Raw genomic sequence first — 144,179 nt, forward strand, 5'->3', positions numbered from 1 at the left:
CTACCATACGGGCAAGCAAAAAGTAATATAAACTAAACACCCAATAAACAAAGAAACAACAGAAACTTAACAAACCAAGAAATCCCTTGGAGGCAAACACGTCACAGTCACGGGGCATCCAGTAATGGTACCTCAGAGGCCATATTTCAAAATTTTTCAAGTAATGCATTAGCTATGGGTAAGGCTATGTAATGTTAAAAAAGAAGAAAAGAGGAACACACCTCCAATGACACCAGAAGGTATTGCCTCTGTCAGGTCATCCAGGTGTCACAAGTGACATCGTCAGTATACATACTCCATGCACAAAGAGAATATTCAGTCAGCGCTTTAAAGGCAAGGCAAGGCAAATTTATTTGTATAGCACCATTCATACACAGGGCAATTCATAGTGCTTTACAAAGGGAATGAGAAATTGAAAGTTAGAATAAGATTAAAATCGGAAACATGAATTAAAACATTCAAAAATCATTTAAAATCAATTCGACAGCAGACAAATCAATATCAAATCAATCCATCAATACCAAATCACCCAGATCAATCCCAAATCAATACTATAAGAAGGCTGCAGTAAACAGCAGTGTTTTCAGCCCTGATTTAAATGAGCTGACAGTTTGTGCCCCCCTCAGAGTTTCAGGGAGTTTGTTCCACAGGTGTGGACCACAGAAGCTTCACCCTGCTTGGTTCTGACCCTGGGGACACTGAGTAGACCTGTCCCTGATGACCTGAGGGGTCTGGATGCTTCATACCCAGTCAGCAGCTCTGACATGTATTTAGGCCCAAGCCCATTCAGTGACTTATAGACCAGTAACAGGATTTTGAACTTGAACTTTGACACACAGGGAGCCTGTGCAGTGATTTAAGGACAGGTGTAATGTGGTCCATTTTCTTAGTGTTGGTCAGGACTCTGGCCGCAGCATTTTGGATGAGCTGCAGGTGCTTGATTGATTTTTACTGAGACCTGTAAAGACACCGTTACAATAATCTAGCCTACTAAGAATAAATGCATGGACAAGTTTTTCCATGTCTTGTTCAGAGAGAAATCCTTTAATTCCTGCAATGTTTTTGAGATAATAATAGGCTGATTTAGTGATAGTTTTTATGTGGCTCTTAAAATTCAGGTCTGAGTCCATAACAACACCAAGGTTTCTAGCTTGGTTGGTGGTTTGTAGTGTCATTGAGTCAAGTTGGCTGCTGACCTCAAGCGTTGCGTTTTTGGGACCAAACACAATGACTTCTGTCTTTTCTGCATTGAGCTGGAGAAAATTCTGGCCCATCCACTGATTGACCTGTAGGATACAGTCACTCAGTGAATGCAGTGGACTGTAATCGCATGGTGACACTGTAATATAGAGTTGTGTGTCATCAGCATATGAGTGGTAGGAGATGTTATAGTGCTCTATGACCTGGGCCAGTGGGAGCATATAGATGTTGAACAAAAGTGGCCCAAGAATAGAGCCTTGCGGGACCCCACATGTCATCTTTGTTCGCTCAGATTCACAGTTCCCAAGCGAGACAAAGAAGAAGCGATCGTCTAAGTAAGATCTGAGCCAATTTAGCACCGCACCAGAAAGTCCAACCCACCTCTCCAGTCTGTCGAGCAACAAGTTGTGATCGACTGTATCGAATGCGGCACGAAGGTCTAGTAGTACCAATACTGATATTTTAGATGCATCAGTATTAAGGCGAATGTCATTTAACACCTTAATAAGTGCAGTTTCAGTGCTGTGGTGTTGTCGAAAACCTGACTGGAAAGCATTGAAGAGATTGTTTTGATTAAAGATCGCCTATTGGTAGTCAGCAGTGATAAAATAGAACATGCAAACAGAGAAAGCACAAGTAATCTCAAACACTTTGACAAAATAACTTGAGACACATTTGCAAGATTGACAGAAACATCTCTAACATGAAATGTCCTGGAGGCACTGTAAACAATAACATCAAGGACTAAACATGTTTATTTTAGTAATTTTTTTATGCCAGAATAATTACTAAGATGACCCATCCCACATGTTTCTCCTCAGCCATGTTTTGCATTCTATTTTGCTGTCAAACTTGTCAAAGATAGTTCCGGATATTTTGCCCACTATTGTCATATATTCAGTACACATTTTGACTGCAAACCAAATGTCAACCCTCCCCACCACCACCCATGAAACTCCCTAGGACATGGAATTGGAATTTGCATCTTATCCTTATTGATTTTAAGACCACAAATCAGCAGGACCAGCAAGGAAAACAAACGCAGTGCCCATGACAATGACTCCACTTTAAATTATGGGTTGTTGCATTCCTATAATAGAAAAGAAAGCCTCCAGATGAGACTTAACTCCAGTCAAATTACTGACAATAACCAACTGCTGGAGACACATTAGGTCAGAAAGAAAACATGAGCAGCAACACAGGAAACATATAATTACCACATGATGGTGGCATGATGCTTTCTGTGGATGTGAGAAACAAACACTGGTTGTTGTTTAAACAACAGTGGAGTTTGTAGTCCGTTCTTTATCGTAAAATGTCACATCTTTTGCCTCAAGGCAGCTCTTCCTGCTTCAAATCCTTTGCCTTATAATGCTGTCCTTTTACTGCCTGTCAAGACCTATGAGATCCTGACTCAGACAAGCTCATATAACCTCAGTAGATCAGAGAAGAAGCAGTGCTGGAAAAAGTTATAACCGTGCTAGCAAGTGGACAGCTGGTGTATTTACTTAAGTGGTCTGATCACCTCTAAAATGTAATTTGCAGTTGCATTTTCAGTTGCCCATCTGTTCTTACAGGTTGAATTAATTTGTGATTGTTCTAGCATTTCTGTAAAGAGGATGCAGAGAAGTAAAAAAGCAATGAGAAAACAGAGCTAGAGCCACAAACCAGAGCTAATGATCTAATGGAAATGAGAAGATTAATGCAGTATATCCATCCCTCCATCCATTTTCAATTCTGCTTATCCATTGAGGGTAACGGGGGGGCTGGAGCCTATCCCAGGTTACATTGGGTGAGAGGTGGGGTTCACTCCGGATGGGTTGCCAGTCCGTTGCAGGGCCATCAGGAGCAATTAGGGGCTTAGTATCTTGCTCAAGGATACTTTGAAACGGTCTCCGGGGAAGTGAGAATGTAACCAGCGCCCCTTCAGGTGCTAAACAGCCACTCTACCTCTGAACCATGCTGCCCCATTCACACAGTATAACTGTGTATAATTGTGTACACTGTATAATGGGGATTCTGAAGTGCCACTAAGGACAAAACAATAATATTGAAGAAAACCATCTGAAATCTTAGTATTCTACAATAACACCTACATTAAATACAGGGAAAAAGAATAAGAATTTCAAGAAAAAGAGTCTTTCTTTCCCTTCAAATATGGGTTACTATAAAAATCCTGTAAGTAGAGTCATATCAAATGACAACACCAGGGGTTAGGGTTTAGCTTTCTAATGCATTATTAAGAAAAAGAATAAACAGCAACAACAATTAGATCAGGTTTTAAGTGTGGAGGGAAAGCATTAACATGATGAGGCTTTGGCCCTCCATGACAGCATTTCCTTAATGTTTGAAATATTGGATCACTCAAAGTGAGTGGGAAGATGGAAACTGTAGCTGGTCAGATTCCAGCATAATAACAGTAGGGTCATTCACAGGAAATGCCAACATTTGTGTGTGTGTGTGGGTGTGTATGTGTGTGGGGGGTGTATGTGTAAACCATGGAGTTCCTGTGTGATATAAACAGTCTGTCTGGGCCTATACATATCTTAGTGGTGAAAAATCAGGGTTAGGGAATGAGCTCCCATTAGATCTGTTGAAGTTTCAGTAGTTAACCATGGTTATGCTATATTGTACTGTTCTTTGTCGTGTTTTTAGTTCTTTCAGAACAGGAAAAATTAAGTTCTTTACTTGCACATATTTGCATGCCAACATTTGAGTATTGTGAGTATATTTCTCATAATAATAATGATCATCATCAGCCTTGAAAACAGATGTATCACATCATCAGGGTTCCTCAGACAGGTCATTGCACTGCCGAGTGACCCAGACAGCAAATATTTTGTCCTCTCGAGTCTTAAGTCAAGAGGTCCAAGCAGTTAGAAGGTTCCTGTCCAAGGGTCTCAGGCTCCTCTCAGGTTTGTACCGGGATAACAATTCAAAAATATATTCTTGGGCAAGGCCATGATGGGTTATAAATGTAAAAAGTAAAATTTCAAAACCAATCCTAAATCAAATGGGCAACTAGTGTAAATATGTCCCTGGGGCTTGGTTTTTGTTAGTAGCCTTGCTGCCACAGCTGGAGTCTATTTAGAGTTTGAGTTCTGGTTTATACCTAATAAAAGACTTTTTACTACAAGACTACAAGGTTCCTGGGAGCTGGTTTGACATTATATGATAATGTACCAAGAGAAGATAGAATTCTGGGATGTCCTCCTGACCAATAATAAGGATATCAGTTTTATCTGATTTTAATATCTGAAAATCTGAAGATGCTTTTTCATGATATGGCCAGGTGGAAGTGTATACAGGAAGAATAAAATCAGTTTCATTTTTGTAATTGAGCATGTTTATATAGTATTTCATTACTGAGTGGTTAAGTGTATTTGAGGTACTTATTAATAATTTTAGAGATGTGGCATCTAAATATATTTATTTGATCATATTTGAGTATATTTCCAAGCAATGATCAACCTTTTGGCTGTTTGGTTTGATGTTTAACCCAGCTAACAGGTGACTTGGAGAGAAGAGGGCACCAGCTTATTATCCTGGTAGACCCTAGCCCAGTCTGACCCAGCTATGTCTGTTACCACAGTCTGTTTGAACTGGTCAAACTGTTGCTTCATCAACCCCAACAGGTAACTGAAGTCCCTCTGATCCCAGAGGGAGGCACACAAGGTATAGAGAGGCGGAGCTTATCCAGGCGCATGGTGAGTTTGCAGGCCAGCATGAACGAAGCCAGGGAGGTGCCTGAGGTAGAAAAAAGTGTGGCTCTGTTGTGCACCCTGTGGTGACAGATGGTCTGTGTGAAAGAGTAACCTTGGGCCAGGTGTGCTCTGAGGCAATTTTCAGTGTCTGGCAAAAGCTCTCTGTGTTATCAGAGGCATAGGGTGATAATATGTAGTGCAGACACAGCGGGATCCCCTTGCCTTCCAGGTGAGCAGTGAATTCAGCAGAGACTAGTTCATTAGGGCTGTCGTCAGTAACAATGGTCTTTGGGAGGCCCCAGTGAGAGAAGAGACTGTCCAGGATGTCAATGATGACTTAAGAGGTCATGATATCAGGCCATTTGGTCTTCAGCAACCATCAAGAAGTGTTGGTGGTATGGAACCCCAAAAATCTCACCATAGATGTCCAGCTACAGGTGAAGTCAGTGCTGAGGGGAGAGGAGAGGAGAGGAGAGGAGACGGCTCCATGTAACCAGATGTGTCCCCCAGCAGTCTAAGCCTGTAGCAGCATAGCTATCAATGGTTCAGAGCTACCAGAACCAGCCCTAACTGAAAGCTCTGTTACAGAGGATGGTCTTAAGCCTAGACTTAAATGTAGTTCGAGTGTCTGTCTCTCTGACCCATGGAGAGAGCTGGTTCCATAGTAGAGGAGCCTGATAACTGAAGGCTCTACCTCCCAGTCTGCTTGTAGAGATACTGGGAGTCACTAGACTATATTCTATATTCTATATTCACTATACTATATAGACCTGCATTCTGGGAGTGCTGTGGTAGAACAGTAGGGATGAATTAGTTCTTTCAAATAGGATGGAGTTTTATCATTAAGAGCCTTATAAGTCAGCAGAAGGATTTTGAAGTCGATTCTAGATCCTACAGGAAGCCAGTGGAGAGAAGCTAAAGTGGAGAGATGTGTTCTCTCTTCTTAACTCCCGTCAAAACCCTCGCTGCAGCGTTCTGGATCAGCTGGACACTCTTCAGAGAGTTTTTGGGACATCCTGACAGGAGAGAGTTGCAGTAGTCCAGCCTAGAAGTGATGAATGCAGAGGAAGGAGGCTTTTCGGGATATGTTATCTGAGGGGACTCTAGAGGCACTTGCAAGGTACTGACAGGTCTGGGGGTTGGCCTCCACTAGGCCTTTGCATTGTCCCAAATTCTTTTCATGATTTTCATGGACAGGATTTCAAGTTATAGTCTATTTTGTGGGGTGGTGCAGATTAATGGGCTAAGGATTTCATCGCTACTTTTTGTAGATTCTGTGGTCCTGCTAGTTACATCTGTCTGTCACCTTCAGCTCTCACTGGATCAGTTCATGGGCGAGTGTGAAGCAGCTGGGATGAGGATCAGCCCCCTAAATCTGAGCCCATGGTTTCGGCAGGAAAACAGTGGATTGTCCTCTTCAGATAGGGAATGAATCCTTACTCCAAAAAAAGGGATTTTAAGTATTTTGGGGTCCTGTTCTCAATTGAGGGGATAATGGAGCTCAAGAAAGCTGAAGAATTGGAGGAACATGAGAGGTTTTGCATTTTTGTTCAAAAAGGGAGCTGACAGGAATCTAAACCAGTCATTTTATTTGAATTAAATCATAGTTACAATAATTATATCGTGAAAAATAACAAATTTAGTACAGATGTAGTGGAGGGGTTTACCATGCCAGAATGTAAAGGTCACCGAGAATGAAAATCAAAGTTTTCGTGTTTTTGGTGTTTATTCAACGTCCCCCAGTTGTGGGGAATACACACGAAGTGTGAGGCAGTGTCATAACCTCTGTTTGAAGTATCTCCCCTTTTTTGAATCGCTGCGGGAAAATGGACCAATGCGATTTTGGCTGAAGTGTTACGTCACAGTTCAGTCAGTGCCCTCCCCTACTCACACACACTGAACCCACTCCTTTCACACACGCCGCTTCGACATATTTTGGGAGGGGGCGATTATGCGAGCAAGCCGAGTGAGTGCAGCTCTCTCGTGTCGCTCGCTCATGTCGCTCGCTCGTGTGACACAAACTGGAGACAGCAGCAGCAGCACTGACTGAGCAGATTGATTGAATGAATGGCCTCGATAGAATTTAGACCTTTGTTTTATCTGCGCTGTCTGTTGCTAGCTGGCCTGGCCTGGCTTGAGGGGGAAGGAATCACGCCAGCCAGGCAGGCTACCAAGTGGCCAGGCCACCGGGAAAACCCGGTTGTCCCAACGGCCACCCCGCCACTGCATACAGAAAATGGCCCGATCAGCGAATGGGCCATGGCTACTTGGTATCTTATCTTACGAATGTTGTTGTATGATATGGAATGCTGTCAATTGACAGTAGCAGTCACACTTAGCACCGGCACCAGTTAGCCGAGAAAGTGGGAGTGCTTTCTTTTTAGTGACAGTGAGGGCAGCCAATCACAGAGTAGTAGTTAAATGAGGTTGCCAGATAAACAACAGCAACAGATCGCCATCAACTCATGCACTTGGATAAATAATGAGGTTGCCAGATAAGGTCAGAAACGACCCCAATAGAGACAAACGACGCATTCTAAACCCAACATGGTAGCATAGCGGTTTCAGAGAGCCTTTTAGGAAGCTTCTGAGCCATTACAGACCCAAACATTTTTTGTGGGGTTACATATCACACCACAGAACAAGAATTAATACCCCGTTCAACCTCTCTGTGGCACCTTTAAGGGGGCTGCTACGCTGTCTGTGGGTGCAGTTAGGTTTAGGGGTGACATATGTAATTGGACATAAATCATTGAGGCCTTGAGTTATTGGGTACTGATGTTGTTCTTCAAGGAGCCTCCAACATATTCAGTCTGGGAGACTATGATACTTTTAAAATATGTATTATCATATTTATTCAACATATCTAAATTATATTGGAGTATATTTATTTTGCATCTGAGTGTGTTTATTGAGAATTTGAGTAATATTTCAGTGTTGAGAAGCCAATATTAATCAACTATTTAAGTACCATTATTGACGGACTACATCTATTTAGTATATTTATTAAATTTTCAGCCCTGTTATATTTAATTATGTCTATGAACAAATGAATACTTAAGACAGCGAAATCAGATTGTTGCCCCACTTACTCCATTCAAACTGTAGTGATAACAGAACAGAAAACACCCTACACACACACACACACACACACACACACACACACAGACTCGTTCTTATTTTCTCAGGGGTGGAAAGGAAGTGCCGTTACATGAACACGCGCGCGGACACGGAGTTTCTGCACGAGCTCATCTTCTGTGTCATAAATTCATTTTGAGACTACCCAAGTTTGACTTCCTTCTGACATTCCTCTATAATTTCTTTCATTCATTTCAACTTTTCCAACCGAAGTGCTGGACAACCGATTTACGCACGAGGCAGAAACGGAGCGAGAAGCAACAGGCGGTTTCATCGGCAGTTCACACCAGCAACATTCGGATTATGACGATTGGATTAACGGAGACTGGAGACACTCTGGTTCTGTCTGCACATCTAGTGTGACCGGTAAAGTAGCAATTAATCAGTGGAAAGATGATAACTGATAGTAAAGAAAAAGCTGACAGCCACATAAACACATAACATAACATTTCGAAGTCTTCACTGAATGCTCGGAGCCTCTCCTGCTTTTTTGGAAGACGAAGAAACGTTGTGGCAGTCTGGCCAAGCATATTTCAAATGTGGCCCGAACTCATCCATTCACACTTGGAAATTAATGCACAAACGGGATTAATCAGTTTTCATAACTATTAGACTGCCTTTATGCATGTGACGATTTCCAAATGCGCCATCTAATGTGTTGATTTAAAATTCTCACGATTAATATTTAATTTCCCACTGATTTGATCTGCTCCAAAATCTTCATGTTCCTGAGATCTGGTGACCAAGATGATAATCACATACGTTTCACATTATAATAAGTATTTTTCATAGGCGATGCAGATTGGGGTACTATTGTCTTTTTTACTTGGTTTTTCTCCAAATCAACAGTCATCTCTCATATTTTTAATGGAATTGAAGGCGATAAGTTAAAAAAAAATATCCTTGGATGGTGCAAAAGTCACTCTTAAACTGCCAGAGGTATACAAAAATAGAATAAGTCACTATGAGTTCAAAAATAGTCTACATTTTAGATCTGTAGATCAGTTCGTTAACAGGGATCCATCATTTGTCCATACGTATCCTGTTATGGGGGGTTTGTGCATGTCATTTGTCCAACATATAGGGAGCGACAACAAACATTCACATTTACATCTGCGGAGTCTAAGAGTCCTCAAATATGCTTACTTGCACCCTTGTTGACCAGAACCTTTTTGCTTTGAGGCTACTGTAACCACTGCATCACCCTTATCAGGGATCTACAGGGTTAATAAATTACAGCCGTTCTGTAGCAGTGCGGCAGATGAAGCTCTTAAAACTGATGCCAATAATCCCTATATATTGTAAGTCCCAAATTCCATTGATGATTTACAAGCTGTCTGAGTGTATACAAGCAGTTTGGGGACAGATCCAGTTGTCACTGTTGTACACACTTATTTGGAAGTTCATTGCAGAAAATTAGATTTTGCATCACCATAGCATGGCCAGAAAGAAGCAATAGCAGGCTTACTAACAGCAAAGAAGCAAGCTATTTTGTCTTATTTTAATAAGCATTGTTGTGTTTATTGTCTGAAATTATGCTTCATATATTTTGAAATGACCTCAACTGTCCCCCACATAGTGTTATCCACTTATCTGTATGATCTAGGATTTCAAGTAAAGTTTTTGACATTTGAACTGATCTGGACCAAGAAGTAAGAAGAAGTATGTTCTCTTGAGTATAGTCACTCAATCACATATTTATTATTGATTGAGTTATCAATTGAATGTCTTTCTGGTTTCCTGCAGTTTGTCCATTGGAATGAGTCCCTTATTGGTCAGTCGTGATCAGGTCCTGCTCCTGGTTCTGGTCAAGGTCCTCTTTCTGGTTTGTCGAGCAGGAGGATACAGTCTCGATCAGGCCCACAGTTTGGAGTTCCGTGGCCCCCCCTCCTCCATGTTTGGATACTCGGTCCTGCTACATTATCACAAAGCTCGCCACTGGTATGTATCAATACATTCAATAGGTGCTTTCACACTGGCCACCGGGCCTCTTATTCGCCCATCTTTTTGTGACTCAGTCCGAGGTTTCAGACAGATTGCGGCAAATTGGGGGTCAGTTTTAGCCCGGCACTATTCCTCCTGAGGGTACACTTATTATGTATTATACTTATGTGAATCCGAGCTGGCGTGAGGTGGGCAGAGGTGTCGATGATGATGCAAACTTGTACACATAACGCTCGCCGGCTCTCCTGCTAAAAACACCCCTCAGATGTCAACATCAACCATGCTGGCAGCCAGAGCGGCAAACTGCTGTTTTCAAACTTAAAGACAGTCACAGAAATATAAAATATTAATAAATAAATATAATAATTAAATATGAATATAATAAATGTTCTTCTGACACATCGTCACTTTAGCAAGATGAGCAACTGACCCTAACTAACCCTAACTGCTGAGATCAGGGAGCTGCTACCCATCACAGGCGAGAGGACAGTGCATAACCACCTCACGGGACTGTGAAGGATGGCCTATTGGATGAAAAGGTTGCGGAGAAGCTTGGTCAACATGGCTATCACCGGATGACAGAATGTCACGAGCAAATTGAAAAACCTCCGAAAAAGTACCACCAGGTTTGTGCTCACAACAGCAGCAGTGGCAGAGGGAGGTTGGACTGGGAACACTACGAAGAGAAAAGAGGTTTTACAGTTGATCTAGACCCTATATGGCTGTACTTGCTTGATTATTGATCCCATTTTGGCAAGTGAGATATGTTATCGCACTGTTAACGGGCCAATAAAAAGAAATATTTATTTACTGTTCATTGATTGGAATATGTTCATCCTCTATCAATTCTATGTGCAACTGAGTATCTCATACCCCTTTCACACTGAAAAACGTGTGTCAACGCAGGTGTTTGTACCTGCGTTTGCTCAGCATTAGGGCGCATTCAAGCTTACAGCAGATGGGTCTGAGCTCCCGCTGTGAGGGCTGCGTTCCTGTGTTTTTCTCTCTCGTATGTCATCGCGCTGGCAACATCATCATTACATGTAAAAGTTCACCGTGTCTCAAAATGCTGCTGATGTTCCCAGAAATGTCCCTTACGGTTCCAGAAATCTGCTGCCAGATCTCCTCTTCACCGCGGATGATGAGCAGCTCGCGGACTTCACGATCTTGCCAGTGCGCTCCCATGATCGATAAAAAAGATGTGAAGATCGTGGTACAAGTTGTTTAGAAACACGGTCACGCTTGCACAGTTCACGTTAGGGTTGTTGATTGGTGGGAGTTCCCAAGCAGAGATTAATTCACCTAAGATCATACACATGTACATTTTTTGAGAAAAAAGGAGTGAAATAGTGTCTTAGGGACATCAACAGGAAGACCGATCATATGGCAGAGGCCAAAACTCTCTCAAAACGCTCTGGCAGCCCAGCCCAATTTTATTTATTTTTTAATTTTTTTCCACAATGACAGCCTGACAGGCGGCACAGTGACAAAATCAGAATGCGACAGGAAGGTCGCGTTAAACCTTAGACAACGCGGGTTGCCTTTTTCACACTACAGGCGAGCCGAGCAGAGCCACTAAACAACCGGGTCACTTGGCGAGTTGGTGGACGCGGGTTGAAATGCTGGGTCGACCCTTTCAGAGTGTCCAAACACCTGTGTTCATCCGCGTTTTTGGTGCAGTGTGAAAGGGGCTTCACAGTGGCAGGGAGATGGTTCCTGTAAATTAACATTGTCATTTCATAGCATTGATGAGCTGCAAGTATGAACGGGAAGAATAATCCATCCCAAAAGATGAATACCATAGATACTGTTGTGACTATAAAAAAAAGTCATATTCATTTCAAAACGTATGCATGTCCATGAAGTTGGCCATTAATGACTTTCAAAAATTGCTGAGCCACATAGATCAGTTCATTTAGATGATCTGAATTACCACACTGATGTTTTATTTGCTGCCATCTTCACAGCAGGACTGTGTCTGCATGCCAATTTGCACTCCCTTTTTCTTGACAGAACCTCTTTGATGCTTCTCACACCAACATCATTCAGACACTCAAGCCATAGAGTCCCAGCTGCCATCCAACTGACTCTGTCTCAGTCTCTCTCTCTCTCTCTGTGAGTGGAAGGAGCGAGTGTGCTCTCCAGGAAGCGTGGTTTTAAAACCTTGCCTGGTTTTCCTTGTTCGATGGAGGATTGTAGTTTGGCAGTGGGAGAGGTTGTGGGTCACAGCAGCATTAAATCAGCTGCCAGGATGAATGGAGCGGTGGTGCTTTTTCTTGACGCTAGTGACAAAGTCAACTAAGTGATTGAAGCAGGCATTGTGGTTAATGACATGTTTGTGTCGGCATCACCGCTCACCACACCGGCAAAACAAGTGATTTCCAACATCCCCCCATTTATTAGACATGAGTCACTGATAAGGGAACTGTTGAGACATGGAAAAATAGTTTCACTGATCAGAAAACTGCTGGCTGGCTGTAAGTTGCCACTGTTGAGGCTTGTTGTTTCACACAGATCACAGGTGTTTATGATCCTGAATAACAAAGACAAAGGACTGAATCTGGTGTTTAATCTGAGAGTTCATGACTTTAGGTATGTGATTTTTGGAACATCTGAAACTTTGATATGTTTTCGCTGTGGGGGTGAGGGTCACATAGCTCAAGCATGTCCTGACAAAACGAGAGAAAAAGCACAGAGTAAAACCAGGAAGAGTAGTGAAGAAAGACCAGAGCAGGAGAAAAGTCCAGGCAACAGTAACAAATCTGAAACATCCAAATAGGGTGAAACAGTTAAAAAGAAAATTGGTACTGTTGAAAAACAGGCAGAACAGACTGAAGCACCACACACTACAGATGTTGTTGCTGGAGGTGCAGTGGTGTGCAGTGATGATGATGGAGGAAGAGGTTCAAGGAATGAAGAGAAGCAGGAATGGCGCTAGGGCCAAATAAGGGGCAGCAACCAGGGGAAGAGATAAACAAATGGCGGAAAACCTGGATGAAATGGAGTTGAGCATGGATGAGGAGGCTCTTACATTAAAGAAAAAGAAGGCAGCTGATTGTGACTCTCAAGACAAGAAAGGAACAGTAACCAAGGGAAAAGTTAGGTAGCAGGAGGAACAAGTGTCAGTGTAAGAGTTCAACATGGAGGAGGAGGAGGATGACAGGGAAGAAGAAAGCCAGGTGTCCTTTGGTTCACAGGAAGAGAAGCTGTATGAGCCACGACAGAACAGGAAATTTCTACAACAGACAATAAACATGAGCAACATTAAAGTTGAGGATTTTTTGGAGGTAAAGAGCTGTTTCTACTTTTGATTAAATCCCAGATGAGAGAAAAGAACAAGGGGGTCTACACTAAACAAGAGGTCTATAGGTTGAACAAGTCGGCTCTGAAAATCAAAGAAGAACTACAGAGTGAAAGGTCTGAATCAAAAAAGGATTGATCATTTGCAGCTCTGGTTAATGATTTTGTTACGTTTTTTTCCCTCACATCAATCTTGAGTACTTTTAAAGTCTCTAAATTAAATTCCAATGGAACTTTTAAACTTTTAAAGGTAAAGTTTATTCATGTCATGCTTGTCCAGGAAACACACAGTGACAATATGAATGAGATTGAGTGGAAGGAGTGGGATGGTGAAGCTGTTCTGAGTCATTGGAGTAGGAACGGTGGAGGAGTCACAGTCTTTCCTTCTGAACATTTTCTTCTACAATCATATGTGGTGGAGGAAGTAGTGAAAGGTAGATTGTTGGTAGCAAGAGCTAAATAGGAATCTTACACTCTGATGTTTGTAAATGTATATGCTCCAAGTGTAGGGTCTGACAGCGTCCAGTTTTTAACTGTTCTCAGTGGGGTCTCAAGTCAATGTGGACCTGTGGAATTTTTTATTTCTGGGAGGTGATTTTAAATGTACAGAAAATGATAATTTCGACAGGAATCATTTTGAACCTTCTGCTTCTTCTGGGCATGCAGTCAAGCAGCTGACTGAAACCCATAGTTTGGTTGATGTATGGAGGGAGCTGCACAAAGAAGACAGACAGTATACAGAGCTGCATAGTAGAGAACACTTTGTTTCTATGGCAGGATTGGTTCAGTTTTGCTCTTTGAAGTGTCACTTTAGCATGTTCAGAGAATGCCTGATTATGCCTGTAGGTGTCTCAGGTCATTTCATGGTAATGTTGTGCGTTGAGGAGCGATATGGCCCCCCCCCAAATCAATAATTATGAATATAATTATTGATTATTAAATAAAATTACTAATTAATATTAAATATTAATTAATCGGGGCACCACCCTGATTAGTTCAGGGAAACTAAAATGTTGACCAAATTTGGAAAATTGTAAGTCTCAAACAGAGTTTACCCACTAAACAATCAATATTCAGTCATATCAACTAAATAGGGATAACTCTGATCTTGGAAGGGTGAGATCCGAGCGCTGGCTATCACTTAGACAGGTGACCAGAAAGGGGTGTTAGAGTCCTTTCTTCAGATGCATGAATTGTCAGATCTCTGAATTAATCTCTTCTCCTGGTTGTGTTGGCCCAACAGTAATATGTAATGTTTTTTGTTGCAAAGGTCAAGCATAAGTCTGCCTATTTACATTTTAACACTGCTCTGTTATTAGACGAACATTTTAAAGAAACTTTAAGGTTTTTCTGGGAGGTTTTTAAAACTAATAAATGTGAGTTTTTATCATGAAACAATAGTGGGATTGTGGAAAAGCATACTGTAGATACTGTAGACTTACTGTGTGCCCAGCAGGTCCATTGTTGACAATGTATCATCGATTCAGGATGTTTTGGAAGTCTCTGGTTCATTGGACTTTGATGCTGGTCTGCTTTCTTTGGATCAGGAAAAGGCATTTGACTGGGTTGCGCACCAATACCTGTGGAAAGTGTTGGAGTGGTTTGGCCTCAGCCCTGGACTTATTGCCAAGATCAAGGTGTTGTACGAAGTCATTGAGAGTGTGCTGACAAATAACGGTTTGTTATATAAGCCCTTTAAAGCATCTAGAGCAGGGGTGGGCAATCATGTACCATGGAGGGCCATGTGTATGCAGGTTTTCCTTCCAACCAAACACTTTAACAGGTGATTCCACTGAAAACCTGCATACACATGGTCCTCCATGGCACATGATTGCCCACCCCTGATCTAGAGGGATAAGACAAGGCTGTTCAGTGTCTGGGATGCTTTATATACTTTATATTGAACCCATGTTACACAATTTTCAATCCCAGATTGATGGTTTTGTTTACCTGATTGTAATACACTAGTTGTTTAATCTGCCTATGCAGATGATATTTTTGTCATTATAAAAGATCAAATAAAAAAGATGTAAACAAGGTTTGACAGATTTGGAAAAATATCCATCAACCATTGTCTTCCGCTTATTCCTGTTAAGGATCGCGGGGGGGGGGGTCGGAGCCTATCCCAGCTGCTACGGGCAAGAGGTGGGGTACATGTAGAGACAAACAACCATTCACACCTACAGTCAATTTAGAGTATCTTGTTAGCCCAGTTCCCAATTGCTTGTCTTTGGACGGTGGGAAGAAGCCAGAGTACCTGGAGAGGATCCACGCAGGCACAGGGAGAACATGCAAACTCCACACAGAAAGATCCCGTACCCGAGCCGGGACTTGAACCCCAAACCTTCTTCCTGTGAGGCAACAGCACTAACCACTGCACCACTGTGTTGACTGGACTAACAGGGCCTTTACGGTTTCAAAGCCAGCTGCCAAAGTGGACCTTTACATGTTAACAGGACAGGTTTTTTATAAGTGTTTTGAATAAAAAAGTGCTGAATGAGAGAAAGGATACTGTGTGGTGAGCAAAGTTTAATGTGGAAGATGATCGTAAGCCAGTATGGAGGGTGCTGTATAAAGCTCCACTGAACAAAAGGTCAGGTGAGAATCCTGAAGGGAGCACTGGCTTTAAATAAATTCATCTCAAAACTAAATCCTACTGTTTTCGTATGTCCTTTCTGTCAGTTGCCAGAGACTATCTTTCATTGTTTTGTGGAATGTGAAAGACTTCAGGTGTTGTTTGAAACCCTAAAAAAGTATTTTTTCATGTTGTAATGAAAATTGGGATGGAATTGTGTTTATTTTTGGTGCTGGTTACCAACTTCTAAATTTTGTAGTGGGGCAAGCAAAAATGTCAATCAATAAAAGCAAGAAATATTAAATTGAAAATGGTTTGGAGATGGATTTGCTGACTTTGTTCACTGTACTTGTGAAGTGGACTTCAAGTTTTTTTCATTGATGAATAACTTTGATGAGTTCATTGAAAGGTGGTGTTTCACTGAAGCAATTTGTTCAGTCATTGAAAGGAAATTGTTTTTTATTTCTATTTTTGCAGTGTAACGTAAACAGTACACATGTTTGAAGTGGAGCATTTCTGAGTGTTTTTTTCAGTGTCGTGAATGTGTGTCATGATTGAGTCTAACTTGTAAATAAAGGTTTCTAAAAATCAAATCAAATCCTACCATCTCTCCCCTCTGTCTCTCTCTGTCTCTGTCACTCTCTCTCTCTCAGGTTAGTGGTTGGAGCTCCAGTAGGAAACTCCTCTTCCCATTCATCAATTCGATCTCCTGGAGCAGTTTACCGCTGCAGCATCACAGCAGACCCCCGTGATTGTCAGCTAATGCCCGCTGGTGTGTTGCTTATTCTTTCATTCAGTTCAACATTACTGCACTTTGAAAACAACTATAAATATTTATAATGTTATTGTTTTAGGGACTTCCAAATTGCTTTTTTTGCCTCATAGATGGACCACTTATGAGTGTGATCGGCCAATCTAGAAAGATAATGGAATTACCCATTACAACTAGAAACCCATGAGCATCTGCAAACAGGTCCTTGTACCCCCTGCCTGTCGGGGTGTGTTGAGGATTGGTGGGCTGCACCGGCCGCAAAACCTGACAAAGTTTGGATTTTGGATAAAGTAGCAGGCAAAGGAGTACTGTTTGTGGTGCAAAAGTCACTTCCTGTATTGTTTTTGAAAATGTGTATGAGGCACTGTTGAAGTATCTAATAACGTGCAAGCATGACACCCATAAAATTTGTAATATATCAGCAGTCATGAATTGCATGAAAAGATTTATGATCATCGGACCATCTGCAGTGAAGTCATAAAATTTTCCGGGGTCATGGCAAGTCATTAACCTTTACTGCCACCCCACGGCCTCACCATGTAATGTAATGTCACTGTTTTTATTGGGGTTCTTCCCAAAAGTGTTAGAAGATGTCTGACCAGAGTTGAGCTGGATACGTTCAACAAGCTAAATACAGGACCTCTCCGTTTAAAATGCATCATGTCTTGTCACCACTAGGCATTTTGACTGAGAGTCAATATTGATCGCCAGAATTGAGAATGAGAGAATGAGAATTTTTAACCAGATTCAACAATGTGATGGGAAGTTATATAAGTTTTTGCACACCAATGTATGAAACCCATAAAATATGTAACTTTCACCATGTTTGTTTTTTGCGCAAAGTTTCATCAGCCTGTGGGCATGAGCAGACCCTCAAAATGGATTTTTTTTTTGGAAAGAAAGAAAACCATTTGTAGGGATTCCTTGCATTTCCATAGGGCCTCACACTGTCGAGTGCTCGGGCCCTAATAACTAATTACATGTGTTAATTTATGTGAATTTTTTTAATGTAATTATTAACAGACTGAAAAAAATGTATGAGGCCCATTCAGTAGAGCGTGTGTCCTGTCTGCAAACAACAATGTATGAAACACATGTTTCAGGGTATGTGATTGTGACTAGCAGCATTAATGCTGATCTACTTGTTTTTCATTTTTAATTAAAGCCACTGATTGATTGAACAGTCCTTTAAATTTTGATTTTCTTTAGTAATGTCTTTTTGCTTTTTGACATCCTGGTTGAATCAGAGCTTGGACCAGAATACACACAGATGTAAAATTATCTGTTTGGAATGAAAAAGAACATCTGTGACTTCTTCTTACATACAGTCTCTCAAGCAAGTTAGCATATTTGTGATCAGTGCACTTCAACTTGTCTTGTAAAAACCTGGGGGAGAGTACATTGAAAATATGAGACATATTTGCACTTTTGGTGTAAAGCTCCATTAAAATGGTTAGTAATGCCATGCAGCCTCCTACATTTCCATGTGGTTGTTGACTTTGTCTCCAAGGGAAAAGACCAGGGAAGTCTTGGTGATTATGTTGTTGTTTTTTGTTTCAGCGCATTAGAGCATTTTCTAACAGCGCTGACCAATCAAAAAAGAGCTTTTTTTATTGTTATATGTAGTTGGCACCATTAAGCTAATTCTTCCATTTACCTTTCAATCATGGAAATTGGAAAAAATGGAAAAAGTTTAAATTGACTGAATTAATTGAGTGTGTGTGTGTGTGTGTGTGTGTGTGTGTGTGTGTGTGTGTGTGTGTGTGTGGGTGTGTGCAGATGTGCTAACCTGTGGGAGGACATGTGAAGCAGAAAGTGATTACCAGTGGCTGGGAGTCAGTCTGTCAAGACAACCTGGAGACAGTGGTCACATCCTGGTAAGTTATCATACATTATTTGAATCCTGCCATTACAGCTACAATGGTGTCTAAAGAGCTCATATATTTACTGTGGTATTATACTGTAGATTGTATGGTATACTCAAGGGTAAAGAAAACCACAACTTTTAAAGCATTGAGGGACTAAACTCCCATTTGTATTATTTGATAAACCTGTAGATTGCTCTAATGGCTAGTTCCACCAGTTGAACATGAGCAATGCTGCCAAACATCAATATTATTATTTTACAATAGAATCCTAGCTTGCTGAATTGGTGGAAGATGTAGCTGAGAGTGACTTTTCTGTGGCCGTCACTCATAAATATATCAGAATTGATAGCTACACTATGTTACTGAGAGGGTCACGACAGACAGGAAACTATGAATTCATAACATGGTTGGACATGATCACATCTGGCTGCAGCTATCAGAAGACAAAATAGACAACTCATCCACTTGGATTTTTCCCCACTGAATCCAAAATTTAATCAGAATATGCATTAATATATGTGATATGTTTTTTCCCTTAAAGGTCAGTGTTTTTTTCTTTGGAAATATAATAATTTAAATAAAAATTTATAAATGAACTAAGAAAACTTTCACTGCTCTCATGCTCTATTATGTAATCCTGCTGACAGACAAAAAAACCAACAGACGGCAATGAAAACATAAAATTTTTGTTACATACGATAATAAAAATTTTTTCGTACATTGTTAAGATTTCTGCAATTTTTGGATCTACTTAATTCTGTACATGTGCGTTTGAGGCAGTGTGTAAAAGAAACTGCTGCTCTTTAAATAAAGATGGATAGGAATTTTGGAAAAAATCACAAATCCCCATTTACCATTTTAACATTCCAAGCCTCATCTTCAACCTTCATTCAAGCCAACTAATTAATCTGGTAACCTATATGCGTTTCTGATCACACTTGGACAACAGCAGGAAAAAGCAACACAATGTGCTTGTTGGATATTTTTCATTTCATATTCTTTAAAGGCTAAGCATATGTTTTTCTGTTTTCATTATGAAGTCCATTCTCAGTGTTTGTCCACTGGAGTCATCAAATTGTTGGCTCAAAAACACTCAAAAGTTCACAGAAATTTCCACCTTGAAGAGGAGGTTAAAGGGGCTCTAGTCGTGCAAAAAATGGTATCTAGCATGTACAGTAGGTTGCCATGTTGGAGTGATGTCATTGACTATATCTGTAAGGGGGTTGTTTTTTTTTCATCAGTGATAGTGAAGCATTTCTCATGAAATTTCAAACATCTATGTGACGTTACACATTAAAGTGCTGCAAGTTTGGACAACACTGTCATTCAGAACTATTTTCCCACAGTAGAGAGTGTGTAAAAAAGGCATTGTGAAAAGTGAATAGTAGAAAACAGTTTATATCTAACAAAAAAAAAAGGCATGATTTCTTTCAACAGCATAAAAGATTTCAATTTTTAGAGGAACTTTCCTTTCAATTCATGCCTGTCAGTCTGGGAAAAGTCCACATGGAAAATGAGTTTTTCGAGAGTGCTTAGAGGTAGGTTTGGTATTATTCTACATGACAGTTTTGTGGTGAAAAATACTTACTCTATACAGAAGTGCCTATTGTGTCTCACCTTGTGCGTGTATGTCACAAGGACATGAGTCATGGAATTCACATCTCTCTGCTACACACTTGTGATTATGTTATTATCAGTTATGACCATATGGCCATTTTTGTGTGCTCAGGCGTGTGCTCACCGCTGGAAGAACGTCTACTACTCAAGGAAAGACAGCCAGAACAACAAGCTCCCCAACGGAGTTTGTTTTCGCTATGGCAGCGATTTGAGTCACGCCCAACCCATCATACCATGCTACAGAGGTACAAACACATTGTTGGTGCTGGTTCTTTTTTCAAAAAGAAAATTTTTGTGTGCTCAATTTCATACAAGATTATTTGTCTGTCTGTCTTTGTTTAAATTATTGGTAAGGCAAGGAAAAACATTATATTAGTTTTTATGTGGTTGCTAAGGTACCAACATATGTGTCTGCTAGTTTGGACCCCGGTGACGTCGCTTTCAAACATGAAAGCATGAGACATTGAGCTCCATCATCACACCCTCCAAAAAAATCACGCTGTTTTGAGGGTGGAATGATGGTATCAATTGCAATGTACCATGCTGTAATCATCAGGACCTTTGATGACGATAGGTGGCAAGATGCCAATTTGAGAATGTGCTGATGAACATTTTTCAGGCTGTGTGACCGAAACAAGTCTTGTCTGTTCAGTAAACACAAACTTAAGGTGAACAATAGTCTGTGGAGAAATGGGTTGCAAGGGGAGCAAAGACTCTTTGAAATCCCATTTGATTTCCTACAGCATCCAGTCACATCTGCAGAAATCTGATTGGAATCATAGACAAACACGTGGATTTAATCCTGTAAATTAATGTTGCTCTACCTGTCTATTTTCTATCTGTCTCTTTCAGACCACCAGAGGAAGTTTGGGGAGGATTATGGGTCATGTCAGGCTGGTATTTCCAACTTTCTGACAGAGGTCAGTGAGCATCTTTAAAATTCAGCTTCACTGTTTCCACCAGATTGAATGTGATCAATTGCTGTTTCACAGGCGTCAAAGTCCTTACTTTTCTTCCAACCAGTTAATGGTTTTCGAAACTAGACTCCTTGAAGGCCATCTGTTCCTTTCTTATTCCTCCTCCAGATTTTTAAACGTAGAAATTCCTTCTCTGTTGTACAAAGAGTTAATACCATCAACTTGTGTCAAACAAAAGTCTCTACCCAAAGTGAATGTGACAGAACTTTACAGAGGAGAAATTTGGTACATGTACGCCAATATTGGCCTTTAATGAAAATGTTGATTTTATTAGTTCATGTTCTTCTCAGGATCTGATCATCATGGGTGCTCCAGGGACATCCTACTGGACTGGTTCAGTTCTGGTCTTAAACACATCCCGGAGAGCGATGTCAGTGTATCTGGATGACGACTCTGGAACCATTGGCTTTGGAAGCTACCTAGGTAACAGATATACCTGCTTCTTCCACAACATAATCTTACCTAATATCTACTCAAGCCACAGCTAATATTTTTCTCCACAATTAATACATCTCTATGGGATTCTATAAAGCAGACACGTCAGCATCAATAATAAAGTTGCCTATATCATGCAGCCCCAAGAACCTACCACACAGCCACTGTATAATTAGATGACTAAGTCAAAATTCTTGAAAAAAATAGATATTTGGTAGTGAAATGTAGTGAAATTTTTAGGACAACTCCTGATCAGGCCAGTTTGACTAAACCCTCCAACAATCTTCAGCTCCCAGATAATTATGCTCTGGCATGTCAGTTTTGATTGGCAGTGTTAGATTAGGGGCACAACAAACACAGTTTTTATCCGTGCGATAAGACCGATTAAAACACAGAGGGTGCATCCCACATGGTACCCAGTTGATTAAAAATGCGTACTGTGCGTCTGGTTGCACATTTTATGTCATACATAAACTGCTATCAAACATGTGCTATTACAGGTACATGTGTTGTTTAATACCCCCTTTATATACAGGGGGTATTAAAATGACCTGTTATGCAGCAGATTGAAACGTGTAATAAAACCTGACCACTCGTTGTGAGATGAGCACAGGAGAGAATAAGCAATTGTAGTTTGATAAAAGTCACATAATAGCAATATTCTGATTTAATTCTCTCAACATTTGCTTGGGGGAAAAAAGCTCTAATGATGGTGCAATAATGCACAGTCATTGCAGTGGTTGAAGCTAGGTCTCAGTTTGGACCAGTTTGAATTGCTTGTCCAAGTATGACATGAAACTTAAATGACTGTGTGTTGGGTTGAACCTGAAGCTTCTGTGATGAACCTTCTACTCCTACCATCAGCTGACAACATAGCACCCATAGTTTTTCTCCCATTGATCTTCATGAGCTTAGTACAATAATATCCTCCTCTAAACCGTCCACTTGTCTCATAGACCCTATCCCAACTAAGCTGCTTAAAGAGTCTTAACCCCTAGTTAGTGCCTCTCTCTTAGATATGGTTAGTTTGTCACAGTTATCCGGTTATGTCCCACAGTCCTTTAAAGTACCAATGATTAAAGCCCATCTCAAAAAAACAACTCTGGATCCAGAAGTTTTGGCCAACTACAGACCAAATAACAAATTTTTCTTTTATCTCCAAAATCCTGGAGAAAACAGTTGCCAAACAGCTTTGTGACTCTCCCTAACAGCAACTGTGCACTGAAACAGCACGAGTTGAAGTACCAATGACTTCCTACTGGCATCAGATGAGTGACTTGTCTCTGTGCTGGTCTTATTAGATCTTAGTGCAACTTTTGATTCCATTGACCATCACATCCTACTACAGAGATTTGAAAATGTCATTCACATTAAAGGAACCGCACTAAACTGGTTTAGATAGTATTTACTAGGTCAAATTCAGTTTGAACTTGCTAATGATATTTCCTCTGAAACCACTACAGTCAGCTATTGTGTTCCAGTTCTTGGACCAGTTCTCTTCACTCTATACCTGCTTCCACTAGGTCACATAACAGGGAAACTCTCAATTAATTTTGACTGTTATGCAGACGATACGCAGCTCTACTTATCAATGCATCCACATGAAACAAATCAGCTGACTAAACTGGAGGCCTGTCTAAAGGAAATAAATACATGGATGACCCATAATTTTCTTTTATTACACACCTCTAAAAGTACGTTTACACTCATGAGTCTACTTTCTTTCACCACTGACAGTTCAGACAGGAACTGTGATTCTCCTAGAGGTTTTCAGTGTCTTTGAGACAATTACATAATGCAGACTTATTCAGGGATTGGTTCCGAAGGCTAGTAATTTAGGTTTCAGTTTTGGGAACATCACCCACAAACCTTTGATGGACATTTGACTGATGGCAAATAACATGTGAAACTATCCCCTTTCCAGGTTACTCTGTTGGTGCTGGTCACTTCCTTAGCCCTGTTACTGTGGAGGTGGTGGGTGGAGCTCCACAATACAACCAGAGGGGCAAGGTAAGATCAATTTATGTAGTTGTTTATCTGTCCTACCACCATTTTTATACCCCCACTTCTTAAGGCTTAATGAAAGAAGACTTACAGTGAGTGTGTGTGTGTGTGTGTGTTTTTGTTTGATATGCAGGTCTTTATCTTCTCAGTAGATGACAACATGCTGCGGATAGTCACTGAAGTGTCAGGAAAAGAGGTGAACCAGAATTTCCTCGACTGAAAATATTCCATAAAAGTTTAAAAGACCTAAGATGAAAAACATGTAAAAAAGAAAAAAAAAGGAAATGTGAAATGTTAGTTATGCTATTCTGTATATACACAAAATGTTTTTCTAAGATATAACTGAAATGTAGGGTCACTTTATCTTGACTCCTGAAATTTTTTGTAACAAATGAAGGTGCCTTCAGTCACCAATGAGAATGTTTGAGGCTATAAGTCACTTTTGCAAAATGCTTCACTTTTCAGACATAACGTCCAGTTTATACCAATTAAGGTGCAAGCACTAAGCACCTGTATTTCTGTGTGTGTTCAGCTGGGATCTTACTTCGGCTCCAGTGTATGTGCAGTGGATCTGAACGCTGATGGCTTGTCAGATCTGTTGGTTGGTGCTCCAATGTCAACGGGTATGACAAGGGAGGAGGGAAGGGTCCATGTGTTCATCAACCAGGGAAAAGTGAGAATACACATTTACTCAAACATAGGGTTCTCTGTCCATTATGATGTGCCACTGACGTAACGTTATGCTGACCAAGTTAAAATTATGAGACTGATATGAAAAGAGTGAGGCACGGTGGTGCAGTGGTTAGCACTGTCGCCTCATTTGTGCAGAATGTTCTAATTCGGTAATACTGGGTAGTGGTTGACACATAAGGCTGCACGGTGGTGCAGTTGTTAGCACTGTGGCCTCACAGCAAGAAGGTTCCAGGTCGAGTCGCGGCTCGGGCACAAGATCTTTCTGTGTGGAGTTTGCATGTTCTCCCGGTGCCTGTGTGGGTTCTCTCTGGTACTCCAGCTTCTTCCCACTGTCCAAAGACATCAAGAGGGGACGAGGCTGATTGATACTCTAAATTGACCGTAGGTGTGACTGTGAGTGTGAATGGTTGTCTGTCTCTATATGTTGTCCCTGCGATGGACTGGCGACCTGTCCAGGGTGAACCCCGCCTCTCTCCTGTAGCCGCTGGGATAGGCTCCAGCCCCCCTTAACAGGAATAAGCGGAAGAAGATGGATGCAATATTATCCTCAAATTCACAACAACTCTTAACACAACAAATAATGAGCTATGATTAAACTTAAGGACATATGATAAGATTACATACTGACGATGCTTCATAAGGCATGAGATGTAAGCAGATGTCTTTCAATGGAAACAGGTAGCCAAACTGTTTTACTGCCATGTGCTTTCACTTCCTGACTAACTGGTGACCCATTTCCTCATTTTCTAAAAGGGGCCATTGCTAACAAATAAAACAAAGAATTGAACACACAAAAACGTACAAACCAAAATATACCAACAGAACAGGGGTACTTCACTAAAATGCATTATCTGCTCAGAGTGAGCATGCCATCATGTTTCACACATTTTGTTTTTTCGTAAAATGATTTTGTCCCAGGCAAAGCTGCTGGAGGTGGAGTTTCAACTTACTGGCAGCAATGCTTATGCTGCTCGATTTGGAGAGACCATTGCTGACGTGGGAGACCTGGATGATGATGGTTACACAGGTAACAGTAGCACCTGCTCCTAGTATTACTACTAGCACTGACAATACTTCGAATAGGGGCGGTGTGGCTCGGAGGTAGAGTGACCATCTAGCAACTGAAGAGTTGCTAGTTCAATCCTCACTTCCCCAGTGACCATGTTGAAGTGTCCTTGAGCAAGATACTGAACCCATAATTGCTCCTGATGAGTAGGGTGGCATCTTACATGGCAGCTTCCACCATCAGTGTGTGTAAATGGGTGAATGAGATGACACTGGAAAGTACTTTGAGTGCCTTTGAGTCGTTATAAAAATGAGTCCATTTACAATTTATCAATAGTAGTGCAAAATGGATTCTACAGTGAATACTAGTGCTAATACTGCTAAAACAGACTGAGACTGACAATTATTATCAGTTGATCTGCTATTTATTTTTTTATTTATTGTTTTGTCACTCAAAATGTTAAACAAAAAGGAAAAAAATGTTAATTACAGTATTTTTCCCGTGTGAGCTCTTCAAACTGCAATATTTAGTATTACATACATTTTTTTTTATCTTATCTGAGCTTTGTTGGATTGTGTCCACCTGCTCTATATTTGATTTCACTCCATGTTGCCCAAATCATGAACATATCATTTAATTTGATCAACAGAATCTCATGAGAATTGCTTTATCACTTGAGAATAAATCCACCACAGAGGAAATGGTATTTTCAAATCTCTACTGGACATATTTCTACCATTACAGTATATAACCTCATCTCGCCTAACCCTAACTACAGAAAATGACACAATATGACTACTTAATTGATGCTAGTAATAACTACTGCAACTGCTCTTAATACTACTAAGAAAAACCTAAACTCCTTATTGCAACAATGCTACGACTGCTTCTATCAATAACTACTGTTACTTCTGGAGATGCACCTATCCACCCTTGTTACTGTTCCTTCAATTCTGAAAATATTGCCATTAGTTTCTAATACACACCAGCATATTCCAATACTTACTCGTATACTAGAGTTAAATTTTCTTTGTACGATTGTTGTTGGCAGTATATTCAAGGTGCATCATGAAACTGTTGTAAACCATACAGCACTTTTATTAAATAAAATTACTGCCTCCTGTTGTGACATCCTTGAGCACTTACCTCTACAATTACTCAGAAGCTAGTAGTGCATTATTTGCATAAAGTGTTCGTAATGGTATCACTAATTATAATAGTGCTTGCATTTTAAATCAGGATTATCAGAACTGGGTGCCAATACTAATGTTCACATACTGGATGTGGGAATGATAGTTTGATGCATGCACTGATCCAGAATCTATTTCATACTTTATGCTAACTGATTGTTATATGAAGTTCAAATAAATTGTTTATGTCACAACCAGGCTTCGATACAGTACACAGGCGCAAGGTTCAGGTGTTTCAATAAAAGCTTAAATGAAGGTTTCCGGGTGACTCCAAGTTCAAGGAACAGAATATAGGCTATGAACGTATCGTATAGGATCAGGCGTGGCTATGAAAAATATCACAAATAAAAAGAATCACTCCACTAAACAGAGGAATAAACACAATAGGCTATTGAAGGTTAATGATAAATAAAAAATCATTTTATCTACGGAGGAAACAAGAACTCAAAATAAAAAGCATAAACAACAAAAACACTCCTAAATAACGGGAGGCACTAAGTTATGTAAAGGTAAGGAAACAATAGATCACTCCTTGCGAAGGAAACAAAACGCTATGCAAACATTAACTTAAGACATGTCAAAAAACTTACAACAAAAAAATCTTTCAGTCAGAGGAAGGAAAACACAAAACATCAATCAAGGCTGTGGCTAAGGCTGTGGTCAAAGGACTGGGGTGAATGCACAGGGACAAAACACCGGCACAAGACAAAGGGAGACGCAGACAATATTCAGACACAAGGTAATGGGAAACAGGTGGAAACATTTCGCAATCAGACCAAGACACATGAGGAAGGGCAAGTGACTTGAAACGAGAGGAGAGTTAAATTTCAAAATAAAACAGGAAATGACAAGACAAAACATGGAGACAGAACAAAAAACAAACTTGACTGCACCAGGGCGTGTCAGTTTAACTATTTTAATTAATTTAATTACTCTACTGTTGCAATAACACCTGGATAAATACACTGCTTTTAGTGTCTATTTTGCAGTTCATATTTCCTACGAAGGTGGCTCAATACTCCATCGACAGTAACTGCCACTTCCTGATAACTAAGACACACAACACCTTCACACACACAGTCTTTTGTTTGAGTGTGTGTGTGCATGGGGGGGTGTTCTAACTCCATTAAAACTGTATTTTATTGCTTTGCAACTTAAGTCTCCCTCTAATCTCCCTCAGTAATGGAAAACTGTCACAAAGTGTATGTGTGTTTTCCAGTAGCTGTCTCATTAGGACAAACATTCATCTTCAAAGCACTCAGGTTCATAATTACGTGAACATGCTGGTATTTCTATCATGTTTTTCCTCTAAACTTAAATTGGCTACTTTCATCTTGTTGGACATTTTTCCAGCAGGGAAAATGTAAAAAAGATGGTCTTAAATAAGTTCATTGTAATTTGATTGTCTCAGGTATGCTAATATCATGGTCTTACTAGGAAATAGTTTTTATTGTTATGTGGTGTTTTTGCCTCATTTGTCCTTACAAAAGTCACCAAAATCAGCGAATTTCCTCATCAACACAGTATAATAATGATAATCTGTTTGTATGTAGATATTGTAATTGGTGCCCCACAGGAAGATGACCTCAAAGGAGCCATCTACATCTACAATGGCATGAGGGAGGGCATCTCACCAACCCCATCTCAGGTATGAACACTGATACAGACCTGCGCCTGACAATATAGTACAGCTGTACTTACAACTTGCAAATAACTATCTTGATTCCTCTTGTTAATCTTTGGCAGAATGGAATAGACTTAGAAACTTGCAGATAGCTATCTTTCCCCTTGCAACTTTAGCTGCTCTAGAATGAGTGCTACCATCAAGAATACAGTCGAAGAATTTGGAGGATCTTATTGGTTGATGCATGATTGTTTAACTCAACACTGCCAGTAATGACATTTGTGATTTTAGTATAATAATAGATTATAGTTACTGCATTATACTTCATGTTTGTTGTTCCTTAATACCATAGTTCTATTTTACTTATTCTCAAACCATATTGCTTTTGGGGAGAAGAGGGATGTGTTTGAACTGTGTCTTTTTTTTGTCAAAGTGGCTCCTGACTAGGGCAGGGTTGAGTACCATTTGTTTAGATGTTTGTCAAACATGAGTTAAAAATAAACCAGAAGTTTACACTCTTATTTAAAAAAATAAAGTAAACATACAAGAATGAATGTACTTTTGTTTTCACAGTATATCATCATAAATTAAGTATAGGTCTGTGATAGTTTACCATACATATGTATTTACTGTAGTTTATGCATTACCTCTATTTCAGCTGAAACACTTGATCTTCTTCCAGTACTATATGACAGTTGTGTAAATGCATCTGTAGATCAGGCATTTTTACTTTAGTTACTATTTGGATTTTTCATCTTCGTCTTTGTCGTCCTCCGCTTTATCCGGGGGGTCCGGGTCGCAGGGGCAGCAGCCTCAGCAAGGAAGCCCAGACTCTCCTCTCCCCAGCCACTTCCATCAGCTCTTCCGGGGGAATCCCGAGGCGTTTTCAGGCCAGCCGGGAGATATAATCCCTCCAGTGTGTCCTGGGTCGGCCTCGAGGCCTCCTCCGGGTTGGGCATGCCTGGAACACCTCCCGAGGGAGGCGTCCAGGAGGCATCCTCACCAGATGCCCGAACCACCTCAGCTGACTCCTCTCGACATGGAGGAGCAGCGGCTCTACTCTGAGTCCCTCCTGAATGGCTGAGCTTCTCACCCTATCTCCAAGGGAGAGCCCAGCCACCCTGTGGAGGAAACTCATTTTGGCCCCTTGTATTCGCGATCTCGTTCTTTCGGTCATTACCCAAAGCTCATGACCATAGGTGAGGGTTTGAACGTAGATTGACCGGTAAATTGAGAGCCTCACCTTCTGGCTAAGCTCCCACTTCACCACAACGGACTGGTTTAGCGCTCGCATCATTGTGAATGCTGCCCCAATCCACCTGTCAATCTCCCGCTCCATCCTCCCCTCACTCGTGAACAATACCCCAAGATACTTAAACTCTTCCACCTGAGGTAGGACCTCCCCCTTGACCTGGAGTGGGCAAACCACTCTTTTCCGGCTGAGGACCATGGCCTCAGACTTGAAGGTGATTCTCATCCCAGCCGCTTCACATTCGGCTGCGAACTCTCCCAGCAAGAGCTGGAGGTCGTGGCCTGATGGAGCTAAGAGGACCACATCATCCGCAAAATGCAGAGACGACACCCTCACGCCACCAAACTTGACCCCCTCCACCACCGGGCTGCGCCTAGAAATTCTGTCCATAAAGGTTACGAACAGAATCGGTGACAAAGGGCAGCCTTGGTGGAGTTCAACCCTCACCGGGAACAAGTCCGACTTACTGCTGGCAACGTGGACCAGACTCTCGCTCCTCCGGTAGAAAGACCAAATGGCCCTTTGTAAGGGGCCATCCACCCCATACTTCTGGAGTACCCCCCACAGGGTGCTCCTGGGAACACAGTAATAAGCCTTCTCCAGATCCACAAAACACATGTGGACTGGTTGGGCAAACTCCCATGTCCCCTCCAGCACCCTAGCGAGGGTGAGGAGCTGATCCACGGTTCCACGGCCGGGACGAAAACCACACTGCTCCTCCTCAATCTGAGGTTCGACTATCGCCCTGACCCTCCTCTCCAGTACCCTGGCATAGACCTTACCAGGGAGGCTGAGGAGTGTGATCCCCCAGTAGTTGGAACTAGCCCCCCCCCCCCCCCCCAAGCACTCCCCAAACTCTGTCTCCTCCATGGAGTACGTGTTGGTGGGATTGAGGACTTCCTCAAAGTATTCCTTCCACCACCAAATTATCTCCCCAGTTGACGACAGCGGCCTCCTGTTCCCACTGTAAACAGTGTGGGCAAGTTGCCGCCTTCACCCCCTGAAGCGACAGACGATTTGCCAGAAACTTTTCGGAGCTGACCGATAGTCATTCTCCATGGCCTCACCGAACTCCTCCCACATCCGAGTTTTTGCCTTGGCTACCGCCATGGCTGCACACCGCTTGGCCTGCCGGTACCGGTCAGCTGCCTCTGAAGACCCGCAGGCCAGCCATGCCCTGTAAACCTCCTTCTTCAGCCTGACAGCTCCCCTCACCTCTGGTGTCCACCAGCAGGTTTGAGGATTACCGCCACGACCGGCCCCTGCAGCCTTACGGCCACAGCTCACAGCAGCCACCTCGACAATGGCAGAGCAGAACATAGCCCATTCGGACTCAATGTTCCCCACTGCCGGATGTGGTCAAAGCTCTGCCGGAGGGGGGAGTTGAAGATCATTCTGACTGGTTCTTCCGCCAGGCATTCCCAACAAACCCTCACTACTCGTTTGGGCCTGCCGGGTCTGCACGGCGTCTTCCCCTGCCACCTGATCCAACTCACCACCAGATGGTGATCAGTTGACAGCTCAGCTCCTCTCTTCACCCGAGTGTCCAGAACATGCGGTCGCAGGTCAAATGATACGACAATGAAATCGATCATAGACCTGCGACCTAGGATGTCCTGGTGCCACGTGCACTGGTGGGCATCCTTATTTTCGAACATGGTGTTAGTTATGGACAAACTGCGGCTTGCACAGAAGTCCAATAACTGCACACCACTCGGGTTCAGGTCGGGCCTGCCTTATTTCAGCTGGCACAATTTCCCCTGTTAATTCACAGCAAAATAATTACAATACCTTTCTCTTTATTTATTGAATTATAATACTTTGTTTACCTGTCTTGACCTATTTGATCTGCATTTTTCCTCTACACAGGATGATGTTTTCCCTTGGGCTGTTCTTTACTTCTCTTCATGCCTCAGCTGTTTATTTTCATTTGGGATATAGATTTTTATTCATACAGTTGATGTCATTCATATAACAACCAGTAGATAAAAACATGCAACCCATAAAAATTCATCCTCTGCAGAAGAGAGCAGTGAGCCACCACGTGCAGCACTCAGCCACCAACTCCAGATCTTCAGCCAGCACCTTGGTTGGGAGTAATTGACCTAAGCTACATGTTTTTGATGGTGGGGGAAACTGGAGCAAACCCTCACAGACACAGGAGAACATGCAAACTCCTCACAGAAAGGATCTGGGATCGTCAGACCTAAAACCTGGGACCCTTTCTGCTGTTCGGCAACAGGGCTAAACATTATACCACCATGCCTTAATTGCTGCCCATGGGGATAAATAAAGTTTTCCGAATCTGAATCTGAATGCCACCCAAAACTTCTGAAATAGACTAGTTTCTCTGAAAGCTGCACGGTTGCCAGTCCTGGTTCCTTCTGGGGTTCCTGCACTGCTGTCTTGCCCTTGTCAACCAAACTCATACAAGTTAATAAAAGCAGATGCTATTTATATATTCAACATGTTATGTGTTTGTGTTTTCAGAGGATCACTGGAACTGACCTGGGTCGTGACCTGAGGATGTTTGGCCAGTCACTGGGCTCTGGAATTGACATTGATGATAATGGCTACCAGGGTAACTTCATTATCACAACTGTTTCCTGACATACTGTGCAATTCTTTGTTATCAATTATTTTTGAAACTTTGGACTCTTTCTTGTAGATATAGCAGTGGGTGCGTTCCTCTCTGATTCTGCAGTGGTTCTCAGGTAAAACCATTAAATAGAGCATATAAGCTACAGCTGTAGCTGCCCTTTACATAGAGATGCAAAGGAAGAAGTCTTCCTCATCTATTTGATCTGGAAGGAAGTGATACTGCAGAGGAAGCAGGATATACAAAAAAAGGATTTCCCCTCATTTCCCAATGTCTGCTAAAAGTATGGGGGATTCCTGCTTTGAGGATCAAAGTCAAAAATAAACTATATTTTCCAATCCTATAACACTTGTTAACAGGGAAATTAAATAATATCAGACACCATATTGTGATGGTTTTATTTTTGTGCACTATAGGTCCCGCCCAGTGCTCCGGGTAGAGGCATCTCTAGCTTTGCCGAAGCAGATTGATCAGCAGTTGGCACTATGCAGAGAACACAGTACTCCAACTGTCTGCATCAATGTCACTGTCTGCTTCCAAGTCAGCTCCAGACAGTACAAGGGAGTTATAGGTAAATCCATTCAACGAGTAAAGACTCCATCTTTGGTTTGACATTTTGAGAAAGTTAGGTGTAAAGACTTATGCCATTGTTACATTGATTAAAACATTTATTACTCTCCTCCACAGATCTTCAGTATAATTTAACATCTGATGTCCTTCATAAGCCATCCTTCCCTCATCGTTTTTATTTCCATGGTAATGGGTCATTCAATATTACAAGGGGTCGTATAAGAGCACGACATGGCCAACTCACTTGTACAAACCACACTGCCTATCAAAGGGTAATGCTGCATGGAAATGAAAAACATTTAATGATACATGATGATAGCTCAAGTCATGCTAACAACTTTCCCTTCTGTTTTGTGTCGTTACAGAAAGATGTGAGGGACATTTTTACGCCAGTCCAGTTTAAAGTTTCCTACAATCTCAGAGAAACGAACACCAACAGACTCACGCCCAAAAGTTTCCCACCATTGAAACCAATTCTGCAGCAAAGAGCAGGACACCAGAATACCTTCACTAACCAGGTACATCAACCAGAAATAAATGCAGGCAACAGCGAGTAATAACATTAACCAAGCACTGCCTAATCAAAAAACAACTCATGTACTCGAAATAAGTGATATTTTGCTTAAATATGACCCACCCCCTTTTAGAGTCTAATATCAGGAGCTTAGTTCTTGATAATTACAGAGGTTACTTACTATGAGTACCGTAGTTGTTCCAGTAGTGGTTAAGATAATATGCAATAAGCTAAGCAAATAATCAGATTATTACTAACAGTTATTGTTAGGGAAGATTCAAAATCAAAACAAGCTGATTCCCTGGTTTAAAGCAAAGGAAACTGATGATCTGTTGTCAGCTCCCTTACACATGTTGAAAATAACTTCCTGCGTATTCAGATGTGGTTACAGCTGCACTTCGCACTGCATGAACTGACATCTTCCCTGTGTTCCCATGCTGTGTCCCCACAGTGACAAACAAAAACAGAGCAGGAAAGAACATATAGGAACTTAGAACAGGAGGTGGTGGGTGGTCATCGGAGCATTGTTTTCTTGTGTAAGACAGAGGTCATAGGTCATAGGGCATCTGGGATGTCAACATGACTGATGTCATCCATAACCTCTGTGTGTATCTGTGCAGACATGGTTTGCTCGTTCCTGTTCTCTGTTGAACTGCTGCACTGACATTCAGCTGTCAGCCCAACTGGTCCTGCCACAGTAAGATCAGATGACTATTTGACACTAACACACACACACACACACACACACATATACACAGATTATTTACCCCAATCACTCTCTCTGCATATATGTTTGTCTTGTTTACCATCAGACAGCCGCAGCAGTACTTTGCTCTTGGCTCTGGAAGGACAATAATGTTGAACACCTCACTAGTGATCTCTGGAGACGATGCCTTCCTTCCACGATTGATGCTCCAATTCCCTCATAATATCCATTTCATCAAAGTACTGCAAAATGTGAGTACACATCATTGTGAGTATATTAGCTGATCAGATTTTTCTTAATTGTCTACATAATTACCATGACAATCTGCTAGCTGTCTAAAGTTCAGTTCTGTTTAGTTTACTTTATTTGTACCCATAGGTAGATTTATCCTTTACATTCTGTTTTGTACTTGATACAAACACACATAACATAATGCAACACATTACGGATTCAAAAGAATACGCTAGTTAAACATACTGACATGTGATAAACTACTCAGGGCTTCACCAAACAGAACATGAGCAATATTAATATTAATAAGAGGGAGCTATGCATATTGAAAATAATAAAAATCACTCCAATAAATAAAAACTAAAAACCTCTAAAACTAAGGTAAATGCATAGATAAGAGTAGGATGGATAGTGCTAATAAATAATGCAATAAATGATGTTTATTAAAGTTAATGCTGTATTTTTTCAACTCAGTGACAGAACAAACCTTTTCTGTATCACTTTGTTCTACAACTTAGATCCTCCATCTGGGGGGAGATGAAAGACCAACATCATGAAACCAACAAAACCAATTCAATGAAGGGTTATGGTTTGATCAATATGAATATATGAATGTTTCCTAAGACAGTGCAAATGTTGGTGACCCTTTGTGCACAATGCTTCACAATTAGCTTCAAATTATAATTTGTCATCAATAATGGTCCTTGAGGGTTATGGTTGAATTTTTAATTTAGATTTTTTTAATTTATATGATTTTAGAGATGAAGTGCTCTGACCTTTTATTACAGTGGATTTGCTTGTGTGAGTTCTTCCTCGAAAATCAATGGGCATTTATGTAGTTTTCAATATGTTTATCTGGAGGTACAATTCCTCACACCCCTGTACAGACTGATCAATGACTGGGTCATGGCTGAAGTCATTGTAATGGACCAGACGAATTATAACAGAATCATCTGTGTTATTTTATTATTTTATTATTCTTAATGTTTCTGTTATCACAAATTTTGTGTACAGAATGGATCATAAATGTGACAACACACACCCTTGTGGGGAGCCAGTAGAAAAGTAGTTTTGGTCAGACAGAATGCAATTAACCCTCACTCTTTGTGTCCTGTTTATTAAAAAATTAAGGATCCAGCCCACCGGATTTTTGCTCAAGTTAAAGCAGGGGTAGGCGCTGCCTGTTTTTGGCTTCTTTTTTTTTTTGCGTATTCTTTTATTTTCTTTTTTTGATTTAACAAAGGAAACATAATATACAAACAATATGGCATAATTTTGTCTAAATCGTTTTTTGAATCATACTCTGATCATGAACCCTCCCTACTCACTCCCACTCACCCTCCCCCTAAAACCCTCTAGTAAACCAGAATAGGAAGTCGTGGCATTGCTATAGATATATGATCGTGTTCCTTCTTCTTGCAACCCATTCCATAACTCGAATCTAACATGCCAAGCTACAAAACATACCACTAGTTCCCATGTATCCCAAGCAATGTTAAGGTCAATAATTGTTGAGGCGTTGCCAGCAGTGCTACAAAATATGATATAAATAAATAAAGTAATCTGTCTGTCTGTCTGTTTGTCTGTCTATATCGGTAAACTAAATATAGCCTCTATAGGTAGCTAGCTAGCAAAGTCAGAAAATGGGTTTCTTACCTGTCCAAAAGAAACGCTGCTACTTGCGTGTGTAGCTAAACCTTTTGATTCTTTTAGACTCCTTCAGTGAGCAAATTAATCCCCAAGAATCACTCTTGTTGCACCGAGCCTTTTATCCTTCTCCCTCTTATCTATTGCTTGTTCTACAAAAGGCCTTTTTCTTTTTGCTGTGTTTTCTTCTGGCTTTTTGGGAATCCTCCTTGATGCTGCTCAACCAACACTGATCCAACAAGGCGTTGATACACACTTTAGGCTTCCCAGTCTCAGCCTTTTGACAGAGAGCTAAGCTACCCAATCAGGTGCATTCTGGTTTTGGTTGTTGATGGACAGCCAACCAATCTGGCTGGTAGCAGTTTTTGATTTGGCGGAGGTAAATTTGGCCCTGCGCTCTTCATGTATTAGGGATTTCGATACTTCCTTTTTTAAACATCATATTTTATTGATTACCACCAAGAAATCATGACAAAGTCAGGGATTATAACAAAAAGTCCATAGAAATCTGGGAGCCTGCCCCTCCTTTAAACTGTTCCAGAAGCCGTTCAGTTAGATTGTGAGGTTGGATTATATTAATTTAAAAAAGGAGGAATCCACAAATGAAAGTCTAGCATGAGAAGGTTCAGGAGGATAAATAGGGTAACTATAGCATCCTCTACTTCTCCTATGAGGTGAGTATGCAAATTGCATTAGATCTAGAGAATGTACAGTTTTTTTCTCTAAATGTCTGCACTGACCAGTTTCTTGAGAATCTTCAATAAAACTGAGGTCAGAGTGCCAGGCCTAAAATCATTAAGGTCTTTCGTGCAGCCAGATTGAGGAACAGGAACAACCATAGCATCTTTCCCCTGTGGCCGCTGTCAGTCAAACAGACACATCCCTCTGCCTTCTGTCAAACAGACACAGTTTTGATATCATCAAATAAAGTTCAACTAACTTTGCCTTCGTATGTGTGCACAGGAAGACAACATGGTGAGTTGCGATATCACACAGGAAGTGAACAGTACAACAATGGGTGTTGACTGTAGTGTTTCCAGTCTTGTACTGCCAGCTAATGCTCAGGTATTCCTCACAATACTTTCATTCCAAAAAGAGATTGCTTGTTTTTGCCCTCAGCTCAGTGCAACTCCAACTGCCTATAGTGCAGAGGTCGAAGGTCTCTTGCTGTATGTCGGTACTTTCTGTCCTGAGCTTTTGTCTTGTCAGCAGATATTTGCAGTATTTCCTTTGTATCAGTTATTTGTAGAATATATATTGTGAAATAAAATGTCAATAATATATCAGCAATTTTGATGCAATATGTAAACATTACTTTAATAAGAACATGTAATATTACTGGGCTGATTGAAGAAAGGTTAAAGTTCTCCAGCAGAGTGTTATCACAATTCTTTCAAAGAGCAAACTTTTCCCTTTTCTTGTAGATGAACGTAAGCTTTCTATTGGACGTTAACCTGAACTCAACAGCTGGTGATGTCATCATTCAGGCCAATACTAGCAGGTCAGGATACAACATCTTTTCCTTCCTCAAGGGATGAGTTAATTACCATCCATCCATCCATCCATGCATCTATTTTGTATCCTGTTAACGGTTGCGGGTTGGAGCCTATCCCAGCTGCTTTCGGGAGAGAGGTGGGGTACAACCTGGGCAGGTCGCCAATCCATCACCGGGCCAACTCGTACAGATAGACAACCATTGGCTCTCACAGCCACACCTACGGTCAATTTAGAGTACTGGATTAGCCCAGTCCCCTCTTGTATGCATTTGGACTGTGGAAGGAAGCTGAAGTACCTGGAGAGAACCCATGCAGGCACAGGGAGAACATGGAGACTCCACACAGAAAGACCCTGTGCTGGAATCTGGGCTCGAACCCGGAACCTTCTTGCTGTGAGGTGACAGTGCTGACCACTGCACCACCGTGCATGAATTCATTATTTAAGATAAAATATCTAGCTTGTTGTTTTATCGGCTAAAGGGGGAATGGTTGAAAATCACACTATTAATTGACTTATGTGATAAATTGTCTATTAAATAAAATGTGAAAAAAATGTTTTACAGTAAAATTGTTTGCAGAATTATACAAGAGGCCCTCTGTGATGTTTGCAATTAATCATTTCAAATCCATTCTTTCCTCAGTGACAGCTATGAGAGTGAAGAATATCTCCATGATAATTCTGTCAGCCTAATTCTTCCTCTGAAATATGGAGTCAACATAAACATCCATGGGTGAGTTACTCCACTAAGACCACCAGAGTGATATTGGTCAAAACTATGTTGCTGTATTAGTTTTACGGGTCAAACCACATCAGCAGAGGGATGAAGCGTGGAAACTGCAATTATATGATACAGATATTTAAATGTCATTTAACACCTACCCAATTGAGAGAGACTCACACAGACAGAGAGAGAGAGTACGTGGACAGTCACAGTAATTTTGAGAAGCACAAAAACAATAATGTCTTGGACAGTAGGTAAAAGTTACTTATACTGTATGGCTCATGATGAACAGTTCATAGAGGACAGATGCAAGAACTGAAATAATTAAAGCTAAAAATGAACAAAGAAATTTAAAAAACAAACAAACAGAAATATATGGTCAAATTAGGGGGAATTTTTTTTTGTTGCTGTTGAGTCAGGAGCTATTAGGCAGTCTTACTCCGGTGTCTCAGCCATATGCTGAGACTGAAGATGTTCCCAATATGAGACTTTATGACTTGTTTGCAGTTTTGTGACACCGTCTTCATTTGTGTTTGGAGACGAAGGCTCAACTCCAATCGACTGCTACAGTGAGAAATTCAACTATACTTATAAGGTAAAATTCAAGTCTCATTTCATCCTCAGCATCTTTGCCCAGTGCATGTTCCAATAGCAGCAGACTGAATAGATCAGATGAGATACTTTTCTCCCTAGCTACATCCTGCCCATTGTTTGCTACATAAAATTTTCTCTGGCCAGCTTGATGTCATCTTCTTAGCTGGACTGACAGCAGACTGGGTGCTGTAATGATTCAATATTGCCTCTTGAGGTACTAGGTGGTATTACGAGACAGGATAGGACTAGTAAGAATGCACTAGAAAATGGACAGTTTTGTACTTCAAATCATCCATCTACCCATCAATCCATTTTCTACCACTTATCCTGTTAAGGGTCGCGGGGGTAGGTATTGGTTAGAGTTAGAGTATTGGATTAGCCTCGTCCCCTTTTGCATGTCTCTGGACTGTGGGAGGAAAACGGAGTACCCAAGGAGAACCCACGCAGGCACAGGGAGAACATGGAAACTCCACACAGAAAGACCCTGTGCTTGAACCGGGGCTCAAACCCAGAACCTTCTTGCTGTGAGGTGACAGTGCTAACCACTGCACCACCGTGCTGCCTACCTCAAATCAAATCAAATTTATTTATAAACATTCCTGAAGAGCCGGTTGCTACAGCCAGGAAAATTACCACACTTTTCCCTGTGTCTTCACATCATCCCAGTTTATTTCAGGGGTCGTCACCAATAGCTCTCCATCTCTCATGATCCCATTTTATCCTCCAGGTCACATGAAAGCCGATCCCTCACTCACTGCAGAGAACTTTGTCTGCTCTGTCTCTCATATTTTCTGTTGCTTCCTCTGAAATCTGTTTAACATCTCATCTGTCACCTGCCCTGCACCTGAGGGCTCAACAGGTACACACCTGTGTGCTGTTATTTGCTGGAGGGTCACGACCCCATGTGTAGTAAGTGGAAATTGGGGAGTTGATCGTGCATGAAGAAAACATCCAGACCTACCATTCTCATTACAAATTAAGTTAAAAGCTGAAAAACCATGAAATTATGGCAGATGGAAAAAATTCTGCAGAAACAGACACGGCCACACAGTTCTAGTTCGAATGGTCCATTCGTAACAATTGAGTGAATTTGTGTTTTTCTCATCATATTTTTTGCCAAACAAAGCTACTCATTGTGCTTTTAGCTACTTTTGTTTCTTCAAATACACAATATTGGTCTTCAGGAAGCCCAAATTGCACCTTTTTACTTATAGAAAGTGATATGGAATTTTAGCTGACATCCTATTTTAGCTCTCTTGTAGCCTCAGCTTCCAAATTTGTTTGTAAGGTCAACAGCTGGCGGCACAGTGCTGCAGTGATTAGCACTGTCACCTCACAGCAAGAAGGTTCCGGATTCGAGTCACGGCTCGGGCACGGGATCTTTCTGTGTGGAGTTTGCATGTTCTCCCTGTGCCTGCGTGGGTTCTCTCTGGTACTCCGGCTTCTTCCCACCGTCCAAAGACATGCAATTAAGGACTAGGCTAACTGGACACTCTAAATTGACCGTAGGTGTGAATGTGAGTGTGAATGGTTGTTCGTCTCTGTATGTTGGCCCTGCGATGGACTAGCGACCTGTCCAGGGTGAACCCCGCCTCTCACCCATAGATGCTGGGATAGGCTCCAGCCCCCCCGCGACCCTTAACAAAAGGAATAAGCGGAAGACGATGGATGGATGGATGGGTTGACACATATGTGTGACTGTTCACGAATGTTGGGCACAGATGTTGTGAGGGGAGCTGACTCAACTTCATCTCACAGCGAACCTTGTACATCTGTTATGGACGTCCATTTAAAGAGGTCCAGTGTAAACCATCTCTGCGTCTCCAGCCTATTTCTTGTGTCTGATAAATTTCGTTTATGTACAAAATTCCTCCCCTAAAAGGATACACAGTTGTCTTTCAAAAGTCCCCTCTGTGAACAGATTTATCTTAAGTGTAAACTGCTTTGAGTGAATTCACATCAAATTGTGCCAACTTGTAACTTTCTATTGACTTTTCTTCCATCCCTGTCTTTAGGTGCTAAACTCTGGTCCCAGCAGGTCAGTAGATACAGTTGTAGACATCGCGCTACCAAAAATTCTCACACCATACCGACACAGACTGCTGCAAGTGGCCGACTGGCAGGTAAATGCAGTTGTTGCAACAGTTAATGATCAGAACTTTTGACATTTATTTAATATTTTATACCATGTAAGATGAATTGAATACGGGTTCCTTACATAATGACTGCAGTTAGGAGCATATCATCATGTATGTTTGAATTTCTGGAGGGATATCATGAACCTCAGAGGTCAGAATTACTTCTCACACATCCATCATCGACACTGAAACATTTATTTTTGTAAGGAGAAGGATGCAAGAAGCAACCCTCCTGGGTAGTCATCGGCTTCGACAACCCAAACAGTTTTGGCATCTCCAGTCTCACTCACCAAAAACCTAATGATGGCTGAAGCTGTTATGCATCCATTTTCAACCACTTATCTAAAATTGCATGGCAGGGCAGCTCCAGTAGGGAATCCCAAAGTTCCCTTTCTCTGGCCTCATCAGCCAGCTATGGTTGGGGTATCCCGAAGGCCACTGTGGAAATACGATCCCTCCACCTGGTCCTCGGCAACCTCCTCTGAGGTGGACCTGCTGAGGGAGACCCCATGTGGCATTGTTAATAGATTTCCACTTAGATGTCTGTCCTACACATAATAGCAGGAGCCCTACTCCAAGTCCCTCATGGAAGGCTTACCTTAGGGACACACCGGAGGCGGAAGCATCGTAAAGTGTCATTTCCCTTGCATTTCTCCTTGCCAGTCAACAAGCAATTCTGCTCCTCTCCACCTTTTTTTTTTTTTATAAAGAGCTGATTTTTATCTTGGGTAAGTTTATAGCCTTATCAATTTATAAGGTAAGGTATTCATGACAATTGTACATGTATGTCCATGTCTTTTGGTGGCTACAGTAATGAGTTTTAAATGTCTAAATGCTGCATGAACGGCCACAGTAAAGAGTGTTTGTTTCTAGTGTTGTGTAGTTAGGTCTGTAGCCTCAGTTAAATACACTTAGAATTAAAATACTGTTTAAATAGAGGCAGGACAGCCAATGACATTATAGATCAGGTTGTTTTGTTTGAAATTTCCTTTATTTTGATAGTTCACCAGATGCTCTATGTCGTTCCTGTGTCCGACTTCCTGTCGAGCTTGACAGAGTTGCTGTTGGCTTGCGGAAAAAAATAGACTAGATGCCGAAACGATCGCTGCAAAGCACGAGCCAGTGTGAACGGACAGATGTGTAAACATTGGTGCCGATAGGAAACTTGATGCACGCCGCAGCCTTTTGCAGCGCTTCCGCCTCCGGTGTGTCCTCGGGGTTCCTGTAACTTTTCAACTTAGGGCTAAGGAAGATGCCAGTTGCCCTCCTGAGCAAACCCATTTCGGCTATTTGTATCTGTGATCTAATTCTGTAGGGCGTGGCCCATATTTCTTGGCCACAGGTTACAGTCAGAATGAAGACTAACTGCACTATCCAGTTGTAGTAGAATTTAAAATAATATATATCAAAACATAAAGTCCTGGTATAATTTCCAGCTCTTTGCTAATCTATGAACTACGTGACTTTGACCAAAGGAGAATCACAATTTCATTCACTCACAATTGAGATAGGGTATACAAGTGAAAACAGCTTTTTGACGCCAAAAATATTTATTTATGTCCATTCCTTGCTTCCTGTTGAATTATTCAGGCACATGTATGACTTTTACTTCATCTCTAATCTGCTGTGACCTCAACAGGGCACTGTCCCAGGTGTGATATTGTCTGTATTTTACTGTGTATAATGTATACGGCTTGATGGTTATGGCTCAGGTCCACCATTTTGGTTGGTCTACCATTTTTGGAACACTGCCATGGTAGTGGTAGCAGTGATGGTTTGAGGTATTTAAACTAGCATCACACAGTAGTAGAATTAATGTGTGGAATTAATTTATTGATATTCTCTCTGCAGTCATCTCACGGTCTTTGCTCCATCAGCAACACAACTGTTTCAGTTATTGAGGACTGTGATGCCCCTCAAGCTTCCTTCCTCAAACAGCTAGTCTTCTTCTTCTCCTCCACCTCCACCCGCACAATGGTAAACTTACGCAGAACAAACACCGCATCTTTTTTTCTCAGTTACAAAAAAGTGATGCTCAACCAAAGCCTTCACTGGTAAGAAAAAAGTGGGATATTTGCTTAATTTTTTAAAAGGTTAAAGAATGCTTGAGAAAAAGACTTCATTAGGAAAATGTTTGCCTTGTAATATTTTTATAATGTGGTAATTATTTTGATTCTTATGTTGGTCCACCAATTTGGTTGAGACTGAACTATCTCAACAACTATCTGACATGCATAGAGCCAAACTGTTGGCTTGTGGCTTGTTGGCCTCTTGTGGTTTAGAACCTTAAACACTGGGGTCAAATGTGTACATGTGAGCCTGAAACTTATTTCTGCGTGTCTGCACAGTTCTGCGGTCGTGGCGACGAGTTGTGTGAGCGGTTGGTGTGTCATCTTGGTAATGTGGAGGCAGGCGGAGAAGTCACCATCCAACTAGAGATCAGACTGAACCCCGCAGTATTACTGCAAGCTCCGGTAGCGTACACACACACACACACACACACACACACACACACACACACACAGCACAACACTGTTTGTCATATTAATACAATCACACATTCACTTTTGTCCTCTGGGGTGTTTAATTTCCGGGAGACTGAATCTTCCCTTAACACCTGAGTGGCATGATGCCATCTGCCAATGAGGTGCTTGAAAAATGGATTTGACTCCATTTCACTGTGAGAAAAATATACATCCCAGATAATAATAAGCTGATCTACATTCTACTCAAGTCAAGCCAAGTCAGTTTTATTTGTAGCGGCAAATCACAACAAAGTTATCTCATGACACTTCAAAAGTAGAGCAGGTCCAGTACCACACTCCTTCAGTAAATCTACACCCAGCAATTCTCCATGATCAAGCACGTCTTGCAACAGCGATGATGGAAACCTCCCTTCTAAAAGATAGGAACGTCGAGCAGATCCAGGATCAATGGGGACGGCCTTTTGCTTTGACCGGTTGGAGGAAAAGAGAGGAAGAGAGTGGGGCAGAGACAAAGACAGATAATGGAGGAAGACAGATATGCAGAAGGAGAGAGAGGGACAGATAAAGAGAGAGAGAAAAGCTTTATCAAGAAGGAAGGTATTAAGTCTGCTCTTACACACAGAGAGCGTGTCTGCATCCCGGACCGAAACAGGGAGACTGTTACACAGGAGGGGAGCCTGAGGGCCGAAGCCTATGGCTCCCATTCTACTTTTAGAAACTCTAGGAACCACCAGTAACCCTGCATCCTGGGAGCGAAGGGTTCTAGCTGGATAATAGGAGACGATGAGCTCTGTCAGGTATGAAGGAGCCTGACTGTTGAGGACTTTGTATGTTAGAAGGAGAATTTTGAATTCTATCCTGAATTTGATAGGGAGCCAATGGAGAGAAGCCAGTAGCTGGAAGCTGCCGTCTTCTCTGCATGTCCACTAGGGCAGTTACCCTCCTAAACTCCACAGAGACTTGCTCTGTCCCCCGACCACGTCAGCTTATTCATTCCAATTCGACAAGTAGAGGAGTCAGTCAGAAAAACCTAATCGAAATTAACACGACCACCAAATTATCTTTAAAGAATATGAAAATCAGATGTGGACTATTAAATATCAGATGTCTGATGCCCAAAACTGTTTCAGTAAATGAATGGATAGCACTGCTTGCTTTGTGTCTCTAAAACCTGACTGCGTGAAGATGAGTATGTTCGTGCCATAAAGTGGAGTGAAGTGAAACAGGATTGAAAATAAAAATGAAAAGTACAAATAAAATGCACTGTAATCATAACTGACAGGAGATGCAGAACTCATGTCCTATTCCATTGAAAGCTCAGCAGCACCAGATCTGTTCAAATTAACATTCACAATCAGTGCCAAATTGCTTTCTCAAACCAATTTATTTATAGATTTTGTAAGGCTTAATAGAGAAACTTAATTAAAATGTAGCAAACAGAAACTGTAATGGATGCAATTTAAAATGTATTTCATTCAGAAAAAACAGCAATTCAGTTTTACAGAACTTCACATTCATTTTCCCTCAACATCCTCCTTATTTTTCCTGACCTTTTATGGCTCCCAGCAGTTCCAGCAGACTTATTAAGACAACATTACTTCAAAGTTTTCAAGTCCATCACTTTTTTCTGAGCTGATAACATCTGGTGATATAACTCAGATGGCCTCACATAAATCGGTCCTACTCATGCAGGATGAATTAACAGTCACAGCTGCAGCCAGTATTCAAAGTTCAACAGCAGATGACACTTGGATTCGTGCTCCGTAGCTTTCCTCTTACTTGACAGTATTTGATCCAAGTGAGATGAACAGCAGTTGAGCTCTTGTGCATTTTTATTCTGTTTATTTAGCAATATATTCGTTTTTAAAGATAAGATGTGTTTAGGGTTATTTTCTCCTTGACTGGTAGCATTTAACATCACAATAGCAACAATTATTTTCGTACATATTGAGACTGCTGAATAAGCATTACTTCAGCATAACTGACCATGAAGTAACCATCACTCTATGTAACCTTTTATAGGAAGTGGGGAACATGTATGCCTTTTGTTTCATCCTTGCCTTCAAAGTGAACATGATCATTTATAATTACTAGACGCATTACTAAACTTTGAAGTAACAGTTAACCAAGCATTAACTAACTATTAGTAATGTACATTTATTGTACTTTTTTTCCACATCACCTTGTAATCCACAACATAAACAGACTTTCTAACGTTTAGTGGCATATATTCTCTGTTTTTTTGTCTCAGGGTCGTCACAGTATCATGATGTTGGAGAGCACAGCGGTGATGTCATCTCCCAAAGCAGATCATCACACCATCCTTGTCCAGGAACAACCTGTAGCACTGGTAAAACCACCTTCATCACAACCAACAGTTTAACACATACATCCTACAACCTGATTCAACACAGAGTAGTGGTCGACTGAAACGCTCAACTGAAAGTTGTCATTGTTTCAGGGTGAATTGCTTCTCCTCTTTGTCCTGTGGGGTAGAATAAGTCCCTATGGGCTTTTCCTTAACTAAGTCTAAATTCTTGCTTGTGTTGTACGTCGCTTTGGACAAAAGCATCTGCTAAATAAAATTGTAGAATTGTGAATATTGTATACCTTTACCAGTTTCATATTGTCATTTTGGTAGTGTATTTACCAACATCAGCATGTGCTAATGGTCAAAAAGCTCTTAAATTATAGCTCTAAAAGCCATGAATGCAGCCACTTATGTCACGCTGGCCCCCTGCACACTTGATATTAATATGCGTCTTGAGGTTTTCCAATCACAAGGGGTCAGCTCTGCTCACTTACCCACTTTGAATGTAAATAAATGCATCCATTAATTCCATTGACTGCATTTTTAATAGAAATATATACCCACGATCGTGTATTTCTTACAAGGGGCATACACAAGTGTTTAGTAGAATACTATCTCTAAGGAATTGCTGTCTTTTTTTTGGATGGTCTGTCTGGTGTAGTGTTTTGGAGCAGAGAGAGAAACAGAGAAAAAGAGAGAGAGTGATCAGCTGACTTTCAAGAGATACTCACTTTTCATAAGAGAGTGAGTGGTGCAGCCAGCGATACTTAACCCTGTGTTTATCAGTCTAAAGTTAAAAGCAAAAGACAGTGAAATTCCCTGACATGATTGTGTGATCCTGACCAAATACCAACCAAATAATTCACGGTTTGATACAGTTCCAATATCTCCATGAGCATTTCACATGATCAGACTGTGATAATATGCAAACATTTGCATGCTAAAGTGTCAATTTTGATGTAAACAAAGGACATCACCAAGGACAACTTTAATCTGTCCCAGGATGCTTTTGCGCACACACTACTGAAAGAATATGTCCACATGTGGCCCAGACCACCTCCTGATGTGGTTTCAGTGATGGGATCTCAGAATGCCAAGTGCATTAAATGGCCTAAACTGATTTACATTCGTTCAACTCAAACTAATATAGTTGGTCTAAAATAAAATTCTTTCATTACTTCATTTGATCCCCATTTCAGACACACATAACACAAAATCTGGTTAATGTGTTGTTATTTAAAACGAATAAAAACTCATCCAAATATATATATTTATATATATATATATATATATATATATATATATGTAACATCAACATGGAACTCATCAGCATATTTATGACAGTGATATACAAACTCAACAACATCACGACTTGTATCAAAACACACAGAAAAACTGCCCTAGAACCCAGATATGTTTCAGGCAGAAAAGCTAAGGCAAGTTTTGACCAGTTTGGACCAACCATGAACCTTTTTTACCTTTAAAAGCACTATGTAGTGCCTAAAAACTGGCATTAAATATACATATACCACATTTAACACACATCAGCAGTACAAAACATGGAAATTCTTCCACCAATCTCAAAATAAACGGTTCAAAATGCACTTTGACCTTGACTGAGATCTTAAATTTTTCAGCTTCTCTTCAGTTTTTTGTCTATGATGAACACAGTGTATGACCTATCACATTTAGAGAAGAAAAGAAATTGCTTCAACCAAAGTAATTAGTACTAGTAGAACAATAATACAAGTGCAATATTTGCGAAGGCTAAGGCATGGTATAACCAGCTCAGATTAAACATGAAAACGTTGGTTTTACTATAAACTGTAGTATGTAATGCCTACAAACAGATATGAAATATACATATACATGTACAACACACATTGTAGAAGTACAAAACAGAACCTGAAAAAAATCCAGCCCAGTCACAGCCTATCCATAGGAACACACTTCAAGATGCACTACACAAGTAATTTTTAGAACAAGAAAACCATCCACGCTGACTGTCACTGACTGTGTGGACAGTGTTTGCCCCTCATGAAAACAGCTTGATTTTCACCTGCTGTATCTTAGCATTCAGCTTGTGTCCATCCAAGTTCATAATGATCTTCTGGAAAAACTCAAAGGTGTACTTGAGGTTTTCGGGAAAGGCTAGATCAAGGGCATAAATGAGCCCAAACAGCATGATGAACCCCATGATGACACTACCAACATTGTTGAGGACTTCCCACAATCACAACTCCCACGTCCTCTGGCTCCTCATGTCCATCTCTACGGATTGTGTAAATCCCCATGTGGTGGCGATGTCCCTCTCTGCGTCCTCAGCTGCAGAGGACTGAACAACAACACAGAAAACAAATTTAAGTAAAACGCTAAACAACAGAAAATCATATAGAAAATCTAAATGCACAGTTACAACATACAGCAGTTTAGAGCAACAGTTCATCAGTTGTCGTGGTCAAAAAACAGGTGCCAATTCTAAGATGGCTGCAGTCTTCAACATTTGACCTAAGATATCTGGCCATGGTTCGTGAGGGTGGTGTGTCAGGGTCTCACAGAATCTTCTGATGCACACATCAGTGTTGTTTCCTGAAGTCTGTGGCTGCTTCATAGTATTTCTCATAAATGAAGCATGGAATTAGATAAGTCTCAATATTATAGAGTAACTAACCCCTGCAGTCAGAGCCTAACTTCATCTGCTGCATCATTTTGAAAAATGCTTAAAAAGTGGGCAGACACTGACAGAACAAGGAGAGAGGAGGAGCGGAGACAGGACGAAGCATAGATGTGTGACAAAGGACTTGACATGACAGATGAAAGAGAAATGGACAGCAACACAGACTCTCAGGTCACCTACTCCACAGACCGCTCCTCAGAGGTGGAGGTTTTTTCACCTCCAGAATCTGAGGCACACAACATGGATGACAGTGGACTGAGCCTGATCATCTTCAGCTCCATCAATGCCTGAAACTGGAGCTGTCAGAGCCGAGGCTACAGCAGTGCAAGAGAGCTGAGTGGCAACATAATGTTAGCAGCTTTATGGCCAACATTTTTCAATTGTAAAGCTATGCAATTGCAGTGATCCCTTTTGAATCTACCACAGAAAACATTCAGCAAAACTCAAGAGTGAGAAACCAAATCCATCCCCACTCCTAAAGGTAGGCGTGCCTGCGTGTACGGTGTGTGGATCTTTGTAGGATAATTTACAGTGTATACAGTGACTACTACGTGTCACTAGGTTGCAGTAATGTCCTAACAAGTAAAATGGAGGTGCCAGAAGTCAGGAAATACAGGAAAAATAGAAAAAAGATGAGTTGCAGTATTTTTTATGTTGCATATTTACATTAGTGATAAGTATGGGTTACAATTATACTACATGAGAAAGAATTGCAATAAACTTACCAAATATTCCTTGAAAAACACACTGGGTCTTCATTGACATACACAACAGGCTTCTCAGGATGCACTCCCTCCTTATTAGAGGTGAGTTAAAAATGTCTATATACCGATATTTTATCGATATACATTTGTAGGAAAGATTATCAATACATAAATCCCAGTATCGATTTTTTAAAATGCATTACATCTTACCCGTTTCTTCTTTTGTTTTTGTTTGCCCCTTTAGTCTGGCCTGATTTAGTGCGTAGTGCAACGTTACTGCAGTCAGATGATCAGATCTCGCCAGATCCAGGCCATGTGCCTCCGATCAGAGAACAACAAGATGGCGGAAGCACAACTTTAATCACCAGCAAATTTAAGAGCCGACGTCTGGCAGCACTTCAGCTTTAAGAAGCGAGAAAACTGTGCCAAACTTGACAAAAATAATGCTGTGCGCAAAATGTGCAAAGTAGAAGTTAAGTACAATGGAAATACAACTAATCTCTGGAGCCATGTGACGAGGCATCACCCAGAGTACACTCAGCAACCAGGAAACTACAAGTCACTGCAACAACCCTCGCTGGAGAAAGAATTTGGGACCAAGTTTCCATCCACACCTCCACGTGCAGAGAACATCACTTCGGCTCTGGCACTTTTTATCTGCAAGGACCTCAGACCATCCTGTGAGGTAGAAAATGTAGGCCTCAGACCCCCGTCCACACTGGTACCACGCTATGTGCTACTGACACAGAAACAACTGAGTCAAGTCACAATCTCAAAGATGTACAGAGATGTTAAAAACAACGTCGCAACTGCTATGAAATCGGCAGAGAGAGTTGCCATCGCTTGTGACAGCTGGACAAGCAGAGCTACGATTCCTACTTGACCATCACCACTCCTTACACTGACAGTCACTGGTCCCTCATGTCCCATGTTTTACAAACGTGGGCGATTGAATCTCGCCACACCGCGAGTCGTCTTGCTGAGCTGCTGACAGTTTATGGAAGTCTAAGTTGCACTTTAGTTTTGAATGACGGTCATATTTTTAAATAAAAAGTGCATGATGTTGTATAACTATTGTTTAATGGTCAGTTCTCAATGTAAATATTCATATTTAATTATGCAGCAGGTTAGAGGGTTACTTTTACAATTGAATTAACAGCATTCGTCCTTTGAGAATCTCTTCCATTACCAAAGCAAAATTGGTATTTTAACTAAAATATCGTATCGTATATTGGATCGAATCGTATCGGAAATCGTATCAACTTGGGACCTAGTGTATCGAAATCGTATCGTATCGGGAGGTCAGTGGTGATACCCAGCTCTACTCCTTATGTTGATGTCATCGCACTAAAACATGGGTGACAAATAAGGACATCTGGTTGTGATGGTGGTGCAGGGATTAGAGCAGTCTGAAGATCAGTGGGTTTTTGGGCTGTCATATGTGAAAAAAATAATTATATAATCAAATTGTAAAAGAAAGCAGACATTAAACTGTGAAAATTATAGCTGCACTAGGTAGGTTTGAGAAATTAGTAAGAGCATGCAAGGTTTTCAAACATTGACCTCATTCCTTCAGGCCTTCCTCTTGCTGAGATTAAAAGAATACTTACATTTAAACCAGATTGTTATCATTACTAGGTGAGTAGTACGTGCACAAGGACAAACTGCCCACCATTTTGTTTTGGTTCCAAGACTGTTGCATTCCCATTTCCATTTTTGTGTAAACCAAGCACCACTCAACTTGCAAGAGGTGTTTTTTGGTATGGTGCACTGCAGTGCATTCTTGTTGATGCAGATCTTCTCCCCTCCCTTTTAGGCAAAAGCAAATGCCACAGCCCCTTTTCTCTGATCATGTAGCATCTATTTCCTAGTGTTATGAAAACACCATATTTCCAGCTGTGAAATATTTCTTGAAATGAGCAGCTACAGACAAGAAAAAACTTAACCACCACAATACAGTGAAAGTTTGTGTGATGCATTTATACTAACCGAGTCTGTCATTGCCAGGACACGCTTGATCTTTTGCCCTTTAACTCCTCCTTTGCTCTGGAAGATCGGAATCAGTTTGTCTGAGAAGTGGTCCATCTGTGACAGGAACTTTGATTGCAGTGACTTGGTGGTGATCCGCAAGAACTCTGCATTCACCTGAAAAATGTTCAACAATGTACTGACATGTTACTTGTACTGCCATAAAGGGAGGCAGGGTTATGACAAAATTACCAAAATACAAATTGCAGCCATTAATCACCAATTATAAAACTTGACAACACTCAAACATTTACTTACTTCACTCTGCTCAAACAGGGCAGGCCATCTATTTTTGAAGTCTCCCATCATAGGCCTCTGTGGGAGAAGGCTTTCTCCATTTTTGTTTTTATCACACCTGCATTGTTACGCTTTTTCAGTTCTGACAATAAAGCAATTCGCTCGTTCTCCAAGCTCTCTGCAGTTTCACCTTTTGGGTGCAGAGGAATGTAGTTAACTTCAGCCTTTCTAGGCTTCTTGATATTAGCTGCAGCTTTGCCTCTGCCTTCTCGTTTGTGTTTCAAGGAGTTTACACAGATTTCGGGATGACCAAGTCCCCCAAGCTTTGCTCGGTAATTTTGCATTTTATATTTTAGTGACTGTTTCCATCCCCAAAATCCTGTCTTGGATCCTAGCTGCCCCAAAGAAGAGTAGAGGTTTTCAGTGGAGGAAAGTCAAAACACCTCTATAGTGACAAACCTTGTGCAGCTACAAGTGAGCGTATTCAAGGGCAGACATTTTAGGAAGAGAAACTCTAATTTTTGAGTGGAGGGGGACATTTGGAAAGGACAAGGAAAAAATGTACAGCTACAATGACGCTGCAGATTTCATCACATCATGAAAGCATATCAAATACTCCTTATTTGCTCTACAGCAGCCGCTGCATACAATTCTTATAAAATTATTAATTTCATCTGAAATTCATCTAATGAAATGTGTGTCCTCTGATGCAAATGTATCTTTCTTCATCTGTCCATCCATCAGACTGAATCTTCCATCATCTTTCAAACAAACAGAAGCACATGGCTAATTAATATGCAGAATCGGGTGTTCTAAACTGTCAGACCTGTTCAGATATTTAATCCAGCATCCCATGCAGCACTGACTGTTCATTAAACTTGCCACTGGTGTTATCATCACCGAGTAATTGGTCATTTATAAGCCACAAACGGCCTCTAATGTCTAACAGTGTCAAGGCAACTGAAACTTGTCGGTGAAGACGTAAGCAGAGACCGGGAAGAACAGAGGCTGAGAGCGCGTTGCCTTGCACATGCACAATAGGCGGTCCCAGTTCAAATGAAACACATTGTTTTGAGTTCATGAATGTCAAGGTGAAACTATTACCACAATTAAATGTACATATATTTAGTATTTAATAGATTTGTTTCAGCAAATCAAACAATTTAATGTGTCAGTTCAAGGAAGGGCTTGGATCAGTTTTTTGAGTGTACATATGACAGCTCAGGGAGGAGAGAGGGGCACAGGTCCCGGAACGTATTCAGAAAACATGCTGAAAACAACATATAAATGCCCACTTGCCATGCTGTGGGACTTACGACACTCAATTTAAAAAAATATCCATGGTATAAATGTTATGATGATGATTTACAATTATTTTAGGCTATTCTGTGCAGCACAGGCAAATGCCCACATCACCACAAGTGGGACTTAGAGTACACAGTCAGCAATTAATTTCTCAACAGGTCTAACTTGTAAAACAACAAAAAAAGAGCTCACAATAAATCGCACAAATCTTCCATTATTATGACTGTATTTAAAGATTGGCACAGTGGCCTTTACTGTAAGTAGACAGTAGGCTCACCATTTAGCTGTCCAAAACACCCCAGCTAGCTTGGCTAGGTGTTTGTTTGTTTGTTTGTTTGTTTTTCTGTCAGGGGCGTGGTTTGTGCATCAACAGATCTCCGACTCTTTCGAATGACGTTAAATCTTAAAAAACAACATAAAATTCTTAGGATTTGTTCTGTAAATTAATATATGCACATTACTTTTTTATTTTAAACATTTTTAAAATGTTTTTATATATGTTATACAAGGGGTATGGTATCTGCCCAAATAAGTATCGGAACGCAGGGAGGCCAAAATTCAGAGGTGCCTGATCTTGTGCCAGCAGGATCCAGCTCAAATTAACCCCTGGTGCTGAGTAGTAGGCAGCTCTAGGTTTACAAAGGGTTTTCCTATAGGTTTTAAGGCTGTCTTTCCAGATCATGTGAGAGTTTGGATACTTTTGACAGGGCCTCCTATCGAAAGAGCAGCAGCCACAGTTTTATGTCAACAACAAACCCACCTTCAAGTAATCTACAAGTTTCCTCTTGTTTTGTCTTCTTCTTCCTCTTGCTTGCTCCTGACTCATGATGTCTTTATGACATCTCAACATGCCCTTCATCTGCTATCTGCAGCTCTAGAAATGCTGACTAACGCACCCATCTGATTGGTCAGATGTCGAGTGCTGTCAATCATTTCAGCAACGCATGTGCGGTCAGAGTACTGGTCTCGTCTCCTCTTCCTCAAGCTGATTTGATGCTTTAAGCACGATGCTCATGTGCTTATAAATGCGTCTCCTCGCACAAAATGTGGCCCCTCATTGAAGATGAGCCCCTGTGCACAGCGCATGTTCTGTGTTAAGGGAGGGGTGGCCCTGACAGCAACAAAGACATGATGAAGTCCCTATTGGGACACTGGGGGGGAGACATAGACAGGAGGGTGAAAAAAAGAAGCTTGAAAAATATATGACAGATCTTTCTGGAATAGATTTTATTGTTTCTTAAAATATAAATGCTAAAGATTAGAATAAAAATAGCTGTTTATTTTTTGTTTTGGATTGGCACATATCACCTTCACCTTTTAGATGGCCATGATATCTTGGATGGGGGGTTGCAAACCTCTATGGTCTTCTTGCTCATCCCTTGTCATAAATGCCAGAGTTTCAACAGTTTCAGTATAACCATCACTGGGCCAACTCACTGGTTTCAACAATGTCAACTCCAAATCTATCAACAAGTCAGACACTCTGAATTCTTTGTCTCCTGTCTTCTTGAAAGTAAAGTGAAGTGGACCGCCGAGCAACTACTTGGACATGCCTGACATGGACTGGAGGACCTCTAGTGGAAACCAAATCGTCGATTAGCGCAGCCATGATTATCTCAAGAGAGGCAGTAATATGGAAGAGGCTTTAAGAATCTGATTTTTTTTTATTTTATTTTGAAAAAGTGGGACTTAATGGCACCAATGAAAAAGGCATTAGAAAAGAATGAGTATGGCAGCCACAGGTTTTTCAAACTGCACACTTCAGAGCTTTTCCTGGGAAAGTTAGCTTGTAGCTTTTGTAGACATTATCTCAGTATTTGGTTGATTTTGCTACTGAGAAGCTATTTGACTTATAAGTAATGATGTAACCATCGGTGGTCCGTGGGACAGTTACTACCTTCCTTTCAAGGGTATTGCATACTTATGCAATACTTGTGCGTTTTAAAGTCATCTCCAAAGTCAAACAAATCAAAATTGATCATTTTCATGAGTTTGCAGCGATCTGTTTCCATCATCTTATATATGTTGTTGACTTTGTGATCATCAGAATTCACAGAATTCTAACCTCACAGAATTCAGGACATAATGAAATGCACTGTGGAACTTTAACACATGTTGTGATGATCACTGCGGAAAGGGGCCTGTGAACTGTACATGGCTTCTGCTGCTGGGGAGAGGACAGGATGCTCACCATTTAGTTGTCCAAAACACCCCACAAAACGTTAGACCCGGCTTGGCTGGCTGTAGGTGAACCTGGCCAGCTGCTGCCACGGTGCCAGCCTCCTGCCCCGGCTTGGCTAGCTGTAGGTGAACCTGGCTAGTTGTAGCAGCGCTAGCCTCCTGCTGCAGCCAATTTTGATCATCAACATGACCGCTGCAGCTGCCCTTGTCGCCGCTTGTGGAGGCTTTTCTGACTCGTGATGTCTCATGCAACTCTTCCTTCTTTTCGAAAAAACACAGCAAATTTAACCGTCTTTTTGACATGTTGGCTTTGAAATACTCAATAAACAATTTAGTCATTTCAAAGTGGAGCACTTTACATCACAAATGGCCTTTGAGAAAGGAGAAACACATGACTCAACATGAATCGTTTATGCTGGTATGACCTGCTACATTTACCGTTTGTCAAGTGGTGAAATCTAACAATCATCATTTTTATGCTTTATGTCAAGGTGGTGGTAGAGGCACATTTCACCCAGAAACCTTCAGCGTTGGTGAAAGTTTTCATCATAGTTGTTAGTTTAATCTTGGGATTGATGATCCTGGCTGCACTCATCTGGTGTCTATGGAAGGTAAATATTACTTTTTTATTGTTGTGAACACATTTTTTTTTGAGAGATGTAAAGATACTCGTGCCAGTACTGTCTAGTTAATTGACAGTGTAATAAAAACGATAAACATTTTTCATATATTGTCTTGTAATACCTATTAATTAATTAAGCTGCCATGTAATGTTTTGCTCTAACCTCATATGAAACACTTGCTGGAATACAAATATATCAAAGATATAATGGAGTGGCACAGAAATGAGTCCTACAAGTCAGAAACATTGTTTAATTGAACTGCTGATTCCCTTGTCCCTTCCCAGAGTTTTTTTTGTTGAATGTCTGAAATTAGGTCAGAGGTTAACACAAATTTATAATACTGCATTTTAATATTTTGCTTTTGGTCTAAAATACATCTGTAAATACCATACTCCAGCACCAATGTATTATGAGAATTATGTTTCTTTAAAATGGGCTGCACGGTGGTGCAGTGGTCAGCACTGTGGCCTCACAGCAAGAAGGTTCCGGGTTGGAGTCCCGGCTCCAGCACAGGATCTTTCTGTGTGAGTCTGCATGTTCTCCCTGTTCCTGTGTGGGTTCTCTCTGGTACTCCAGCTTCCTCCCACAGTCCAAAGACATCAAGTGGGGACGAGGCTGATTGATACTCTAAATTGACTGTAGGTGTGACTGTGAGTGTGAATGGTTGTCTGTCTCTATGTGTTGGCCCTGCGATGGACTGGCGACCTGTCCAGGGTGAACCCCGCCTCTCGCCTGTTGACGCTGGGATAGGCTCCAGCCCCCCCGCGACCCTTGATGTGTAGGAATAAGCGGAAGATGACGATGGATGGATGGATGGATGTTTCTTTAAAATGGGCTGCACGGTGGTGCAGTGGTCAGCACTGTGGCCTCACAGCAAGAAGGTTCCGGGTTGGAGTCCCGGCTCCAGCACGGGATCTTTCTGTGTGAGTCTGCATGTTCTCCCCGTGTCTGCGTGGGTTCTCTCTGGTACTCCAGCTTCCTCCCACAGTCCAAAGACATCAAGAGGGGACGAGGCTGATTGATACTCTAAATTGACCGTAGGTGTGACTGTGAGTGTGAATGGTTGTTCGTCTGTATGTGTTGGCCCTGTGATGGACTGGCGACCTGTCCAGGGTGAACCCCGCTTCTCACCCGTTGACGCTGGGATAGGCTCCAGCCCCCCCGCGACCCTTAATGTAGGAATAAGTGGAAGACAATGGATGTTTCTTTAAAATAGCCTTTCCTAACAAGTACCTAAGCGTGACGGCAGGGGTTGCACTGACGTCATGTTATTAATGCTGAAAACAGAAGCTTGAAAATTGGTTGGGTTGACAACGTTAGCATTTAGTAGTCTATGTCATAATGATAGCTTTGTGCTTTTAACAAATGCATTTACACTCCAAAAATGATAAAAGCAGTGTTTTCCTGTGAAAATCATTATGATAAACAAGTAGAACTCATAAACTTTTGTTTGCCACCGAGCCTATTTTGGGCAATAATCTAAAATCCAATGTGTCAGTCCCACTGACTTTTGGTCAAGGAAACCTATTGTAATATTATTCTTTGGGATTGCTAACAAGAATTCATAATCCCTGCAATACTCAATTTCATCTTTTTCTAAACTGTTGTAAATTACAAATTGTCAAATCAAATCCAGTAGTAGTTGTAATGACAATGTGGACCAACAATTTTGGAACACTTACTAGCCACTTTTATTTGGTCCAATCTACAGCTCTGCCAAAACTGCAGAGTTTACATAGTAAATTGATCAGGTTTTTTTGACACTTAATTATTTACATCACTACATGTTAGACATTGTTTATTGTTGTAGTGTGGAAGAGTGGTATTGAACTCAGTTGCTTTATGTTTAGAGATGTTTCTGCATACTCTACTACGTGAGAGGATGAAAGGGGCAGAATATTCAAATTAGAACCTTGGGAAAAGGCAGAGCTGCTGTTTGGTATGAGACTAGTTACATGGTAAAGGTGTACCTTGGGAAGTTGCAAGTGAGTGCAATGAATTGATAAGTCCAATATTATACATATGAATAAAAATATATTCATACACACACACACATATATATATAAAACGCAGTATGATAGCACTAATAAGGTACAGTTTACTGTACCACATGCTACATTCTCCTGACTTTGTCTCTGCCTCCCCTCCATCTGTCTCTCAGGCAGGTTTCTTCAAGAGAGACTACAAGAAAAAGAAGGACGATTTCAGGAGAGACAGCTGGGACTATGTTCCTAAACAGGACAAGAGAGAGAGCACCTCTTAGCCCTGTCTGTTACATGACCTCTGACTTTATGATGGTATTTACATCCTATGTGTTGGTCAGTTTGAATGAGGCCAGTGTGTTGATGGCATGTATGAAGGAAGTGCTGTGGTAAAGAACAGCAGCTCTATTTGAAAGCACTGCTGTTGAACATCACCAGCCACTGAGATGTTTCCCCACTGTCAGGTAATTTCATTTATGCAGCTTCTGCACAATTGTGGCCCCCTGAACACTTCTGAAATTGACCATAACCTTTGACCTCTTATACGACTGCGCAACATGCCTAATGTCACTTCAAATACAAAAAGACCTGAAAAACTGCAGGTGGTAGAAGATAAACTAAAGGAAAGCAATTGACATAGATGATAGGAACTGGAGACATCTGTCTTACCTCTGTTGTTCCATGAACATTCAAGGAAGACCCAACACTTGAAGAGGCAGTTTAAATGCACTTAAGGCGCATTTTTTGGGTCATTTGTCATTTATCTGACTTATTGTTCTATGTTGCTTAGTTTGTTGGTAACATGGCTATTTTACAAGGTTCAGGTAGAAGTTCAATAGAAAATTGGCAATTTGATGACATAGACAATATCAAGATTCAATTTCATCTGCTTTTCTACATCAAAATTTGTGTGGCAGTGTCAAGATTTAAAAAAAAAGGTTTCTGACACCGCTTAGATATTTATGCACTGCCTTCTTTTAGTCTGCTCAAAAACCCAACGTGGAAGTGCAAAGGAAGATGACTACATGATAATAATCCACTGCATTGTGATATATTTTGCAGCGGTGAAAAGTGCTGTTGAGCTGCTCTACAACTGTGAATAATGACACAAAGTAATTATTCCCTAGTGCAAAAATCTTAATTTAACTTAACACTAAGACAGACAAAAACACTGTCTTATTGAGTGCCTGCTGATCATGGCTGCTGCCAGGAATTTGTCTCTCCTGATGCTAAGAGCTGCTTGATTTTTTTTATGAGTTTCCATGAAATATGACTTCCATATGGAGTCAAATCAGGTGAAGTGGTGGCTGTGCTATAATAACAGTACCACTAAAGCAGCTAAGATGAACTGCTCTGGTGCTCCTCCCCTTTTATGGCTCTAGCTCACCTTTCTGATCCCCCTCTCCTCCCTAGGCCTCCTTGGAGAGAGCGTTCTGTTTAGATTTTCATTTTGGGGAGCAGTGTCAGACTGCGACTCCACCTAACCTGAGGATTTGCAGCTCTTCCGATGAAAAGTCTGTTTTTAGGGACAACTCTTAGATGGCATTTTAAATTGCTGACATGAAAGTGATGTCTTCAGTGACAGCATCACATTATACTACAGGGCTGGAATGTAGAACACAACTTGAAAAATCAGTATTTTAAATTAAACAAGCCTTTCAATAATTGTTGCCTGTGTAGGAAAAGAAATATCTTTTTTTGAAAAAGCACAAGACTCACTCAGATCATTTCAATAAATTAATTTGTTCTCTTTGTTTTTGAGACGTTGTTCTGCACTGGAGTGTGACTGCTTTTATTAACATGTTTGTTAAAAAAGAAAAAAAGAGGTGCTATTGAAGAAGCAAATTGTACTGGTCTTTTTCTCTCATAATTAAAAATAAAAAAGGATTACAGAAAAGAGCCGTTTAAGTATAGACAGCATTGTACACTTTCAGTTCATCCACTCTCTACTTGTGTTACAGCAACACTGTGCAGAAATTGCTTCAAAGCTCTAAAAAAGTACACACTCAACCAAATATACTCATCACATTATCAGGTTTGACCATGGAAAATGAACTGATCATTCTGCTGCGGAATCAGAAGAGACAACATTAAACAAATGCAACACAAATTATAATCTGAGAAAAGATAATAGATAATCAAATGTAAACATGAACTTGAATTAAAATATAATCATAATTTTCATCAACCAGTTCCCAGATCTTGTAGGTAGAGGTCACATGTAGCCCACCAGTCAAGCTGTAAAAATTATAGCAGCTTAATATGGTTCTAATACAGGTTGCCACTACTTTTATGTGTTTTGTTGCTGCGGATGAAAAATTCATCCAAATCTCCATGGAAATCATAACAGCCTGAAAAAGGGCAAGGCTGTGGTTTCATGGCGCCCGCTGCCGTCCTCAGATGCAACTGCAGGAAATGGTGGATTCAGCCTCGTCTACCTCCTCTCCGTACAGAGTGATGAGTCGTGGGTGGACCCTGAATGCCCCAAAAAACATGGAATCAGATGTCCAGGTATGTTCAGGACAGTCCAGCCAAAGAGGTTACGATGGTGACAGTTTTTGTCTTGAGTTTAATGTGATGTGATACTATGGTACTAAAAGAGAAAAAGGTAAAATATTGGAGGTTTTAAAAGGTCAGTTCACCTATGTAGCAAAAACAAATGTGATTTTGCTCTCATTGCAGCTCTCTTTCCCTCTAATTCTGAACAGATGATTTTTTTCAGTCTGCACTCTAGAATTTTGAAAGATTGCGTTTTTGAAAGCTTTGCTGTTCTGAGCTTGAATGTCACATTTTGGTCATCCTATCTTTAGTGCGTTTTTATGTTTGGCTTTGGGAAAGACAGTCACATAAGACAGAACACATTAGATAGCATGCAACTTATGGACAGAACAAACAAACAAGATGCTGGTTCCATCCACAGAGGCCATTGGAAGTAAAACAGGCCTGAGAGGAGGTGATAGCCTCTTCTTGGTCTATGGTGTCATCATTTTCTGGTGTTCCAAAATAGCAATGTGCCATGTTTGCAACGGACCACACCTCATTAACATACTTAAGCATGTGTCGACACAGGTGGAGCGCAAGTTCAGTTGTTCATTACAGGGAGAGGGTCTTCATGAACATAAACTAGCAATGACGCCTGCGCTTGACTGAGCGCCAGCTGGCACCATGCTTGGTGCACCTTATATTTCAAATCTACAAAAAAGTCACATGGATGTATAGAAAAATGAATCGTTCTCCATCAATGAATCATAAAGGTAATGTTTCAAGCAAAAATGTTACATCATGTATACACACACACACACACACACACACATATAGTATGTGTGTGTATATATACAGTACATATATACGTGTGTGTATGTATATATATATATATATATATATATATACATACATACATATATATATATATATATATATACATACATATATATATATACATATATATATAAAATTCAGCTAGTTTTATCGTACCTTACAAGTACTTCATTAGCAATCTCCACCAGCTCCCCATCAATGTTCCAAGGGAAGGTAGCTCCATCAGATCGAATGATGGGGATCGGGTTTACGTTGCCTTCTTCCTCACTCTCTTCCTCCTCTGAGCAGGCAAACAGTGCCCGGGGGCAGATTCTCATTGCTGACACTGTGTGTGTCTCCACAAAGGAGAAGCTGAACTGCAGAGACATACAGAGACACGTGTATAAACTTACGCTATCTTTGTAAGGACTGATTTGTGAGGATAATTAGAGAAAAGTGAGGACATACTGGTCGGCCTTCACTCTGAGCCCCTCCTCAAACCAAAGGCAGTTCAAGGGTAAAAACATGATTTAATTGTAAAAGTTGAGAGGAAATTGAGTTCATGGAATTTTAGGATGAAGACCTCGATAAGATTTCGGGTTAGGTTACACTTAGGATTAGGGTTAAGGATGGGGTTAGGGTAAGTCTCTAGGAAAGGAATTTAAGTCAAAGTAATGTCCTCTGAAGTGATGAAAACACAGTGTGTGTCTTTCCGTCTGTCCATGTGTCTGTGTCAAAGGTCAGACATATAGGCTTAAAATCTCTGTTAAGCAGCTTGTCAATGTGGAGCAGTGGAACAGTGACTGTACACCGTCTCTACTATATCAATGTGAAGCACCAATAGGTGGCAGCAGAGACCATTTAATCAGTACCATCAGGGCTCAGGAACAGGACCAGCTGAAGAGACAGAACTATAATCTGATTAACATGATTTGGTTTCCCATTTACAGTTCACTTATGCAATTTTGTCTGATTTTCAGTTTCATAAAATTATGTCTGAGATTTTTCACAAGAGGATTTCAAATAGATGGAGGGGTTTTCGGACTCTAAGATGTCGGCACCTGTTTTGCACCAGCTTTCTTATGTGGACAAACATTGCAGTAATCAAGCCTGTTGGTGTATGAAACATGCATGAATCTCTCAGCATTTGTCTAGCAGAGAAACAATTTCTTTTAAGTAATACTTTTAGGGTGATGAAGACAGGCTTAGTCACATTACTGAGATACAAATTTCAAATCAGGATCTACAGAGGCTCTGATTTGTGCCAGGGATTTAGTGAACAATATCACTCAATGAGTCAGTGGTATTTACTCTGATCATTTTAACATTTTCATTTTCTTTGTTCAGTTGTAAGATATTGATGTGGCATCCACAGGTTGTTATGCTAAGTGTATGCATCCAGTTAATCAATACAGTTGACGTCATTGAGTTACATGGCAACAAATATTAATTCAGTGTTCTCAGATCATATGTTCCAGTTTCAACATATGAAGAGTGAATAACACAGATTAGAGGCTTGAGGAACCTTACATTATGCTGGTGTGAGCATTCTTGAAGACTGAACATAAAAACAACAATTTGAACATCGGAGTATTTCCTGTACTCCACAACAAACTGTGCATTTTAATTACTTTCCAGATAAGGCATTTACATTAAAATTATGGGAATTATACATGATAAAATTTCCCAACTACCAGCATATTAAGTATATACTAAGGACATATGCAGAAACATATATGAAAAAAATAATGCAAAATATAATAATGTTCTTATATTTTGGATATGTCCAATCTGACTATGTACCTTTTCTTAAACATGCATAAAACAAACATATTACTGCATTTTGATTAGTTCACTTTTGATACTTTTTTCCTAATCTAGCAAATACAGATCAATTTAGTCGTGGTTCTGGGTAACCTATTTTTCTCACAACTTCTCTTATTTTTCATTTCTTATTATTCTATCTGGTTCAATATTAACATAACAGAACTGTTTATGTTTTCTGAATATATGAAGTGGAGGGGGGGGGGGTGTTTCACATCACAGTGCTGTCATGTCTTCGATAACCTCACAGTTCACTTGACTTACGTGAGTTCATCATCCATGTGGCTCACGCCAATTTCTCAAGGTTACATGTCTCCACCAGGACAGAGTATATAGGTCAGTAAGTAAACAGCATGTTTACTTCACATGTCAGTGAATGCGACTGGCAGTATATTTAGAAACTGGGTTAGTGTGTAGTCTCACAGGCCAGGCCTCGGAGAACCAGGCTAATCTACTCACTAACTAGGTTTCTTTTTTGAGCTGTATAAGAGGTGAGGCCTTACAATGGCCAGGCCAAGATGTAGCTGTTGGGAACATGGCCCATGTAGGCAATTACCAATTTACATTTAGAAAGTAATACTTTTAGCAGTTTGTGTTGAGAGGAAATACTAAAAGGTTTTCTCACCTGTCCACTAGAGCTGTTGTATCTTTTCAGGTGTTTGATGAACTCTGACCTGGAAGTGTCTTCTACTGCAATTAATGCTGCACTGCCATTGGCCAGCCTGTTGCAAACAGCAAGTGAAGAAACACTTTAGGCAATAGGGGTATGGGTTCTTCTCGTATCCCAATTAGCACATCTTTACGACCTTTCGTTGCCTCCGCTCCTCGCACTTTAATTCTATTTTATCCATCCTGTTGTGTTCTGCTTTTATTAATTATATGTGGTCATTTGATTGAACTGAGTTTTGCCCTCTTGGCTTACTAAAGAAACTTTGTGGCAGGGCAGCACAAACCCAACAGGTCTTTCTTTCAAGTCCAGTTTGGGTTTGGATGGAAAATGCAGCTGAGCTTACATTCATTGTGTATTCCAGTAGTGGGTTTGATTTATGGGTCACGTGTTTTGAAAACCCTTTCGCAAAAGATAAACCTGAGAGTCCTTGCTCATAGCTCCTATTTTAACCGACTTCAGTTGCTGAGGAGGGAAAGTCTATCTTTCATATGAGTTGAACATTAACATTTGGTGTGATTTTGTGTCATCAAAAGTAGTTTAAAAGCCAATCCTGATCCACTGAGAAACTTGTTATTTTTTTCAATATTAGGGCATTCAAGACTTTTCACTAAGGGAGGAAAAGGAGCTGTTTGTTTAAGGTTTGCACTGAGATATATTCTTAAACTGCCATCCTACACCTGTTGTACCTTGTATTGGGAGCCAATCCTTTAGGCACATGTGGACTCAAACAGGGGATAGACATGATGCTGATACTCAGATACAAGCCCTGATTGATTGTCCATGACTCTTCCCCCTCTGCATTGAACAATTGTGGAAAGAGAGACAATCAACAGAAGTAGGAACCATGTAGGACTTCTGTCCAAGAGATTCAAAAGACAAACAAGGGCTGATCTCACCAGACTTTAATTCCTGGTCCTGGTCCTGGTCTCTAAGAAGGAAATTAAACTGATGATGGTGGAGGGTGTGATGGTATATATTGCTGTTATGTTATGCATTTTTAAAATAACATATCATAAACATGAATGTAAGTTTACAGAAAATGTAATGTTCAGGTAACATAAAATCCAATTTCAAAGCAAATTGATGAAGTTTAGTAATATCAAATTCAGTTTCAAGCTCATTGCGGTGCAGTTCCAAATAAGAAATTCAAATTCAAATTATGCTATTCGGATCCAGCATTTTAATGCAATAATTCAAGCTATCCAGTGAAAATAAAAATCCTTCCAATTTAGTTTCTAGTGGCACATTTTTCAGCCCACAGCCCTGTATGTAACCGTAAAGAAATGGACAAGATCTTGTGAGTGTCTCTCACCGATGTTCAAACATATTCCTGTCTGTTGTCTTGGCTGGCAGAAAAGACAGCTGACAGTCTTCTGGTCTGCCAGAGACAGAGGAGAAAAGAGGGATATTGAGTCAGTTTTTTGAAAGATAGACGGACAAATAGATAGATATATAGTTTGACTGAATATGAGCTACTAGAATGTAGTTTTATGAACATAACATTCAGGCCTTCCATTGTCTCCTCATCAGTATTTGTGTGAGTTACCTCAGCCTCGCCAGGGTCTTCACCAGTGCATACTCTCGTCGGCTTGAAGATGGCATCCACCTCTTTTTCTCAGCCCGTGCTAAGGTCCGCCCCCCGAAGCCAAACATGCCAGAGAAGCCAAAACGCACCAGCTGTCCCAAAGAGGAGAAGCTACACATGTCTACCTGCTGCACATGACCTAAAGGCAGAGACAGAGGGTCATTTCAGACCGGTTCACCTGTCAGCTGGTGAGGGCATCTTGGTAAGGATATTCTTTGACATTATGCTTTCATAAGCCCCTTCCTGAAACTGTGCTATCACTATGAAATGCACAGTTGATCTAAACCCTGACCGTAGACTGAACCTAGAACCAGTTCTAATCTGAATCTTAAAATTAAGGTACTGAGGACCAACCAAAACATCTTCACTACAAAATGATTTCAAACTAAATTTCTCACAAAGATGCACAGATATGCTACTAGGAGGCCAAGTGGTCATATGGTAAGAAGCTTCTTAATATTAATGAGAAGTCACACTCCCCATATGGGTGATAGAAATAGGTCAGGTGTGTGAGTGTGAGTGCGTGTGTGTGTGTGTGTGTGTGTGTGTGTCATAAATATATTTCAATTTAAGTTTTGTGATGTGTCTGGGGTGGCAACCTCAAAGTTGATCTAGAAGATATATTGCAATGGCTTTGGGTTAAAGATTCAAAAGAAATTAATGTTAAATTGTTTATTATTTTTGGCAATCACTCAATAAAAAAATCAAAATGCAAACAAGCAAAAAAAACCAATGGAAACAAGGAAACAGCTCACGCAATCAAATGAAAATGTAAATAGAATAAGAAAGCACTTGGATGAAATAGGCTTTGTGATGAAGCTTGTGAATGTCAGAAATCACTGAAAGGTTTTCTGCTTGAAAATGAACTGGGAAAGCAAACTCGGGCTTAAACAAAGAATTGTCATTTAAGTGCTTTTGGACAGAATGTGCAGATATGGTTATGTGTAATCAGACAACCCAGTGTTGAAAATGATCAAATATTTTCACTCCCCATTGTTCAAGATGATAAGCGACCAAATGTTGTAAAATCTGGTGACTTTGGACCTAGTGACAATGTTTCAAATAGGGTTGTCAAAAATATTGATTTGTCGATTAAATATCAATTTTGAAAAATAAAAACAGTAAAAAAAAAGACTTTTCCATAGTATCGATACTCTACATGCGTCCTTGGTTTACATATGCGCTGCCGCTGTCAACACACACACACACACACACACACACACACACACACACACACACACACAAACAGACAGAGCGCTGCCCTGGTGAGCGAGCCATCGTGCAGAGGCCCCTCCCCTCCTGCCTCGCGCACACAAACACCGTTGGCTGTAATTTTTTTAGTGTCGTTGCTCTACTTGTGTAAGCTGCCATGAGATGGCATCTGCAGGACCTTTGCAACCAGTTTTAATAAACAAAACAGCATAAGTGCTTTTTGGAGGTTCTTTGGATTTGAGTCGGATGAACGAGGAAAGCCAAAGGACAGTAGCAAGCCGATATGCAAGAGATGCAACAGAACTGTGTCGACAAACGAAGCGAACACAACAAATTTAGCAAAGCACCTCCAAGACAGACACCCGGACCTGTACAAGGAATTCAAATAGGTTGATAACAGTATAACTTGATGTATGTGTTGCCTAGAGTAATCACATCTATTGGTGTTAACTTTAAAGTGTTGCCTTGTTAGTGAGCGCTAGCTAAAGCCAATCGACAGTAGGTTCCATATACAGTATTAAAACTTATTTGCATACTGTTAATGTGTAAAGAATAACTTGAAAAAGTTCTCTACCTCAAGAAAAAAGCTCTTAATTTTTCTTTAAATAAAATAACATTTTTGCACAAAAGGAACTGTTCAGAACCCACATGCTTATGAATACTTACCTGAACAAATGCAAGAGCCACAGCTGGTCAGACCAAAAACAAAAAGAGCGGAGCAGTTTACAACTGGCCAACCACAAGAAGTACACAGTTCTTCAGAGGTACACAGCTGCCAGTACAAATTACCAGACAAGGGATATGTAGAGGCAAAAAAGACTGCTAAAAAAACACTTTGGAGACGATTACACAATTGTAACAGCCTACCTGGATAGCTGGCCAGCTATAAAAGTAGAAGACGCTGAAGCTTTGAAGCGCTCCCCACAATTTTGACATAGGTGCCTCAATGCCATGAATACAGTGGATAATTTGGAGGATTTGGATCATCCATCAGCCAACATGAAAGCATTATCTCGAAGTTTCTTTATAAGCCAAAATAAAAGTGGAGATTCAAAGCTTGCGAGCTAAAGGACCAGGGTGCCAGAAGGGCCAGAATTGCAGATTTACTGCAGTTTGTGGATAGCCAAGCTCTAGTAGTGTCCCATTAACTATTTTGCATTTTAAAGGACACTACTCCAACTTTAAGAGGAAGCTCCCCTGTACAACAACTGCCAAGATCTAGCAGGGAGAAAGGAAGCAAGAGTGGTTTTGTCACCAGTGTGACACCAGTTGCAGAGCCCACAGTCAGGGGCAGAGTCCCTGGCACATCTGCTACTAAAAGATCTGGCAAGCTTTGTTTATTTTGCAATGGGTCTCAGAAACTTGACTCATGCTCCAAACGTTCCTGAAAAAGAAAGGGATGTGCTTTCACTGTCTAGAGGAAGGGCACATGCGCAAAGGATGATCTAAAAGACTTACTTGTCAAGTGTGTTTATTCTAGCACCACACCACACCACTTTCCATATAACCAACAGTGAAGGAAGAACAACTTTCAAAGACAGCAAAGAAAAGTCTATCACAAGCGGTCTGGTGGAAATGAAGAACATGGATTGAGTGATACTGGGGCTACAAATCTAAATATGTCCTGGCTACCTTCCCAAAAGGAATAACAAAACAATCACCACATATGCCTTCCTAGATCCAGGCAGCACTGATTGTTTTTGGCACTTCTTCCATAGCTCCAACTGACTTGAAGGGCAGCTGACATACTTGTGCATACAATGAACAGAGAGCAAGTTTTCAAGACAGCTACTGTGTCTGATCTGGAGATAAGTAGCTTGAACCGTAATGTGTACATTGGTCTCCCTGATACTTACGTGCAGAAGAAAATCGAGCTGAAAAAGAAAATATTCCTACAGGAAAAGATCGGGAACAATGGCCATATCTGAAAGAGGTTAAGCTCTCTCAAACTGATGTTGATACTGGTCTGGTGATTGTCAGTAATGTTCCAATGGGAACCGCATTGGGATGAACTGTAAATGGTCCTTTTCGAAAGACCAGTGTCTCAAAAGTTGGAAAGAACAATATAACAGATTGTCCCAGTTTACAGGACCTACAGGTCATCACGCTAGACAAATTGATGCAGTGGCAAATAAAACAAGACTTCCCTGAGCAACAGCATGAAAAGCACCTTGAAATGTCACAGGAGGAAATAATGTTCATGGAAATCATCTCCAAGTCCATCAAGTTGGCAGATGGACATTATAGAATTGGATTGCCGTTAAGGAAAGGAGATGTTGAATTTTCAAACAATCGCTGTGTAGCTGAACAGAGGACCCGAAACTTGGAGAGCGACTTTACAAAGAACAGCAAGTTCAGTAAGGAGTACCAAATGTTCATGGCAAACCTTCTGAACAAAGGCTGCATTGTGAAATTAACACCTGAAAACAAAGCCAAGACAAGCCAGAGTGAGAAGATTTGGTACATTCCAACCCACAGAATGTACCATACAAACAAAACACAACCTTAGGGTGGTATTTGATTGTGGTGCTAGTCAGGGTGTAACTATTTGTTTTAACAACGATTTGATTCATATCATGATTCGTGGTTACCAATATAATTCAAGGATGATATTGGTTCATTTAGAACGATAGGATCCGAAACGATTCAGTGATTTTAAATCAATTCAGTAGCTTTTTAGCCAAAAATTTTACCAGTGTGACTGTGAAAAAAATACCTGATAACTGGACAGTGCAGGTGAAGTTTCCTAGATTCCTGTTGTTTCTTGTATGGGAATCAGGCATAAATTCATTATTATTAATTAAAAAAAGGAAACAACAATTAATTTTCATTTCATATCCTTTTTTTCCCAGTGGAGAAATTGGTCATGGACCCTCAGCTGGTCCTGCAGTTTACAAATAGGAAAAAGACAGCAGTATCATACATTCACACCAGGTGACACACATCACACATAAACACAGATTACACCCACACTCCTATCACTTCAGGCGACACAATGCACAACTCGGAGTAAATAGACAATATCATACCCATTACAGTACACAGCAAACTATAAGTATCAATTACCCGTATCATTACAGGGACTCGCCACCTTACTCTTTGAGGTAGAAGCTATCATTAACAACAGACCAATCACTAAAGCATCCAATGACCCAATGGATTTCAAACCCTTGACACCAAACCATCTCAAACCTTCTCAAAACAAAACCCTCCATACCACCTGGAGAGTTCAGTCCAGATGATTCTTATGGCAGGAGGAGATGGAGTCAAGTTCAGTACATGGCAGATGTGTTCAGGAAGGGATGGATAAAAAATATATCTGGCTGAACTACGACAAAGATACAAATGGACAAGGAAAATGCAAAACTTTGACCAAGTAAACATCACCCTAATCATTGACAGTTCAGTCCCAAGAAGCTCTTGGCTTATGTGCCAAGGTACAGAATCCTTGGCAGATTCCAAGGGATTTGTAAGACAAGTGCAAATTCGTGCCACCCTCTTCAGGCTAATCACCAATGTTGTTCTTCTCCTGAAGGCTCAAGATGGAGTCGGATACACACACACACTTGCACCACACACATGCGCACGCTCATACATACTCAATATACATCACCTACAAGGATCTACAAACTTCATAATGTACTCTTGAAACTGTACATACTGTGTAAGAGAAAAGGACTTTGGCTCCTCTGTTTTGTTTTAAGTAATTGATATTTGTACCTTCATGCCAATTTGGAGCTAGAATCTTGGAGCTAAATGCTTTATTTATGTTTGATGGATGTTTCATCTTATATAGTCAACAATTATATTAGGGCCTGGGCCTGAAGGTACTTCAGGCGAAGACCCTATTATGTTTGTTTATCTTATTATTTATGAGATACTAACATTAAATACTATGGTTTGGATTGTGAGTTGAACTGATCACAGTTATGAAACTCTGATCCATTGCTAATTTTGATGAGTATCAGGCACTGGCTTATACATGGTTAATGCTTATTCTCACCTCTGCCTCCTCTTTCTTCGCTATTTAGCATTGGCTATGGGGGCTGGCAGAGCACTCGGTTTCAAGCACACAGCCGTATAGTTTTCACCACTTCTAAGCGTTGTTTGTTTTTTGTTTATTTGAATGGATGGAAAAAAACAAATTGATTTGATCTACCTGTCACTTCATGCCGTGGTAAGAAACATCTACCTAAGTTGGAATTACTTAAGAAATAAACATCCTAAATCAGAGGACAAAAGTGTTTGGCTTTTATTGTCATTTGCAAAAAAATGTGACAGTGCTGGTCCACATCAGTCATGGATGCATGTAAACCGAGAACCAAGGGCATCTTTTATTAAAAAAGATCACGTTTTTCATCAAGATTCTTTAAAGAGAAAATCTGTTACTTGTTTTATATTAACTGCTTCTTTAACTTGACAATCACCCCCAAACTAGTACCTCATCCTTCTTGTACGTGAGAGCCATGGGAATAACTAACTAAAAGTTTACATTGTAGAACATTGCTCATCTTAAAGTCAATGGAACTTTTTAAATTGGTTTTTAGTTAAATTCCAGAAATAAAGTCTGAAGATCTCTTTCCCAGAATATAATTAACCTTTTGTTCTGCAGCATAAAATACATCAATAAATACCACTAGTATGGTCATTGCAAACAACCAGCTAAATGATAATACAGAGCTTGATGTGACATTCAGAGACATGCTGAAAGTGCAACATCATTTGTGGCAGCGAAGGTTTTGTTAAATTCTAGCCATTTGTGTGATGAAACTTAAGAAATTATTTTTACATAAAAGTCTGGTTTATATTCGTACTCCCCTCCTTACCTTATAATATAATTTTGATATATATACTTGATATTTCAAAAACCTATCATTAACATGAACATTGTTTTCTATATATAGACTTTTCTATGTATAGACTTCATTAGGGTGCCCACTCAGGTAAATTGAAACCTGCCCACTCAGGTAAATTGAGACCTGCCCAGAAAGATCAAAACTTAATTCCACTTGTTTTCCAATAAGCGATGTAATGTTACAGGGCACAGACTATCCGCCGTGCAGTCCCACCCATTCTCTCACACCTGTACGGCAGCACTAGACAGTGTAGCGCCTCTTAAACAATCCAAACCCTGTCCTGCTTCAACTAAACCTCCTCCATGGATAAATGACCCTGTGCGGAGCACTGGAAGGGCTTGTAGACATGCTGAGCGGGAATGGAAAGCCTCCAGACTAAGGTGTGATCTCATTATGAAGGTTCTTTTAAAGGATTTCAACAGAACTGTAAAGGAGGAAAGATTTAAATACTTCTCTCAACTTGATGCTGCTAACCCTAGGCTCAAGACCATCAATTCCCTAATCCACCACACTCCAGTCATCGTTGAAGTAGCTTCTATTGAGAGATGTGATTCTTTTCCTCCCTTTTTTGTTGATAAGGTTTCAAACATCAGAACCCAAATTGTGCCATTTCTGTTTACTTCACCATACAGAGAACTGTATTTCACCTTCAGTTCTTTTTATCCAGTTTCCCTGTCAGAACTAATGAGGTTGATAAATGGCATGAAATCTTCCTCCTCTCCATTAGATGTTTTACCCAAATGGTTTTTTGAAAGAGGCCTCTGCCTTTTTAGCTTTAAATATTTCATAAGTGTTTAACAAGTCTTTATACAACTACTCCACTATACTAATTGTTCAACAGGAAAACTGGATGTGTGTGACTGAGACTGCTCTTGATTGGTTCAAGTCATACCTCAGGAACAGAACCTTATCTGTATCTCTTTTCTTCTCAAGTCATGCAAATATTACATGTAGTGTTCCTCAAGGGTCAATTCTTGGCCCTTTACTCTTTTTCTGTACATTTTACCACTGGGTCAGATCATTCGCAATTTTCAACATTTCTTTCCATTTTTATGCAGATGATTCTCAACTACCTGTCTACAGCCCTTTTTAGACAGAGAATGTGCCAAATTTGCGGCAATGTAGAGGCAGGAATTTGTCATCTTCTCTGTGTGAAATGAAAGCGTAATATTCCTCTTTCCATAAAAGCTGCCACTTGTGGGCGTAAATATGTGACATGACGTGCAGTACAAAGTTGCGCATCAACAGTGGCATACAACATATACTTGGGGAGAACATTCTGCCCTTTGACAGCCTGGCAAACCTAGTGTTCCCAGTCCAACCCCCTTCTGCTGCTGCTGCTGTCGTGGTACTGGTGGTACTTTTTTTGTAAGTTTTCAACTTGCTGGTGACATTCCGTCATCCAGCAATAGTCACGTCAATCAAGCTCCTTTTATACAACAAGCCATTCTTCACAGTCCCCCTGAGGTGGTTATCCACAGTCCTCTCAGCAGTGATGGTCAGCAGCTCCCTGATACCAGCGGCTCCCCAGTTGGTCATCTTGCTGAAGTGACGATACATTGGAAAAAATATTTAGCCCCGTGACAGTCTGTTAGTTTCAAAACAGCAGTTCGCCACTTTTGCTGCCAGGAGTGTCCATGTTGACATTCTTGGAGGTGTTGAGAGAGAACTGGTGAGCGTTATGTTTGCGAGTTTGCATCATCATTCTACAATTCTACAATTCTACAATTTCATTTAGCAGACGCTTTTGTCCAAAGCGACGTACAACACAAGCAAGAATTTAGACTTAATTAAGGAAAAGCCCATAGGAAGCGCAAAAGTGCTTCAGTTGTGATTTGGTCACAGGTACTGCCATCTAGTGGCAGAAGAAGTGTCGCCCCCCCCTCCCTTTTTTAAATTTTTTTGGACAAACATACAACATCACACAACACAGTTAGTGCTACATAATCACTAAGTGCTGGGTCTTGGACCCTCTGACTTATTCTACCCCACAGGACAAAGACGAGAAGAGTCAGGTTCAGTGCCTCGGTGCTCTCTGAACAATTGAGTCTTCAATTGTCTCTTAAAAGTAGAAAGGGACTCAGCAGAATGCACAGAGTTGGGTAGTTCGTTCCACCATTTGGGAACAACAGAAGAGAAGTCTGGCTAGAGATTTGGAGCAGTGCTGGGCTGGAAGCACCAGGCGTCTTTCGCATGCTGAGCGTAGTGGGCGAGAAGGAGAGTACATCAACACCTACACCCATCTCACACCGAGCCAGCACATTGAAGGTTTTGATTTACATAGCAATGGAGGTGGCAATAAGTGTACCCTTGGAAGAGGAATATTGCCAGGCTAAAAGTGACCCCAAATTTTCCGCACTCTGTTAGAAACCTCAGACCGAGCCGCAAAAAAAACAGGCGGATTAATGGCTCGGTGGCCAGTGTGAAAGCGCCTAATAAATCCGTCAGCCCTCACCTCAGTTAACATATTCACAGCCTGTCTTGCAGACATTAAGGCCTTGGTGTCCAGTAACTTTAACAATAAATGATGTTAAGACAGAAGTGATGGTGTTTGGCCCCAAAACACAGGGATTCTGTAACCTAGACTAGCTTCCATGGGTTTACAGTGTACGCATGAAGCCAGAAATCTGGGAGTAGTGTTTGTAACGCACCATATCAACCAATTTCGACTCTACATACAGGTCAATTATCAGAGAACATGAACTGGCAATAGCAAAACCACTGCAGTTTTTGACAAATGCTGCACAAACACATCAGCCTGATTTCATCATTTAGATCCTTCGACAAGAAGCTTGATCAGCTTCCAGACAGAAGCACACACTGTCACACACACAGTCAACATGCCATCTGGCCACATACTTGCTACAACCTACTGACCTACTGACTGTCCATATGTCTGACTGTCTGCCCAACTTCATGTTTCCCAGCTTTGTTTATAAATTCTGCTGTTTTTTGCAGAAAATGTGGTATTTCAACTGATTGTTTCATCATTATTTAATCAAAATCTCAAAGCACCTGTCATTCAGGTGACTGACAAGACGTTAATAGGATAGACGAAGTAAAAAAAAAAAAAGAATAGAAAGAAACTAATTTGAGTCCAATGCAGTTGAGAAAATAAGAATTATTAAAATGCAGTTAACTAGATTTAAAGACTGTCTTACTGTAAAACAGAGAAATTTCGGTCCTCTGTCCTCCTGTCCATTTCTGAGTCCACTTAGCTCCTCACCAGTTTGCTAAATCCATGTAAACTTGAGCATGGCCACAGAAAATTGCCATACATTGTGTCTTTTTTTGGAGGCTCAAGACTTATGATACTAGATACTAGATATGTAATGTGGGCAAGAAAACAATTGAGTTATATTCTTAAAACTTTCAAAGAAAACTCTGGGCTAACATTTTCATTATCTGTTAATCTTATGTATTATTTTGTTTAAATTGATTTATTATTTGCTTTGCTGTATCAGTATAAAGTATGTTTTAGTGTTTAGTGTTTTGTTCTTGATGATAATCTTCACAAATTAACACCTCTTCTATGATTTTTAAAGTGTAAATGCAATAGTTGAGTGTACTATTACTACAAGGTGTTGTTACGTTTATGGTGAGTGTTATAGATGATTTCAAGTATGTTCACTTGGACTGGACTCACCTGGTGTTCTTCCCTTGATGAGAATTTTAACTGTTTTCTATTGTTCAGTCGACTTATAATAGCCAGTGAAATCCCATCTGTCACACACAAACACACACACACACACACACACACACACACACACACACACACACACACACTAATGTGTGGTAATTACTAATGTATGTAATGTTATTAACTAATGTTAATAAACCCACGTTCTTACCACAACCTGTCATACAAACAGTCTGCACTGCCGCTGCCTTATCAGCTAGAATATTTCCATGGGGAGGGAGTTGGAGGAGGTGGGGCCACAGTGTGCAGAGTAAAACAGTGATTTATTGTGAAACTGATCCTGCTGTTAGACATCTGTATACATTCTCCTTTAAGAGTTCGGTCCATCATTTTCTTCACTCAAACCAGAACTCCACAGTCTGACTGACCACCAATTGACAAGCTCCTGATTGGCTACACTTGAGCTGCTTACACTGAATTGAAAACACTACAGCATTTGAACTAGAATCAACCCAGGATGGGATACTGGGAAATGTCACTGGGAAAACCGTGTGCAAGAAAATCTTTCTAAAGATCCATGGTGACCTGAGTACAGACTTAGCACCATCTGAACTTACCTAGCCTGACTATAGATCTAGAAATGTTACATGTTAGAACCCCCCCCTTTGGACCTAAACACCACAGGGACACACTCTTGAATCGGACCTCTACTCTAGATGGCATCACCCTAACTTCGAGTACAACTGCAAGGAACCTTGGAGTAATTTTTGACCAGGACCTTTCCTTCAGCTCCCACATAAAGCATGTGACTAGGACCGCCTTCTTCCATCTGCGAAGTATCGCTAAGATTAGGAATAACCTTTCCCAGAGTGATGCTGAGAAACTGGTGCATGCATTTATCACTTCTCGGCTGGACTACTGCAACTCTCTCCTGTCAGGATGTCCTAAATACTCTCTAAAGAGTCTCCAGCTGGTCCAGAACGCTGCAGCGAGGGTTTTGACGGGAGTTAAGAAGAGAGAACACATCTCTCCCACTTTAGCTTCTCTCTACTGGCTTCCTGTAGGATCTAGAATCGACTTCAAAGTCCTTCTGCTAACTTATAAGGCTCTCAATGATAAAGCTCCATCCTATTTGAAAGAGCTCATTAGTCCCTACTGTCCGACCAGAGCACTCCGCTCCCAGAATGCAGGTCTTTTAGTGATTCCCAGTATCAATAAAAACAGACTGGGAGGTAGAGCCTTTAGTGACCGGGCTCCTCTACTGTGGAACGAGCTCTCTCCATGGGTCAGAGAGGCAGACACTTTAACTACGTTTAAGTCCAGGCTTAAGACCTTCCTCTATGACAGAGCCTTCAGTTAGGACTGGTTCAGGTAGCTCTGAACCATTGATAGCTATGCTGCTACAGGCTTAGACTGCTGGGGGACACATCAGGTTACATGGAGCCCTTCCCTCCTCTCCTCTCCTCTCCCCCTCTCTCCTCCTCTCCTCCCTGCACCTTTCTGGAACTGTCATTACCATTACTTGTTGCACTTTGTAGTTTGGCCTTGGTGTCTCGCAGTCTCTCTGTGTTTCCACAGATCCACCAGAGCCCAAACCGCCGCCTGCATCGCCCCCCCCCCCCCCCCCCTCTTATTCCCTACTGTTACACTGGCCTGCGCTCCCCTTCCATGAACCAGTCTGCCATCCAGTCCCCCATCAAGCTGGCTTGCTCTCCCTGCCTCCCCTACCAGAAGCTTCCTTCTTCAGCTGTTATTAACATTTCCGTGTTTCTCACATTCTGCATTGTAAACTGTTTTCTTGTCTGGAACAACATCTACTGCACGTCTGTCCGTCCTGGGTGAGGGATCCCTCCTCTGTTGCTCACCCTGAGGTTTCTCAGATTTTTCCCTGTTAAAAGGGTTTCTATGGAGTTTTTCCTCAGTAGATGTGAGGGTCTTAGGGCAGAGGATGTTGTTATGATGCCATGTGAAGCCCTTTGAGACAAACTGTTTGTGAAAACGGGCTCTACAAATAAAATTGCCTTGCCTTGCCCTTGCCATCCAGAGAAATTGAAAAAAACAAGTCAGAGACTTACACAGCGCAATGTGATACAGCCCCTTTGATAAGGCATGCCCCTAAATGCAAGGTGAATTAGTAGGGCTGTTAAACCATTAAAATTTCATTTTAGAATTACTAAATTACTAAAATTGTATTTAATTAATCAATTTATGTATTTTTTATTTAATTAAATGAATTGACTTTCTCAATTTGGCCCAAGCACTTAAAATGTTTCAGTTCAAGTAACTTTTGGTAAATATGTGAATATATGAATAGATAAAATTTAGCGGTAAAAATCTTTTCATTTTCCTTTATTCAAAACACTTATTACTGTTTAAAGGTAATAATGGCAATAACAACAAGCAGGATCCAAAAATCACAGCTCCCCATTTACAAGCTAAATCCATGGAGTCAAGAGGCAGGCAGCACGGTGGTGTAGTGGTTAGCACTATCGCCTCACAGCAAGAAGGCTCTGGGTTTGAGCCCCGGCTCGACTGCATGTTCTCCCTGTGCCTGCCTGGGTTCTCTCCAGGTACTCCGGCTTCCTCCCACAGTCCAAAGACATGCAAATGGAGACTAGGCTAAATGGATACTCTAAATTGGCCATAGGTGTGACTGTGAGTGTGAATGGTTGTCTGTCTACATGTGTTGGCCCTGTGATGGACTGGCGACCCTCCTGCCCAAAAGTTGCTGGGATAGGCTCCCAGTTGGTTGCAGTCCCCCCCCCCCCCCCCCGACCCTTAACAGGGTAAGTGGTAGAAAATGGATGGATGGATGGAGTCAAGGGGCAGGACCACGATTAAATTTCTCCTGTGTTTGGTGGTCAGGGTCTTATTTGTTTGTCTATTTCAACTGCTCTTATACTAAAACAAAAAACAGAAATCATCACCACATTTTGTTGTTATTATCGTTCATTCTGATGACAATAACAAAAATAAGCATTTCCAATTTATAAATCGTGTACTATGTATTTCTTAAACCTTTTTAACATTTAAAACTCAGAAACAATCTATCCCTCTCTCTGTTTCATTTTTATTCATAAATGAACTAAGTTTCAAATTAGCATGGGTAAATTGATTTATTTAATTTGCTAATTAATTAGTTTAATAGAAATTTAAATAAAAAGACAAAAAGCTTTTGCAATGAATGAGTATTTTACAATATTGTAAATGACAACTTGCAATTGTGTTAACATTTTTTCATATATTTTATTTCCTTGGTTCTTAGGGGGACCCTCCAGACCTCTTTAACTAAAACTTCCTTTGATAAATGACATGAATAAGAAAATTGAAAGAGGACAGATCTTTTGTATTTGATGATATTTGATATTAATTTTTAAGCAACTTAAAGCTCCCGAGTTTTAGTTCAAACAGCAAAATGTACATTTTTAAATCTTTGTTCAATAAATTGATTGTGTGGGTTCAAAATAATGCAGCTGATAGAATGTATCACCCTCATCTCCACTGTCAAGAGGTGTCCCACAGGGCTTGGTCCTGGGCCACTGAAATTCTCCTTGTATTTGCTGCCTTTCAGGCAGCTCATAGACAATGACAATATCTTTTATCATTTATTTATAGATCACTTTCTATTACATTTTTCATTTCAACCCACAGTAATTAGGCCTTTAGTTCAGTGAATCTACGGTTAATTCCATTAGAAACTGGACAGCAGAAAAACTTGCAGTTGAATTCAATAAGGCAGAGGTTCTCAAAAAAAAAATTATCCACACAATTTTACAACGCACTGGTCCTCTTTCCACTTCGGCTCACTTAAAACTGGACACTTAATGGGTTAGACTTTGAACGATCAGCATCATTTGATAGACGTGAAGACGCTCTCAAGAACTTGCTTCAGTAAACTGAGATGTGTAGCTTCAACTACTGAACTAGAGATGCTGGCACATAAATTTATCTAATCTAAAACTGAATATTGTTAAATACTTTTCACCTCTCATAGTGGGTATCTTCCTGATCCTCTCAAGGCAATCCAGAATGCTGCTGCTGAAAGACTTATCACTAGATGATCCACTTTTGCCCATTACTAACATATCTTCACTGGCATCCTGACATATACAGGATCAAATCTGAAATTCAATCACCTACCTTTACAGCACTGTCCAATCAGGCTCTTGCTTTTGCACTTCACCCATACTCATCAACTCACTCTCACGTTGAAGTGTTTAAACTTACTGTCTGCTCCCCGGTTGTCTTAAGATTTGTCATGACAAAGCTTTTGAGGCCATAGCACCTATCTGTTGAACAATCTCCTTGCACATTTATGGTTCGATGACTCTGTAGATTCTTAAAAGGGCAGCTGACAAAACAACTGTTTAAGACGTGTTTGGTTAACATGTACACATAGCTAGTTTACGTATTGTGTACTATTTAGCTTTGTGTCTATTTTAAAGATTTCTTTGAGTTGTCTGAAAAATCGGCGGGTGTATTTTTGAAAGGAGTCCCTATAAAAATGGCACGGTATCCTGCCTTTTTCTAAATAAAACACCATGTGCAAAAGCAGACAGAAAAGGACACAATGCAACCCCATACTGTACGTGCATGGGATTAAACAAACTGAGGGACAATGACCGAATCAAGCTACCAAAAAAAAGAGAGGGCTTAATGTGTCTGGGTTTTGCAGGGTATGTTGAATGTATCACAGGCAGAACTCAACAGAGACAAGCCAGAGAAATCCTGGGTTAAAAAACATTGAATCAGTGGAACCTACCCAGGACAATGTGCAGGGCTGCAGTAACTGGATCTCTTACTCCATGTACAGAACAGGGAACCACATCTGTGGAACCTGTAAACATGGACACAGACGGTAAATAAAATTGACAAGACAGCAAGTTCCTCCATATTTGAATCTGCATCTCGTTCGTCTGTATGACGGGATGCCCATTTCTCACCAGCAGGAATAATTCCCAGAGGGAGTACTGGTTTCACTGGTTTTTCTGGAGAATCGGCATCCAGCTGAGCTCTGAGGACCAAAGCGTGACACAGCTCTGCCACAGAACCATCCCCACCGACACATACCAACCTGAAAGACATGTAGAGAAAGGTAGAAGAATTTTAAAGGTAGGGTCTCTTACGTGCATTGAAGAGAAAATAAATGAATGTGAACTGAGAGATATATCCATTAGTCAAATACAATGCATTGAGAAACAGTGTCCATAACAAACATATTTTCTCTCGAAGTAGGTCTGGGCAGATGAAAAGATGCAGCCAGCAGAAATTTTTCAGGAAAACCATGACAGCCCCTTGGCCAATCCGTGCTGGGACTGTGCCATGATTGTGCTCAATCTGCTGCAATGATATAGTCAATGCAGGGTGGGCTCAAAATGCCCCTAAATGCCGTTTGTGTAAACTTAGTTACATTACCTTTTTTCTCCAACACGAAGAGCAGTTAATGCAAGCTGAGCAGTTAACTGTGTTTTAATGAAACTGTCCTTAATGTGGGTTGATTTGATGAAGGAGAGATTTCCACTCAGACCAAATTATTATTAAATCTGCAAATTTTTGGTAAAAAAAATGTTTTTGTGTTCATCTCATGAAAATCAGAGCAGTATGACTGGGAACTGTACAGTCCTGGAAGGAAATAGAGTGTCTGGTGATCACTGCGATCACACCATCTATGGTACAGCAAAAACTATAAGAGCCTGAAGAGTTTGTTGTTGGTGTTTGTATGGTTTCATCAGTGGTTGGTTTTATAACCGGCCAAGTATGTGTTCCTCCATTTGCATTTGTGGAGAGTTGACAGAAAGCTTTTTTTATTTCACAACAGTGAAAAAGCCATCTCAAATGCTAAACAACCGCAAATATGAACTGAAGCAGAACAATTTGTTATATTGAAAATCATGTGAATTTTGGAAATTATTGCATTTAAGTTTTGTGCAAGAAAAAAACAGACAAAATGTGAAATCAGAATATTAAAACAATCTGTGTATTATAAAACAGATCAGCCAAAAACTTTTAGGTTGATTTCTCCAACAAAAACGACACTTTTATCATGTCAGTCTGGGCTTAGTATGCACATACTGAACAAAAGAATACAATGAGATTCACTGACTGACTTCTCTTAAATACAAAACATTCATATCAAGTCCCAGCTAATAATCTGCAACCAAAGATAGCAGGTGTTGGAGGGAAATATATATATATATATATATATATATATATATATATATATGTTAAAAATAATGTCAAAAACATTCAACTAAAGCAAGCCGATCTATGACACTAACATGAGGGGCCAAGAAGACTTGGTCAACAGGGACTGGCAAGAGGATACTGGTTTAACTGGTTTTATACCTGTAAGGTGTTTCAACTGTTGCACCTCTGAATAGCTAGTAATTTGATGCACCATGTTGACAGTAATGGTCCATGTGTTCATCAGTACCCACCTTTTAAATTCGGTATCTTGTAGCCTAAAATTAATCTCCATAACACGCTCAGCCACCTGTGACATCCACTGTGGCTCACACAGGTGATTGTGATGCTGAATGCTCTGGTCTGCTAGATGGAGTCATAAGCCATCTGCACCACTTATTCATTTTGTTAATATTTCAGAGAAACATCCATCCATCCATCCATCCATCCATCCATTTTCTACCACTTATCCTGAAAAGGGTCACGGGGGGGCTCGAGCCTATCCCAGGAGCCTACGGGCAAGAGGCGGGGTTCACCCTGGACAGGTCGCCAGTCCATCGCAGGACCAACACATATAGACAGACAACCATTCACACTCACAGCCACACCTACGGTCAATTTAGAGTATCCAATCTGCCTAGTCCCCTCTTGCATGTCTTTGGAGTGTGGGAGGAGAGAAGAGAACCGGAGAGAACCCTCGCAGGTACAGGAAGAACATGAAAACTCCACACAGAAAGATGGACCCATGGCCCAGGACACATTTGCTTACATACCACTGACGCGATAGTGTGGGGTGGGAGACGTGTTGGGATGGTCCATCAGGTTACAAAAAAACATCTACTCGGATGCTAATGACGGTCCTGCTTGGTCATCACTGTTCCTGTGGTGGCTAGTTTAAATGCAGTAGTCAGCAATTACAGACAATTTCATCACAACGCAAGTTTCACTTTTTCTAATACATCAAAAGAAAATCTAAGCTTTCTAATCTATCTCTGTGGTGTCAAGGTACACAAGAGGAATATGTAACATTATATTATAAATAATAAGAAGAATCTGTAAAAATATGTCTGTCACACTTTTCTTCAGTAAAATATATACTGCAGTGCAAAAATGACCATTACAAGAAAAAGTGTACCACAAAGATGTGTGCATTGCGGTAGTTGCTGGTGGGTTCCAGTGCGTCAGTCAATGTCCTAATCTTTAGCAAGTGTTTCCTGTTTTATGTCAAGTCACTGATCAACAGAAAAACAAACAAATTAAACAAACAAGAGAACCATATTGAGTGGAGCAAAGCTGCAGTGTGTCAGCGCAACGTTATCTTGCACCTGCCGCTGTTTCATATTTGACCAGTGTAAATTGCAGTGTTAGAGTGGCACTGTTCATTAAGTATTTCTACACAAAAGAGGCAAGGGCAGTGAATAAATGGCAATTCGGCCACATCAATCTCTGTATATGGTAATTCTCTGTGGCCATGTACAATTTCATATGGACTAAGCCACCCGGCAAGGAGATCAGCAGAATCGGACAGAAAGAATTGTTTTTTTCATTTTAGGTAAGAAGATTTGCAATAACACAGAAAGGCAGCAGCTGGCTGGCAGGCTCAAACTGAGAAACAACTGACATTTGAATATCATCATAATTTGTCTGCTAATTTATATAGCATGGTGAAGAGCCAGAAAAGTAGGAACTAAAAAAAAAAGCCGATTGTGTGTCGACAATCCCCATTTGCATGTCTTTGGAGTGTGGGAGGAAGCCGGAGTACCCGGAAAGAACCCTCGCAGGCACAGGGAGAACAAGCAAACTGCCGGGACTCGACCCCGGAACCTTCTTGCTGTGAGGCAACAGTGCAAACCTATGCACCACCGGTCTGCCTCATGAGGTCATCATTTTTAAGAAAACACCTTATTAACGGCATTTTATTACTGAAAATTAGGTGTTAAAATTGGCGTTAATCGCCCAACTTTTGGCCAATTACGATTATGCTCTAATGGCTATAATTGGCTGGCCAGTTAAAACATTGTCACATTCTTTCTTATGCTCTTTTTCTCATGAGGGAGCAACTGCCCATTCGCAGATGTAAACTTTGTTGCAAAAACTGCAGGGGATCTCGTAGATGATGTTGTGTTTATTGTCTAGTTGTATCTTGTCCTTGGGTTTTACAAATAACTTTCAGAGTTTTCTGTGTGGTTTGACTGGAGTGTTGATGCGGTATTTTTTCATGGCTCGTTGTATGCCTTCAGTGACCCCTTTGATGTATGGTAGTGTCACTTTTTTTTTTTAACCTTAAAACAAACTTAGAAACTAAACCGCAGCCATTGCTCCTCCTGGTGGGTGGATAAGGGTGTACACCTACGTTTATTCATACAGCACACAAGGGGTCTTTACGAGTCCCGCTACATGAGGCGAATGTACGAGTGACGAGTTTGAGTAACTATCAAAGTACCTAGTGTCAGTATCCATGCTTTAGGTTGTTTTTTTTTTAAGGGGGAGAGATCTCATTGGATGTTTGTGTCCCACAACATGCTCTGATCGGCAGTTAGAGTCCCGTCCCCCCCATACGCACGCAGACACAGCTGAGATGTGACGTTTGCTGCGGCTGTCTCCGTCATCACACAGAAGATAAACAAGTTTCCTCGTTGCTGGTTGCACACACAATTTCACCTCTCTCATTGCTGTTTGTATACTGTTTGGGATTTATTCCTCTATCAACCCTATTCTGAATAGGATATGCCGAGTGCTGTAGGTCATCAGACCAAGTGCTTTGATGTGGCTGAAAAGCTCAGCTTTTTTTTTTCCTACAAATGATCACATGTCAGGTTTCAGATTGATAGGAAAATCGGGCAAGTTCTTTTATCAAATAAAATCAGAAAAACTGCATCATCCCCAGGTCCACAGTCACTTCATTTAAAAATGAATACTGGGTGACCCAGTGGCACAAGTGGACTACATCGGCCAAGGCCTCGCAGAGAACCCCAGATCAACTCCGGCCCAGAGTCCGATTCTGCATGTCATCCCTCTTCTTCCTCCCCTTTCCTGTCATTTCTTCACTGTAATATAATCTAATGAAAAGACCAAAAAAATAATCTTGAAGAAAAAATGAGCGATCAAAACCCAACCATCACCTGGCCTACAAATAAATACCCCCCCCCCTTAATTCTGTCCATGCACATACATGTGTATACACACACACCCACACACCACACACACACACACACACACACACACACACACACACACACACACACACACACACACACACACACACACAAGATCTCTCTCAATTTATTCTATATCTATTCTCCCTAAAGCAAAGGAGCAAAACATAGTATAATTTGTTTGACAGTGACACTGAACCAATAGTTAGTTACTCCACATTACAAGTAAATCAGCATCAAGTCACTGGCCGTTTAAACTCAATCTGAGACTGACCTGTAAATAGTTAATTTAGTCTTCTGATCAAAAAATGTAATTCTTAATCTCAGGCATTTTAAAATAATTTTCAAATAGAGAAATGACTGATCAATCTCAAATTTCTTGAAACAAATTCAATAAATAACACAAACTCAAGCCACACCCACAACTGGTTTAAGTCCCAAAAATGTCGGTGGTAAGCTCCACCCCTCTCAGTGTATGGATATGGATAGAGATCATTTTGGTGGTTGGGCAGAGACAAATACAGATACAGATAATGGTGTACTTGCTAACTACCACCACATCGTCAGGATCTCATTACAATCAAGGACCCAACCCAATGCCAGCATGGATCAGCCAAGGTGCAATCATGATTTTCTGGAAATTTCTAATGGCTACTTCTGCACTTCATTGCCCCAAAACAGACCATGGTACAAGACACAATAGTAAATCTCTACGAAATCTCTTTGTTGAAAAGATGGTTTTATAAAAATCATATCATATGATTATATGTATCATCATGTAAAAATGGGATTTAATAGTCGCAACAAAAGAGCATAGCTTCTTTCTTTCAATGTCTTCCTTGTGGGTCATTCTACAATTCTACAATTTCATTTAGCAGACGCCTTTGTCCAAAGCGACGTACAACAAGCAAGCAAGCAAGAATTTAGACTTAATTAAGGAAAAGCCCATAGGAAGCGCAAAAGTGCTTCAGTTGTGATTTGGTCACAGGTACTGCCATCTAGTGGCAGAAGAAGTGTCGCCCCCCCTCCCTTTTTTTTTTTTTTGGACAAACATACAACATCACACAACACAGTTAGTGCTACATAATCACTAAGTGCTGGGTCTTGGACCCTCTGACTTATTCTACCCTACAGGACAAAGAGGTGAAGAGTCAGGTTAAGTGCCTTGGTGCTCTCTGAACAATTGAGTCTTCAATTGTCTCTTAAAAGTAGAAAGGGACTCAGCAGAACGCACAGAGTTGGGTAGTTTGTTCCACCATTTGGGAACAACAGAAGAGAAGAGTCTGGCTAGGGATTTGGAGCAGCGCTGGGCTGGAAGCACCAGGCGTCTTTCGCATGCAGAGCGTAGTGGGCGAGAAGGAGAGTAGACCTGGATCAGGGATTCCAGGTAGGCTGGAGCCGTTCTTGTGATTGTTTTGTAAGCCAAGAGAAGTGCCTTGAATTTGATTCTGGCTGCCACTGGAAGCCAGTGAAGAGAAAACAGCAGCGGGGTGCCATGTGCCCTTTTGGGCTGGTTGAAGACCAGATGTGCTGCTGCATTCTGGATCATCTGCAGAGGCTTGAATGAGCATGCAGGGAGGCCTGCCAGAAGAGAGTTGCAGTAATCAATGCGTGAGATGACAAGAGCCTGAACCAGAATCTGTGTGGTCTGTTGGGTCAGGAAGGGTCTGATCTTCCTGATGTTGTAGAGGGCATAACGGCAAGACTGAGAAACTGAGGCCACATGAACCTTAAAGGTCAGCTGGTCATCAATCATGACACCCAGGTTTCTGGCTGAGTTTGTGGGCACAAGTAGGCTTGAGTCAAGTTGGACACTGACCTGAGGCTGAACAGACAGACAAGCTGGAAAGACCATAAGTTCAGTCTTAGAGAGATTCAGTTGAAGGTGGCGTTCCTTCATCCATGTGGAGATATCAGCCAGACACGCCGATAAACGATCTGAGACCGTTCTGTCATCAGGTGGAAAAGAGAGGAAAAGCTGAGTGTCGTCAGCATAACAGTGGTAGGAGAAGCCACGGGAGCAGATCACTGCACCAAGTGAGGTGGTGTACAGAGAAAAGAGAAGGGGACCAAGCACTGACCCCTGAGGAACCCCAGTCGATAGGCCATGTGACCTAGTCACCTTTCCTTGCCATGACAGTCTGAAGGATCTGTCTGTGAGGTAGGACTTGAACCACAACAAGGCAGAACCAGATATGCCGAGCTCAGAGAGTGTGGAGAGGAGAATGTGATGGTTCACCATGTCGAAGGCAGCAGACAGGTCCAGCAGAAGTAGGACAGAGCACTGACCAGCAGCTCGAGCTCGTCTCAGTGACTCAGTGACTGACAGGAGTGCAGTCTCAGTGGTCAGTGGTCATTGGCTCATGGTAACCTTTCGAAAAACAAATGGAGGTCAACAGAACGTTGTAGGACAACAGGACACTCCAAACACAGAAGAGGCAAAAAAGCTTAGTTGTGGCAACAATGGTAACATTGAAGTTGTTTTTCCCAAGGACACAAGTCCAGTTGAGGCTGAACCCCCATGTATAGAATTTGACTACTAGTATACAGGACTATCTGTACTTTACTGATTTTTTTTTCCCTGTGCATCCCTCCTAGTGGATGAAACTCCACATAGTCCAGTTGGAACCAAATATTAGTAAATATTAAGTTGTGAAAATGTTATGTAATTAGCAGATGTTCATGGTCTGTATGAAAGCAGGTTTTAACAGCACTGGGTTTCCCATGTGGGAGGGACAATGGTGCAGTGGTTAGCACTTTCGCCTCACAGCAAGAAGGTTCCCAGATCGAGCCTTGGCTTGAGCACAGGGCCCTTCTTCTCCCACAGTCCAAAGACATGCAAGATGGGACTAGGTTAGTTGGATACTCCAAATTGACTGTGGCTGCGAGTGTGAATGGTTGTCTAGCTATATGTGTTGGCGCTGTGATGGAGTGGCACCCTGTCCAGGGTGTACCCTGCCTCTTGCCCGAAGGCTGCTGCAATTGGCTCCAGCCCCCCCCCCCCCGAGACCCATAATGGGATAAGTGGTAAAAAAAAATAGATGGCTGGATGAATGGATGGATGGGGTTTCCCATGTATTCAGGTTGAATGCTAAGTTAATTTTTCACCTTGCCTAATTTTTGGGAGATTAGTTGTGACCTTGTGTGTCACTTAAACAATTTGTCATTAGACACATAATTATTCATTGGTGTGTTTAGGCGTGCCATGACATCAATTAAACCAATAAGTGTGCAGTATGTCTTTCCCTTTTAACCCTAGGTTGCACCAGGACTTGGCATTTTGCTACTTCATTCACACTGTTATGACTGGCCTTTTGTGTTTTGTTTATGTTTTGATTTCTGCACTGCTCTCCCTCTCCTTCCATCCTCTGCAGTGACAATCAGTGTGTGTGAGAGATGAGTTGCAGGTGTGTGTGTGCTACCTGATGGCCATGTGACCAGGTTGCTGCTGACTGATTGGCTGACTGATGATTCTTAGCCACCACCTCACGCTGACCTTTGCCTTTTTGCGCTTCCATTCCCAACATCCCAACCTTGTGAAGTGTTTTCTAAGTTAGTGACATTAGGGTAACTCATGTAGCAGCCTAGTATACTGTGAGCCATTTGTGAAACTTCTGTAGAAGTCAATAATTTTGTAAATAATTGTAGATAGTACTTTGGGTTTTCAGTGGCAGTAGTAGAAGGGGAAGCCTTTTTATTTTCCTGTCATTTTTCTCCTGTTTTTGGATTAGGAGTTAGGTTATTCGTTGTCTTTTGTTTTGCATTTATTTCTTGTCGGACAGGTAGGGATCTTGGTTAGATTTGTTTGTTGTGTTGGCACTGCTCATCTCTGAAGCTTCATAAAACTGCTACTTTATGTCTTTTCTTGGGAGTGGAAGGGGCGGGGGCTCTATCGTGTGTGGCCCTGGCTCCCCTAGGCCAGGACCGGAACAACACACTCATTTCATCTTGGGAGAGGCAAACACAGCTCATCTGAAGAAAAGGGCCTCCTTGTGCACCAGGCATCCACTGAGGCCTTTGGATGTGAAGCAGTCCTGGGAGGAGGTGGCAGTCAGTGTTTCCACAGTTCAAGGCATCAATATGACTTTTTGCAGTGCTGCACACATACTAATCTGATTGATGTGCCCTTTAAATAGCAGTTCACACAAAACACCATTGATCAGAGACCAGCCTCTTTTTGGAGCAATGCACATTGGTTGTGCCAGACAATGCTTAATTAATATACTTAAGTTACTGGCACAGACGAGTTAAAGCAGGGACGTGCGGTGAGGTTCATGGCTAGCGAGGCACTGACTTCATCACAATCAGATCTGTAAACATATGAAAAAAACTGCATTTAATAATAAAAAACAGACAAAAAATGTTCTCCATGTTTTGGCTTCTGTCTGCCATAGCTTCTTCAGCACTTTGGATACTTTAGCATTAACCTCCAGCTTCGATTGAAAATCCAATTTAGAAAATTGTTTGAGCTTAGAAATGTAATCCTCCATTGTGGAATTACGGCCACTCAGGAGAAAAAAAAAAAATGAATGACTGCACTTGACTTTCCTTACAGTAAATTGTAGCTCGCTGTCACTTCCTCTGCAGTGGAGCAGAGGAGGCGCAAGCAGAATCCCTGGGCTCACTAGCGCCTCCTCCATGAGGCAGGAGAACGGCGTGCCTCACCCGGCACGTTTTCGCAGCCGTTTTATGATCGCTCAGCACAAGAAACACTATACATTATATTCACCAGCTAAACTATAGAAACGTAGTTTATATGGCAAAAGTGTTTGAACATTTTAATAGCGACATATAAAGAGACAGCAATACGGGCTCACTGCGTAGCATGCAGCACAGTTAGCCAAGTCATTGCGCAATCCCTAGTGAGGCTCAGCTGCCTGGTGCCTCACCGCACATCTCTTCTCAGTATTTGAACGATAAATTTGAAAAATCTGTGGTTTTGAATAAAAAATAACTTAAAACTGGTTTAGTTAAAAGCAAAATAACTTTATAGTACAAATCAAAGGATAAATACAATAATTACATTTATTTTTTTCAATTTAATTTTTTTTCTTTCTATGATGACAGGTGAGGCATGGCCTCACTTGCCTCCCCTGACCGCACGTCACTGAGTTAAAGGGCACAGACTGGTGAAGAGGGGCAAGGGCACTTGGCATGAAAAAGTCATTTGTGCAGGCTGGACATAGCAGTGACGCCTGCCCCATGCTTAAACTAGGACCCTAAATCTGTGGTGATTTCATCTCAATAACAATTTATTGACCTTACGATAAGCATATGACCACATAAAGTTCACTCAGAGCAGTAACTGCTCCTGACACATGCCAAGGGTTGCCAGTTCGCTTAGCTGTCTCCAGTTGCAGGAGCTTTGACATCTTTGACAACCTCTCATGGTTAGCCACTACAGAGACATTCAAGTCAGTGACAAACCTTAACATTATTCCCCATGTAAAAATGAAAACAAGGCTATTTCTCGGAGGCACATCAGCGATCAAACTGGCTGGTCATCAGGAGTGCCTGCCCTGTTGCAGACAGCTGAACAAGCACTTCATAATAATAATAAAACAAGGGGAGAGATCAAGACAGACACAACACAAAAGTGCTCTTTAAACAGGCTAACGAACAAACTGAGATGACCAACCACAGGTTGCACACCACAGTGAACAAAAGGGTTGAACATGTGAAAGGTTGGGGGATTTTGAAACACTATGGGGAGAAATGCTAGAGTCTGATGGGTGGGTGGGGGTGGGGGGGTTAAAGAGCATACACATGTCAGAGGACTGCAGGCTCCTTTATGGAGTATAGTGCTGAAGAAGGTGAGATATGTATTGCAGGACAGTGGAATGGAGGAATTTCTATGTGGGAAAGATGATTTTATAGGAGATCTGGTACCAAGACAGGAGGAGCATATTCTGAGGAAGACCCTCACCATGCAGCAGAACATGCTCATTTGCTCAACCCACTGCAGTCTCTCTGCTTCCTGTAGTTCTCTCTCCATGTCCAGTGACTCTTTCCTCAAGTGCTATATAAGCTTTTAACATGTTATTGACCTGATTCTTGTCCCGCGTAATGTCACACTACTATAGCTATTGAGCAACTTTTCCAGCAGGAGCCCATCACTAGCCATCACCATAATCTGGTTGCTGTGCACGCATGGGAGGTTCAATGCGTGTGTGAAGTGTAATACATGTTCATGGTGGACTTCTGCCCTAAATTTGATGCCATACTTCCCTCCATCCTGGCTCCTCCCCTGAAACAACACCAATACTACCTGCAAAGATAGCTGGTGGAGTGGCAATTCAGACCACTCCCGTGTATGTGCCATTTATACCGAGAAGTGGCATGCATTAAAGGTGCATTAAACCCACTTTGAACTGGCTGTGTAAAAGGGGCACACATTCAGTAACATAAATGTTGCAGCATTGTTCAGAGATGCTGAAGGAGGTGGACTGGGGGAAAAGACACTGTCAGCACAGACTAGAAGTAGTCCTTGTTCATTGATGAAGAAAAATGGCTTCTGAAAGCTTTAGCTGGAGGAATTCAAAGGTAGAATAATTTATCATCATATGTAAATCCCCAACAGCAACAGGTTGCCAAGCTTACCCCTGTTACAAAATCATGCTGAAATCTACCAGTAGCTTGGATGTCTCCAACCATGGTTATGGCTATCTCAGTCATGGTTGTGCACCATGGAATCCCACTGTGAAAAAAGCCTTTCTTGTCCAAACCATTGTGTTGTATCATATTGTATTGTATTGTATCAAATCATATTGTATCGTATCCCGATGTTGTTTCTTCATAGTACAATTTTAGCATTGTTGTTGTAATGATTTCATTTACATTTTAAAATTCTAAATTCCATGTAAAACTCTAAATTACTTTTAGTCAATGGGACCCATGGCAATACTCACATCTCAGTGGCCTACAAAAATATGTCATTCCTGCAGCACTTTATTGCTCTCCCCATTGACTTCCCGAACTAAGCGATACGATGTTGTTATGCAACCTCAGATAAATCCAACTTTCAAATACTGATCATTAATAACAGAGTTCCAACATTATAGCTGCAGTCCTTTGTATCAAACAGAACTCTTTGTGGTGAAACTGAAACATATTGAGGACAGAAGATGATGTAGTATGTACTTCTCAGAGTCATTGCAAAATGTATGAAACACATACATGAAATGAATGATAACAGAAATGGAATAAACACGTTTCTACAGTACGTGTCAGTAGACATATGGAATTAAAAATTAGAAAATCTGTAAGACATAAAGAAACACTAACCCATCAAATTCATCCAGTTTAGCTTCCTTCATCACTGAGAGAGCATGTCCCTTCCTCTCTGTCACTGGAGAGAGAGACAGGTAGAGCAAAAGACAGACAAGTAGGGAGCCGTTAAAAAGAGGGAAACAGATGGAGAGACAGTGAGATGGCTAAAGTGATCACAGTGTCCAAGCATGTGTGCGGTCACATGTACTGAAGTGTGTTTGATTGCTGCCAAAAAAAAATGGGACAATGGATATCACCATCTGCTGAGGAGAGTTGAGGAGAGGAGAGGAGAGGAGAGGAAAGGAGAGGAGCAGGTTGCCTCTCTCTGTCCCCCTGTCCTCTGTAACAACAGATGGACTATGCTCCACCCCCTGTATCAGTTTACCTAGCAACCAGAGACTGCCATTAAATCTGACCTTTGGACAGACAGACAGACACACACACACACACACACACACACACACACACACACACACACATATTAATACCCATCAAATTCTCGAATCCATCAAAGAATAAAGCAAACGAGATAGATGGACTGACCGGTGATGTCCGTGCAGATGTCAGCCATCTTGAAGAGCGGAGCGACATGTTCTCTGTAGATGTGGACTGCCTCCTTCTTGTGACTGCTGGGGTTAATAAACACCTTCAGATACCTGGGACGACCGCTGCACCCTGCATGCACACATACACACATGGACATGCACACACACACACACACACACACACACACACACACAAATATTTCTCATTTTTCACACTCTGACATTATAGACGGATAAAACCACCTTCTTTACCAGCTGTCCAACTGTTTTTGGGTAACAGTTTGCTAACATGGATGAGGCTGCAAAAATTCAGCATGTTATATAATATTTGCATATTAACTGCATTATGTTGCACGATTACTCTCTGTTAGAAGTTCTCTGTTAGAAGTTGAATGAAAGGCTTACATATTGCAGAATCAAAGTTTGGCACTGTTAATACCATATACACATGGGAAACCAGGTTTCAGGTACAGTAAACATGAAGTGAATACGATCAGAATCATGATACTGATGTGCATGTATACATGAACATCTGAAGAGTAGGTTTGCCTTCATCCCAAAGGGGAAGCAAATTTTTTGTAGGACATACTGTAACACAAAAAGTGAAGCTCTGAATTTAAGGCGGTGACATGAAGGATTTATAGACAAGTTATGTTTGAGAATTTTCAACAAAAATAACATCAATGTGATGTGTCAAACTTAATGTATTTAATCAAATCCAAACAGAATTTAGCCAGACAGGAGTTTTTAGCATAACATGATAATGTCATGCCGAGGTGACCATTGACTTTGTTGATATACAACATCACATCTTCATTATTTCAGCCTATTCAAAATTTGTGTGAAATTGTTTCAGAATTTACTTTTGAATTCTAGATTTATGGACAAAAATGTCTTTTCTGTTGTTATAGTGACCTTCATTTTCAGTGCCTCCTTGAGTCCCAGAGAATATTTGAACCATGTGTGAGGAAATTCCCAATACACAAAAACATGTCGCATTTTAAAATGCTTACTTTTCTTCTTGTGTACTTTCCTTATGAAGCATGTTTTGAATAAATAAAAATCATGACATATATAGGTATGATGGGCATTATTTGACACATTAAGACTGAAAATTCTGATTTGTAAGCAGTATTTATCCAGATGCAGCAATCGGAGAAGTATTTAAAATTTGTTGATAACATCAGTTTTGACAATTTAAGTGCTGCTTCCTTGTTCATGTTCATGGTTCCAGATCCAGTGCCAGTTCATGGACCCAGTCACAACTACACACAGTGGGATTTCAATGCGTATTTTGGTCATGAAAGATATTTTGTGCACAGATGTCCATGGTTCCAGGTTCTGGACAGTTATAGAAAGTCTTTTTTTTCTTACGGCATGTAAAATGGCTGCCATGATTTACCTTTGTTTATTATTCTGGAAATAATCAAAGAAGGAAGAATTCTTAAAATATATAATAATGCACAATACTTAGTTACTGTATGTTACATAGTAACTTTGTGCCATAATTTTACTGTCAAGCCTAACACCAAGTAAATATCAGGCTTCATTGCTTTTTTGGACTGTTAAGAAATGCTCATTATTTGAAACGTTTGAATATGCAGATACAGAACTCAATTTATTCATATACCAATAATTAAAAATAAAATTAGGCACAAACATTTTTTGTATAAACATTTAATAAAACAGTATTTTTTTGCAAATTGAATCATTTCATTGTCCTTCAAAATTAAATATCTAATCCTGGGGAGGGTTTTGGCACTTTGGAGTGATGCTGGTAAGCTAAATGATAGGGCGTGAGGCAGGGTACACTCTGGATGGGTCGTCAGTCCATCACAGGGCCAACACATATAGACAGACAACCATTCACACTCACAGCCACGGTCAGTTTAGAGTATCAATTAACCTATTCCCCAAATGCATGTCTTTGGACGGTGGGAAGAAGCCGGAGTACCTGGAGAGAACCCACACAGGCACAGGGAGAACATGCAAACTCCACACAGAAAGATCCCGTGCCCAAGCCGGGACTCAAACCTGGAACTTTCTTGCTGTGAGGCAAGAGTGCTGACCACTGCACCACCACTCTACCCAATATAGATACAGTATATTACATATGTCACAATAACTCAAAAAGATACATACACAATACAATCATTACATTTTCTACCTCTTATCCTGTTAAGGGTCGCGGGGGAGCTGGAGCCTATCCCAGCAGCCTTCAGGCGTGAAGCAGGGTTCACCCTGGACGGTTCATCAGTCCATCACAGGGACAACAAATATAGACAGACAACCATTCACACTCACCACCACATCAATTTGCCTCGTCCCCTCTTGATGTCTTTGGACTGTGGGAGGAAGCCGGAGTACCAGAGAGAACCCATGCAGGAACAAGGAAAACATACAAACTCCACACAGAAAGATCCTATGCCCGGGCCAGGGCTCAAGACCGGAACTTTCTTGCTGTGAGGTGACAGTGCTGACCACTGCACCACCGTGCTGCCCGATAATTTATTATCTGTTAAGGATTCCAATTGTTATACATGTACACTTTGCTAAAATTAATAAAGGTTTATTACTGTCAATCCTTAATTTTCAGATCTAGATTTGTATCAAAATAAATAATTGTATTTTTCAGCCAAATGAAGTCTGAAATTATCAGCATACATTGCAGTATAAGCTCTTTTTTACAACCAATGGACACCCATTTACAAAAATTGAGTTTAAGTGGCCTGAGTATGTGCATGTGTGTGTGCATATGTTTGTGTGTATGTGTGTGTATTTTGGAGATGATACCACATAACAAAACACACATACCACGTAATTATACACAGATAACAGATACACACTCTCAACCCCCCCTCCCACACACACACACACACACACACACACACACACACACACACACACAAGCCCCTATACAGCTCATCATTAGGCAGATTTAGAGACTGCATTATAAATCCCAACAGGCCAGCACAGATCAATACACACATACACATCAGCTCCATTATCCAGCTCATAGCTATAATCTGGTCCCAAAAGGCCGTGACCTCGCCCTGTTAATGACCTTCTGCACACTCAGTGTTGGGAAGCACCTCCTGTGATCCCTCCACCCCACTGTTCTAACTTCATTCTGAGCTTCCGCCTCAACACCGTTAGCCAACCCCACTGACAGCCATACCCTCACAATGATTCCTGTGTTGAAATCACTGCAGCATTGACTAAAACTGGTACACAACTGTTACATATTGTTCAGAAGATAGTGCCTATTACTGGCAGCCATATTTGAATCTCAGCTAAACCTCAGTCTCTCCCTTTTAAACAACTCAGGAATCTAAAAACATGGGTATCACTCATTGTGATGAACCAACAAAAATATCTTTGTCTGCACTCAGCTTTATGAAGCTTTTTCATCATGTGTAGAGACATTATTTAGCTGTCTGGCTGCAGGTTTTACAGTTTTGGTTCACTCTTATGATTCACATATTGGGGTTTTGACAAGTGGTGAGTAGCTGAGACAGTCACCAACTCACTAACAACTAAAAATGTTACTGACAAGCCAACAGCTAACGCAGTTACCAAGTAGCTACCAGCTGACACAGTGACCAACACAACTCAGAATGAATAAAAATGTTGCTCTGTAACTGTTGGATTAAAAAAACTGCTTCCAAATTATATTAAGAATTACATAAATGAATACATCTAATTCTAATCGTAACCTTAAAACCAAATCTGCACTTTGATTATATCTGATTTTCAACGGCAGATAATGCTCAAAATGCCCTTAAACAAAACATTATAAATCCAACTATCTATTTTCTACCGCTTAACTTGTTAAGGGTTGCGGGAGGGCTGGAGCCTATCCCAGCAGCCTTCGGGCTAGATGCAGAGTATACCCTGGATGGATCGCCAGTCCAGGCAGGGACAACACATTTAGACAGAAAACCAGTCACACTCACAGCCGCGCCTACAGTCAATTTAGAGTATTCTATCAGACTCGTCCCCTCTTGCATGTCTTTGGACTGTGGGAGGAAGCCGGAGAACCTGGAGAGAACCCACACAGGTACAGGGAGAACATGCAAACTCCACACAGAAAGATCCCATGTCCGAGCTGGGACTCAAACCCAGAACCTTTTTGCTGTGAGGCGACAGCGCTAACCACTGCACCCCCATGTCGCCCCCACTGTAAATCCAAAACATGTAATCTAGAGAAAGATGCACCTTATAAAGCAATTCAACTTAACATAAAAAATATGTGTGTTGCATAAGCGCAAATAAAAGCGTGCAGCAAATCTAGCCCCCTTTCTGCTCACTAGACTTGACCACAACAAGACCAAAGTAAATATCCCTCTACTCAATGTTACTTCTTAACTACCTAAGCAATGCAAAAAGACAGGTTTGTGACCATCTCCTGTTTCAACAATGCATCCTCCTCAATTTAACCTATTCAGCACCTGTGAGATTAACTGGACCACTGATTGTGAAACAGAATTTATTACCCAGAATCAGCAGAACAGGATAAAAAATCCGTAGCATGTCAAAGTTGTTTGAAAGATGAAAATCTTATGAATGGAAGCTGTTGCAGCAGCAGATTAATGCCAGGATTTTTAATGGTAAGTGTATCTTAACTGTAACGCAGCACCATTTCTGTTGTGTTCTCAGTCTCCTAACAGACAATGTTACTCAAGTTGTTGATATTTACCAAGAGGAATAGCAAACAGACAGATATATGCAAAGTGATCACGTTTCCATCGGATAATTTTCCAGCCTCAGACAGCAGCAGGTTGCTATGGTGCTAAAGCGTTACCATGGTAAACAATCCTAGGCTCTTAGCTTCTGACAGAACTCAAGACTGAGCTGCAGCACATTGTAGATAAAAACAGGTTTGTTTTTGTGCAGATCCTGGGGTCAGTGAAACCAGTTAAATAATTGATACATCCACTAATACAAGAAAAGTGTATTTGTGTAGTCCTGTACTTCGATCAGTTTCAAGTAAAAAGTCCAATTATTCAATTGAGTCCAGTTTCTCTTGTAAAAAAAATGCTGCTTTTACTTCTGTCAGGACTTTGTCTAACATATTTAAAAATGATTTAGCAGAAAAAAAGAAAAAAATGGTGAAAATCCCCAAATTTACATCATTCCTTAACCAGATTACACATTCTGGGCATACTATGTTATGTCCTTTCGGCTATACTTAGCTATATCCTTTTGATAACCAATGTAATAAGAACTGTTATATTCCTTAACGTCCATTCACTGAGCCTTCTCTGTGTCAGGATCTGTGTTCTTGTGTTTTGTTGTTTCTGGTGTATTATTTTGATAGTCCCATGTTCTCCCGTATTGTTTCCGACTTTACTTTCCTTGTGTGATTACCCTGATGTGCTTCACCTGTGTCTGGTTACCCTGAGAATATATAAACCCCTATTTTCTTCCCCTCGTTGCCAGTTTGTATTATCTCTAGTTGCATCGGTCCAGCGTTTCTTAGTCAGTGTCTTCCAGTGTTTGCTCGTTTCTTGTTACCTGATTCCTGAATTTTGCTTGCGTTTTGGAACCCCACTTCCCCACCAGTCTTGTGTTCATGACAGAACGAACTGGCCAGGAATGGACATAGCAGAGTACTTTGCACGCCACCCTCGATGTACAGGGGCAAAGCTGGAATTAGCTTTCCAAAACAGTCCGTCTGAAAACCTCAAAGACCCTCTCGCCCCTCTGCACCTCCTTTCTGAACAAGATGCCTTCATCGCAGTGGCTGGCCACATTGACAAGGAGCTTAGAGAACACCAGAGACACAGGCAGCATAAGGAGAACCAGCTGCACTGCGTGACTCCCCAGCAGTTCTCCCGGACCCCAGCGCCAGTAAAGCCCCACTGGAAAACTCCCAGAATGGGACTGCCGTCAGAGATTGAAGGCAGGTGCATCTACTACGGTGTGGGTCAAGTACGCCCACAACACTCTCCCTTCAGCTTCAACAGAGCTCACCCCCTTCCAAGTGGTGTTTAGGTACCAGCCGCCACTCTTCAGTGACTTGGAGTGGGAGGTCAATGTTCCATCCGGCAGTAGCAGCCATGGTCCGGTGCTGTCCGAGAGTGCCAGCTCAAAGTATTCTAATCTCTATACATCACCAATCATCCTCTGCCACCTGATATTGGACTGACAAGGCAATTGATCTGGGAAGGGTCTCGAAGGCACCAAGACGAGTGGGTAAGCTGTACTGCAAGCTTTGCCGCCACCAGCCTGTCAGACCGTTGTGCTGCTAAGCCATCACAGTCAATCCATGTCACCAGTTGACCGCATGTATGGAGGCAGCCTTTATACAACATCACCTATTGTAAATCTGACTGCCTTTCACTCACTGTATAGCATTCTGCAGCTGCCTCAGCAGCATATTCTTGGGAAAGTGGAAGTATCTGCTCTTAGCTCACTATTGTGCAACTGAATGTTCGAACCTAAGGGTTAAGAGGTGGTGGTTGTTGTAGCACTTGCAGGACACAACAATACCCTTTTCACATTGACCTCTGGCTGGAAAATAGGCTTAGTATTTGCACAGCAGCAGAGAACCTATTTGTTTTACCTTCTATACATAGCATCGTCTACTGCGGTGTGTAAAGTCCCAAAAGCTGTCACAGTTTGATGTGCAGTGTGACCACGTGAGCTGACACGAGACCTGCATTCACACTTAAAGAAGTTGTGACTCTGTTGCAGAACCACATGGGTAATCTGGTTTGATGGACAAACAGGCCGACAGACAGACAGGTGACAAGCGATAACATGTCAGACCAATGCCATGGTGACGGGACAAATACAGCGTGTGTAGTGTGTTTTTGTGTGTGTGGGTGTGAATGGGTGAGAGAGAGAGAGAGAGACACGGAGAGAGAGAGAGAGAGACGGAGAGAGACCTCTAACCTTCCCATTTATGGATTGCTTGCAATGTCCCCTAAAAGTTGAGCAATGAAGAAAAAAAAGTTGCCTGAACAACTTTAATTACTACACTATCTTCAAATTGAGCTTGGCCAAGTGGTGCAGTGGTCAGCACTGTTGCCTCACAGCAGATAGGTCCTGGGTTTGAGGCCTGGCTCGAGCACGGGGTCTTTCTGTGTGGAGTTTGCATGTTCTCCCTGTGCCTGTGTGGATTCTCTCCAGGTACTCCGGCTTCCTCTCACAGTCCAAGGACATGCAAATGAGGACTAGGCTAATTGGATACTCTAAATTGACCATAGATGTGGCTGTGAGTGTGAATGGTTGTCTGTCTATATATGTTGGCCCTGTGATGGACTGACGACCCATCCAGGGTGTACCCTGCCTCACGCCCGAATGCCGCTGCGATAGGTTCCAGCCCACGGGCGACCCTTATCAGGATAAGCAGTAGAAAATGAATGGATGGATGAATGGATAGTCTGCCATTTAGAGTCAGGTTTGATTTAAAGCTAAATATGTTTACAGTGTCGAGCGACATTAATGCTGCGGACTCACCATCCCTCCAAGGCTGCTAAACCTCATCAAGATAGTACCACTAATGCACCTCACCATTCCTCAATAATGGCAGATTTTGCAAAAAGTGTAGAATACATGGCCGCACAGATAGGTCGAGCATACAATGGCAATGGCGAGATATTTAGCAAAGGAGTTGCTCCACTTTCATTTCTTTTTTACCATTGAATGTTTTTACTCATGAATATTATACTGGACTTCTTTTTAATTTTTGATAGTCGCTAAACTGTTTTTTCATTTTTTCTGACAATGACAAATCAAGTCTAAGTCAAATTGTAGAGAATAGGCGAACTCTATTAAATTCATATCATATCATATCATATATTATTCCTATTGAATTTTAATAGGGAACTCCAAATGTTTTTGCATGAAACTATCATAATATATCCAGTCAGTTGGCGATTAACTATCTGATTGCCGATCAGAAAAAGCTAAGTCACAAGAAGATATCATTACCAAAAGAACAATATTCATGGTCTGCATATCTGGAGCTGCCCAAACAAAAACAGGCATTGAACTCGCCATGTCAAAGCATGCTCGGAAATCCCTTTTTGGATGGACAGTCAGTGAAAGATTATTGTCTGCCTGCTTCCACCACCAACAGCTATGACAGCCATCATTGCTACGCACCAATAAAGGTTGCAGAACATCAGGCAAAGAATACTTTCTTTGATCAGTTACATCTGGTTATCCAGCAGGAACCCCCACATGACATCACAATTGTGCGAGCTGACGTCCCTTAAGGGTGACAAGACTAAATATTGGTGGAAGGACCATTTCAGAGACGCCGACGACGGAGCATTTCAGAGACCTTCTGCATCATCCCCCTCTCCAAACAGACCCCACCCTCCCCAAATGCCTGTACAAACCCCAACTGCAGTGTTAACCCTATAACCAAAGAAGAGGTCACATAGGCCCTGTCCAAACTACTAAACGGCAGGGCATCCAGTATTTGCAAAGTCACAGCAGAAATGCTGATAATGGGCAGTGACCACACCATTGAATGGCCACATCATCAATCAAGTTTGGACAACAGAGCGCCCTCCAGAGGATAGGACCCAGGGGGTGATCCTACCCTTCTAGAAGCACAAGGGCAACAAATTGGTTTGCAATAACCACAGAAGATTTCCTTTCCTTTCCATCCCTGGAAAGTTGTTCACCCATATCCTTCTCTCACATCCAGAACAACAGGTGGGCTTCATGCCAAACTGTTGATCTCTGCTCTCTGCCTCATCATTGAGAAGATACACAAATTCATTAAGGACAGGCAACTCTACATCGCGTTTTTTGGATCTCAAGGCCGCCTATCGATACCATGAATCATGTATCCCTCTGGAAGATCTTCACGCTCCTTGGGGCCCCTCAAAAACCTGCATCCGTTTCAATGCCAAGGACTCTAGTTTTCCATCAACAGTGGGGTGAGACAGAGATGTGTGGGCAGGCACCTACCTACCTAGGTGGCTACCTACTCACAGATCTGGAATATGCAGATGACACTGCACTATTCTGCTCCACTGTAGCTCATCTTGAAAAAAGCCTGAGGATCGACAAGGAGGAAGCCAACAAACAAAGTTGATGCACATCAGTGGATGTGCATACATATAGACAGAGAGGAAATGGAATTTGTGTCTTGCTTCAATAACCTTGGATTGACGGTCACAAACAATGGCAACCTTACACCTGAGATTTACAGGCAACGTTCTCTGGCAGCCAGTGCGATGAAAACAATCTGGAGACCACTGTGGCGACATCACTCCATCTCCAAAGCAACCAAACTATGGATCTACAACACCACAGTACTTCTCTTCTTATTATATGGAGCGGAAACCTGGCCACTCAACAGGACCCGGGCTGGCAGAATCGATGGCTTGAACACCAGAGCACTTTGCACAATTGAGGGTATAAAATGGCATCACAGAGTCCATAATACCACACTCCGGGAAAACACGCAGCGACCCCCGGCCGCCCACCCGGCAGCACAATGTGGGATGAGCTAGTTTGGCCATGTAAAAATGCTACCCCCTGAAAACCCCACACACACAATCCTAGATTTTGATCCAAAAGCGGCCAGATGGAGTCACCCATCCCGCAAACCCCGTATCAGCTGGATGGATGTCATAACTGGGGACCTGCACGAACTGGGCCTGTCTATGGCCGAAGCCCAGCCATTAACACTAGATCGACTCAACGGGAAAGGCCTGGTGAACCTGGTGGCTCGACGCCCAAAGTCATCCCAGACGTCGAGCAAGAGACATGATGATGATGACAACAATGATGATGATGATGATGACGATGAAGCCTATTTAATGGGATCCCAAACCAAAAAAACATTTGAGTAAACATATTTTTTGATACATGCAGAGTTAGTCGATCAGTCTGAAATTAAAGTCTGACAGGCAGAAGGGAAGTGGAACAATCATGGAGAATATGGAGTAGCCTTTTTGTAGGAAGGGATGCACAAATACCAATGTTCAATACTGTTACTTGCTTTTCGATGGATATATTTTCAGATCTTTCTCAGGGACAGTGCAATACTCACATACAGCCAACATTTTCTTTCACTTTCATTTGAGAACAAACCACATTTTGTGCACTAAGCCTGTCACTTTGAAGTTCAAACAGTTGTGTGAAGATGGGGTCAAAAATGTCCCTTTGTAATATATAATGTCATTTGCTTAAATGTTTAAATACAGATTTGCTTTGAATTTTTTTATGATGATATCTTTCATTGGTAAATGTACATAATCAGAACTGCAAGAAATATTGCATTTCACCATCCACAGACAACCAGACTACAGGACTGTAACATAATGTAACAATATACTGTAACAAATTCCATATAGTAACAAATTTCTGCAGGTTGGTTTCATGTGAACTATAGCCCAAACATGTTCATGTAGGCAGTATTTTAGCTAATCTATCTCTCAGACAACATGATTCAACATGCTGACAGCATGTAATTTAGGACTACTGAATGTGTGTGTGTGTGTGTGTGCAGTTGTACAACGTGAGTCTCTTTGTTACAAGGGATTAGCAGATTAGCTGTCGTCTGATGTCACTGTGACTTACTTCATTAAAATGAGTGATGAATGGGCTGATATGAAAGTCTAATCTGGAACTGGCCAACAACTAGTTGGTCATAACTAACCCTAAACCCATATCATTAAAAAAATCCACCACATCATTTTTCTTATTATGTCAGCAGAAGCAATCCATAAAATATTCAGTCACATTGCCGAGTTTTGTCTGCCTGGGGCAATGCTGCAAGCATGTTGGTATATTTTTCAAATTGTCTTTACCCAAACAGAGTTGCCACCAGTACCATACAATACCGGATTGTTGTGCTTTGAAAAATAAAAAGCATACCATACAATACCAGATTGTTGTGCTTTGAAAAATAAAATGCATGTCCCTTGTTGTATCAATATGACACATGATTTCATCCATGATTTCCTGCACACTCTAATTCATACACTATATTTTGACATGTGAAACAATAAAACCTAAGGAATTCTACAGTAAGATCAACTTACTTCAAATAAAATACAAGGAATATCTGTCTGTATGTCAGGATGACTCTGACCCGATGATGGTATGGTATGTAAAAAAAATCTGCAGTGATTCTACAAAAGGAAGAAGTCTTTTCATTTGCTGCAACTAGGTCTATTTCATCTGGGGAAGTTCCAGATCTCCTGTTCATCCAGAATTGGTGTATATATAGCTAGCACCTCAGTGGTGCAGTGACAAGATTGAAGTCTTGGATCTAAGGAGGTCTAGATTCTGAGATGATAATTATAAATGGCTGAGACTGAGATGACAGACAGGATTCTACTAGCTTTGTATCTGCTCTGTCTGTTTGTCCATCTGTCTGTATCTGGTGCTCAAACCAGGAAATCAAAGAATACGGGATAACAGAATTTGGGCATTGCAGAGATTGAGATAACAGTCAGATTGACAGATATTAAAGTCAAATTGTCAGGGAGATTTTCTAACATTACACACAACCCTCAAATAATAGGCACTGCACATTTAGTATTACATTGGAATGGAAAATAAAGTGTCTATTTGTGTGTGTGTGTGTGTGTGTGTGTGTGTGTGTGTGTGTGTGTGTGTGCGCGCGCACATATGTGTGTGTGTGTGTGTGTGCCAGTGAGTTAGTGAGAGTAATCATCTTATCGTATAATGCTCAGAGAAATACTGGCTTGCGTTTCCATCATAGCTCAGTTCTTATATAACACAGACAAACCACCGGTCTTACAGCTTGTCATGTGGAGAACATGCCACAACCAAGGAGGCACTGGACCACAGTGAGAAGCCAAATAAAAAAAAATACAATTTAAAAATCGAATTAACATGAATTAATACTATAAATGCATAGTTTGGGTATGACTTGTCAGTTTATTATTTAGCAAAAGTCACATTTAAAATCAGTTGAAAGAACATTATTTGAAAGCAAATGTTTAGCTTCCTGAATCCTTCAGTTAGGAACAAACCAACAATTCGATGAGTACGAATTTGCCTTGCATAAGTATTTTGATACCATTCTCACTTCGAGAGCCAAGGTACCTATTAAAATCCATTTTCACAAAATAAAATTATGTTACACTTCACATTACAATCTTTGCTTTTAGTTTTCAGCTCTATGTTACAGCTGATTACTTTTGTTGGAAAGTGCTTTTAGCAGCTAATCACCTCAGAGATTTACTCTTCCGGTAATAAAATTTGGTACTTAATGACAAGGCATCTTATATTATATTTGTTCTGTGCCATAAAAGCATCAAAGATTGATACCAAGCCCTAACTGTGAATTTTATACAGAACTGGAATATGTAATAATGGTGTAATATTCCCACCTTGAGGAAACGGGCCTACGATTAATTGGTTGTATCTTGTACCATGTAAAACCACCACCTCTCCACATCAATGTTTCTAAAGGCAACGAGCTATTACTATTTATGGTTCATTTAGACTATTTTCTGACAAAGTTACTGCCAGTTATCCATCTCCAGATTTCTATCATAGCTCCATCTAACAATTTACTGTCTTGAAATAGTCCACTCAATCCATCCATCTATCTATCAATCTTTAACAACTTGACAGCCACTTAAACCACTTTTCCATTGACAAAGGAAAATGTTTGGATAACTCTCTACATAAAAGAATGTGTAGCAGCTCCATTAGATTTTAATAGATTTCATCTGCAACAACGGCCATGTCCCGTCATGCATGTATCTGGTGTTTTTTTAGCCAAAAGCCTTTTTACTCATTCATGGCTATGCAAAGGGTGAACAGCTGCCATATTAAGTTAAACCAACTTCCTTACTAACATCCACACTCGTTCACCACAGCAATGAACTGGAGGTTTATCTACTTTTTTTCATTTTAGTTCGAAGTGTCTTTCTTACAAATAAGTGACGCAGCAGTTAAAATATATATATATATATATATATATATATATATATACATACAGTATATATATACTGTATATATATATACAGTATATATATATATATATACATACAGTATATATATATATATATATATATATATATATATATATTGGTTTTATATATATTTATATTTATTTTTATATATATATATATATATATATATATATATATATATTGGTTAGCTCAAGGCACCTATTGGTGAGTACCTGAAAAGCACAATACACTTTTTAGTTGAACTAGCACTTTAACAATCTTGCTTGACTGCTGTAGATCTTGTGATATCATTTAAAATAAATTGAGAGGCAGGTATATTATTGAATCCACCAGCAACAATGGCAGGTGGATAATTTACATCTTCTTGTTATGTTTTTAGAGATTGGCCCGCAATATGCACAGCTACCTGAGTGACACTGTGTGTTACCTGTCAGCAGCTCCCTTAGGGTGTTGTACCAGGTATGTGTGTGTTCAGCAGAGGCATTATGTAGATGCAGTGTGTCCTCTTCCAGCCTCCTCCCTCTCCGCTTGCAGTAAAAGAGAGCCACGCCAAGCACAGGTCCTCCCAACTGCTGGCCCACTGTTCGCCGCCGCTTCACCTTCACCGTAATCACATCCTGTAGCCGCAGCATACCTTGCTGTGACACACACATCTCACCTGCAGTGAGAAGAAAGAACTCAAGTCAAACCTGACGACTGTATATAAATTCTTAGCTTAGGTTGGGTTTAAAAAGCTATTTGCTTCTGCCGAGCCCTGTTCATTCACTGCATCAAAATGAGATATTAAACTCTATATATGTTGTCTGTAATATTTTTTTTCCTTACTGTATTGTGTATGTTGACTGATTAAAATACATAAATTACAGGGCAGCAAGGCTCAGAGGTCGAGTGGCCATCCAGCAACTGAAGGGCTGCTGGTTCGATCCTCACTTCCCCCGGTGACCATGTTGAAGTATCCTTGACCGAGATACTGAACCCCTAACTGCTCCTGATGGCCCTGGATGGGCCGCCAGTCCGTCCAGGGTAAACCACACCTCTTGCCCAATGTCAGCTGGGATAGGCTCCAGCCCCTCTGCAACCCTTAACAAGATAAGCAGTAGAAAATGGATGGATTGATGGAAAAAATGCAAATAAGATTAAAATCTTATTTAGTTCACCAACAAGATATTTTCAAGTTTTTGCACTAAGCTGCTTCACCCAATAAGATTTAATTCTGACTACAAAGTAAATATTTTTAAAAGTTAATTTTGATGGTTTATGTTGCAGTTAGTTCAAGTTTGCAATTTGCAGGATTTCTGAGGGGATGATAGCTCTGCTCAACTTGGTCATGCCAAATAAGGCTCCTAATTTTTGGAGTGGAAGCTAATTTTTGCACCCATAAAAGTTATTTGTGGACAGGAAGAACATGAAATCAGTTTGCAATAAAATCATTCTGAGACTTACATTTGAAAAAAAAAAAAAAAAAATATATATATATATATATATATATATATATATAAACTTTGTGAAAATCAACTGGATTATTAAACTAACACATAATAACATTAAATCACAGAAGAGCTGCAAATGAAGACTATCTAAGTAGAACCTGACTCGCACTCAAGTCCATACTGTTGACCTACTCTTTTTATTCTCTCTGTTTCGGACAATTTTAACACTTTCAGGTGTCAAACACATAGTTTGCAAAGTGGAGTTCATATCATTTTGTCCACACGATTTCAGTCCATAAAAGATGACTGTAGCACACTGCATCTGATTCATCCGTCTTACATAATAGTATGAGCTGTATTGGTCACTAATCTATTGATCAGCAGAACATACAGTACAGTTGCACCTTTCAATCAGTCAATGTAATCAGATGGGAATGCTGAAGTCTCATTGGTCAAAACCAGACTAATCATCCAATCCTCTGCCTCCAAACACGTCATCCATTTTTAATTAACTGAGCTCATCTGAGACTTTGTCTAGATGGCAGGCCACTGTGTTGCAACTGGTAGTCGCTTTGACACTGCGATGAGTCAACTGTAAAATCGTAATGAAAACAACACACAGATTTGGTTTATCTTTTGTGTATTACACATTTTAATAAATGAAATGCAAAAACAGCTGAATTAAAATTTGCTAAAATTTGGTCTGTGTAGGGGTGGGTTATGTAGGCCCATGTAGTCTCAGGTAGCCAGTCATCCCTCCCCTTGCACTGTGACAGCACAGGTGAGACGTGTGCCTCAACCTGTCATTATTTTGTTTAAGTGGAGAAAAACACTCTGGCTTTTTTGTATTTTGTATGCCAATCATACTCACAAATGTATGCCCAGGATGTAACGACAGCGCCCCAATAATACAATGGGGAAAACCATGCAGGAAACTTTATCGATTCAGACTTGGACATGTCTGGTTTCTGCCCTTGGACTCAATATTAAACATGGAGAAGCAACTTTAAGTTTTTCAGGATTATCTTGAGCAAACGTCATAGAACAGCAGGTCTGCTGTGAATACTGTTTCTTCTACCTGATATGTTGTGCTGCACTAAACTTTATACTCTCCTCTTTTGATATTGGCCTCCCAACATATCAGACCATAAAACAACCAAAATCCCAACCCAATATCACCCCACACCAATTGCTGTATCACCAAATATAATTCTATATTTCCTATTGCCTCACCCAGTGGTGACTAAGAGGAGTACCACCGAGGCATATTGAAATGCATATTGAAATTAAGGCTGTATTAATTTGCTGTACCATTTAATCTGTTGTCATATGTTAAATCCTTTTTTTCTTATTTGTACAACTTCAGTCTGCTTAGTAGGTCTGAGGAGTCCCATGGTCCCAAGCACCCATTCATCCCTTTGTTTGTTTTATTTATAAAAACCATCAGGACAAGATTTGATCATATAAAGATAAGTTAATGTGATGTTATAGGGAATAATAAAGGGATGATATTGTATCTAAATGGCTTGACTTATCAGTATGAGGCCACCAATATGTGTGCTTTAGAATTTTCCAACCCAAGGAAGATGAGTCTGATCAGAGTTGACAGGACCCACAGTGCACACACAGACACGCCTGTAGCATGTTGTGTTGTTCCAGATGGAGATGAATTTCCTATCATGACCTCACCAACAGAGTGCCAACAACTACATGCACACACACACACACACACACACACACACACACAACTACACGCACACACACACACACACACACACACACACACACTAACAAGCTAATTAAAAATGGTATTATAAATTCACTATCCCACTTGATCATCCCTCAAAATATCACAGAAACGGTGACACAATTACAAAAATCCTGGAAGACTTCTGGAAAAGGATGTAATTGTTCTCTGAATCATTTTTATGAAACTAAGGCTGTGACATGATTATTGGTGTTACGGATTGTTCTCTTTAATATTTGTCCAATTAAAATGTCAGCCTGGTGAGCTTGCATAAGTGAGAGAGAGCTCAAGGTCCCACAAACCCAAAGGTATAATAAGATACAAAAATAAAAACAATAATAACACTGTCTGAAACCTTTTCATACTACAGCAGGTACAATATCCGAGTCGTGATACTGATACTGACTTTGTCTCTCTGTCCATTCAGGGCACAACAGCTCAAACATTCAAATGGCTGAGTGAGAGAGGGGCTATGCATTGCATGTAGAAATAAACAACAGCTGATCTATTTCTCTAGAAATATTTAATCAACACACAAATGCACACACACAGCACGCTAACAGGCTGACGGTGTGTGTGTGTGTGTGTGTGTGTGTGTGTGTGTGTGTGTGTATGTGTGTGTGTGTGTGTGTGCGTGAGTGTGTGTGTGTGCACGATTGAATGAGTGTTAATCTCCTCACACACAGAGACTTTAATAACCCCCCATGGGCCATACCAACTGCTCTGTACTACTGCCAACACACACACACAGGTTTAATGACATTAGCTTCGATGAAATACGGCAAAACATATTGGCTTTTACACACACACAGGCATGCACGCACGCACATGCACACACACACACACACACACACACACACACACACACACACACACACACATATTTACAACTGAAATCTACATATATTTACAACTGAAATCTGCTCCACCAACCAGTTCCTGCAAATCCTGAATTGATTTCAACCAATCTCAACACTCAGCACTTTTCCACAATACTTTAACTTGTAAAGTGGCTACCTAGCAAACCAAGGGTCACTGGTTTGATCCTCACTTCTCCTTGGTGACCATGTTGAAGGGTCCTTGAGGAAGATGCTAAAACCCTAATTGATCCTGATGAGTAAACAGGTACCTTACACGGCGTCATGAATGATTGTGAATGTGTGTGTGAATTGGTGAATGAAATGACATAGTGAAGTGCTTCAGGTACCGCTAATGCAGGGTTCCCCAATTAGATATCACCAAGGGCCAAATTCTGACCTGGGCACCAAGCCAAGGGCCACAGCACCCGTGGGGCACGTGGTGGCAGGGAGGGGGGCACCACCGCACCCCCACTCCAGTGACAGTGCAGATACCAACGTTGAATCTGCACTTATAGTGCATTATAACATTATATTAGTTGTGCCCTGGGATTCAGGAATACTGTTTGTGAGGGTCACACAAAAACAAATTGCACTCTTGAAACAAAAGTTGAGAACCAACCATTTACTCAAAATAAATATTTGGCTATTACAGTCTGCTTGGAAAGTTGCCAGATTTACTTTTTTTTTTTCCCCAAAAATCCTTTTTGCTCACAAGTTGGTGTGGGCCAGTCTGCGTCCTCTCGCGGGCCACCTATTGGGGAACCCTGCACTAAGGTATTGAAAAAAGTCCTATACTGATAGAGTCCATTTGCCAATCATTATTGCTACCACAATATCCTCAGCTTGATTCCTAACCCTTAATCATAACCCTTTATTCTTTGTTCTGTTGAGTCCCACCCTTTCCAGGCCACAGCAAAAAAAAATGTCTGAGTCATGCACACACAGAATTACAATACAGAGAGGGTGACATGGTCCAATAATCAACATTTTGGATAAATCTGCTCATTTTATACAAAACAAAGCTTGGATGCCAGCTTTAACATTTTTAACAGTCATTCTCCCATTATAAGCCCCATTGTGATCAAAGGTGGAATTGATTTACATTGTCTTCTTCTAACTGTTGACTTATATGACTGAAAACAGACAGAGCCACTTTCTACAATTCTACAATTCTACAATTTCATTTAGCAGACGCTTTTGTCCAAAGCGACGTACAACACAAGCAAGAATTCAGATTGCCACTACAACCCACATTACGGTCGAAGGTGTAATTGATTTGATATTTTGTCATACAAAATTGTAACATGGATGTGTCAGAAGCGCGGATTGATGCCACTTGTGAGAATAGTTATGTTTTTCAAAAGGGAACATATCAGATATTGATAAAGACTGACATTTTTTAACATTTTATGGATTCACTCCTTCTGGTACATTTATTTTCCTCAAGTATTTTTTTGATGTCATTACTCAATGCTTTTATGTCTTTGCACATTAGTTGTGCTATAATTTTGTTTAGATTCATACAATTTGTTAACACTTTTATTGCAAAAACATGAATAGGTGAAAACAGTCAAGACTTTTAGAAATGCTTCAAAGAACTACGGAACTTTCTTTAATCACTTAAAATACAATGTAATTACTTGAAATGTTACAGTGTTTATTTGCATTAACGTCAAAGTTTACTCCTATATACGCAGTTTGTAATGTCACAACAAGCACATTTCCTGAAAAATGCATTTAGTTGTGATGTATATCCAGTGAAAGTGGCTTAAAAGTCTTGCTGGAACTGTACATCTAATGCCTTATTCCCCACACAACTGCAGCCCCCATAGCCCCACCCTTCCCACGCTACCCCTGGAAATGCTTTGAAAACTGCATTTTACAGGAATTGCCCACTACAGCGCTAACAACAGGGAACAGGCAGACATGCACACATGAAAAAACAGATCATCAATATCACTTTATTTAGCAAAATATCAATTTACACTTTACAGTGAGTGACACAACACAAAACATGTGGAAAATTTCAAGAACAATTACTTGACTGTCATGCCAATGGAGAGAGAGAGAGAGGGAGAGAGAAAGAGAGAAATGAACCAGAACTGTGTAAATGTAAGTCTGCATTCTGTCTCTTGGGACAATAAAGGCTACAGTCAAAAACAATACCGAATAGGACAAACGTGTCACTAAGCCACAAGAACACACACAAGGGGGACAACAAAAGCCCAGCAACTCTGTAGCGCTGCATGTGCTTGCGCCCCACCCGCGCAGCGCGCAGTGTCTGCCACGTTCAGTGTGAAACCGCCTTCAGACGTCGTTTTCTGTATTTAATATGGGATTTTGACAGCTCCCTTCTCCTCCTTTTTTTCCATCCATTTTCTACCACTTATCCTGTTAGTGTTAGCGTGAGGCGGGGTTCACCCTGGAGGGGTCAGCAGTCCATCACAGAGCCAACACATATAGACAGACAACCATTCACACTCACAGCAACGCCAAGGTCAATTTAGAGTATCAATCAGCCTCGTCCCCAATTGCATGTCTTTGGACTGTGGGAGGAAGGCGAAATACCTGGAGAGAACCCATGCAGGCACAGGGAGAACATGCAAACTCCACACAGAAAGATCCCATGGCTGAGCCATGGCTTGAACCCGGAATCTTCTAGCTGTGAGGCTAACCCTAACCATAATAAAAATAATAATAGTAATAATAATTATTATTATTATTATCATCATTGTAGAGGCAAGGCCGACCCCAGCTACCCGCTGCATGTCGAGTATAAACTGCTACCTTTAGGTCGCAGTACTGTAGTGCAAAACTAACAGATACAAGAACTCCTTTGTCCCTGCGACCATTGGTTTTATTAACTTGTTATGACGTACCATCCTGGGAATCTGTGCACCTTTTTATGATTGAATGAGTGTTTGCTGTGTGTTGTTGTTGTTTTTATTGTACATGTTTTGTTTTTAGTTCTGCCCACTGCAAAAAGAATTTCTTTCAAGTTCAAGTTCAAGATCATCTGTCCAGCTGTTCCTCCAGTGCTATTTGCCTCCCTGAGCTTTTGTATTTTGATCCTCAGTTTAGCTTTTGTTTCATTTTTATTTCATTAAGCCTTCACCTCATCAATTCCTGCCTTTCTCCTCATCTTTGGATTTGGGTCCTCCTCCACGCCACCACCATGACATTCGCATAGCCCTCTGTAGTGTAGGGTACTAAGAGCAACATGAAAAAAACATTATCATGATCAGCAAAATCATTTAACAGAAGTCTTGCTAAGTTGCACCATCAACACATGGCATGGTTGATACCATGAGAGAAAGCAGAACAGGTGGCAATGCCCTCCAAAAATATAATTTTAAAGAACATACCACAGCTAAGTGAACTTTCCACCCCATCACGGTTGCATAAGCCAAAGCCCAAATTCAAAGCTACAAGCAGGTAGCTCTCACACTCCTTCTGTCATATGAAACCCGAAAATAATTGGATTTTGTTACTAACGGACAGGACAGGAATCGAATGTGTGAATTTGCAATGTTATGCCAATATATATCATACACAGTGTAATGTGCACTTTAATATAAATCAGATGGTGTTTTTTATGTATTCAACTTGTACATGCCATCAGACTCTCATTAAAGACTGTGTTTGGAAAAGGTCTGACCATCTGAAATGTAGCTGCAATAGTTTTGTGGTCTCTGGTGAAACAGGAAAATTGATATCATACATGATCACCTTGCTCACAGTTCTTACAGCTAACTTAAATAGCTATATTTTCAGTACTCTATTTCATTGTTTGGGTTAGAGTCCGCATGAAGTCAGACCAATCAAAATACACTTACATTTACTATTATGTAACTCTATTAAGTAAAGTTTACTGGCTGCAATGCTGCACAGTTCACCATCATCATAAAAGTTATTCATCTCATACAGCCAGCGTTTTTAGAAAAGAAAGAAGTACTCTCCTTCAGCATCTATTTACTCAAAGGGTACAATCATTTGCCAGGCTATTCATTTGATATGTTAATCTTCTATATTCCATTCCATTTACAGTACTTCTTGTTAAATATCATAAGCTTATACAGCTGATTTTAATTTGTGTGTGTGTGTGTGTGTGTGTGTGTGTGTGTGTGTGTGTGTGTGTGTGCGCGTGTGTGTGTGTTCGTCTTCACATGAGCAGAACCTCTCCATTACAGCACCAGCTGCCTGCACAGAGACAAGTCAGGTAAGTCAAGAATTTTAATGTTTAATGTTTCTGTCAGCTACTACCACATGAATATTAGGTATATGTTTTTAGTTGGTGCGCTAATCCTCGCATCTATCACTCTAAAGGAAGGCACAGTGAAATCATGAAAAACTGCCTTTCAAACCTTAAACAAATATGGATGCAAACATGGACAAAAAAATATGGAATGGATGTAAACTTATTGATGGACCATATAAATTAGGATTCCACAAACTGGCGATCAGATCAACAATCGATGAACTTCTGCAGTTTGATACATGAATTGAATCCCTAATTAAGACCCAGTTTGCCTGTCTTGTCTCTTAACCATGGTTCTGACACCCTGCCTGCAGCGCTAGCATGAGGCAGTTTTGCAGTCTAGAAGTGAAGGCAAGTCTGCAGGAGCAAAATTAAATGACAAGTCATTCCACTTCCAGCATTGCCTCAGATTAATGAAAAGCAGACAACAGCTGCACATAGAGAAAGCAGGCAAATGGAGAAGAAATATCCAGAGATATATGACTGTTGATGATGCAACATGATGAGAGCATGAAAATATATTATGTGCTGCTTGTTTCTCACCTGCCATTCACTCACTGTATGTTAAACCAAATTGGGGTGCAAACTTTTCAGTTCTAGTTACCATGTTTGTTACAATGTGCAGCATACAGAGCTGGGCAAAGTCTACACCAGTCCCGCTCCTGTGATGAAATTGATCATATCCACAAGATTGCAGAAAAGATGTCAGACTGGGACAGCTCAGTGATGAGTAAACTTTGAAATTGATCAAAAACAGACTTGACGAGAAATGTGCAGTCCTCCATGCAAGCTCTGACCCATGCATATGAATATTTTGGAAGTGAAGGAAACTGGCGACACTGACACTGGTGAGGTTGTGAATTGATTGTATAATGATGTCTCTCAAGAATTTAACTGAATTTATTTAGTAACTTCAATAAAATTGAAGCTATCATGTCAAAACCTGTTTCGTATATGTACGCATAGTGAGTTGTAGTGAACCATTCCATAAGCACTGTTTTGTTGATGTGCAGATTCCCAGGTACTATTTGCTTGCTTGTAAACATGACCTAGCCACACAGTGGCAGTTGCCACACACTCTTCGCCACCATGTACATGATTGTTTAGCCTCCATAATCGAAGTGTGTAAATAAAGCCAAACAGCTCTTACAATTATAACGCATCACCATTATCACAATGCCTCCATGTTCATGAAAAATAAGCTTAAATGTAAAAATGAATTGCCTTCACTGAATAACTTCATTTTCTCATCCTCATGATTGTTGCCATGAATCACCATGGGATACCACTGAACAGCCAATTTGCGATATTCATAGAACCCCCACGAGCTGCTTTACATTCACAATTTATGGTTGAATTAAGGCGTGTTGGGGGTGCAGTGTGAGATGGATTCCGTGGGCGCACGTTTCCAGGTAGTCTTTTATGAAGGCAAACAGGTGTAGGCCATGCATGCAATATCTGTGTTTCATCTGTATGCCATCTGCAGTTAGCTTTCCTGTACACACTTCTCGGAGCAATGTGAACATGGGGGGGGCAGGCAAAGCTATCAACTCTCTTTGCATTTGTGATCTCTATAGCATGAGAAGCCTATCTGAAAGTGGAGGCTATCACCCCACCCTGATCGACCTGGTCAGTTTTATGAGACTAATATTACAGCTATGTGCTCTTGGAAGAGTTCTGGTAACAGCTCTGAGGGCCAAGATCCCTCATCAGCATGTGATTCAAGTATGATTCAAATATGATTGAAGCATTTATTAACATTTTCTTTTATCAAAATACCAACTTTTCCACCCCCTTGAGCATATAACCTATTTTGTGCTATTTAAAGAGTTATTCAAAATTTCAGTGCTCCTACTCAGGTTTTCTGAGTTCGAATTGAAAATGTGCACAAAAAGAGCTGGACACCTACTGTCGGTCCTCCTCACTGTCTCACATCAGCTGGCTGGTTCAACAGATCATCATGACAAGTCCTCACAGTAAAAACTGACCTGTGGGGCTCTCCGGCTTTATGAGGGTCCAGCTCAGTCTTGTTCGGGTGAGCAGGACATCATGACTCTTCTTCTCCAGTTTAAATATCCCACGTAGTACAACACACTCACTGGAACACAAAAACACACACTATTTATTACAGACAGTAAGATCTCTGAGCTGGAACATAAAATAAATCAATTACCAAGTGGTGCTGAAGTTAAAAACTTTTGTACTTCCATTAACAGCCCACTGTCTGTGTTCTCAGTGATTCTGACACAATGCCAGAGCCTAAACCGGGGTTGTGACATTGAAATGAGACACTTTGTTCACTTGAAGTCATCATTTTTCATGCATCCATCAACCTGTTGCTGTAAAATCGTGTGAATCTCATTAATATAAAAAAAACAAAGCAGGAAAACAAAGTGACAATCATATGGATCAAGTGAATCACTTTATCCAACATGTCCCAAGGCCAGTCTTCTTAAATGACGAGGACTGATCTGAATATTCAGAATCAGAATCAGCATGTCAACATTTTATCTCCAACAGAGACATGGTGCAATCTGTGCAATTTTTAGACCATTATTTAATTGCATTGTGGTGAGTTGATTTTAGATTTTTCAAGCCATCACTTATAGATGGTGCACTCGTGATCTCTTTTCAGAAAATAATTACAAGACTTTTAGTGATTAAAAAATAACATTTCTAGTTAACAAGCTTTTATACCTTGAGATAATAAAATGAGATCCAGTTGTCACATGATAACAGCATAAAAATATGAATTGCATGTATGGAATTTCAGGGCTTCTGTACATCTTAAACCTCATTAAAATTATTAAATTAAAACAATCTTCAAGTCCTCACAGATTCCACCAGTTAAAAATTATTTTTTTTTAAATAACTGAAGGATAACAGTTGTCTCTTACTAATTGTAAAGTTCACCACTGGAGGCTTCAAATTCCCTCATCCTAGGCTACTTGTTAACTGGACAACTATTGGCTAACCGTAATGTCACAATTCCTACCTCAGCTCATCACTTAAACTCTGACAACAGATGAAAAACTTTCTACTTCATCAGATGGGAGGAAACAGAAACTGCAAACACCATCCTGTGACTTTCAAGGAAGCTGAAAGATTCAGCATTTAACTGTCGATCAATCAATCAGTAGTATCTGAACACTCGCCTCTGGTCCTCTTGCTCCAGCTTCTTCTTCGTCCTCCCTTTTTCCTTCTCCTTCTTCTTTTTCTTTTTCATGGTCTCTACTTTTAGCTCTTCATCGGGCTCCGACATGTTTATCCACTGAAATAAACAGATGAAGTCAGTTTTCTCGTCTCTGATAAACAACGCGACAGATAAAAATGCACTAAGCTGATCAGAGTGCAGTGTATTTCCGGGGTCTCGTCGCTATGGAGACAAGCGGCAGCTTTGCTGAACAGCTCGGGCACGCGGCCTACCCAGCTATGAGAAACAACGGACATACGCGCTCCCGCTTGTACTACGACTAAGGGATGACGCGCCCAGTGAATAAGAGTTTCTACTACGTGTTATTACTTTCGCACTCTGGCTGACGTGGAATATGAAATAGTTTGGAATGACCAATTGTTTTATTGCTGAATGCTTGTCAAAGAACGTGCTCTACTTTTTTTTTTTTTTAACAAATATGATGTAGTGTGTAAGGTTAGGATGGCATGAGCCAAGGCCTGATGGACAGACACTAACCTTCAGGAAAAGACTATTACCTTGAGTGGAAGTTCTTAAATTGAACATGTAATTCTTACCCTTAAAACAAAATAAAAACACATTTTCCTTGTAATTTATTCAAAAAGGCCATTTGAGCTCATGATTGGCACTGAAGTAAAAATAAGGGAATGCTAAGGTGGCAGTGTATTTTAAATGTCTATATTTGAAACCATCGACCATATTTTTACCTTTCCATTACCTTAACATATATATCTGAGGGTTCTCAAGGAGAAAGTACAAAATTATTTTATTTCAAACATATATGGCTTAACAGCATACCTCCACAGCTATATTTTCAGTGATGAAACCGTAATAGCCAAATTTCTGTTTGAATAATGGTGTGTACTTTAGCTACTTCTCTTGAAGTTAGCCGCAGAAGACTGGTGTCCGATACATTTGTCAATTCATTGACTCCTTGATGGAGGTTGCTCCCTCCTCTCCAGGAATAATGATAATGATGATGTCGTTTTATTTTGTTGCCATCCATCAGACAAGACGTACAGCCTTAATTCCGAAATCAAACTCATACCTCAGTGTTATCATGAGATCAAAGCTGAGATTGAAAAAACTTTTAAGTTGTTTTGGCTCTTTCAAAAAAATCTATTAGGAACAGGGAATTATAAAAACAAGTTTATATAACATTTATATTTTGTAAATAGCAGACAATGTATCTTGAAATTTTTTTATGTAAAAAATAAAGAGCAAAAAAATACGAAAAGATGATTTGGAAAGTCACTACATTTTTTCATTTAACTTATTTCCTGGAGAACAAGGAAAACTCTAGCAACTATTCCAAGCAGACAGCAAACCATTGTACATTGGTATTAAGACAGACTTTAGTGTGCATAAAATACATGTAAATCGTGTAGAAATTTCAGAATTTTCTCAAAAAACTAACCAAATCACCAGTTTTGTTCAGTGGACCAATGTCTATATATTTTGAAATGACCAACAATGGCAAATTTGAAACAAATACTGAAAGCCTATCTCTTACATCAACAATTACTTCCATACGGAGGATAATCAATGTAGTCTCTCTTAAACACTTGTTAGCAACTGCTATTTTAAAGAGCTTTAAAATTTATTTAGCTGGCGCTAACTGTGAGGGGGGCGGCACATGGTGCACTGGTTAGCACTGTTGCCTCACAGCAAGAAGGTTACATGTTCGAGCCGAGGCTCGAACATGGGTTCTTTCTGTGTGGAGTTTGCGTGTTCTCCCTGTGCCTGCATGATTCTCTCTGGGTACTTCCCACAGTCCAAAGACATGTTAGAGGGGACTAGACTAATGGGATACTCTAAACCAGGGGTAGGGAACCATGTGCCATGGAGAGCCGTGTGTATGCAGGTTTTCCCTCCAACCAAACACTTTAACAGGTGATTCCACTGATTAACACACCTTCAGCCACAGAAGAGTGTCAATCAGTGGAATCACCTGTTAAAGTGTTTGGTTGGAGGGAAAACCTGCATACACACGGCTCTCCATGGCACATGGTTGCCCACCCCTGCTCTAAACTGACTGTCTGCGTGGTTGTGAAAGTGAATGGTTGTCTGTCTCTATGTGTTGGCCCTGCAATGGCCTGGCGACCCGTCCAGGGTGAACCCCGCCTCTCGGCTGAAGGCTGCTGGGATAGGCTCCACCCCCCCCCCCCCCCCCCCACACACACACACACACACAACCCTTAACAGGATAAGCGGTAGAAAATGGATGGATGGATGGATGGATGGATGGATGGATGGATGGATGGATGGATGGATAACTGTGAAGGAAGTGAAAAACATTTGCTCTGGTTACCTGCATTTTGATGATTAAAATATTAATTGTTGAAAGTGCTTTCTAACAAGAATTTAACATCACCCATCCGTAAAGACCATATATGAACAAACACAGCATGTGTGCCAATGACAGATGGCTGACTTTAAGCTGCATTAATTAGCGTTATGATCAGCCAAATGACTGAAACATAAATCCTCTACAGCAAAGACTTCTGCTAATGCTAGTAATACTGCTACACTACCTGTATTTTGAGTTTGACATTATAGCAATCATATTCTCTCATAAATGCAAATAAAATTCATTATTTTTGAATTGTTTCCTGTAGATCTCAACATCAATATCTGTCATTTCTCTTGACAGTAATTCACTTTTTGTTGCAGAATGGGATCAGGTATATCTCACTGACTCCCTGTCATTCTTATTCAACTTTAACAGCAAGGCTAAACGTTGTAACTGGACACAATATTGTTTCTGGTGACTCGCACACACGCACACACACACACGCAGCAGGACAGCAGTGTGAAGGGGGGCCCTCTCATGCATAAACAAGATCATTTTCATAAATTAAAATATTGCCTGCAGAACAAATATCTCTGCCCTTCACGCACCACACATGCACAAAGAGACACACACAAGTTTGTATAGCTATTTTAGTGAGGACATGCATCGATAAAGTGTTCCCCATGCTTCTTACCCTTAACTCAAAAACAAAAAAGTCAAAACTTCCCTGTGAAGGTGTATGGGACAGATGTCCTTCCTACAATAGCTTAGATCTCATTTTGGTCTTTACAAAGACACACAGAAACAACCACGGTCTCAAGCTCATCTTCAGGTTTTCTGGCAGAACGTTTTATTTTTCAAAGATGTCCGCAGGCTTTTCAACTGGTGGTCTACCGAGCAGACTCTTAACACTTTCGTTAATGCTGTTCACTGCTACGACCTCACATTATATACAGTACAGTATGTGTTATCACCTCTTCTGCACAACCAAAACATAGAGTAGTAATATCTGCATGCTCATCATGTCTTATTGATCAGCTAGTCTTGGCCTTGAACTGATCAACTGCATTACTATCCACAATACTCCACTGATACAAATAACTCAAATTTAGATAGCAAAAAAAAATATTTTGTAATTATTAGATGAGGCAACAAAAATAATTTTGTCTGATAATTATTATCTTATTATTATCATGAAAATAAGCTCACTACAATTATTGCAGATCTTTTAACAGCAGCCTCTGAGAACTTTAATGCGGATTGATAATATAATCATGTGACCCTTAAATTTACAAATATTACCACTCCAAATGGCTTAAATCCTGAAAGTGAAGCGTGTCATTTTGAGGAGATTGTGTGACATCGATTTATCCCCTGTTTTAACTGTTAGTGACAACAGAGTGAGCCACAGTGGGGACTATGATGTAATGTTCCACCCTATAACAATCATCCAAAAAAAATCACTTAATTTTTCTGATAATTTTGTATTGTTTAATCTGAAAAATAACAAGATATTTAGGAAATTAAATTGTAATCACAGAAACACTGCTGAAGATCTGTTTCTTTATATATATATATATATATATATATATATATATATATATATATATATATATATATATATATACTGATATATATGAAATATTATTGTTATTTATTTGGCAGCTTAACAACTTAACTTTTGGATTCATCATCCCGAGTACCTTCTTCCAGACATCAACAGCTCAGTGTTTGTGCTCCCTGGCAAATTTGAGGTGTTCCTGAATGTTTGCAGGCCTCAATAATGGCTTCTTAGCAGCCACTGTTTCCTTTAAGCCCTGTTCCGTCAGTTGTCTACTTATTGTCATTCTGGAGACTTTCTCAGAATCTGATCTAGAAGAATTCTTTTCCTGAAGATTAGTAGTGGTCTTCCTTATGTCTTTAGTACTTAAACTCTTGAGGTGTGTGGCATCTGCTAATGTTCTCCTCTTCCTTGCCGCGTTTACCAGTCTCAGCAGCTGACGACAAAGCATACTCGACCACATTGTGAGAACACTTTGTCTTTCCCTATCCGTCTCAGAGACCATTTAGCATTGTGAAGCACTTCTGTGTGGACGCTTTCATTTTCAGTGAGCTATACTTTTTACCATTTTGAATAGTAATGAGGAATTTCATCCTGAATTCACCTTTGTACCTAAATTTGAGCCTGTTCACTGGGCTTGTCTGAGAAGTCATAAATTAATCAAGCCAAACCCTCAACCATGAAACTAACTTTTCTGTTCTGAAATGCGAGTAAAAAGCTATAATTTTATTCATTAACTAATGTGCTTTTCTGTTAGCATCACCAAAACCGAAGGGGTTTTTCATGAGTCAGATATCTGGCATTGTCAAGATTTGATCATATGTGTTTGAAGTGTGTATTCAAGTGTAAATAAAGTATAACTTTGAATAAAGTAGATGAAAAGTTGAAAGAGGACTGTGGAATAGTCTTAATGGAGATGTCATGTTCTGTGATTGCAGCAGCAGATAAACTGAGTCATTTGTGTGAATCACATTGAATTCCCTTTAATAAAAGGCATTTATAAACATCTATTTTATAAAATATGAACCATAGTCACAATAAATGCTAACAGAATGCTACAGGAACATTATAAAAAGCAAAAAGTAAAAACAACATGATCACTCTGACCTGATGCCACAGCACATACTGACCCAAAAATAGAGAAATCTTCATTCTTTCAACATTTGGAATTATCAGCTTAGCTCAGGTTTTAACAAAATTGCATAGTTTCCTCCAGATTATTGCCTTCAATTGGTGATTAATTTTAAATTACAGTAAAATGAGACATTCAGAAAGCCTCTTCTGCAGTGAAGCGCTACAAATAAGTTTACATCATCAATCTGACATCACCATTGACATTTCTGTCCTCTTGACCACACTGAGGAAGTCCCAAAGCCTGACGCAGATCGAAAGTGGAAAAAAAGGAGAGAAAAGACAGCTATGAACGATAGATATACACACAACTGTCTGGCTCTCATTTAACGGTGTGCCTCTCTTTCTATCACTCTGTCTTTCATCCTCCTCTTCCTCAGGAGTCGTGAAAGATGGCATTCAGCTGGGCATTCATCAGCCGCTCATGGTGTGAGTGTCCATCAAAGCCCATCAGCCCGTCCACTTGCAGTTCACTGCACCGCGGGTTGGACCCTCCCCCACTGTAGATGGTGCCGTGTCCCCCGGTTCCTCCACCATACTGCACACTGAAGGAGAAGCTCTTGTCGTAGTCAGAGGCTGTGATGGCCTCATGTTTGAATGATGAAGAGAAGTTCCCATTGATGCTGAGGGGTGGACTGAGAGGTGGGTCAAATGCTGGGCCATCTGACACCAAGACACCTTCAAAGAAGGGCTCCAGTGGGCCATAAGGTTGACCTTTGACCGGGTGGAAAATGTGAGAGGGCTCCATCGTGCCATAGGGTGGACTGGGCAGACCTGCTGTCAGCCCTGGGCTCTGGTAGGAAAAGTGTCCAGGGTAGACAGTGGCACCAGCGGGGGGGAGGTGAACAGGTAGGTCTGGCGTTTGTTCAGGCAGAAAGGTCCGAGGGTTCAGCTGCAGGCATCCTGCCACCAGGTTAGTGGTTGGCTGAGACAGACCTGTGTGCAGACAGTAATCGGGACTGATCAACTATACCAAACTTGTGGCTGTCAATAAATGGCGTTGACATGAATATGACTCACATCCATAACTTTTCATAAGTGCCTGTACATGTTACTACATATATGTTAACACCTGACATGGCCTGCCATGTAAGACATGCAAGTTACTAACTGTTTCTAAATTTCAAGAACTGTTTCGTATCGTCAGTTAGGGCTTCATTTTGGTACCACTGTCCCTGACAACAGGAAGCCAGGTTTTAAACTGCAAACTGTTTCTATTTTTTATAGACTGGGCTTAACGCAACTCAACATGCTTAATTAGGACATCATCATGTTGAGAATGTCACAACTTTACGGACCCCTCACTGTATAAATATATCCAACCAAATATAATCCATTCGATACAGACTGATAAAATGAAGTTTGGGACGTGTGTTATATTTGGGTTCCATTGTCAGGTAGTTGTTGCAGGACTCAGCGGTTTGTTTTTTATACACTAAACAAAATAGAAAGGTTACTGAAATAATTTTGACCAAGAGCAAAGATGTAGGCAAAACAGAGCCAGTGACTTAGTTCAGGTTCATATGTTCAATATAAACTGCTTTATTTGTACTCCCTTTGATGTAGAACCTGCTAGCACCAGTAGAACAGGGGCTGCTACTGAAAACTATTTAACAACGTTATATAGCCTTCCCTTCCTGCAGTCATACATGTACACTGTTAATATGAATCCAGTCCAGTCTGATGCTATAATGTAAACCTTACCTTTGCAAAGTGCCTGGACGAAGCTCATCAGGTCAGGTGCTTTGCCAGAACGCAGGATTTCACTCAGGGCCCATATGTAATTCTTTGCAAGGCGAAGTGTCTCGATCTTGGACAGTTTCTGAGTTTTGGAGTAACAAGGAACAACTTTCCGAAGACTCTCTAGGGCATCATTCAGCCCGTGCATGCGGTTCCTCTCACGGGCATTTGCTTTCATTCGACGGATCTTAAACCTGCAGAAACACAAAGGGGGTTTATTCTTAACAGTAAAATCCAAGTCCTGTATCTGAGTCACTTCTGAGTGAATGAATGTGAAAGTACTTCCAACTCTTAGCACCCAGCATAGTAAATAAAGATGAAAGGATAGAGAATTTGAATTTACTGTACCTCAGAAAGTAATCAACATTTTTTATTTTGTAGCAATGGATGGAAATTACAGCCAGATTTGTGGAGGACAATCTGAAGATTTAAGTTGTCGCATTACAAAGGAACATAAACCTTCTAGTTTGTCCAGTGGCAGAGAATCACTATGGCAACTAACACTATAAAGCGAGAATAATTCCTGCTGGCACGGGACGTTAAAAATCCAATTACTGACATCGAATTCCAACGCTGTACTTAAAACCAGCACAATATCAAACAATGCTAAAAAAAACAATTTCACATAGCCAGTTACTATGAAGATGTTTTGTGTTCATCGCACAGCATAAACCCTGCAAAAGAACTGATGTCAATACCACTGGACTTTGTGGCCAAGTACCTGCTGGGATACAGTTGGAATGTAGTAAAGGCTTTTGAAGTATAAGTAAAGGAGATGGCTACATGAAATTTTCAGGGATGAAACACTGAAATACTTTATCATGCTAGAAACTGTTAATCAGTTCGGCATCCAGTAAAGCTGTTACAGTAGACATTTATGTGTTATGACGCAGATCATAAACCACATCACTGCTTTTGTGGATGTCAACAGCATAGAAAATTATCTTGCAAATGATTGAAACTCTTGTTTGGCGGCTGGCCCCACCTATCGGACAAATGTTAAATCTTGGTTTAATTCACGAAGTGTCTCACCTCTGCAGACGAGCCTTTGTCATTTTCTTTTTCTTCGGTCCTCTCCTCTTGGGTTTGTTTTCCCCATCCTCTTCCTCTTCCTCCTCCTCCTCTTCATCCTCATCTTCCTCGTCTTCCTCTTCCTCCAGCCGATGGTCCTCCTCCTCACCCCCTCCTCCTGCGGGGCTGCACAGTTCCCGTTGATCCTCCGAGTCCCCTGACTGCTCTTCCCGCACAGACCTGGTCATGATGTCGATTCTGTTTCAGCAACGATAGCAAAAGAAACATATTCAACACTCCGGATTGCCATTTTTTTTTATCTGGCACAACTGAAATAAAACAATATTAACATGTAATTCTTTTTTATTAATGTTTATTAATTAAAAAAGTTTTTTTTTCATATTTGAGGGTTAGGATAACAGATTTTCAAATCGTACAAAAGTGATTGATTGTTACTCTGACTTAAATAAAAGCCAAATTAACATTTTGCCCGTCTTCGTTTTTTTATTTTAAATTAACGTTAATTTTTCAAAATGGTAATTAACAAAATACTGCAGGACTTAAACATAGGCTATAAAATAGATTACTGATATCTAAATGAGATGTCACGAGTTCTCGCATCTTAAATCAATGCATTGCCCAAAATAGTTATTTAGACTTTTCGGTCCATTTTAGACGAAATCTAAAACTGTATTTTCTAATCCACAATTTTTAATTTTAATCCCTAATTTATAAACGATGATTTTTTTATTTTTTTTGGCCTTTGGAAAAACAGTCTGTCCTTCATTGCTGCCCACTTATCTTGATTCAGTACAATTGCTCGGATTTGCGTGGGTTAGTTAATCCACTAAACTCAAACTTCAATTCAAACGCGTTCTTATAAGTGACAAACTTTATCGATGCGTTTTGTGCCACCAGTGAAAACACAGAAAATTGGAGCAGAGCACCTCATATTGTCATGAGACACTGACAGTAGTGTTCGAATACCACACTCAAAAATAATAATAATAATAATAATAATAATAATAATAATAATAATAATAATAATAATAATAATTAGAAGAAGAAGAAGAAGAAGAAGAAGAAGACAAATGGTACCTTTGATTGAATAGACCGACGGGTGGAGATGAGTGAACGACCAAAAAATGTTCCAAAACATCATATTGAGCACCGGTACTTTTCATTTCGTGGAATCAACTTATAGATGTTCAAATTGAGAAAAATAAAATGAAAACAAATTTAAAAAGAATGCTCCTTATCTGAGGCGCAGCTGATTCTGTTTGGTTATATGAAACAAGCTGCTCAGTAATTAAAGTTGATGACTCCAGTCATTCTAAAAGGCTATTCCTTTATTTATTATTTATTTATTTATTTATTTATTTTAATGTTAGATGGCCAAACAGGGGCCTAACGATCACACAGCGGTTCAGGAGCTACTCTGAAAGCAGTTCGATTAAACAATTGTTAAAGTCCTACCTGTTGTAATAATTCGATGTAGTTCAGATTGCCCGCATACCGCGTTCCTCCAGTATCTGAGCGCGGCTGTGCGTGAACTAGTCCTAGTTGTCTGAAGTGTGTGTGTGGACGGATGTAGACTTTATAGTGTGTGCGTGTGCGTGTGCGTGTGTGTGTGTGTGGGGGGAAATTAGCATATCGAGGCCCCGCCTTCTCGGCACGCGCCATATGGTCCCTACGTCATTAAAACGGCCGGGGATCACGTGACAGATCTTCCATCGCTATCATCCAAAGTCTTTCTTTGTGAGGAGAATTCGACCATCTGTCGACATGCACACATGCACAGACGCATGCGCAAACATTACAATGCTGATGAAGGTGTGATTTTTACGGCCGTGCTCGACCTGAGGTGTGAGAAGTAGCCTACCATACATCTGTATGTATGCATTTCAGTCAAAGTATCAGGTTTTCTTTGCAGAATTTCCCCAAGTAATATTCAAAAAATAAATTTGGTGGGTTAAGTTAAAGAATGATGCCCTGATTGGAGCCAAATGAGTCAAAGTATAGTGCAGTCCCACGATTTTAATTCAAAAGAATATCCACAGCTAAGTCATCAAGTAGCTCACAGATAGCCAAATTAAAAATGGCAATATTTTCAACAAGCGTGTTTCAGTTGGGATGAGCTTGTGTTAACTTCCAACAGTGCTGTTGATGATGCTTTTTTTGTGCATTGCAGGATTTTGGATGGTCAATCATTTGTTTATTCAGACAGATGGTGAGGCCCAGCTAATAAGGTGATTAGTAGGCATAGTGACAGTCAGCGCTGCCATGAAAAACAAGATGAGATGAGGTGATGAATATGAACACGTAGTGCTAAATTAGGATCTCAGACATGATTAACACAAAAGCTTGCATGGTAAAATTGTTGGTGTAATGCATATTAGCAAGGTTATGTTAGCATTTAGCTTTAAGTCCTGACCTAAGACACCTTAAGACTTGTTTCCTGATTGCTTACAGCCTCTGAGTGATGTATCAAAAGATAAATTAAGTTGGTGGGGCTTTTACAGTGGTTGAGGATTTTCTTTGTAGTCAACATCCATCTCTTCATCACTTCTGACAAGTAGGAAAGAATAAGTGGACTTTAGACATGACTGTTCTCCAGTGACGGAGTTTCTATGGTGATAATGAAACGGTTACTAGGAGGTTACTGGGCAACTTTAGAGTGCCTGCATGAGTCTGACCATTAGTGTGAATCTTCTGACAGCTAATGGTTAACACAAAATCAATCAATCTTCCAAGCTGTTGTTCAGGCAGGGGACAATTTAATATGGAACATTAACTACTTCAGATTTCATTTTCTCAGTGAATTATAAAAAAAAAAAAAGACAAGTAAGCATTTAATGTGACCCAACTATGACAGTCTTGAAAAGTTTAAATGAGCATCATTGTCATTTTTCAAATAGTACTTCTGTATTTAAAGCAAAGAGAACAAACAGTGTAGTTATGGTCTGTTGCATATGAATCATCATTCTATACTGCAGGTTGTGTGGGGGAGTCAGATTACCTTATTTACACGAAGGAAGCAACTGGTAAGGAGTCAATGCACCCACACAATCATGAGAAATTGTGCATTCAAACACACACACACACACGAACACAAAAGATATGAAAGACAAATTTACAATTGCAAGAGAAATATTTTTGGTTAGTCTGTTTCCTTTTCTTGTTTAGAGCTTTTTTGTTTTTTACCCCTTCAAAATGAAGCAGCATTCCTATAAAACAGTTTATAACTAACAACAAAATCACAAAAAACAAGAGTGGAATATTGACTTGTCTCTTGTTTTATTTGAGGCCTGAAGGAAGTAAAATGATCCATTAACCTTTCTGTTGTGATTCTGTCAATCTGGCCGAGTTACGAGTTTCCATCCATCCGTCCATCCATCCATCCATCCATCCATCCATCCATCCTTCCATCCATCCATCCATTTTCTTCCACTTATCCTGTTAAGGGTCGCAGGGGGGCTGGAGCCTATCCCAGCAGCCTTTGGATGAGAGGCGGGGTTCACCCTGGACAGGTCGCCAGTCCATCCGATTCACAAGTTTCTCTCTAAAAGAAGTCATTAATATCTTCGATTTGTCGTAAGTGTGCATGACTTTGTTCAGATATTGCATCCAAACACAGTTTAGATTGTAAGAGTTTTTGCTATCTCTTGAATTTTTTTGTTTAGCTGGCCACCCCATAGAAACGGTTATGACAGAAACCGAAAAAAAAGACAGCAGCAACATTTTTTTCTATGCAACTTCCTTGTACCTGAGGTACGTCAAGCATTTTTGAGGCCTTGCTCAAAGATTGTAATGATTTGTTGATTCCAAACTATTTTGAGTGTTCAAGGGATTCAAGATGAACACAAGTGACTTTTTGAGTCTTTGTCAGTTTAATTTTCCCTTGTGGTGGGGCTAGATACTTTTTCAGTCAGAGGAATACTGAAAACAACTCCCCAGTGGTTTTCACAATCAAAGAGAGGGTTTTACCTCTCTAAAAAGCTATTATAGCAGATTCTTTAATCTATTTTTAGTCTTTTTTTGATGGTCACAAAGTTAATAGTCAACTAGGCAAGGCAAGGCAAGGCAATTTTATTTGTAGAGCCCGTTTCCACCACCAGTTTGTCTGAAAGGGCTTCACATGGCATCTTAACAACATCCTCTGCCCTCAGACCCTCACATGGACTGAGGAGAAACTCCATAGAAAACCCTCTCCCTAGGATGTTCATGTTTCAAATCCATTACCCAGGAACATGTGTTTGCATGTACCCTTTAAGCTTTGTAATGTAGCCCTTGCATGCACGTGATTAGCCAGTGCAGTACCTTGCTGGATGGCATGACATTAAATTGTATTTTTCTGCGATAGGAGCCTGTTGGCCAATTGGCAACACCCATTAATATTAAACATATTCCAACGAGGCTTTGATCTTCATGGCCTTATATCTTGAGAAGGAAAAAAACTATCCTCACGAAAACACTTCAGCATCGCTTGTGCATCACTTCAGCATATTTGTTCCACTTCTGTCGCATTTTTCACGGTCAACTTGTTTTCCGAAGTCATAGATTCAGAAAGTTTCATTCGTGTGATAATCTCATGTAGTCTGTGACATGCTCTCGCTTCTATCTCCCTGTTTCATCACAGTCAGACCAAAACATTGATCATTTCTTCAATCACACTCACCTGTTTGGCAACACAGAGGCCTTGTTATGTGCTTGCAGATAAATTTCAGGATGTTTTGTGATGAAATATTCATAATCAGTTGACTGCTTATGAATCAGAGGTTAAGTACGACTGAATATTTTACGCAATTGCCACTTATCGCATTTTTTTCTACTTGCTTTTGTTGGAGTATGTGTTTTTTCTATCTATTTTATAATGTTATGTTATTTGTTCAATCCTATTTATTATGCTGTTTATTTGGACTTTTTTGATTTCATGACATACACACACCATAAGAAAAGAGAACATGAATAATGACATTTTTCCACAGAAGCCAAACTCTATTGAAAGACAGATTCTTTTCATCTGTCACTGGTTGCTGCTGGACCAGCAAGATTAGGGAGGTAGAACGACCATATATCATGGTGTTTGGTTTCCATCTAGTGGTTATATATAGATACTCCAGATAAAAAGGCGGGTTGCCCCAGTACAGTCATTCACAATTAAAACTATTTTGTCAAACTGTAAAAAAGGGAATTGTCATTAAGTGAGACTGATATGTCAAGAAAGTAGCATGTCAATATTTTCTCCAGAGAACTTGAAAATGAATACAAATATTTTTGTGATTATGGAGCTCACTAATAGGTAATAGTGGGTATAATAATAAGCTGAGAGAGGACACATCGAGCACTGTCCCCTCACAGCAAGAGGGTTCTGGGTTCAAGCCCGGCTCGAGCACGGGATCTTTCTGTGTGGAGTCCTCATGTTCTCCCTGTGCCTGCGTGGGTTCTCTCTGGTACTCCAGCTTCCTCCCACAGTCCAAAGACATCAAGAAGGGACAAGGCTGATTGGATACTCTAAATTGTCCGTAGGCGTGGCTGTGAGTGTGAATGGTTGTCTATCTGTATGTGTTGGCTCTGCGATGGACTGGTGACCTGTCCGGGGTGAACCAGCTGCTGGGATAGGCTCCAGCCCCCGTGCGACCCTTAACAGAATAAGTAGAAGAAAATGGATGGATGGATGGTCTGTCAAACTTTAGCTGGTTCCAGATTCTTAAACATCAGGAGTGTCTGCTTTTTCTCTTGTGTTTTGGACTGTTGGATGGACACAAGAAGCTATTGAACACATCACTGTTCCATTTTCTTGACAGTTTTTCAGAAAAAACGATCAATTAATCGTAACACTGATTTGACTGATGATGAAATAAATTGCAGAAAATTTTACTCACAATCATGGAGAAGTTGTGACATTTATTTGTAAAATTATACATGAACCTTGAACAATCAGGTATGCTGCTGAAACACTCAGGTGGATATTTTTTTCTAGAACCATTACAACATTTTTTGGGGGGGGATTCCAGGATACTAGTCTGAACTGAAGATTGATTGAATTGACATCACTTTGATCAAAACTTTTATCCGGATACACATGAAGTCCTACACATATTCATGGTAGAAAAATGGCTTTATATCTCATGTTAAAGACAATGAAAAACAATCTGCCCCCCTCCTTAGCATGACTGATGACTAACATTATCTGTAAATGTCCAAAAATGTTGTCACAAATTTCAAAAACACTGAAGTGATAATTTCAAAGTTTTGTTAAGTTTGTTTTGTCTAACGAACAGTCCATCCATCCATCCATCCATTTTCTTCTGCTTATCCTGTTAAGGCTGGAGCCTATTCCAGCGCCATTCGGGTGAGACGTGGGGTTCACCCCTGGATGGGTCACCAGTCCATGGCAGGGCCAACACATATAGACAGACAACCATTCACACCTACGGTCAATTTAGAGTCTGGATTAACCTGGTCCCCTCTTGATGTCTTTGGACTGTGGGAAGAAGCCGGAGTACCAGAGAGAACCCACGCAGGAACAGGGAGAACATGGAGACTCACACAGAAAGACCCCATGCTGCAGCTGGGGCTCAAACCCGGAACCCTCTTGCTGTGAGCCGACAGTGCTGACCACTGCACTACTGTGCCGCCCTTAAACAACAACAACAACAAAAATCCCAAAGTATTTAATTTTCAATGAATAAAACAGAGAAAAGCAGCAAATCCTCATATCTGAGGAGACATTTGATGAGATTGTTTGACGGAGGAATTCATTTCATTCATTTAAGTTATACAATGTTTTCCTTCTGTAGTTTTAGGGTTTGATTCATTTTAATTTACACGAGTAATTCATATTTTGTCTCTTATTTTATCTCTTTATATATTGCAGCTCCTTTTTGTTGTTTCATGTGGTAGATTTATCTCCATGTAGACATAAATACCTGATAAATACAAACTGACTGAGTGAAATTGATGGGGCTTGAGTGAATGCTTTGACTATGCAGCATTTAAAGACTTTGATGCAAACAGGGTAGGAAGTGTTCTTTCCTTAAATGTGGTATTCGAGCACTGACTCGCTGCTCTTGCTTGTGTGTCTTCTCCCAGCGGTGCTGACTCTTTACTTCCTCACCTACCTGCACTGGGACAAGGACCTCTCCACTGCTGTCTACCATGCCTTCAGCAGCCTCTGCTACTTCACACCCATCCTGGGAGCCCTCATTGCTGACTCCTGGCTTGGAAAATACAAGTGAGTCCTTGTAGTAGTAACAAACCATGTAACGACAACCAACACATCCCTCAGACACTTTGGTGTCTTCAGGAGTATACATATAATTTTACAAAGCTACAAGGCAATTGTATGTTATGGTACCAAAGTAAAAGGAACAACCCCTGAACCCTGCGATGGACTGGTGACCCATCTAGGGTGAACCCCACCTCACGCCTGAAGGCCACTGGGATAGGCTCCAGCCCCCCCAAGACCCTTAACAGAATAAGTGGTAGAAAATGGATGGATGGATAGAGGACACAAAATCTGTGACACGACGAAATGCAACAATAAAAAGCTAATGACATGATCAGAAGCCTGCTTAATGATAGGAATAGGACCCATCCATCCATCCATCCATTTTCTACCTCTTACCCTAGTAAGGGTCACAGGGGGGCTGGAGCCTATCCCAGCTGCCTTTGGGTGAGAGGCAGGGTTCACCCTGGACAGGTCACCAGTCCATCGCTGGGTCAACACATAGAGACAGACCACCAACACATATCGACAACCATTCAACTCACGCCTATGGTCAATTTAAAGTATCCGATTAATTTAGTCCCCTCTTGATGTCTTTTGACTGTGGGTGAAAGCTGGAGTATCCAGAGAGAACCCCCACAGGCACGGGGAGAACATGGAGACTCAACACAGAAAGACCCCGTGCTCAAGCCAGGACTTGTACACAGAACCATGATCCATGATGACACAAGGAGCCTCTATGAATTTGTTGGTAAAATAAATTCCTAAGAGAATGACTCAGACAGTAGAAGAGAGTTGGCAGTGAGGAACAAAAGAAAATTTGGAAGACGGTGCCCCACCATGGAATGAATCATCAGCAGACAGAGAAAGTTGCTGACACTGAAAAGTCTTAACATTGGCAAAGAAAGACTCTCTAAAAGGGTCATGGCAGCACAAGAACGGGAGGAGCTTCAAGACCTGAAGCACGAGATCTCTAGAGGCCAGGTCAAGTTCTTTGTCACCCACATAATACAAACTTGGCATACATGTGACTGAAATAATGTTCTCCACAGTCAATAACAACATTCAGTAAACGCCATAAAGATAAAATCATTTGAGTTACCGCAATGTTAATTTTTTTCTTCTTCTTCTTGTTTTAAAACAAGGTTACTGATTTGGCCCTTGTGGTTGTGGAGATAGATGTGTTCAGACATGGGGGCTTGGGGCTTAAGACAATAATACCTACAAATGTAAAGACAGATATAGCAGTAAAAAATATGAGAAGAAGGAGAACCCATGTCTTCTTGGTAGGAGTGAGCTTTCGCAGGGAGGATCACCATCACTCTTATCTGCAGTTTTTCTGTATGGACCAACAATGTGTATTGATCAAGCTGTGCAACAGCTGGTCAGAATGGCCTTGGATTCAAATCAAATTATTCAATTACACAACCAGCAAGATGCAAAATGAACAAATAGGTGATTGGTAAGTTCAATAAGCATTTCAGCATTCACAATCGTCCCTAACGCTCACCTAATACCTCAGAATTTTACTGAGTTGTGCTTTAAGTCAGGGATGAAACCAGGACTGTATAAAATATGCAGGATGCTGTACCGTAGATGGAGGTATTTGAAATATTACAAAGGATCCATATTTATGGTTGTTCTTGATCATTCCTTGGTAATATATTGGTAAACAGAATATCAGGTAAAGCATTCATATTTGGTCATTGTTCCTTTTGGTGAATGTGATTGATGCTGCTATTTAAGTGTACTGAGTTCTACTGACAGGTGTTTCTGTCCATCCTCTTCATGTGTGCTGACATGTCTTGGAACAATATCCATCCATCCATTGTCTACCGCTTATCCTCGTAAGTGTTGCAGGAGGGCTGGAGCCTATCCCAGCAGCCTTCGGACGAGAGGCGGGGTACATACAGTGTATATATATATATATATATATATGCGTGTGTGTGTGTGGGGGGGGGGGGGGGGGTTTCATCTAATCTACATGAGTCAATCAATTCTTCAATTCTAAAGCACACATAAGGAAAGATGTGATATTTTATGTCATACACGTGTGTGTGTGTGTGTGTTTGTGAGTGAGAGAGAGATTTTCTATAAATACTATTATTTACTTTTACTTTTAATTATTTTTCAAGTTTAGAAATCCCACAAAAATCCACATCACGTAGAGTCGGAAAAGAACCACGTTGTTGTTGTCTGCCATACACAAATAAACCTAAAAAAAAAAACTAAAAAAAAACAAAGAGAGGAAGAGGCGGAGGCCTCTGGATTCTGTAATATTGTACTTTCCCAGTAGGGGGAACAGTTTCACCGCTGTCTCAACGCAGCACAGCTGGTTCAGGAAGCGGAAGCAGGAATGTTGGAGCGTGTCAGAAAAGTCAGGACAAGTTTGACAGTTTGGGAGTAGAGACACGAACTCTGGAGAAACATGATGGTAAGTGGCTGTACCGGGCACATTACTTGTATCAAACCTGCGATTGAACCTTCGAACAGTCCCGCTAATTATCTGTGAAATGCGTTAATAATACTTAGGAGTCTTTGTCGCCAAACATTGCTGGCAACAAGCAAACAGGATTAACAAGTTAGGCAGATTTTTAAAACAACGCTTAAGGACAAACGCTGTTTTTAAAAGGCTACCTGTGTCTGTTAAAGTGGCAAATGTGTTAATAAATGTTCGAAGTTCAACTATTGAAGGTTAATTGGACAGTTAGAAAGCATCTCAGATGGTTTCTTGCTAGTTTACTGGTTTGTTTACTCCACTTTTCTGCGGAAGAAACTAAAGCTTGGTATCATGTGGATGCTTTTGTTGGGATGTTATCTGTTCGGCTAAAACGAGTTGATACAGTCCAACCATGTGAGAGCAGTGTGAATATGTTCAGCTTCTCTCTGTGTTTTATGTAATTGGGAATTGAATAACTTGGGACTGCTTACCTCAGGATGAAATTGGACATTTTTCATCTGATGTTGAGACCAAACCAAAAGATGATTTCACATTATTATCTTTTTTCATCCTAAATTAAAAAATGATAATACCCACTTCCTGCATTACCCAGGCTAAATTTGGTATCATGTGACCCTTATTTTTTTTTTTATCAGCAAACAAATATAATATCCCCACCTCCACATATGATATTTTATAAAATGAAAAAGTAAAAGTCTAGCACCTACATAAAGCTGTTTATTATCATCCAGGATATATATCTAGAATTACTCTTTGAGACTTCAGCTAAACAGTTCCGACTCCTGGGCTGTCACTTTTCCCTCAGTTGCAAGCAGATTCACCAGAACAGCTAAAACTACAATACCATCAGTGTTTTTGTACAGCAGAAGTATTTGTTTTTCCCTCTGTGAAATATTGAGATTCATCTCAGACTATTTTCTCAGTGTGTTCTAGTGTGGTTCTGAAATGGTGAGTTAGCTGATTAATCAGTTGATTGCATAAATATATACTAACTGACAATTCCAACCACGAAAATAATTTATCTCCAAAAATATTTGCTATTTGGATTTCCTCCCCACTGCTTTCTCTATGGCTGTTGAAATTATGGCCATGCCATATAATCACCTGTCCTCCCTACAATAAGTAAAATATTCATATAGTCAATATCTTGCTGCTGAAGTTAATTTGCACATTTTAAAGATTATATGTACTTTTACAGAGGAACCCTAGTTTAACATGTTAAATCCTGAGTATGGGTGTTGGCATTTTCACTGGAATTTTAACATATGAATCAAAAGTTTATTCTGAAACTTTATCCCAGTTCCAGTGATACTGTTTAGTTCATGGTGAGAGCCAGGAGTTTCTTATTTGGATCAATGTTTGCACTGCTATCAAGAACGTGTGTGATGACTTGTGGCCATCATATGTTTTATGATATTGATACTCTATTATACCAGAGGGAGTTAAAAAAAAAAAATTTTTTTTACACAAAATCACCATGAAATTTTGTGATACAGTGAGACATCTACTTTAAGTCAACTACTTCTGTTTGGATTCACTTTTGGATTGTATGTGTGGGCAAATCTGTGAATGTTAGATTGTGAGCTACATGAATGTTAGATTGTGAGCTACATGAATGTTAGATTGTGAGCTACATGAATGTTAGATTGTGAGCTACATGAATGTTAGATTGTGAGCTACATGAATGTTAGATTTTTTTGCCACTATGTTATAATTGATTATAACTGATAGCTGCTATTTTCCAGTGACTTTATCGTCTGTATAAATGTAAACACTGTGAATTTGGAAAGTACATGTTTTTTCCCCAAAATAATTTTAAATAGTCCATGCGTCATAAATAGTTTTTTGTTTCCTCATCATTAATGATAAAAGAAGAAGAGACTTGAGCAAAACTGAGCCGATTCGAATTTTCGCCACTTGACAAGTACCGATGTATTTTCAAAATGGCCATTATCTGTCTATATTGTGGATGTGCCTTTATTATCATGTATCCCCAGTCTTTTGGATTGTCAACAAGGAGACACTGTATGTGAAGACCCATACTCCTGCTTGTATGATTCAATGGAAGCTAAGATTTCAGTGGACTGAGCCAATGCTCAGGAATTGAATCAGGGTCGAAGTGGCAAAGGCAACTCTTCAACCCTCCTGCTGCACAAGCAATCATGGCTGAACACAGAGACTAAGAAGACACTTAGTAAAGATCAGATGTCTGTTCTGTTAAGATGAGTGTTGCAAACATGAGCAGGTTCCCAGTTGGTAAACTGTTGTCAGATTAGTTGGATTATTGATTGATACCTCATGGATCAACAACAAAATGTCTTCAGCATCTCATTCAATAAATTAAGTAATATGATAAGAAATATAGGCTGCACGGTGGTGCAGTGGTCAGCACTGTGGCCTCACAGCAAGAAAGTTCCGGGTTCGAGTCCCGGCTCAGGCGTGGTATCTTTCTGTGTGGAGTTTGCATGTTCTCCCTGTGTCTGTGTGGGTTCTCTCTGGTACTCCGGCTTCCTCCACAGTCCAAAGACATCAAGAGGGGACGAGGCTGATTGATACTCTAAATTGACCGTAGGTATGAATGTGAGTGTGAATGGTTGTTCGTCTCTCTATGTTGGCCCTGTGATGGACTGGCGACCTGTCCAGGGTGAACCCCGCCTCTCGCCTGTAGATGCTGGGATAGGCTCCAGCCCCCCCACGACCCTTACTAGTAAGGAATAAGCAGAAGATGACGATGGATGGATGGATAAGAAATATCTCTCCACATTATCCTGTCTTATTAAAAACAGAGTTGAAATCAAAATTAGAAAATGCTGCAGCAAGAGAGCACATGACTCAGACTTAAAGTATAACTCATTATTATATATGTCCCTTAATTGTCTCAGTCATTCACATGCAAGCTGAGTTAGTTTTAACACAACAGTTAACTAAGATTCTAAAAAAGCCTTTCCAATACAACAATAGCCAGCAAATACTTTTTGCCATGTTGTGGTTGCCAAGTAACATTACTTGCTGAGACACCAATGTTTCCTGCTGTGGAGCCCCACTCCCTGCCTACATCCATTGCTCCAATTTATTTTCTATTCTGATGCACATGCATCTGTTGTGCAGGGCAATACCGTTGTGCTTTGGTGTTGTAAAAGATGGATGTCATATAGTTTGAGGTGTACGTGCCTTTATGTTAATGTATACACCCCCAATTTAGATTATTTTGGTTAACTGTTTTCTCCGCCACCATGTGTCATCGTGTTAGTTGACCATTTCAGGTAATGTCTAAGATGGGAAGTTCTACAAAACATTAAGTCCAAGTGTTGGCTAATGTGAAACAACAAATTACTATCCAACAAATCAATGATGAAATTAAGATTTTAATGTTTTTTTGTTTAATGTTTAATGCTTTTATTGATTCGTTGTTGTAGCCCTTCAATGCAAAGGATTATTATTTTGTAATCACAACATTTACAAATGAACAACAAAATGGTTATATTTATTGGCATCAGCTAAAGCAGAAAAATGTAAGAAAATTGGCTATTATTTGCCAAGTGTAGTGGTAATACAAGAAAAGTACTCAAACTGACCGGTTGGAATCAGAACCCTAACCCTGAAATGTAACAGGAACTTGAAAGTGAGCAAAACATGACTCGTAAGCGTCATCACTTCAATTTTGTGCTCATATGTTCTTGGTTAGCATATTCAGATGAAGTGGTTGATGACGCAGATGATATGGAGACAAACACTGTACCTCCTCAGTGAAGATGAGTGACGCTGTAAACTTTGCTTATCCTGCCAAGCTGTAACAGACATCTGGCAGATGATTAATCCAGCTTCCCTCTGCATAACCTTTTCATATTAAAATCAGTACTACACTGAATTTCTTTGGCAAACGGTTCATTACAGAGTCTCCTGAGCTGCGTGCACATGTGCTGCTGATGCTGTGCACTGTTGATCATGTGGCACGCGAGTGAATTTGACTGATTGGCCAGTAGCTAGTCATGGCTGATCATGTGAAAATAGGCCAATTCCGTTCACCGGCCGATCAATCGGTGCATCACTTATAAAAAACGGAAACACTATCGTCATTGATGAAAAATAAATCGACTGCTGTTTTTTTTTAATTAGATCAAATAACATCCGTATTTACAAATGAATGTTAAAGAACACAACAGAAAATGTAGTTGTATGTGTATGAAATGTTTTTATTGTCTTTATGTGCTGCACAGCAATAATCAAATCTGAGTGCACTGAAAGACAGACATACAGAATATTTTGTAACATGTAAATGAACAGGAAGGGTATGAACAATATCAACCCGACTCGGATGCATTAAACAGGTGTGAGATCATTCAGAATATTTGAAGGAATTGTCATTTTTGTGTCTGTTCACATATTTTGAGAAACACACTGAAATGATAAATGTGTGATTTTTGCAGGGATCTGTTGTAGGGATGCAAATTGAACCGTACAATAATACACAGCCAAGGTTCATTTTGCACATTGTAAACCGTACCTTCTTTGGTCTGCCTTTTAAAGAAAAGTTGTATTAGGTCTTGTGTAACTTGTCTGTATCCATCTGTGTGAGCACTGTGAGTATTTTAGTCTGTATATAGGCAACCCAGTAAAATACGTTTAGGAAAGGTAGCGCCAGTGGATGTTGATATGACAGGTGCTGATCAAAAGCAATGCTGTCCATTGGAGATTCAACCTTTCCACTGTTTTGCACATGCAGGAGGCCTGTAGTAAGCTGACTTGTCGATTAACATATTTTCACCGTGTGGCATTCGAGACGATGCAGTTACCATATATTATGTTGCACTACGTCAGATAAAGACAGCAAAGGTCAATTATAGGATGTGTGTTACATCTGACTTATTTCCTGTAACCACTTGGTGGTGCTATGACTAAGGGTCAGTACTGACCTGTAAATGTCCTCAGGCTTGGATGTTTATCTAATATGTAAAGTTTGAAACAGATCCCACCATGTGCAAAGATTTTCTTATGGTGTTCATGACAAATGATCAGAATTTGTTGACGTGCCACAACCGCAGAGTGTGACACGGCTGGGTTTTACATTAGTACAGATGGTTTGAATTGGAAAAGAGTCAGATAAGGCCCCTTGACCACGTTGAGTAAGGTTATACCAGTTTTGTGTGTCATGCCAAAACAACATTTGCCTCCTGCCCAGATTCTGACCATTCAACGAAAACTCACATTGTTCAGATATGTGTATCAGCCACTTCTTAGGGTGCCTCTGACCAAGTTTTATTTTAATACCTTCAACGGACTAAGTGCTATCAGTCAAAATTAATTTTTAGATGTCTTCAGGGCGGGACATTTGTCAAACATGGGCAACTTGAAATAGATCTGAACATGTGGGAAAGCGTTATAACGGTTTCACCCTTCATGGCCAATCATCAAAATTTGCCAGCCCAACAAAACCACATAGAATGGAAAAAAAACTGAAAAGCTTTACAGCAGTGCATCATTGCCCAGGGGACTAATATATGCTGTTTTAATTTGAAGAGAATTGGATTACGGTCCCAAGATAAGTTTGTTCCAGTATTACTCCTGGAAATTGCCAAAATCCAAAATTCAAATCACAATTGCAGACTTACCATTGGGTTTATGTGAGTCCAAGTATTTTGCACAAGACCAATAAAATATGTAAATTTCATGCACATCTGATTGGCAATGTAAAGCAATTTTTGAATACATATACATGACACAAAAATATGGATACATTTTCATCAGGCCTGATTTTGTGGTTGAATTGAGTTTTTGAGCATATTAAAGCCCTCAGTTCAGAGAATGAGAATAATAATTCCTTGTATTTCAAGTGCTCAGGCCCCATCTATTGTCAGTCCAGTACAAACATCCCTATATTGGTTTCATGAGTCCCCAATCAGTGATTTTTTTTTCTGCTCTAAAATTGGGTCATTATCGGTCTCAAAAATCCCATATCGGTTGGGCCCTAGTTTCTATCAGTTTACCAGAATCAGAAGATCTCTTGAGACACAAAAAAGAAGAAATGGGAATTGCTAAGCCACCTTAAAGATCAGTCCACTTTAAATTAGTCAAAGTTGTGACTAGCCTGTGCAGCTGTACGTGAAGATCAGCTCTCTTTATAGCTCAGAGAAATGAATGCTATCTTCCCATAGAAATATTTATAACAATATACATGAGCAAAGTGCTATAGAATAGCAATTTATATAAAGATATATTGTAACAGTTAACTTTCGTGTGATTACTCAATAAACTGATATTATTTATTATATGGCAGTGACTTTGGCTTTGTCTGAGTTCTGACCTAACAATGGCTGCTTGGTATTACCCCTGACAGACTTTGTAATTGCAGCATCAAGCCTCTGAGCCTTAAACCTGGGAATAACACAGGGACCTGTTACAGAGGTGCCTAACTGAGATGTGCTTGAACTATGCCATTCAGTTTGAGGGGCAGAGTGTCATGGTGTGGACTCCACCTTGGCTTGCTGTGGAGTACAGTATGCCAGGGCTCTGGGCCCCTGACATAAAACTCCTGCATCTCCACTGCTGGAAACATGTAAGTCATGGCAGGGAGAGATATGTTTGGTTAACAAAGAAAGTTGACAACATTGCCAGATGGAGTTAAGCTTTGGGAAATAATGAGTTGCCTCTCTCACAGATAATTGACAAGGCATAAAATAGAATTAAGTGTTCATTTCTGTTTACATTTATCATACTGAAATTGAAACTTTGAACTCTGAACCAAGAGCTCCTGTTTTCTGAATCAAAGCCTGACACATCTGTTAGAGTTGGTTGCTTACAGTTCAAGGCTACCATCTATTCCTGTTTGTCTTCTCGAAGGTATCTTTGGCAATTCACCTCAATTGAGTTGCTCAAAACAGACACCCACCCATTTTGCATCACCATAAATTATTTCTTCTGTCGTTGCTACAAGTCTTTCATCGCAAATCACTGCAATTCAGGTCCTGTATTTAGGAAGCTTTACACTGTAAGATATCATCAGCAGAAGAATTCAGAAGAAGGACAGCATCTGACATGTCTTAATTGCTTTTTGTCACTATTTTGCCTGACCAACTTTTAGTCACTATCTGTGAATTTAAATGCCACTAATGTATATCTCATATATCGTATTTGTCTCTTTTTCCCCACCAAAGAATAATCAAGATGACAACCATTCAGTCAAAACAGTCATCATTGTTTTGGACAGTTTTTGTAATTGGTGCTACAGACATGTGCTGGCTGGTATCCATACCCAGTTCATAGTATTTTGCATCAAGTTCTTATTTGTGATAGGTTGTCAACTCCCTTCTCAAGTGAAGAACAAGCTCAACTGTGCTCTCATTTCAATGCACCCTGTTTGTGTTGTTATTTTTCACATTCCATTTTGTTTTGAATTTGAATCTAAAAATAAATTACTCCCACAGTCAGGTCCTATCTCTCTGTCCTGCTCTCTGACAGGAAGACGCTGTTCTTCATTCTAAACACTTATTTCCTGTTTCACACGTTCTCATTATTTTTGGCTGAAAGCTCAACTTTTTCCCTCTCTTCATCTGTCGTCCTCCACATATGCTGTATTATGTTTTTTATCAGCCTCAATCTGTTTAGCTCATTTTGTCCCTGTCTTCACATATTTTAATGAATCACTGGATGACTGTTTCCTCGTGTGAGCTATTATTAGCAACGTGGTCACCAAAAGACCCACAGTGTCATTACAGTGCAACAAGTAAAAGATGACTGGCTGATGTCGGGGTGCTTGGACTCATCAAGCACCTTGCATGTGAAAGTGAGCTGATGGACTGAAAGTCAAGTGTATAGAACGCAGGAAGCCTGAGATCTTAAGTCATTGCTAATAACATGCATTTTAGGTTTTTCTTTTTTTTTTCTAAAACTATTCAGAAATAACACACAATTCCCCATAATATTGTGTTTATCTCTTTTTGTCTCGTGCTAAATCGATTTTCATTTAGAATGAAATAAAACTAGAAGACAAATCCTCGCATTTGAGAAGACCACTATTTTGTAATTTCAATTAAATATATTGTTTATTTGCAAAAAGTGGCAAAGTCATTCTTACAATAAACAAAAATGTCTACCAAACAACTTGTGATATTCAAAATTTAACTGCAAAGGTGAAAGGTAAGCTTAGCTGCTCTGCCAAGCAAAGAGGGTGTCAGTGTACCTGTGGTATTTGCATAGATCTAAATGTGGTAATGTGTCTGTATGTGTATATATATATTTTGTGCAAAATGCGGCCCTTTTTTTTGCAGATGAGGTGTAAATTGCAAACAATATTCAATGTTCAAATAACGCATCGATAATCACATATGGTGAGATTGGAACTACTAATGTCCTCAGAGAGTATTTTGTAATTACAATGTATTTGTAATCGTGGTCAGATGTTAGGTGACCATTCTTGATTGCAAAGTAAAAACCACCAGGTAGAGCTTTAGGCAATTACTATGTATGAAACATCTCTAGGATGCTCTGGTACGCATCATCAGTGATGTAACCTGGGGTCACTGGGTGTTTCAGGTCTTCCAACATCAGACACCCTTGTCCAGGTGACCCAGCCAGGGGTGATTAGGCCCCAACTTGTGTTCTAGTAGCAACCCATGGATCAGCCCTCTTTATCGAAAGCCACCTCGTGGGTCTTTCTGGGGCTTCACTAGCAGCTTTGATGGCCGCCTTCTTAGCTGCCCCAGTAACATCCAACCAGCTGAGGACTTTACTTATGCCCTGAGAAGCCTCTGCATCCTACCTCTATGGGCTCATAGAATGTCCTCTAGCCCTTTTTCCTGCACTGCTCCACTAGTTCCCGGTACTTAGCTTGTTTCCTCTCGTTGGTTTCCTCTATGTGCTCTTCCTAGGGCACTGTTAGTTCCAGCATGATCAGGTGTTTTGAAACCTTGGAGGTGATGAGGTGTTGTTACAATGTGCTGGGGTAACCTTAGCCGTTTTCCCAGATCACACTACAGCTACCAATCTGAGGCTATGTGGAGGAGACCCAGCGTAGTAGGTGGACATACCTGTGGCTTTTCACCAGCCTTGATTAAAGGGATTACCATGACGGTGTTTGCTGAAGTTGATGGCTGAAGCTATACAGTCAGCCACTGCTTTGAGCACCTGGTTGTGGTGCAAGTGATAGTGACCATCAGCCAGGGCTTTAGGACAGCTACTGAGGAGATGTTCGAAGGAGCCCCATTCAGAGCAGAGGGGGCAAGAACGTGTCTTGCTCTTCCCCCAGACATTGAGGTTTGCTGGGCTTGGCAGGACATCATAGACTGCCTGTACCAGGAACTAGACGTGATGGAAATCTGCCCGCATGATGTGAGCCCAGGTTACCTTCCGCTGCAGTGTGCTCTCCCATCTTGTCCATGTCTCTCCTTGCCTTGGTCCTTGCTGACCTGAGTCCTTGGGAAGTAGCCCAAGCCTGCTCATCCTATTACAAGAACCACCACGAGTGCCTTCTGCCTTAGATGTGACTCAGCCTCTTCATCTGCCCTCTCTGCTTTCCACTCTCTGCCTGTCCTCATGTCAATGCCAGCTGATGACACCTTGCCATCCCTGGAGTCCCTGTACTGTCATGCTTCTCTCGTGCAAGGCATCTTGAATTCTTTGGTGAGACTTCTGAAGGGTAGCAGCAGGGTGTTACTTGTCCTGTACAGGGCAGCGCTGGTGAGGCTATGGGGAAGGCCAAGCCACTTACAAAGAAAACCACTGATCTTCCTTTCAAAGGATTCCACAGTTGAAATTGGGACAGTGTAGACAAGAGTTAAATCTTATGGGCAGGCCGGACTTGTCCACCTTGGTGAGCCATCCTCCCAGCTCCTCACACACCTTCTGGATGGCAGCTATATCCTTCAGGCTGGAGTCAGAGCTTTCCCAAGCTCTTGACTGGTTGCTCCATGATGGATGAGATTGTAATTCCAGAGATTGAAAAGTGGAATTTATCAGCCACCTTCCCCTTCTTCAGCACCATGGATCTGGACTTGGAGGGAAGAAGAGAAACTCGGTCAGTGTTCAGGAAACGATGCTGAAAACACCTTGCCTTCCACCCACAGCAGTGAACTTGACCAGAACTGCACCTATTGTAGACAAAATATTAATCATTATGATCACTATTGTTATTATTATTGTTATTATTAACAATACTGTCAAAATTATTTTAAATAAACTCAACTGTGTCAGTTCCCTCAAGTATATGTTCTTTTGTGTCTTCTTTAAGTCAAGCCATCTTCTTTTACACTGTACTACAGGTAAGAATGTGTCGGTACACCTCAGTCAGGACTTGTAGCTTGAAGTCCAAAATTAATTTCTTCTTTCTTCTGTTAAAGTTCTGACTGTGCTCTTCTTGCAAATCATTTCTTTATAGTTTATTTCAAAATAAATCTGCAAGTTAATTTGTTGCCCTGTTGAATAAATGGATTATACACTACAATATTATGTGTGTGTGTGTGTGCGCGTGTGCGCATGCGTGTGTGTGTGCGCATGCGTGTGTGTGTGTGTGTGTGTGTGTGCGCGCGTGCGTGTGTGTGTGAGACGATTTCAGCTCATCTTTGGGTCATCAATCATAAAGATATGTCCCTCTCTCTCTCTGTCTGCAGGAGTATTTCCTGTTGGTGATGTCACTGTAGAGGAGCCAGTCTTCTCTGACTGCCTGACTGACCTCTGCCAGGCACACAGACTGATAGATATGGAGAGCGAAGCAGTTGGACTGGACCCAGGCACTTCTCCAGGTGTTGTTTTTTGTAAATTTCACACACATTTGATAAAACATCTGTGAAGGCTATGTTACCATTATTGGCAAGACATACATGTGTGACACACACATATGATAATAGTGAAAATAATCCAGTGCCAGTGATTATCTTGTTGACACTCCACTAAAGAAGGTGTGGTATTTCTCTTTAAAGCTAGTTGTAAAGTGTCGACCTCATCACACATTGTCAGTGTCAGTCAATGTCATTCATTATTAACTCACTGTGTCCAGGTGATTTTTATTGTTATCCTCCATATGTAGGGCCCTATGAAATCTTTGTTATTGTTTTACC

At 40.6% G+C, this 144,179-nt stretch overlaps 4 protein-coding genes and 1 pseudogene across 7 annotated transcripts in view; 2 read left to right on the forward strand and 3 right to left on the reverse strand.

Annotated features, from left to right (window-relative positions):
* Positions 1-8,104: 8,104 nt before the first annotated feature.
* itga4 (integrin alpha 4) lies at positions 8,105-58,811 on the forward strand. The gene is made up of 29 exons (XM_086220819.1): positions 8,105-8,408; positions 9,789-9,983; positions 16,515-16,633; positions 18,413-18,510; positions 20,231-20,363; positions 20,971-21,038; positions 21,386-21,518; positions 23,455-23,540; positions 23,668-23,730; positions 24,067-24,207; positions 25,146-25,254; positions 27,977-28,071; positions 31,790-31,880; positions 31,968-32,013; positions 32,315-32,469; positions 32,586-32,740; positions 32,834-32,986; positions 33,603-33,679; positions 33,795-33,939; positions 36,530-36,631; positions 36,991-37,067; positions 37,704-37,793; positions 38,292-38,379; positions 40,394-40,501; positions 42,368-42,493; positions 42,865-42,990; positions 45,254-45,352; positions 54,937-55,056; positions 57,230-58,811. The coding sequence occupies exons 2-29, from the start codon at positions 9,802-9,804 to the stop codon at positions 57,329-57,331; spliced, it is 3,087 nt and encodes a 1,028-aa protein (XP_086076945.1). The 5' UTR covers positions 8,105-8,408; positions 9,789-9,801; the 3' UTR covers positions 57,332-58,811.
* Positions 46,949-51,513, reverse strand: LOC147252492 (uncharacterized; annotated as a pseudogene).
* Positions 56,336-115,880, reverse strand: cerkl (CERK like autophagy regulator). Of its 2 annotated transcripts, none has more exons than XM_086220820.1 (14): positions 115,666-115,880; positions 114,499-114,608; positions 104,643-104,873; positions 91,285-91,416; positions 90,757-90,820; positions 79,078-79,208; positions 78,897-78,971; positions 64,388-64,565; positions 64,154-64,219; positions 63,738-63,769; positions 63,528-63,636; positions 62,797-62,893; positions 60,525-60,724; positions 56,336-59,525 (listed from the first exon to the last, which is right to left on the reverse strand). In XM_086220820.1, the coding sequence occupies exons 1-14, from the start codon at positions 115,770-115,772 to the stop codon at positions 59,447-59,449; spliced, it is 1,611 nt and encodes a 536-aa protein (XP_086076946.1). In that variant the 5' UTR covers positions 115,773-115,880; the 3' UTR covers positions 56,336-59,446. The 2 variants fall into 2 exon arrangements, with proteins under 2 accessions (XP_086076946.1, XP_086076947.1); XM_086220821.1 differs by having other exon boundaries at positions 59,499-59,643.
* Positions 115,881-120,508: 4,628 nt separating this feature from the next.
* Positions 120,509-125,026, reverse strand: neurod1 (neuronal differentiation 1). 2 transcript variants are annotated; one of them, XM_086219334.1, is made up of 4 exons: positions 124,538-124,666; positions 123,461-123,697; positions 122,393-122,622; positions 120,509-121,624 (listed from the first exon to the last, which is right to left on the reverse strand). In XM_086219334.1, the coding sequence occupies exons 1-4, from the start codon at positions 124,621-124,623 to the stop codon at positions 121,065-121,067; spliced, it is 1,113 nt and encodes a 370-aa protein (XP_086075460.1). In that variant the 5' UTR covers positions 124,624-124,666; the 3' UTR covers positions 120,509-121,064. The 2 variants fall into 2 exon arrangements, with proteins under 2 accessions (XP_086075460.1, XP_086075461.1); XM_086219335.1 differs by lacking the exon at positions 124,538-124,666 and adding an exon at positions 124,916-125,026 and having other exon boundaries at positions 120,510-121,624.
* Positions 125,027-132,968: 7,942 nt separating this feature from the next.
* The window catches only part of itprid2 (ITPR interacting domain containing 2), a 68,497-nt gene continuing 57,286 nt past the window's right edge, over positions 132,969-144,179 (forward strand). For both annotated transcript variants that reach the window (XM_086220822.1, XM_086220823.1), the window contains exons 1-2: positions 132,969-133,104; positions 143,733-143,864. In XM_086220822.1, coding sequence (XP_086076948.1) covers positions 143,822-143,864 — 43 coding nt within the window. In that variant the 5' untranslated portion in view covers positions 132,969-133,104; positions 143,733-143,821. The remainder of the gene's footprint in view (positions 133,105-143,732; positions 143,865-144,179) is intronic.

The sequence above is a fragment of the Aulostomus chinensis genome, chromosome 12 (assembly GCF_037954235.1).
Source record: "Aulostomus chinensis isolate RoL2024-O1b breed Wild chromosome 12, RoL_Achi_v1.0, whole genome shotgun sequence".
Lineage (NCBI taxonomy): Eukaryota > Metazoa > Chordata > Actinopteri > Syngnathiformes > Aulostomidae > Aulostomus > Aulostomus chinensis.

Coding starts and splice junctions, on each gene's coding strand:
- itga4 (XM_086220819.1), top strand. CDS start 9,802: ATGAGTCCCTTATTGGTCAGTCGTGATCAGGTCCTGCTCCTGGTTCTG. Junction 23,731..24,066: donor CTGAAGTGTCAGGAAAAGAG/GTGAACCAGAAT, acceptor GTGTGTGTTCAG/CTGGGATCTTACTTCGGCTC. Junction 55,057..57,229: donor TCATCTGGTGTCTATGGAAG/GTAAATATTACT, acceptor TCTGTCTCTCAG/GCAGGTTTCTTCAAGAGAGA.
- cerkl (XM_086220820.1), bottom strand. CDS start 115,772: ATGTCGGAGCCCGATGAAGAGCTAAAAGTAGAGACCATGAAAAAGAAA. Junction 91,417..104,642: donor CCTAAGGGAGCTGCTGACAG/GTAACACACAGT, acceptor GTGTGCATGCAG/GGTGCAGCGGTCGTCCCAGG. Junction 64,566..78,896: donor AGCCCTGCACATTGTCCTGG/GTAGGTTCCACT, acceptor CTCTGCCTTTAG/GTCATGTGCAGCAGGTAGAC.
- neurod1 (XM_086219334.1), bottom strand. CDS start 124,623: ATGAAAAGTACCGGTGCTCAATATGATGTTTTGGAACATTTTTTGGTC. Junction 123,698..124,537: donor GTCGGTCTATTCAATCAAAG/GTACCATTTGTC, acceptor TTGCTGAAACAG/AATCGACATCATGACCAGGT. Junction 122,623..123,460: donor ACAAAGGCTCGTCTGCAGAG/GTGAGACACTTC, acceptor GTGTTTCTGCAG/GTTTAAGATCCGTCGAATGA.